Here is a 136,955-nt window from a genome sequence, read left to right as displayed (position 1 = left end):
AGTTCTGAGGTGAAATAAATACTTCTATTTTCCCTATACACTCCATATCTTTTCTCTCAGCTTTATTTTTATGGTCCACCAACAGATATTCTACTGACTGCAAGTAACTTTACAATTGCATGTCAACTTGTTATCCTAAACCTACCAGTCTACTAATACTGGTATGTGTTAAAGGGACCATCAAAATAAAGTGAAACAAAAATTAATATTACAAATATTGATTAGGTTTGAGATTAATTCATCTCAATGGTCAGTCGGGCAATGGGAATCCACACCATTTGTAATGGAACTAATGTGGATATTAGTCATGCGTTTTCCAAATAGTTGCCCCACACATGCTGTCTGACTACAAGCCTGGTTTCAAGATGTTCCGTGGGGACATGGAAATAATGGATGCCTATCAAAGCACTCTGACTAACCAAATCCATCTTATTCTCATCATAATGTCAGCATGATGGTTGTTTTAGGATATTATCATTCTTATTGAATCCACACTATTCATGAGTCACAATTTACTCTGTGTCATTTCCATCCATACTGTATCCATCCAACTGACTGCCCTGAAAACCAAACTTTCTGTTGTTGTGTGGCATGTTTCATTCTCTTTTTGCTGAAATATATATATATATACATTTACATGTATTACTGCCATATACGACTTCCACGTCTTAACTGCATTCAGTCTGTCCCTTAGAAAGCTTTATGATGTTTTGGCTTTGCGAAGTTGCCCATGTTCATCTTCCTGTTAATATTTGTTTTCTGGCTTGAGCATGTAATCAGACAAGGACATCACAGTGTGGACATTATAGTGGACATTCACATTGGATTCAGGTCTGCTTAATTTGTGGTCAGTGTTTTGCTCTCTAACTATTCTGAGTGGTCAGAAATCGTTTTTGTGGTTATTTCATGTTAGTTAACGTACTCAGTTTTGCTGACGCGCGCACAAAACCACACACATATTTCTCTTGTTGCTCATAAGGAACGTGACAAACCAGAGACAGACCCCTATGAACGGGCGGCCGCTGACACAGGAAGAAGGGTTGAGGCCAAACAGTTGAAGCCAGATTTCCTCTCAGCCTTTATAAAACCTTGTGTCATTTTATCTGATTTTCATTCATTTTCTTTTATAGTTCAATACATTTTTTTTTTTATGATTTACTCACCTCATGTCCTCCTAATAATCTCCACACATATAGTGCCCACAGCTGCATTAACTTACTTGAGAACTTTAGTGGTAGATCATTTATTTAATCAGTGAGTTGATACATAAATGAACGAGAATGAATTGAATCTTATTTGTGAATCAGATCAAATGATTCATTAAAAATAACCGGCTCAAAATAATAATCTAAAATAATGTTCAACTCCAAATTCGATGTCAGATTCTGAAAGTTATGTTTCTATGATGCCTAAACTTTGCCATCCGATTCAAATTTTCACTTGCATTGATATATTCCAAACAGGTATCCAGTCGCCATGTTCAGAAGAGCAGAAAGCCACTGCTATAATAATGTCACCAAAGCTATTGTGAATAAAACTTTCATTTTTGCCTTGATGACATATCTAAAAATAAAAATAATATGTCAGAAGATCTTTTTAGCAACTAATTTCAAAAGCAAAGTAAAGCATCTAGTTGCTTTAGCATGCATAATACTAGGATATTGGCCGTTAATTGGTACTTTTAAAGCACATATTAATGCATTTATTCTTCAAGACCATATTTTACATCCTTTAATTCTACCCAATACCTAATCTTAACAACCTTATGTACTATTAATAAGCAATAATTAGGAGCTTATTTAGGCAAAATTCGTAAGTAACAGTAGCCTAAGTTAATAGTGAGAATTGGACCAAGTCAACCAATACATTTTTGTTTTAATATTGTGGGGTTGTTTGTGAGTTAGCCAGAATTCACTCAGCATAAAACTTCAAATGTATTTTGGTGACATTACAATTGCAATTCATTTACAGTGTAAGAGTGTTGAACATACATATACTGATAACAAACTGAGGTCATACTTTTAGTGATTTTAAAACATTACAATGCCATTCCAAGTAAAGTGTGCCAATGGCATCATTATTGTGTGCTTCAAATACAATAACGTAATATTTATAAAAATAAAAGCTTGGCACAGCTTAAAGGGGTCATATGATGTGATTTCTTGTTTTCCTTTTTCTTCAGTGTGTTATGTAGCTGTTTGTACAAGATCTGCAGATTTACAAAGCTCAAAGTCTCAAACCCAAAGAGATATTCGTTGTAAAAGTTAAAGCTCAGCCAGGCCTTCCTAAAATGCTTCGTTCAAACACGGCCCCACAAATCTACGTCAGTATGTGGGGGCAGAGTTTCATAACACCGCCCAAATGTATCCGCAAAGAAAGAATGCGTAACTTTTATTCTCGCTGTAGTATTGTTGCCGCCATGTCGTGGAGACGCTGTGTTTTTCGTTGCGAAAGCCAAACTACTTGGTTTGGCCTTCCAAAAGAGGACTTCATTAGAAAAAAGTGGTTAAGATGTTTCCAGAGCCTGTGAGAGTACAAGGCCGGCTGGCGCTTCTGACTCATATCTTGTATGTTTTCATATTTTAAAGGAACACGCCTAAAAATGCCTACCTATCTAAATGTAGGGGAGACGGTGAATAACCCCTATATAAAAAAAAACGGTGGAGTGTTCCTTTAAAGGAGTCATAACCTGCAATTTTCACTTTTCCACAAGAATCAATGTATGTTATGATTGAATAATGATTATACACTGGCCGGGAAGCCGATATTTAAAAGTGAAGCGTTTGTTTACCTCAGGGTTTGTAAAATAGCCCACGTGCACGCGCACTAAAAAACGAGATTTTGATTTCTGCCCCGTCTTGACGTCAAGACGGGGCCGGATATACCATATATGGACACCGCAGCAGGAAGCCCCCCCTTCCTCTCTCCCCCTCATATTCAGTCGCGAAAGATGCAGAAAAAAAGTGCACACGTGAGTTGCTCTGTGGTTGACTGCCAGAAACAACATGCAAATGTGTTTTCTATACCAAAAACGGACCAAACTATCAAACTACCAGTGGATAAAATTAATTTTTATTGACGCTGTCCCAACAACACTTTCAACTGGCTTATTGTTCAGTGTCTGCGCTAAACATTTTACGCCGGAATCATTCACAAATTTGGGGCAATATCAGGCGAAGTTGGCCTCGAAGCTCCGTTTGGAAAACGCGTCCAACCACCAGGTACTTGCCTGAAATTGAAACGGAGGCTGTGTTTTTATCATAGACTGTAAAAAATAGGTTTTTATTGCTCTACTGTGTGTAACAAACAGCAGCTACTGCTAATGCGGCTATTGTATGTAACGTTAGCTTCGAGGTAAACACGGGGAATGGACTCTACGAATGCTAGCCATATCTTTCCACTTTGTTTTATAGTGTAGTTTATAATATAGTTTAAAATCTGATACATTGTTATTATGAAGTTTGACCTCAGTGATAAACAGACAAGAAAATTAAATGATACAGCTATATTTTCATCGAATTGTATATAACTATGACAACATATCATTGTATTGATGTTTTTATAGAATAGATAAGGATAGATAAATAAAACAAACAGTCAAGTAATAAGAAACATAAAGAAAAACATCACGTTACATGTCTGTAGAAGAAAAATATTAAATGTCTAAAAAACCAGAACGTGAAACAAGGCAAAAACACCACATGATAGCAAACGTTGATCTCATTCAGAGACATCTTGATGTAGACGTCCTCCATCGACTCTACATCTTCCCTTTCCAGCTCAGTTTCAGAGTCTGGCTCGTGCATATACGGTTGAATCCGTAGGTCGCGGCCAGGTCGGGTTCATTCACAACTTGCGCCATGATGTGATTTTGGAATGATATGCTAAAGCGTTACCTGCGGTGTCAACCCCCCTCCTTCCTGCAACCAATCAACGCGCCCCTCATTTGCATTATTAAAATGACCGTCCACGACAGGCAAAATATCGCATCAGATCTCGCGAGACAATAATGCCTTCAGAAATAAGGGTCTGAGGAGCTCTGTGTTTATTTTTTTTCCACTTTTCTTTTTTAGAAGGGCCTGAAAGACTATAATACAGCAGTAGGTATCCAAGGTAATACTAGGTTATGACTCCTTTAAGAATTTGCCACTGACTATTCAAACGCGAGTTTTGAGCAGTATAGTGTAGCTCTTGAATGTCGTTTCTACGATCACAAATGCAAACATGGTTTTATGTTAACATAGTGTTCTCACCCCCGTAGCGCGGCGCGATGCGTAAAAAGACAGTTAAAGTCATTATAATCAGTAATTATGTCCCCAATTAAATAAAACCTTACCATCAGATTGTTCTGGTCCAGTCTCGCTGGCAAAGTTGATCAATCAGCTTGGTCATCTGATTCGGGCTCGAATTGAAAGCTGTAGTAACGACATTATCACCTGTCATTATTGCTTTGGGAGCTGATGTTCCAAATGTTCCAAAACATTTCCATCACGCGCTTAAGGTATTCGGGCCAATCCCAATGCACTGAATTGCTGACCAATCAGAGCACACTGCGCTTTACAGAACAATGAGCTTTGTAAAATTCGACAGGTTTCAGAATGTATGCGTGTAAAAAAATGTTTTTTTTTTTTTTTAAACCTCGTAAACGCATTGCATTAAACCAAATAAACAAAATGTTATTTTTAGAACCGTCATATGACCACTTTAAGAATTTGCCTTTTACTGACATTTTACAGACACCCCCCAGTGTACCAGTAACTCACTTATCTGGAGAAACATCAGTGAGACAATGGGAACAGACATTGAATGTAGGAACAACTACAGACTGGATCTGAGCCTGGGTCGCTACCACACAAGCACCCCTAGGTTTACCAGTTGCGCCACCACGCAGATATCTATAATGCAAAACTGGGGTTACTTTATGTTCTTTCTATACTGTTACATGTACTGCTATAAGCAAACAGGTTTTACCATCAATAACAGCACAAATTATATGTATTTAAAAACGTCTCGGTTACGTATGTAACCCTCATTCCCTGAGTATAGGGAACGGATACGTACGTCGGGTTCCCCTGAGAAATTGGGATCACGCTAGGGAGCCTATTACCTTCGAGAACTAAACAAAAAGCCAATGAACATTGGCATGCAACATTTGCATTCCGCGGACCCGCCCGTCAGCGCGGGTATAAAAGCCGGAAGTAAACATTGCATCATCGCTTTTCGCTGAGGAGCCGAAGTAACGGACCCCTGCGAAGGTGCAGCCACATGGCAAAGGGACGTACGTCTCCGTTCCCTGTACTCAGGGAACGAGGGTTACATACGTAACCGAGACGTTCCCTTTCGTCCAGGGAACTCCGACGTACGTCGGGTTCCCCTGACGAATTGGGATCCCTAATAAAACGCCATGGTGCTGGCCCCTTCCAGTGCCCAGCTAAGCCGCCCTACAGCAGTTTTTTCAATAAATTTCGGGGGCTGCTAGGAATCCACTGCTGTTCTGCAAGACCCACACAGAGGACATTGGATAACACTGGGAAGCGTGCCTCAACCCCCGGGGGGGGGGGGGAGGCACACTACGGAAAACCAGGATGCCTGATCTGGCCTGGAATACTCATATGAATTCACATAGTGAACATATGGAGTCCCTGAGATGGTCCCAACCATTGGAATTGGGAGCGCATACAACAAGGACGACGGCGCGAGTCCGTCGGGGAAGACACGGCTGGACTGCACGTGGCAAAAACCGGTACACAAGACCACTGAACACCCAGTCTGCTACGACTCTAGCTAGAGGAGCAAACCTGGCGCCGGGCGGTCCGCTACGCCGGGCGCCGGGGGGGTGATGGAGGAGCTCAACGAGGTTACCACTTAGGGGCCAGCGGAGCGGAAGAGACGCACTTATCTGATTACAGAGTGGCGCAGCAAGCCGACACAACCTATTCCCTCGACCCACTGGACGAAGCCAGAACCCGGGAGGAAACCGGTTCCACACGGAGGTTATAGAACCTAGCAAACGTGTTAGGTGTCGCCCAGCCCCCAGCTCTACAAATGTCTGTCAGCGAGGCGCCTTGAGCCAACGCCCAGGAAGCGGCAACCCCTCTAGTTGAGTGAGCGCGCAACCTGGGGGGACAAGGCTCACCCTGAGCCTCATAGGCTCGGGTGATGGCATCCACTATCCAGTGGGCTAACCTCTGCTTGGAGACGGCCTTCCCCTTCTGCCGGCCTCCGTAACAGACAAGGAGCTGGTCTGAGGTCCTGAAGCTTTGCGTTCTGTCAACGTAACACCGCAAGGAGCGGACGGGACAGAGAAAAGCTAGGGCTGGGTCTGCCTCCTCCTGGGGCAGCGCTTGCAGGTTCACTACCTGATCTCTAAACGGAGTGGTAGGAACCTTGGGCACATATCCGGGGCGGGGTCTCAGTGTTACATGGGACAGGCCCGGCCCGAACTCTAGGCACGATTCGTCGACCGAAAATGCTTGCAGATCCTCGACCCTTTTAAAAGAAGCCAATGCTAACAGGAGCGCTGTCTTAATAGACAGGATATCAAGCTCTACTGTCAGCAAAGGCTCAAAGGGAGGACTCTGGAGAGCTCTCAGTACCAGAGTCAAGTCCCAAGGGGGTACAGAGTGTACAGGGCGAGGAGGGTTCAACCTCCTAGCACCCTTCAGGAATCTGATGACCAGGTCGTGCTTTCCCACCGACTTATCGTCAACTGCATCGTGATGCGCCGCAATGGCAGCGACATACACTTTGAGGGTTGAAGGGGACAGCCTACGCTCCAACCCATCTTGCAGGAAAGAAAGCACAACGCCGATCGGGCAAGTTCGGGGGTCCTCCTGACGGGAGGAGCACCAAGCGACGAACAGGTTCCACTTCAACGCATAGAGGCGCCTCGTAGAGGGGGCTCTAGCGGAAGCGATAGTGTCTACCACTGCCTGTGGCAGACCACTCAGAACCTCCGCGTCCCGTCCAGGGACCAGACATGGAGTTTCCAGAGGTCTGGACGCGGGTGCCGTAGAGTGCCCCGTCTCTGAGAAAGTAGATCCTTCCTCAGAGGAATCGGCCAAGGAGGGGCTGACGAGAGGAGCATAAGTTCTGGGAACCAAGTCCTGGTGGGCCAGTACGGCGCCACTAGCAAGACCTGCTGCTCTTCCTCCCTGACCTTGCACAGAGTCTGCGCAAGAAGGCTCACTGGGGGGAACGCATATTTGCGTAGGCCCCGGGGCCAGCTGAGAGCCAGGGCGTCCGTGCCGAGGGTCCCCTCGGACAGGGAGTAAAACCACTGGCAATGGGTCGTGTCCGGAGAGGCGAACAGGTCGACCTGCGCCGCTCCGAAGACACTCCAAATCAGCTGGACCGCCTGGGGATGGAGTCGCCATTCTCCGGGCAGGGGGGTGAACCGTGAAAGCTCGTCGGCCACACGGTTGAGAGCCCCCGGCACGTAAGCGGCATGAAGCGACCTCAGATGCTTCTGACTCCATAGTAGGAGGTGGGAGGCGAGTCGCGACATACGACGGGAGCGTAGACCACCTTGACGGTTGATGTACGCAACGGTCGCAGTGTTGTCCGTACGGACCAGTACGTGCTTGTGTCTGAGAACCCCTACGAGGCGACACAAAGCTAGACGTACTGCTTGCAACTCCAGGCAGTTGATGTGCCAATGCAGCTGGGGCCCCGTCCACAGACCCGAGACTGCATGCCCTTTGTACGTGGCCCCCCACCCCGTGGCAGAGGCATCTGTGAAAACCACAGCATGCCTGGAAACCTGGATCAGGGGCACTCCAGCCCGAAGGAACGCAGGGTCCGACCACGGGGAGAAGGTTTGGCGGCAGTGCGGGGTCACTTGGACCCGGAACGTGCCACTCTGCCACGCCCACCTGGGGACTCGATCGTGAAGCCAGCGCTGTAGCGGTCTCATATGTAATAGGCCGAGCGGTGTAATCGCCGCTGCGGCCGCCATATGCCCCAGGAGCCTCTGAAATTGTTTCAGTGGAACCGCTGTCCTGCCTCGAAAAGACCTGAGGCAGGTGAGCACTGACTGGACGCGCTCCTCTGTGAGGCGCGCAGTCTGGGCGACCGAGTCCAGCTCCATACCGAGATAAGAGATCCTCTGCGTGGGGCAGAGTTTGCTCTTGTCCCAGTTGACCTGAAGACCCAACTGACTGAGATGCCGGAGCACCATGTCCCTGTGTTCGCACAGAACATCCCGAGAGTGAGCTATAATGAGCCAGTCGTCGAGGTAATTGAGGATGCGAACGCCTTGCTCTCTCATGGGAGCAATGGCCGCCTCCGCGACTTTCGTGAAGACACGGGGGGACAGGGCCAGCCCGAAGGGTAGGACTCTGTACTGATACGCTCGACCCTCGAACGCAAACCGCAGGAACGGTCTGTGTCGAGGAAGTATAGAGACGTGAAAGTAAGCGTCCTTCAGGTCGATTGCTGCAAACCAATCCCCAGGACGGATGCATTCGAAAATGCGCTTCTGCGTGAGCATCTTGAAGGGGAGTTTGTGCAGGGCCCGATTCAAGGAACGCAGGTCCAGGATCGGTCGTAACCCACCGCCTTTCTTGGGTACAATGAAGTAGGGGCTGTAAAACCCGGACCTCATCTCGGCAGGAGGGACCGGCTCGATCGCGTCCTTCGCCAGCAGGACATCGATCTCTTTCCGCAGGACAGGGGCATCCTCTGACCGCACACGGGTGAAGAAAATGCCCCTGTACCTGGGAGGCCGGCGAGCAAACTGAATTGCGTAGCCGAGCCGAATGGTGCGGAGGATCCACCGGGACGGAGCTGGAAGCGCTAGCCAGGCCTCCAGGAACCGAGCGAGTAGACCCACCCGAACCACCGGCGTACCCGCGGAGGGGCAGCAGGGCGGGGGACAGGGACCCGGCTCCAGCGACGACATGGCGACCGCGAGCGGGGTCTGGGCGCAGGTACTGACACCTACCTGTCCACACCGGGGGGCAGACGGCAGAGAGGGTTCTTCGTGTACCCTCTGCTGCGGGCCGCCCCGTGGCGAGGGGAGGGGGAGAGACGAGGAACGAGGCCCTGACTCCTCGTAACCCCGTCTCTGCGCCTCCGTGGCCAGCCGCAGGCCGGGGCGACGCGGAGGGTTCCGCGAGGCCGCTACCCGCAGGCTGGGGAGAGGGGAGCGGGGGCCGTGTCGCACTGAAACGACACGCGCCGCCGCTGCGACCCTCTCGCACGGGGGAGACTGCGTGCCCGACAGTCTCGGCCGTGGATGACCTGGAAAAGGATGTTTCGGAAACTGCTCTTTTATTGAGAAAGTGGGTACCACTGACTGTGTCAGTGGCGGAACAAAAACAAAACAAGGATTCTCCACCCGGCCCTCCCCCGGGGGAAGGAGGCGAATAGGGACCGCCTCCCGCAGAGCAGCAACATCCTGATCCAGGTCGCCCGCATCAGAAACGACGCCCACCTCTCTTCTTCCTGGAAGGTGCAGGTGGCGTCGGAGCGGGCTGGGCCGCCCTCTTACGGCCCGACCTCCGTCCCCCAGGCTGAGGCTGCTGGCCTGGAGGGGGAGCGGCCGCAGGAGGACGACCTCGGCGACGAGCGGCCGGAGGCTGTGCAGCAACAGGAGTTGGGCCAGCAGCGGCCTTCCTCCTGTGCAGGACATGCCGCATAGCTTCCGACTGCTTCTGGGCGGCGGAAAACTCTTGGGCCAAGTTATCCACCGCCTCGCCGAAGAGGCCCCCTTGGGACACGGGGAAGTCGAGAAGTTTGTTCCTCTCGGCTTCCCGCATATCCGCAAGGGTGAGCCATAGGTGGCGCTCCTGGACCACAAGTGTGGACATCGCCCGACCCAGCGAACGTGCGGTAACCTTCGTCGCCCGTAGAGCGAAGTTAGTCGTTGCACGCAGCTCCTGCAGCAAGGCTGGGTCGGGACCACCCCCCTGCAGGTCATGGAGTGCTTTGGCCTGGTGGACCTGAAGCAGAGCCATGGCATGCAGGGCGGAGGCGGCGTCTCCACACGCCTTATAGGCCTCCCCGGTTAGACCCGAGGAGAACCTACAGGCGCGGGAGGGGAGTGAAGGGGCACCCCGCCAGGTGGAAGCGGTCTTCGGACACAGTTGCATCGCGATAGACCGCTCCACTGGGGGGATTCCCTCGTACCCGTGCGCCGCCCCGCCGTCAAGGGTGGTGAAGAGGGAGGGGCGAGGAGGCCCCCGCCGGTACGCCAGAGGCGCCGACCAGGACTTCCTCAACTCCTCATGCACTTCAGGGAAGAAGGGCACTGGAGCGGTGCGCGGGGCATCCGCACGCACCGCAGCAGGCCAATCATCAAGCCGCGAATGCGAGGGCCCGGGCGGAGGGTTCCACTCGAGTCCCACATTCGCGGCCGCCCTTTCGAGCATGGCAACCACTTCGGGATCAGCATCAGCCGCAGCCACCGCACCCGAAGGGGGTGGAGCCGCTGACTCCTCACCCGAAGATGATTGCGCCTCTTCCGATGCCGCGATAGACATCTGATCCTCCGGGGGCGCTCCAAAGGAAACAACCGGAACCGTGCGGGACGGCCCCGGAAGTTCCCCCGGAAGCGCCGCTGGCAGCGAGCTGCTAGAGGAGTGGGAAGCTCGCGAGGATGTTTCACCACACGAGACATTCCGCACTGTAACCCTCATACGCTCACCAACGGGAATGACCGAAGTAGCCGCCTGTCGAACTGAACCGACAGACGAACTAGATCGAGCATTCTCCGAAGGGACTCCCCCATATTTCAGGGATCTTAGTCTCGAGCGGAGCGTCGCGATGGCCATGCTCCCACAGAGAGAGCATGACTCATCCAACAACGCTGCCTCAGCATGCCTTAAGCCCAAACATGCGAGACAGTGTTGATGGCCATCATCCGGAGGGAGAAGTCTACCACATCCAGAAACGCACGGGTGAGTCGACATCCTGAAAAGGACGCGAAACACCCGCCAGCTCTTTTAGACAGAAAAAGAGAAAGAGAAAACAAGAGAGAGAGAGAGAGAGAGAAAACGCCGAAGCGCCGAGGGACCACCGCAGCAGACAACCGGGGGAAAAACTGCAACCCTTTGCTGCCGAGGGCGAGGATCGCTGCACCGCGCCGTCACACCAGCGATTTCTGCTCTCCAGGTAAGCTTTGTTTTGTCTCCAGAAGGCTTGGCTTGAAGATTCAGGAATACTGAGGCTCCGAAGCGAAAGGCGATGATGCAATGTTTACTTCCGGCTTTTATACCCGCGCTGACGGGCGGGTCCGCGGAATGCAAATGTTGCATGCCAATGTTCATTGGCTTTTTGTTTAGTTCTCGAAGGTAATAGGCTCCCTAGCGTGATCCCAATTCGTCAGGGGAACCCGACGTACGTCGGAGTTCCCTGGACGAAAGGGAACAGAATGTTTTGCTTTCCTTTTACTTGACATGATCTGTCATTCAGTGTTATTTCATTGACGAATAATTTTCATCGTTAACTTATTTTCATCAACAACATTTTTTCACAGATGAAAACGAAACGATAACTAAATAAAAAACAGTTTTAAATTACGACAACTATGATGAAAATGTATTGACATTTTCGTTAACGATTAAAAACTGGGGAGAGATGTTAGGGAGGGACGATTTGGGAAGAGATCCAGTCAGAACTGATATCCTGCATTTGTGGTAGATGCGCACATTTGAATTGTAACTTGCTGATCTACCCGCGGGACATGAGTTGGCATGCGATTGATGCATGTCTTATAAATCGTTAAAAAATTTAAATGTCTGGGAGAAATAGAAGAGAAGACTTATAGATCTGAATAAGAGTAACAACGCGAAAGAGAGGTCTATTCGGGACTGTTTTCTGTGCGCACACACCCGAAGTGTGCAGACATTCATATAGACAGCTTTACAGCACGCGAGTAGCCTACAGAATTTAGCTATTTCGCGTCTGAATGGACAAGTACACACAACATTATGTCTAAATGTCCGTTTTGGAGAGTATACAAGTAAACACAGCCGGTTATGTCTTTACAGAATACAGTTGTGAGAATATTGGATGTACATCAGTGCAATTGGATCTGCACACTCGGTCTTAAAGATACAATATGTAGGATTTTTGTAATAAAATATCCAAAAATCACTTGCACAGTGTGATATATTTCCTGCTGTTGTGTACTTACAATATCCCAAAAGTTCACAAAGATTTTTAATTTCAGAGAAATTCCAATTTTAAATAATGGTCAGTCCCGGCAAAAAACGTCGCCTGTCAATGACGCAATATCCGCGTTATCCCTGGTTTCCGCTCGTAGTACTCGGTAGTACCATAGACAGTGTAGTAGGCCTACTGCCATAACCATGGCGACAGACGTGGACAACTGCGTAGTGCAACGTCAAGCTGCACGCTGTTGTTGTTTCGTTCAAACATTATGGACCATGGCAAACAGACTTTTGGGAAAAAAGGAGAACTAAAACGAGGATCATTATCAGCGTGGCATTTTCGAGACGCCGAGAGCTCCACGTCCGTGACAAACTTCGACTTGACAGAGATGCCGCTCTTGCATGTACTTTATTAGACAGGTGAGCAAATGTACATAAAACTAATCAATGTAATATAGCTCAACATGATGAAATGTTAGAATATGATCTGTCAAATAAACCTGTGTGAGTAGTATTTCTGCACTTGCGGGAAGGCTAGTAACTAGTTCGGTAGAATGAAATCTCCGTATTCCTTTATATCCCCGTGACTCGCATGGCGCTGATAACTTATCAGTCTCTTATTAGTAGGGGTGTGACGAGACCCTTATCTCACGAGACAAGACGAGACACGAGATTGGGTTCACAAGAACGAGACGAGACGAGATTTTTGCACAATATTTGATAGAAATCCTCAATGACAAAATTCATGACTGGAAAAATAGTCTGCAGGTGGATTTTGAAATGTTTTAACTAAATCATCTTGTAATGAATGTCATTTCAGTTCTACTTTATGAGTATGAATTATCAAATACATTGAAATACAACAATATGAAGCACTGTAAAGATTTTACCACAAACTCAACTGAATGGCTTCTCTCAAGAATGATTTCACACGAGTCTCTTCAGACCTTACTGTACATTATGAGCTCCCAGAACTTCTGATTGAGGCTGTGTGTGACCTCTTATTAGTGCAAACGATAATTAAGTGCAAGTGCAACCATAATCAAAGTAGGCCAACTCTCTCTGTATTCAAAGTGCAAACAGAGACCAGAGCCACAACTACAACGTCCAGAGATTGGTTTGATATTGGGAGACGGGCTATTGTATGCAGTCTATTGGGAGACGGGTTATTGTATGCAGTCTAATTTGTGCGCATCGTGTTTACTTTCACTTTCACTCCATAGTGGCGGTGCTGAACGCGCGTTCTACAAGATAAGGGGCCATTCACACAGAGTGCGTTTTTGCTTTGTAAAATGCGATACTACGTAGAATGGGGGAACTGATTTTAACTTGAGCGCAGCGTTTTTAGAATGCTGTGTCATGCGCGAGACGCTGCAAAAGATGCAAGACGGGAGCGCAAGGTTACACATCCGTCTAGCGCGTTTACATAGAAAAACAATGGAAAAGTACCGCACTGGAATGGAAAAACAGGTTCTGTGTGAACCGCCCTAAGACATCTCAGATCGACTCTCTGTTGTGCAACAAATCCTCCGCCATTGTAACGCGATCAGTGAACTGATTCCTGCTGCACTGTCATAGTCTGTGTGCGACTGCAACTCGTGCTGGATGAGCAGAGTAGACGTTTACAATAGCAAAACGACAGTGGAGGCGGCCGGTGCCGCGGTGTACACCGTAATGTGAATGTAGCGGTGGCATATTCTATTCTAATTATGGCGATATCGCGAGACAGCTTTTCAGTCGACGAGACATCTCGTCACATTTTTGTCTCGTCACACCCCTACTTATTAGCAATAGCGCCCTGCTTCATATCTCAAAAACATGAATGTATTCACTCATCCATAAACATTATTAGATCCATCGGCTTGACGACAAGTTCCATAATTCAGCAATAAATGTTGCGTCATCAACCTTCGCCTTTGTTATTGTAAGAGGTTAGCGACCCCTAGTGGCAACATTTTTTACATATTGTATCTTTAAAGTGACAGTGCATATTCTGCATAACAAACCTAATGTTGTCTGTGCACTTAAAGGGTTAGTTCACCCAAAAATGAAAATTTGAGGATGCAAATCTAGGTACTCAAGATTAACATGAGATTGGCGGAAGTGTGTGTTATGTGCCCTTTAATATAAATACCCTGCAATTGTAGGCTACTGTTGGTACTAAGTTCATATTGGAACGTGAACCAAGCTAAATTGGAACAACTAATGTTGTATTTAAGGGTTCACTAATTACTCAACCTCATGTTGTTCCAACCCTGTAAGACTTCCGTTCATCTTTGGAACACAAATTAGCCAAAAGAGCTAATTTGTGTTCCAAAGAGATCATCCACCTCGAAAAGAGTCTTTAGTTTTATCAGATTTATAAAAAAACGGATACAGCTGTAACGATTCTTTACGAAAACAGTCGAACTCCTGGAAGGCGTGCCGTGGGCGGAGCTAAAGAGTAACAAGCACAGAGTGGTTTTAGAATAAACTGGACACTTTTATTAGCCTGGCTCCGCCCTCCTACGTACTTCCGCTCAATTTTCATTTCCCTTCAGAACTACGTCTGGGATTGTGGTGTATTCTTGGGTTTTCTCCGACCAAATTTTTACCGGTCCAATAAGCGAACAGAGGGAGTGGATGAGAACGATGACGTTGAGGTTGTGCGCTAGTTTGAGTCATCATACGTCACGACCAAACGTTAGCGATTGGTTATGGCAGATCCAGAGTGACTCTGTGCAGATCCAATAGTTTTAAACTTCAACAGAGTATCCGCCTTCAAGGAAGTTAACGCTTGTCAATGGAGTGAGGCCAGACTCTCTGTACAAATGAAATGTATGAGAGTCTGGTAGAACCAGTCTACACTTTTATGGTGGTCAGCTGAACAACTGTATTTAAAGTTTAAAGTCGGCATGAAATCAAAATTGACCCTATTTACTTTGTTAGCGGATATTACTAGTCTTGTGGTGAACAATTAATCCGTGCAAGTTAATACACGGAAAAAAATTGTTTGCCGAAGTTATCTTTAATCAAAGTTTGAAAAGTTACTTCCGGGTCTGGAATGGATCTTTTTCTGATGACATAGGCTTGACTGCTTGGGTTGGTTAATCGCTTAGCCACTCCCCTCAAACCGTTACTCTGCTATGGGCGAGAGATGGAGAGGAGGAGCGCTAAAGTAAAACCCTGCCCTCTGTTTAATATTCCCTTTCACTCGGAAATGCGTCACAACACTTGAGAAAAGTCGTTTGCAACTTCCGGTTCACGCGGACTTTAAACACACACACTACACAATACACAATCACATTATGACTGGTCTGGATAACTTTTGATTCACTAGCTAGCTATATGTTCGTGTTGTTTAAATGATATGCACTTGCCAACAAAACACTTACCGCCTGCGGTTCCGGGCTCTTTTATCGCTGGGACTGCTCTATCTTTCAGTTTCAAACGATCTGCATATCCAGTGTCGAGCTGGGCCTTGATAATAAAACGTTCGTCACCGAAATGCCAGCCAGGAACAATACTTGCACAACTCCGTTAATGCCCCCCAAAAAACTAACTGCGCTGTTTCCTGGGAAAACATTTTCCTCACAACAAAAAAACACACTTCTTTGTTGACATTGTTGATTTCGTGGTCTAAAAACAAAATGTCAAAACTTACTCGAGCAATGAACGAAGCACGTTTCTCTGTTTATTCTCTTGGTCGGCGTTACGTCACAAATCATGTGACTTGCATAGCAACAAGCCGCCGCCATGTTCGAAGAGTAAAACAAACCAAAGGCTAAGCCCGAGGTAAATCAAAAAGGTATCTATTCACAGAAGTTTTGCTGTGGATTATGTCAGTTATGGATACTAACGGAGTACTTTGTATTAATGATGAATGATATCTGTGTATGCAAATGTATGTTTGTGGTGAGAAGTGAATGTAATAAAGCGCTTTGTGACTAACTTAACGTAGCTAACGTTACATGTCTGTGAAAGGCACTGGGGTCGGGAACCTTTTTGACCAAAGAGACATTTTTTCATTTTTGGATAATGCATTTTTCCAAAAGAGCCACAGTAAAAAAAAAAAAAAAAACGGTCCATAGACAACTAAAAACAAAAAAAATATTCAGCAAACAATAAATAAGTTGCAATATGGAATTAATTGTGCAGGGCTTTCACTGTGAGGTTGAGTTACCAAGTGATGAGCATAAATCCTCTTTTGTGTGTGTGTGTGTGTGTGTGTGAGAGAGAGTGAATGCACACAGTATTTACATCTGCTGTGTTTACGTGAATACTCGACTTGGCATTTTGAAATATTTCTGTGTTTATTTGGCCGTTTAGGCGTGCAACCGAAAACAAAGGCTACTGTGCTTGCTTGTCCGTGTTGCGGTCGGAGCGCGCGCGCAGCGTCCTGTCAGTAGAGTTCGGTTCTCTTTCGCGACTTATCGCGCTTTTAATATTTATTTTCACTATAAAGCACATCCTGTTCTTTTCTTTCTCATTAATTCATGTTTTGTTATTAATAACTTTAAACAGAATCGTCAACTGAAATCTGCGCGGATTATTACGACACATTTATAGGACATAAAGGGTCTCTGAGGCAAAAGTGAAAGTAACGTTACCAGCGGTCAGCGGGTGAAATGTCTCTTTGCGCAGTAGTACCCGTTTCAATACAATTATTTATATACAGATCTTCTTCTTCTATAACAGAATGTCTTATCAGTATACAGACAACAACAGAACACTTTTTCGGCATGATTTGCCAAAGGTTTTGCGCTCGTTTGTCTTCCGCTTCGTGTTGCTTAATGGCGGGCGCTTGTTTGTTTTACCCTTCGCCGCGTTGCTATGCGCGCGCAGTGCATTATGGGAGTAAAAGTCCCGGATGTCCGACCTCGAGAATGGGCACGTCCTCGACCTCTTGCTATCTCCAGAGCCCGTCTACGGAGAGCCTGTTCACTCCCTATTAAGTCCTATTGTACCGAATTTTGGTTGTAGTTCCACCAGAGTTCCACTGGGGGCGATCACCCCCGAGTGCAAAATGAATGGGAGTCTATGGGGCTAGACGGCTAAATTTGTCCCTTTCAGCCGATTGCCGTTGAGAAACCTCAGATTTGATTGTAGGTTTGGCAAGTTCAACATGGGTTATAGGTCGAAAATTGAATGAACGAGTACTTTTGTCCTTTCGATTTCTTACAGGTTGAGTTGTTGTTGCCCATAACACGCTAGCATTCTGCTAATGAACGCTGATTGGTCAGTGAAGGACTGGTTATGACCAGAGATACCGCTTGATGGCATCATGGCATCCGAAGCGGGAACAGAATGTCTTCTAGCAGAAACTCTTCTAGCCCGTGTGTTTACCTGTGTCAGCTGTGCTGTCGATGCCTCGAGAGAAAATAAAGTGCAGAGCGCGAAAGCACCACAGTGACTGAAGGATTGCCGTAAAGCAGTATCTCTGGTTGTAAGATGTGTATGACGTCATTGACATTTTGAAAGACTTTTTAAAGCAAATAAGTGACTCTAAAAAATCTAACACCCAGCAATGTGCAATTTCTTTGCATCTCCTTTCGAATACAACATTCAAATTACTAGACAAAAAATTATATCTTGAGAAAAGTGGATTTTGAGGGGTATAGCTCCATAGACCTCCATTCATTCTGCACTCGTCCTGTGAGCGCCCTCATGTGGAATCAGAGTGGAACTGCAACCAGTCAGAAGCCGGAAGTGTAGCGAGAGTGAACCTTCTCCCCTTATTAGACATTCTCTGCTATCTCTGATTGATGTGTGTGTCTGTGTGTGTGTGCGCGCGCGCTCTTTCTGGAAGTGCCCATGAATTCCGCACGTTATGACGTCATACATTGCCATAGCCTACTTTTTTTTTTTTTAGTTTAGTTTATTTGGCACACAAATACTGCGTCAAGCTCGTTTTTTGAAACTTTGGTCATGTTTAGCATGAAAAGCCTCTCTTTAAAATAGCAAAATAATGCATGAAATTGCCTTAGACATCTATATGTATTTGTAGTAGATACTTAGCATAAAATAAATGTATTTCAAATTCATTTTAATGTATTTTTCACTAGGAAAAACTATCAAGTGGCTTAGAAAGACTCTTATTGTGTTTTGTTGGATCTTCACAGACATGGACAAAATATTCCTTTGACAACAGCCTTTTTCGGTTTTATTTCACTAGGCGAAACTAGAGGCAGAGAGATGTGAGCATTAGCCCCTGTAATGATAATGAAAGACCGCAGCTGCACCGAGTTACAAATAGCTTTTATATAAGGCAGCACAGCCACAGATAGTCATAAATAACAAGTAGGCCTAGTTCACAGAATATCAACTTGCGCGTTGTAACACTGATCATGTCTATCAATGCAAAGTGTACTATCATGCTAACAGTATGACATTATGATCCCAGTGACACACACACACGCACTGGAACACTTAGCCATTCTCACAAAAACATCACGAAGAGCAGCCAGGCCAAGGAGGCAGTGCTGTCTCCATGACAACTGCCTAGAATGTGTAGATCAGCATGCTTGTCCACATCTCTGCTGCTCTCTGTCTCTCTCTCTCTTGTTTCCTCTTGGACCATCTCTGTACCTCGATCTGTCAATCTCTTCATCTCCCACTGGATGAAGATGTTTCTTCTGGATCACTGTGCAACACAGCAGACATCAGAGAGATGTAGTGTGAGTATCAAAGGAGAACACTGAAAATCGTTTGAACAGTTATGCAGTTCATAAGAAACGTTGTTCATGTGGAGTAAAACAGATTTAGGTGTGTGTATATATATGAACTGAATTAACATTTTTAAACATACATTTAAATATGAATATAAATATATAGGCCTATGTGATAATAGACCATTTACAGTATAAGTGTACTGTACACATCAATCATTCAGAAGTTTGGAGTCAAAACTGAAATATTGTTACCATTAAAAAAAAAAAAACTGTTTTCTATTTGAATTGAATGTTAAAATGTAATTTATTGCTGTGATCAAAGCTGAATTTTCAGTATCATTACTCCAGTCTTTAGTATCACATGATCCTTCAGAAATCATTCTAATATGCTGAACAGCTGTTTAAGAAACATTTCTTCTTATTATAAATGTTGAAAACAACTGCGATGCTTAATATCCCTGTGAAAACTGTGATACATTTTCTTTCATGATTCTTTGATGAATAGAAAGTTTAAAACAACAGCATTTATTTGAAATAGAAAGCTTTTGTAACAATGTCAAAGTCTTTACTGTTACTTTTGATCAATTTAATGCATCCTTGCTGAATAAAAAATATGAATACAAATAGCCTATAACTGACTGCAAACTTTTGAACGGTAGACTTCCTGAAGATTTGCTTATTGGTATCTGTATGAGTATTTCCAAATGTACCAATAAGCAAATCTTCAGGAAGTCCTCAGTAAAGGGAAATAAACTGCATATCTGGCCCACCCCAATCAACTTTATTACTGTTATCAGACTTTCTCTGGTGATTTCATTCATATGCACCTGTGCCCTTTTAGGCTGAGAATGAGAATCAAGCAGTGAACAATTTATAACTGCTTGCACCTGTGCCTTGAGACATCTCAATTGCCAACTGGCCACTGTGACCCTGGAGGGCAAAGAGGTAAGGGTCGTGACCTCTGGGGTGGATGTACTGTAGATCATAGTACTGATATAGAATGAATGAATGAATCCCTATAGTTGTCACAAATACAGCAATGAGCCAAAGTTTCTATATTATGTCACAAAGCCTGTTAAGACCTTGCAGAGCCCAGATAGATAGATAGATAGATAGATAGATAGATAGATAGATAGATAGATAGATAGATAGATAGATAGATAGATAGATAGATAGATAGATAGATAGATAGATAGATAGATAGATAGATAGATAGATAGATAGATAGATAGATAGATAGATAGATAGATAGATAGATAGATAGATAGATAGATGGCATGGTTTTATTTCAGTTAGCCTAATAGCTGGTTTGATTTGCATTGAGAGATGATCTTATGGAAAGTACTCCATGCCAATCTCTAGGTATGGTGAAGGCTATGTGATGATGTGGGGCTATTTTAATTCCAAAGGCCAAGGGAACTTTATCAGGATGCAGATCCATATAGTAACTGGCCTTTAAAAATAAAAATCTGCCTGCCTCTATGGGAATTTAACATAGGGGTGTCCAAACTTATGCACCCTGTATTTTAAGGAAGAACATTTATTTATTTACGATACATTATTCATTTACAAAGAAAATTGGTGTCCTTATAGGTTGGATTTTTTCCTATTTTTTTAAATTAAGGCATTAAGTTCAATTTCCAAAATATGATTTTTTTATTCCTCTTTTTAGTCAACTTTAGCATGGGTGTCTAAACTTATGCATAGCACTGTATCTATCTATCTGTCTATCTATCTGTCTGAATACTCTAATGTCTGCAAGAACATGTTTTTTTGGTTTAGGTTTGCTAACTACCTATTTAAAAGTTTTGTTCCCTCAGGTCTAGTAAGTTTGTGGGATGGAGTGAAGAGGTGGCAGATTTTGCTGAAGCTCCTCCCCCTTTCCCACGATCGTTTAGCAGCCCTCTGTCCCGAGGAGAGAATCCCTTAAAGAGGCACAGCTGAACTCTAACCCTATTACCCTCTGCTTCCTGCAAGGGCTTTAGTTTACAAACACAGGGGGATGGAGGGGGTGTAGAAGACACTTCCACAATACAGACTTGTTTCCGTTTCTAGTCTTTCTCACACATTACACAGCAAAAAGACCACCTCAAAAGTAATAAAGAGGAGGCTAAACAAATGGTACTTTATCTTCTCAGAGAATTTTTTTTTTATAACATGCAACACATGCCGCTTTGTCCAGTATACACAGCATTAAGGGAACTTCTGCGTGAAGGTTACATTGAGTATACTTCCAAGAAAAAACACAGAAACGGCATTCTTATATGAGAATAGCTGACCGGTCACTCCTGGAAAAACAAAATGTTGAGCTTTAGCAAGAGAAGATTATAGTATATGCCTGAATCTTTTACAATGATTCCAAGCTGAGTTTTTAACAGCACTTCATGTGCACTTCTTAGTAGCCTACTAAAGTAAGTACACTCTTCACACAGCACAACAGGAGTGTATTTGATATAAAATGCATTAAATGACCACATATTTTAATTGTCTTTAACTATTTTCTTACTAAAACTCAACCATCAATCAACAAGCCTTTTTCATAATTTTTTTCCCAAATGTTTCCATATGAATCACATCATACAAATTCATTTGAAATCGCCACCTCATACATTACTTATTGTTTTTCTCATGAGATCAGATTGGCAATTCAGACAGAATCCTATATTTATGCAGTGACTCTATATTAAAGAACACCCAAGATCTAAAAACGAAATAATTCGACCTAAATTAATTCCCTCATATAAAGCAGTTTTGCTTTATCAATTCTGTTACCATCTATTTAGAAGAGGCCAGCTTTGTAATATCATGTTATTTAATCGTTTTTGTTTTTTGTTTTTTTTAATTAACATGCTGACAGGGATTGAACAGACATGCCAAGACATTGTTCCCCAAGTGTATCACCATAGATGAAATACAGTGTGATGTAAATAAGAACTCGTGTCCATGAAAAGACTAAGTTGGGCATTTCCATACCTCTGCCAAATACTGACAGATGGATGTTGTTGCCTCTACAAAACTATATGTGAAGATTTTTATCAGTATTGAGAAAATACAACCAATTGTAAATTAAAATAAAATAAAAAGTTTAATTTAGAATAGGCTCCCTGTGGGGAAACGTGCCTGTGGTGAGATTTCAGTAAAATGATTGTGCTTGTTGCAGGAAACATGGCACTTTCAAAGTGAGATGTCCAGTAAGCACCAAAACGCAGAAACAAATGAACGCGAATCTGGCAACATTTCATTACATTGGTTAAGAAAACAGCAGTGAACGGTTAATGCCCTATTGCGTTAAAAAAAACATTAGCGCAATGCTGTACCATGTTAGCAACCAAGCAAGTTTACAACATGATAAAATCCACATGGAGCTAATTATGTGTGGTGGCAAATGTCAAACTGTATAAGGTTAAAAATCCTGCACTGTGCTGTGGTAAAATGTTTTGAAGTCATAACATAGTATTTTGGAAGTAACCATGTGAAATAGTCATTATTCACTTTGTTTTATCTTCCCTTGTAATCATTTTCTCAATATATATTTTCTTGCTCTTTGATTTTAATAGGAACATTCAAGTAAGTCAGTGTCCTATATGGTATTCCAGAGGTTACAGTAGAGTATGTCTTATATGGGCTTCTTTTAACAGAACTGAACAGCTCTAATGCTGCTGGATTCCAGTATTGTGAACAATCATGGATACAATGTCTTCACAGTAAAGTCAACAAAGTAAAAACAACTAAATCCAAAGATCTCAGCGCAAAATAACATTTTTTAAAACTTGATCAACCACTACTACAAACCCTGAGAAAACAAGGGCAGTATGCATGACAGATCACACAATAAATTATTGTGTTTGTGTTACGGTAAACCTTCTTTAACATCCTCACACCTATAACACTCTTTACAAGAATACGTTCAGTGTCAGAATTTATCCATTTAGTCCAGCTCTCTGTTACTGATCAGATAGAAGTGTCTTCCATAACACATTGAGCCCACATTTCTCAGGGTGACTCATTTAGTAATACACTAATGTGAAGATGAGTGTCAGAAAAAAAACTTTATGCTAATATGTAAGCTTAAATGTAACATGCCAACACGTTCAGATTACCTCTGATGAAGAGGTGAGTTTCAGATGGTGTTATTTTTGTAGTGTCGGTGGGATGTGTAGAGGGACGAGAAACAGGAGGTTATGCAAACACAGACGCTAGTCATCCTCCACACACCTGTTGATTCCTTTGTGATTCACACACTCAGCTGGCAGGTCCTGTCCCAGCTCACACACTTTCCATCCTCACAGACCCTTACACAGAATTCCAGTCCCCAATTCATTTGAACCCATTTAGCTGTAAATGACCAAAGTTTGGCTAATTAGAGTCCCAAAATCTTTTTTTCCTGTAACATCTATTGCACTTACTGTACTATAGAAAGTTAACAGATACCCATTCTTATTTGAGGCCTACTTTGTCACTTAAAATATACAAAGTTTGAATGCCCATAAATGGAGAAAGACGCATTTGGCTGCAAGATGGTGTAGTTACAGTATCTACCAGCAGGGGTTAAAGGGGTCATAACCAAATCATGACACTGAAGAACACAGAATATAAATAAATATGACTGCCAGAATTAATGAAGTGAGGATCAGAACATTTATAAGCTCCTTCAGACATGAGAACTCACTAATTTCAGACATCCCTCCTTCCACCATTTGGTACTGAAATAATGTTCCCAATTGTGCAGTAACCAGCAAGGCTTTGGTGACGTACTCTAAATGGCCCTAATCCTCATTTGCAGATTGGCAAATGCAGCACTTCCACCTAGTGGACAACTACAAATAATTTGTGACACTCTGCAAGACTACATGGAGGAATACTACCAACTCAATGCTTTGTTACACATTAAATATATAGGCATCAAAGAAACACATACAACAGGAGTAATGCTTAAACACCTTTATTGTGCCCAGTCAAAAATTCAAACTTCACCCTTTTAAGCAAACTTGGCAGACAACGAGGTAGAATGACAGAGGAGCTTGGGAAATAGCTCTGCATGGAATGCATATGGTGAGAAGGACATTCTTAGTTCTGAATGTAATGTTATTAATTCAGACGTTCAGCAGGAGATGATTAAAGTGACATTTGCATTTAGTCTGCTAAGGCTCTTGGTACATTCAAGGGAAGTCTATGCTTTTAAATACAAGCAGCCATATGGGCTCACACCCACAACACCTGCTGATGTACAATACAAGTGATTAAAAACCTACCCCTTTACAAAGTGCAAATTAAAAAGTGCAATAAAACTACGTGCAGTCGATGGCCATTCTCATTTATGGATTAATATATTAAGTTGGTTTGAAATCTGATCGAGAGCAGTAAAAGCAATGCCTAGTGGAGGCACGCACTGAAATTGATCTGGATTGGCAATTAGATCTGCAGGGTTATGCGCAAACCTTTTGTTCTACCAAACAGAACACTGATAAGGCAAAAATACTCCAAACATGGAGGGGAAAAAAAAAAAAAAACAAAAGCGCAAAATTAAAAAGCCGCCGGGTAGATTGCTATTCAACCTTTTCCATGCCATACCTTAAAACTGTTTCATGTAAAAATTTATGAAAACTAAAACTGTGAAAAATGTCATGATGAAAAACTTGCTTTTGTAGTTGCATCTCAAAAACGTAAAAAATTGGCAAAAAAAGTGCCAGAAAAAAGCAGCTAGTGTGGAAGGGGGAAAACCAATTAAAGGCACTGTATGGCTTCCGTCTGTTAAACAATGAGACTTTCGAATGATTTTTACCAACACAAAATAGCAACCTATATAAAGGGGGAGAAAAAAAAAAAAACCCTTCAACCATGGCCTGAATCAACTTGGTCAAAAACTCTGGGTCTTCCCATCCATGGGCCCCAGCTAACCCATCTCACTGTGTACAGTGCCAAAGTGAACAAGCCAAACTAAAAAAGAAAGTGCAACAGTGAACTTTCTACAGTGTTTCCCCATGCCCCAACTCCTGGAAGGGCCTTTTGAATTGGGGCCGACTCTGGAGCAGTGCCCCGGGGGGAGCAGGCGCAATGGACATCCAGGCTGAGGCATCGTGCTGCCATGCGCGCTTCAGTTGATGTCCCGCTTCTTCTGGTTTCGCATCAGAGGGCGGTGGTTACTGAGGATGTCCATGGAGTGCTGCCTATGCCAGCAGGAGCGACAGTAGTATTTGAAGCAGGTCTGGAAGATTAGGGAAATAGACCATTATTATACACATACATGCAATTTAGGTTGCTAAAATGGGAGAAAAAAATAAATAAAAATAAACCACCTTGTCCCTGCAAAAGAATGGCCCAGGCTCACGACTGCATAATTGACAGATAGCATCCTCCAGGTATGGGTCAATCTGAACCTAAAAGGAAAACCATACCCATGAAGAAAATAGAAGCATTGAGGAAATCGTAATATTTAGTAGCATACCAATTATCTAAAAATTAAACATACATGCACTGTAAGGCAGATATTGACAAAGGTGACTATATTGAAGTGCCAATTGATCTGAAATTAATAATTTCTGTCTGGCAAAGTCACAGCAGCAAAAGCACATTTCTGAATGAGCAGCTTCCATGAGCAGCGCTAGTTATAAGTGGTCAGTTAAGCAACAGACTAAGAGGTTACGGGTCAGTCCATTTGAAAGGAGGGTGTGATACGAACTACGTGAACCATCATAGTGTAAGACACTTGATTTGTCCTCATCTGCCAATCATTTAAATCCACAGAAGACCAAAAACTATAAAAGGATATGGATATATATTACGTCTGGACTCGAATACTCTTTTTCACACCCCTGGCATTCCGCTCGAAAGAGTTCTCATTCGCTCTTGAAAAGGTTTACACTAAAATCTGGTGAAATAAACTTTTTTTTTTTTTTTTACAATCATCTTATATAGCTTAGCCGTTTTTATTAGGATGGACAGTTGAAGGAACCCAACCTCGTTTAATAATAACTATATTTGCTTCTTAGTCTACTAAAGTGTTCCATGCAATACGAGTATTCTCCATCTAGTGCAACTGCTTGAGCTTGTATTTTGGGTTAAGCTGCGTTGCTTTGACATTGTGGAAAATCAAATAGAAACAAAACGTATTAGCCCAATAATAACGCGTAAAAAGGCTGTGCCTGTAAAATTGACAACCCCGCGATGCACTTTGTATGTGAATGCAGTTTAACATGAATATTGACACGAGTGAAGCACAAAGCTTTGTTTACAAAATAAATAGGTAAGCAATTAAATGTTACATTACAGTCATGGCAACATTTGGCTTCATGATGAATGAGAGATTTGTGCGCGAGTCCATAAATGTAAGCTTTGTATTCTGCAAACTGGCCTCCCAATTATCAGCAAATTTACCAATATTCCATTAGTTATTCCACTGGACATGGAATCTTTGGTTTCTTTACCAAAATCTTCACTCACGTCTCACCCATTTTTACATGGGATTATAAACGTTTCTTCCTTTGGCTCGCTTTTAATTAGGCCTATTATATACGCATTCTTCACTGTGGTAAAGTAGAAAAACACTTCGGACCAGCCCTAATAATATAATATATACACTTCAACATTTGAAGTGGATAAAAAAAAAAAAAGTTAATCAAAGTTGTCCTAAGACATCCATCCAACCAATGAGACCAGTTACCCCAGTATAAGTAGCATATACAGTGCTGCATGCAAAACCGCATCAAGATAGTACTCCACTACGAACACAATAAAATAACGCTTTAAAAGTGTTACTCTACCTTCTTTGTAAATTTGGGTGTCTTGATCTCCACAAATGCAGCACTCACAGCTTTCAGATAACTGCGTTGGTTGTTAAAGGTTACACGTCCAGATCCTGGAAAAACATCAACATGTCAAACCACAGCATCATACTAATATTAGTTAATTGGAGGGAGAAAAAAAAAAAAAAAAGTTCTCACCAATGGGGTACTTGTGCTTGTCAGTGTCAATGCCTGCATACACTACTCCACCAAACAGATCATTCATGATGCTGGCCAGGGCCTCAGCATTGAGCATGCCATGCAGAGCTCCTACAAACACAGTGTTCCTAGGGTCCAGCCTCTGAGAGGGGCAACTCACATAGTTACTGTCCGAAATCACCCAAGGGATCACCTGTGCCTGAAGGGCCAAGAAATGACAGGTCAGCATTTCTCAAACATCAAACCACAAAATGTTTTACCATATACATGCAGGTTTTTGGCCATTAAAGTAAAACCCATTCTGGTAGCAGGTCAACAAGCATTGTTCACCCACACAGTAACCTTTTCGGTACAATAGGTCAGTTTAAAACGCCCAACATACACTACCAAGGCCATCTGCACATGTTAGAAAGTGCGATAAGCTTACATCTTTGCAGCGCATTCTTCTGCTGGACATTTTGAAGTAATACTCGCTGTAGCCCTCAGGATGGAGCAAGTCCTCAGTGCAGTCCTGAAGCAGGCCACGCACAGACTTGTCCGATTCAAACACCAAGTACACATAACCTGAAAAAGGGACAAGAGTCACATGCAAGTCTCACTAGGCCAAAAGGTTACTCATTTCAATTGCCTTACTGCCACCTTCATAATTGTAGGTTGTACATCAAACTACAACTAACCTGCGTATGAATTTTCTAAAGAGTAAAAACATCCTTAACTCCCAGAACAGTTACCACCACGTGTATGAAAGGTTGTTATAGTCACCAAGTAGTTGAGTGCCACACCACCTGCCACAGTGCTGTAATAAAATAAGTTTCCTACCCTTTTAGCATTACCTTTGGGCATATTACCTTTCGGAGGGCAGCGAGGGTGCTTGCCATCCTTACCTGGCCACTCAACACTCAGAGGGCCATAGCACTTAAAAGTGTTTATCAAACCAGCTGGGGACAAAGAGAAAATCCATTAGTGCGTATAAAATAATAATAGGAATGCCATATTTACAGTACCACTCTTAAAATATCTCAAATTTCTGTGATAAATTTCCCCTACAGAAATCATTCCAATATGCCAATTGTGTGCTCAAAACATGTTGAAAACAGTTGTGCTGCTTAAATTGAGTGGAAATAATTGTCCTCCTACCTTCAGTGATGTCCCAGGGAACTCCTCCCAAAAAGACCTTGCAGGAATAAATGGGATTTTGGTAATGTCTGGGGGGCAGCTGTCCACTCCATGTGAAGGTAGCTTCATTGATTGCTGTGGAGCACAATATCACAAGTTGAGCACAACAAGAGGCAATACACCACTGCACCAGGTTTGAACATATTGTGTTTAAGGTATTGAGGGTGGTTCAGAGGTTTTCAATGGGAGGGTGAAGGGGTAAGGGATGTCCTATAAGATCATGCACTACAGTAGTATGCAACAGGCCATACAAGCCGCCTGTCTGTGAAGCCAGGCCTCTCTTTCAATGCTGAAAGGGCTCTCAGGGGTCTTCATCAGGTCCCAGTTGGGCCAGATGGAGGCACCAGGCCAGCGGTGGGACAGGCCACCGCCTGGGCTGGCACTGGGTGGTGGGGTGAGGGGTGAGCTGCTGAGGTCCAGACGAGAGCCGAGCGCTAACTTGAGAGGATCCCTTTGCATACTGGACATAAGGAAGGGCATAGACGGAGAGATCCTCAATGAAGACTACGAAAGGGAGGAGAGAGAATTTAAGTGTGCAAAAGTGTTAATACCATAAAGAGTTACACCTTTAAAACTAGACATTTACCCTACACTTTAGATCACAAGGAGAGTCAAATGTATCGGTATGGTGCCTTTGACAATGCACATTTTTAAAGCCACTTTAGAGAAAGTTATGCTGTCAAGTTATGACAAAGTAAACAATGCTTTAAATTAAAATAATCTCGTATAGAAACAAGACAAATTTTAGACAATTACAATATTGTGAACCCTAACCTTAAGGTGTTTGAAAATTACACATTATGGGAGAGACAGATGCTAATGGTACCAAGGAACTGAAAACTAATTTGTGGTGGTAGGAGAAAAGGAAGAAAAAAAACAAACACCTACCAGCAGGTCTGAGAGATGATCAGAACCAGAGCTGAAGCCACTAGTCTCAGAGTCCACAGGGCTAATGGAGTGAGAGTCCAGGAAAGATTGAGAGCTTAAGCGTGCCATGCCGGGAAATTTCTCTAGGAAGTCTGTGGCACCAATAGATGGCTCGGAGTAGCTTGGAAGCTTGTTTGAGCGCTGGCTGGGAGTCCCCAAAATCCCTTGTACTGAGCAAAATCAGAATTAGTGACAAAGCAAAAAAAAATATTAAAAAATGGCCCCAAAGAAATCATAAAAATAGATTCTCTTTGTATTTCTTCCCAAAACACGCCAGAACAAACGAGCACAATAAGCCAAAACAAAAACTGAAAAAGAACGGCTCTCATTTCAGCACTCTATTGAGAATTACCAATGCATGAGGCAGGCCGAGAATATGTGGCAATAGTCAACAAAAGGCTCTGACTCACTCAACGGGCCTAGCTAGAACAGTTCAAACCCGCTCTAGTCAGGCCAGTGATACCAATAAAGTCCATAGTCTCACTTAAATTCACGCATGTAGTTCTGTTTAACTCAGACTAGATTGAGTGGATTCATTTAAATGAAAAATACAAACTTGTCTCCACCAAAAGTTGATGCTGCTTGAATAAGTCAATGTTGTAAACAATGTGACTACAACAAGTACAAACCAATTTTTAAACTACTCCAGAAAGTTTAACAATACCATTATATACTGAAAAACGAGCAAACGAGCAAAAGTAGGACTCACTTTAAATGATTGCATAAATGATTAAATGGGGTTACTTCAAATGTTTATATAATATTGTGGGAATGTCATCATCAGGTTGTGGCAATGTTATCCTAAGATTGCTTTAAAGTTATTCATTTCACTCACGTGAGGCTGTGTTGGTCTGTACTGAGTGATCAGTGTCATGGCTGCTCCACGGTCTCTCCCAGTCAGACAGGCTGAGGGACTGTAGGCCCAGACCCCAGTTATTGACGTCGGGCAGACCCCTGGATGAGTCCTGGCCACTGCTGGGAAAAAGCATCCTGCTCCGGACCGCAGACAGGTCCGAGTCGGGACGATCTGTTAACAGAGTCCAGAAATAAAACACAGTTTGACGACTCTGCATCAGCAGTGGGAATAAAAGGCATGCACATTCGAGAAAGCATTGGCTCCCTAGACTCTGGCAAATCAGATCGCCTCCCTCCGCCTGGCTAAACTGCACAGGAGCAGCGGTCTCTGCAGAGATGACCCACCCTGCATGTGACCCAGGCGCTGCTGCCCTCACAGCCCCTTGCTAATGACATCAGTCCCTGGCCTCCTCTGATGCCACACTACCGTGCATTCCTGACAAATTCTCCTGCAAAGAGGCAGCTCCCCCTCCCACCTCTGGCTCCCATTCGAGGTGGCAGGGAGAGAGAGCGTGAGTTCGCTGCTAGCTGCAGGCTAAGAGATAAACTCCAGTGAATCGCAGGACTGTTGCTAAGTAGCTGAAGAATGAGCAATCTAGGCTGCTCATGCAGAACTGGACAGCCTCCAACTGCTTGCTTCAGCCCTGATTCAGCATCCTCTGTCTCGCCTGCATGACATTACATGACCGTTGCTGTAATGATTCCCTGAGCACATGAAGCTCGAATACAGGGCCAAAGCAAAGTGCAAACAGCACTGCAGCAGATGCATTTGAATGTGGGGAGCGCACAAAAAAAAAATACTGTGACGAAAAGGTTACAAATCTGTGTTGTTATTGTGTATGCACATATTAAAGAATGGTGAATGCGCTACTCTTCTACTTCTCACAAAAACAACAACGGCAAACATTACAATTTACCATTAAAAGGGTCTCGCTTGCATTTGGCAGTAGGAGTCGTGCACACCCCGCTCAGATCCAGTGAGTTGCCTAGCATGGTGTTCATTCTGCAGAATGTGTCTGCATTGCTGCATGTGGACAGGGCTGGAATGTCAGAATCCAGGCAGTTAAGAAGTCTGGGATTTTCTCTCTGTCAGAACAGAACAGAAACAAGTCACTAATGGTAATACATCAGGTGCATTACAATTTGCATACTAGAAGACATTTTGTAGCACACATTTGAGTGGTGTGTTTCCCGGATGGATGATGCACTTAAAAAAAAAAAGAAAAAAAAAAAAAGGAATGTTGGACACTTCAAATTTGGTCACTCACTCAACTTGCGTAGCCAAAAGTAAGGGCTAAGAGAATCCAACGTTGACTGACAAAATATTTTAAACCTTACACTAAATAGTTGAGCACATCAAACATAGATAAGTGCTGCAAGTGCATAGCAAATAGTACATCATAATTGGACACAACTTTAGGTCTGATTTCTTCCCTGCCTCTTTTCCTCACCATTTCATAATCAGTTAGGAAAACATTAAAGGGTCATAAGATTTGAAGTTGGACTAGAATTAATTTCCAATTTTCACTAGTGTAATGGAACATAAAATACATGCAAGTTAATTTGTAGTGCAATGGGTGTCATAGCTATCTATGCTGTGGAATTAACTAAAAGCAGCCAATGATTGATTAGATTGGACAGCCCTCATCAATGACAACTATATTAATGAACCTCTCACTGTAAACATGACAGACTGAGGCTATCATAAATAGCTAGGATTTTGGCATGCTCAACAAGACCGTAAAGGAGCACGAATTACTTTCACAAAACCCAAACTTCATAAAAGTGATAAACGCGGGCCAAACAAGCACCAACAAAACATTTAACAAACTAACACAATACCACAGAGTTATTAAACACTTAATGCAAGATTCAAAACCGAAATGGCAGACTTTCTCTTGCTGAACTACTCACCAGAGAAAACGCCATGCTAACAACCAAAGTTTTCGAAAACAACACCCAGTTTAAGTCTCCTAAAGTCTACTTAAACCTTTCGAATGAAATTTAGGCCTAATATACCACACCTGTGTTCGCATCAAACACCCCGGGATCCAGTTCTTCTCTGGCGTTAACCAATCACAGATTGCAGGTTGATTTTTATTAATGAGGGGGCGGGCACTTGGCACGGCGTCATTTTTCACAGGTTAATTTACTGTTTCAAAACGTTTGTATCCTTTAAATTTCCAGGTTTAGCTATAAAATGTGATTTATTACATTGAGTTTTATTTTTTATAACTAAGTAAATAATACACTTGGACGTGAGAACAAGTATGCAAATACAAAGAGAACGTCATGACTTGCAGGGCCTTCTGAGAGACAGATTATAATATATTTAGATCTAAAAATTAATTTGAGGACTTTTTTGCAATTATTGTTCAAATTGCACAGTGCGTGTGTGTGTGGCATTAATTTTTAGTATATGAAATATGTGTATACAAATACAAAAGAGAACGTCTGACTTGTAGGGCCTTCTGAGAGATAGATTATATTTAGATCTAAAAAATTATTTGAGGGCTTTTTTGCAATTATTGTTCTAAATTGCACAGTACGTGTGTGACATTACGTTTTAGTATATGAAATATGTAACGTGTGAAATGCTTTTATTGGCAGAAATCAGGACCATGGAGAGCACAATTTATAAATTAGGTCTTCATTGATAACAAATTATAGATTTTGGAATCAAGACTTATAATACAATAAATACAAAAGTATTTAACAGGCACATTGCTTGAGTGTTCAATAGCAGCTTGCTGGGCGTACAGTATTTTAAAAACAATTACAAAGACTACGGAGTAATTTTTCCTCCAGAGGGCAGCACTGATCTTACATTATCTGTTTGTTTTCTGCTTAGATCAACCTTAAAATAAATGTTTCATAGGACCCTGCTTTCACAGACAAGGCTTAGATTAAACCTGGAATAGGCCCCAATTGGGACATTTAAATGGCTTTTATAAATGTGCCTTATGAAAGAATTACTGGTGTGAATCTCAAAACGAATCAATAGCACTGGCATTTTAAGATATATCAGTGCAAATTACTTTAAGACTGCTCAAATGTGCCTTTAAGTCTGGGACTAGTACAAACTGTCTGTGAAACCGGCCAATATTATTTTAAACCTGCTTGACTATTTCTTCCATGAAATAGAGTAAAATTGTAGTCTCAAACACCATTCATTTTTACTGAATGCAAAAGACAACAAATGTGAGAAGCTCTCAGTCCTTGACATTCTGCCATGCCTTAGAATCCACCTTTGGGCTCCATGGAAGGTCATGCAGATTAAAAAAACACTTGAATAAATTAAATTTTTAGGAAAACTCATTAAGTGTCCCCGCTAATTCTGGATGTATGTTATTGATGCAAGTACAATATGTATCCGTTACTAAAACTGAACAAACCCATAGAGCAGTTCAGCATCAAAAGTACACAAGCCATTTTAATGCATTCCCATTTTAATACCATCATACAGTAGTATTTTTACAAACTTTTTTTTTTTTTTTACAAATACACTTCTAATGTCTGAATAAACCATTACTATACCCACATTAAAATCATGCACCATTGCAGCATATCTTTATATTCAGAGTATTAACTTGAAACAGCATTTTCATGTTAGCAGCCAAATTTGCTGTTCATATAATGTTAGTTTGTGCCACACTGACACAGTCAAACCAAAGAAAATTACAACTTAATCTCTGAAACTGCTAGAAATGGACATTGATACAAAAACAAACGTCAAAACATACAAAGAAAGAGTTACCAATAACTTATACAGATTACTTATTTCAATTGCACAAACTCTTTTCCCCAGATATACAATAGATTGAGTTAGTCTCATATTTTGAAAAGCTATCATTCCCTCTGTGATGCGTTACAGTGGAAACTAGCAGGGGAAACCATCTATCGGACTGGACATCACCCATCAAAATGAGTTGGCCAAGGTTTTGAAAATAACATAAGCAACTTCAATGACCAAGCTATCAAACAAACAAGGTTACACCGGTCATGACAGCAAAAGACATACTAGAATGACGCACAGAGCTACACTTCATGCCAAAACTAACATGCTTTGTGTCTGCAATGTCAGTTGATTGTCTCATTTTACTTGGACCCAGAGCAAATCTCAATTAATGAACATGAAAGAGCATCATCTTAAATTCTTCAATACAAAATAAAGGGGGAAAAAAAGTTCAAGAAGCTAATCCATTAAGAACTACTAAGGTCTATTGTACCATCTAATATGCCTCTTTTATTGTGCTGTTGGCAATATGACTTCAATATAAGCTCAATGAGCAATGCGAGCTCAAATTTCATATTTTCATGGCCTAATTCCACAGTTAACATCCAAAAACCACAAGTTCAACTGAACTGGACTGATTTTAAACAGAAGCTGGAAGGCGCCATTTGCAGAGAAAAACCTAAAAAGAAAGACAAAAAACAGCAATTAACAAGATCATCATTATTATTATATATAAAAAAATGAAATACAAATAAAAAACACATCCACAACATTATTATATCATCACTTTTCATGGGGGAGGTAATGGCCTTACTATATTTTTAGCAGAATTGCCTCGATTTCCATCCAGGCTGGGATGAGTCTGATGTAGAGGGATACCAGCGCATCTAAAAAAAAAAAGAAAGAAAAAAGGATTGTACCAATAATTAGAGATTAACACCAAAGAGTCTTGTGACTCATGACCAATTACAGTTTCATCCAACAGTTGTGACTACTATATTCACCTGATAAATCTATCCTTGGACTAATCTAAAGGCCTCACTAAAAACATCTTTTTAGGAAAGCATGTGACCGAATCTTCTCAAATCATTAGCATGAGACCCAGGCAGTCACAGTTGACACATTGTAACACCTTTTGTGACAGGACCATAAGCCTTATACAATTTGCTTTTCTTGCCATTTAGATTAGTCTTTACTAATCTGGAATAGGTACAAATGTTAGAATTGAGCAAAGTCAAATCACACACTATTAATTGTGCTAACATTCAGTGAATTTTAAGCTCCATACAACATTATCAGATGAACGGTAGTAAATTGAGCAAAGCATACAACACCAGTATTTGTAAAAATTTTAATTATATACATATAATAAATAAAATAAGGCTAAACCCCTAATGTGGCACTTCAACTTGGTCTAAAAATAATAATTAGGCCTATATATTTAGGAGGGTGCCAAATGGGTGGACCCATAAGCAATGTTTAAAGACTTCCATGGTTCAAATTCTTCAAATAATGGTTCCCCTAATAAATCCATGTGCACTGAAAGTACACTCAAACCGTCATCCACATTTCTAATATGTTCATGTGCATTGAGATCACCAAACAAAAGTACATATAGCCTACTGTAGTGTAAAACTAATATCATGTTTAATATTTTTAAATGTGACTAATGGAAAAGCTAATGTCAAAGCAACTTCTTCTGTTGCTTTGTTTCTATTTTGAAAAAAATATATCTTCACTTCTGACAGGATGACAAGCAGGATTTAATTGGCTACAAGCAATGTTGAATAAGTTCCTCAAAACTTTTACATTATACATCACATTTTAATGTAAAATTCACTATTGTTTTATATATAATTGTTCTAGTCTTCACAGTATTTAATGCAATTTCATCCGAAGCAATTGAGTAATCCCTTACTTTACCTTTTCAAGTGAAAAGTCATTTAATTAGAGTAAGAGAAAAAGGCAAGAATAAAAGATGGCCTCACCTGAGCATGAAGTGCGGCTGCTGCGGCAGCGGCGGCTGCTGGGTAGGTGAAAGCCGTGTGGGGCATGCCGGGGCTGAGCTCCTGGGTATAGAGAGGGTAAGGAGACCAGCCCTCTGGAGACGCTGGGATCAACGTTGCCCCTGTCAAGTCATCTGAGGAGGTATAGCAAACCATCACTTCAGACTCAGGGCCAGCTCAGCATGTCAGACTAAAATCACTACAGATAGTGTTTGACAAATTGTTGGAGTTCCAACAGACTTTAAAATGTGCAAACAGCAGAGGCAGGAACTGAGTATTGGTACCTGTGTGATCTCTGGTAATTTCTGTGACTTGGAACAGAAGAGAGGTTGAATGAGACGTGAAGTGCTAATGCTTAACGCGTGTAAGAGAAATTGGAGAACCTTTTGCTAATGACACATGCATGTGGAGGTGGATTAGTTTCTTCTTGTGTTTTCCTAAGATCTACTCTAGATGCGTAGCTACAGAGTGTGTGCCTGTTTGTCTCTGCAGTGTGTGAACTACCACGTGGGCCGTAAACTTACATGGGTCCCGTGCTATGAAGTGCGCTCCTAGAGCTGGGTGGATATTTGTGGGATTCGGAGTGCCCATCAGCTTACTCTTTGCCATCTTCGTGTTGGCCTTAGCAAACTCTAACCGGAGGGTCTGCGGGTTTTCAGGGTCAAATCGAACCCCCTGGAGACACAAGGGGGGGAGGGGATAGAGTAATGGGGATGGGTTGTGCCTGCCAGACCCTGGTAAAAATGTGCAGTGTGTCTTAAGCTGGTGCCCACATGCAGGTGAACGATTCTACAAGTGACTGAACAGCAAAGCTAGTGGTTACCTAAACAGGTGGACTACACACAAGAGGAAAACATGATGCCCAGTAATACTTGGAGTTCTTGAAATAAACATTTGCACTTTTTTGTTATGTGCTGGAACAAAAACGTATAAAATTAATATGGGACACCAATAATAATAATAACACGCCAGTTCATTTAATGTTTTACGAGATAAAGAGAGAAGGGGAGGTAAGCTATAGGCCATTTGTGCTAGAAACTGCAAGTACAAAAGGTACGTTCTTGATGTAGGCTATACAATACATCCACACCAAATCAAATATGAACCTAAGTGGGCTTCATCCAACAGATTTTCAATAATTCAAGCCATTGCTTACAGATGGCTGGTTTCTTACGTTTAATGCATTTTTTGCCGCTTCAGCGCCGGAACGGCTATCAAAGGTTACAAACCCAACAGGCTGGAAAAGAGAAAGAACAATTAATGGGCAAAAGAAAGTCACTTATCAAAACACAAACAAAATATATTAAATTATATAATGTAAAAATATATATATTTAAAAAATGTGGACATGTTATCCTTATTATAAATATAGTTTTCATAATAAGTCCTAATCCTAAATTTTGGTTGACAAAAAAAAAAAAAGAAGAGCCATGACTGCAGCACAAGTGCAAACATACATGTTTTTAATATACTGCAAACCTGCTCAGCTGTAATATCCAACAGTGTCTCACCTGCTTTGATGTTAACTTGATAAGTGAACCCTCATAACCCTGAAAAGGAAAAAGAAATCCAATTAGCAGCAATGTAGTCACATGCTTGAAAAGGAAGAAATTCCTGCTGCACTCCCCTTGAGAGGCCAACACTGTCAGATAGAGACATTTACAGAGGATGCACTTTACTGCACTGCTAACCTGAGCGACTGGAGCTGAACATCTCCAAGCGTTAGAATCGGGATACGGTTTAGCAGCAATTTATAAACTTGATAATTCCATTCTAGATAATTTATCGTTTCAGTGAGAATCTTAAATTCTTACTTTGACATGGGTATGAGCATAAAATATATTATTTAATTAAGAGCCAAGACCTAAGGGAGGTAAAAGAGTTTTGGCTAAACACAGTCAATGAGATTTTTATTTAAAATATCAGTTTTTACCTTAAATGGTCGAAACAGCAGATAGAGCTCACGAGGTTTGATATCTGTTGGCAGACCACTGACAAATAGAGTTCGTACCTGTAAAACAAGAAATAAATCAAATGCCTAATTTAAGCGTGAAAAGATAAATAAAAAAACTTATGGTTTGTAATCAGCTGAACACAAATACAAGACAGGAATTGTGTTGTGGCATAATGGAAAAACTATGAAACAATTCACTAAAAGCCTGGCAGTTTGACATTCAAACCACAGCAATTTACAGTACAAGATAAATGAGTTTTGTATGACCATATTCACATAAATGTCTATAAAAAATAAACGAGTGTGCATCCACTGGCTTTGACTCGGTAGGAGGTTCAAAGCCACAATGGAGACAGTGGAACCACAATGGACAACATCGCACAGCGTGACAGCACTTCCTTCCTTTGACCCACAGCAACAACCCCGACAGCGCAACAGTATTCCTCTGCCAGAGACCACAGCTCAATAACCCATATACCTTCAAATTATGTGCTTCACCTGGCACCTTTACATTTTAATGATCATGCATGTCATTAAAAGTAATAATGTATAATATATCATAAATGTGAAAAAAGTATATATACACTATGTAATTCAATTAATTATTTGTATAGTGCTTTTCACAATAGGCCTACATATTGTTTCAAAGCAGCTTTACAGAAAGTGCATGTCTACATTACAATTTAGAGTATCTGTTATCAGAGGTGACTGTCAATTTATGCATTTTAAAATGTACATAAAATGTATCTAAGAGTTAGAGTTATCTAATAATGTTGCTAATAAAGTGTGTGTGTGTCTGTGTGTATATATATATATATATATATATATATATATATATTTATATTTATATTTACACACTTTTTGCCATTGAGATGACTTGGCTGCTGGAACCACAATAAAAAAAATGTTTTACAATTATTTTATATTAACCAATGTACAGTATGCAGGGGATCCACAAACCAAAGGAGTATTTTTGAAGTTATCCGTTATATGATTCTGCCACTCAGATGGCATTCATGAATGGCTAAAACAGCCAAGATAAGCGTTGTCCATTTAAATTTGCATAAAAAGAAAATAAACAGTAACAAACTGACATACTTCAGTTAGCTATGCGTTTGCAAATTGTGTTCAATTTTAAAAGTAGGCCTAATTTATGAAGAAACCGCGAAATTACTTCGTATTCTAGGCTACTGCATTAACCACTATAAAATATTATAACCAACCATTCAGTGACGCTGAAGCCGATTCCAAACAATTCAGTGATTTGTGCCCGTGTACAGGCAAAATAAATCACTAGATTTATCCTTGATGGACATTTTTTTTATGAAGCGCGTGTTAATGTCGTTTCCTTCACCCATGTGAGAATTTGAATTAATTTACAGGAATATTGTATTTTAATTTTGAACAGAACTTCAAACCACCGTAATTTAATTATCTTGAGTGATTGTTTCCTTACTTTAGCCTCACAGCAAAAAATTCGCAGAGAGACGCTGAGGCTCCCGAAAACACCTCAAAAGTTTGAAACAAATTTACCTCGACATAAAACAAGATTTACTTTTCACAACACTTCAATCACGCCGAACTCTCACCTCCTCTTCAATAGAGACGTTGTTGTTTGGCTCGGAGTCAGACTTGACACTCATCTTGTGCGTAAACTTGAGACACCCAGAAGGACAGGCAGAAGTTTCGGTTTTTTTTCCTCGTCCTAAAGTGCGACTGCTGGATCCTGATGGCGATGCGTGCGGGATTCAGCAGAACTTGTGTGGGAACACCGAGGTCGTGTCAAAAGTGCCAGGTGAACTGAAGACGCGAAGGTGACTCGGTGAAAAGAAGTGAAGTGCGTGGTGGTGGGGGGGAAGAGAAAAAAAGAAATGCCGGTGCCACCTCACATTTACCTCTTTTTAAACGTTAAATTTCAAAGAAAGCAGAGCTCGTGGGTAAAACCTGTTCCATAGTTGACCTGCTCGCCAATTAGGTCATCAAGTGAGATGGGCAGGCTCGAGAGCGGCGTTGCAGCTGGTGGATAAGCCAACCCCTCCATTAGTGAATCATCGCCTTCATGGGAAAGTACGGACCAATTGGAGCCGTTCCTTGTATTATTGGAGACATCTCATATCAACTGCATCAGGCGGAGGGAGGAGAGTAAATAAATAAAATAGAGAAATTGCATATTAATTCGTTCACCCAAGAGATATTAAAAACTTTGTAAAACTAACTTTCTAGTTTCTTTATGGGGGGCATTTGGGTCAGGGTGTAACCTATACATCCTCTATTTGTTTGTTGAAAAACTGAGCTATTCTAAAAATAACCCTGACATTTGAGTGCACTTAATTATGGAAACATCTGTTTAAAAGAAAAGCTGCTTGACTTTTCCCTTTAAACGCTGTGAGACACAGTGAACCGTTTATTAGAAATGGGCCTGTACTGTAACGCTCATAAATTTTGTTAGACTGTTTGCACCTTAAACTGGTCTTGTGTCCCGTTTCCTGACATTGTGTAGTCACACAAGCAAAGTACGGGAGCTTGGTGAAGCCGGCGGGGTGCGGTGAGAGTTGAAAACATGTCTTTCCCCCCCCCTTCTGATTGACCTAGTGTTGTTTTGTACAATCTGTCTAAATATAGACAAATTCTTTCTTGCCAGGCCTCTCTAATTCCATTGTACATAAGGGAACTATGAACTATTTATAAATCCTACAGATGTTTATACACAGACTTGCAGTTTGTTTGAGGCCCTGTCTTATAGTAACTGCTTAATTCGCTTAAAAGCTCAAAACTGGATGTGTTCAAAGCTTTAATGTACTAATAAATAGTTTGGAGTTCTTATGAGAAACATTTACCAACAACATCAAATGAAAGGTTGACCACCCTGATGTCAGCTTTTCCATAAACACTCATTCTAATAGTAACCTATGCCTCTTGTCTTGTTCTCAGGGGTTTAAAAATAAGTCAAACAGAGCACAGAGGTACACAGAGCCAAAGATGATTATACAGTAGACAGACTGATAGACATATCAGTGCCAGGCTCTTAAAGAATGACAAGTGTACAGATTGGCTGAGTGCAGACATGCCACAGTCAGAAGGGTGCTGGCCTTCATCGAACACATTGCACTGCAAAGTGACATTCAAAGTAATAGTTTTTTATTCAACAAAGTACTTTATTGGTGATAATACAGACAGATATCCCGACGAATTCCCGGCAAATTGTTAATCGACATCCCGTTTCGTGTCATCTGCTTGTTAGTGGTGAAGTCCCCAACACAAAGCCTGTACAGTGGGGCCAGAATGCTGTGATGAGGCCTTCATGTTTTATTGGAGAAGAGCAGGTCCATTGTCCCAAAAGCCACCTCAATCCACACTCCTCCTCCTCACGCCTCACTGGCCCCGTCCCATCGCATCAGCGTCACAGAGCTCCACAGCACTTAGCTTGTGTTCCCTGTGTCCTCTGTGCCTCACTGCGTATCCACCATTTACTCCAGCTCTCCTTCTTTCAGCTCAGAAGAGACTTCCAAGTCTTATTGAGGGAGAAAGAAAAACTTCTTTTGGAAATGCTTTTTCACTTTAGTTGTGCATCACAGATGAGTTTATTGAGAGTTTTTTTTTAGCTTTTGATTCATGTTGTGTGTGATTGCAGACTGAGTGATGCATCAACAATAGGCCACAAGTATTTTTTTTTTCCTTTTTTTTTTCCTTCAATTTAGTCAGCAGGACTGCATTAATTGTAAGAGGGTTTCTCCATGATCTGCATTCAGTAATACTCTAGTCTTCACTCCCACACTGACGTTGGTCACCGTGTCTCCTCATTGAACATCAGCTTGTTGATGCTCAACTGGGATTCAAACTGTTCTCCGTCTTAGGACACCTTCCTACTCATTCATTTTAAGGCTTATGACACACAAACACAAAGTCACCACAGTTCATCGCCTCATGGTCAGGGACATTTTTGCCACTATAAAAACAAAACCAATGGCATAGAATCTCTGGAATAATTGTTGATGCAGAACTGAATAAAACAAACACAAACAGAATTATGGTAAGTGCTGCTTGCATCAATACAGTCCTTTCCTGTTTACTTCTTGATGGCCTCTTTTGCTTCTTAAAGCAACGAGACCTTGTGACCGAAGGATATTAGTATGCCCTTTAGCTTTCTCTTGCATCTGTATTCTCTTGAACTGCCAAAACAGAGCTGACAAAAACTCTTGTGTTAATCTGTCATTTCCTCTATCTGTCTTTTCTTATAAAAATAGCAAACAACTCTATGAAAATACCCACAAATGATAACTAATGTTTGCTACATGTCATCCGAATACATTTAAAATGGTAAGTTTTTGCTTTTGTTCATATGTTGGCTAAAGTTTTACTATATATTCTGGATTCGAGGGCTATTTATTTTATGTCCTCCCTCATATTTTCATGGATCCCATGTTTCCTGTTTAAATTTGGAAAATGCACATGAAAGGTTATGCTGTTAAAACAAAGGGCAACACATTCCCAGAGAGACAAATTCAGATCTGATACCCTAGAGTTTTGACGCTGTCTTACATAAACATTCCATGCATTTAGGAAATACAAGGTCTATGCAAGGTCTATGTTGTCCGACATGGCTGTTTGTTAAAAAAAGGACCGTCTCTTGAGTATAATGTAAAAACCAAGACTTGAAATAGTAAATACACTGGAAACTGGATGGGAACATCCAAATTTGGCCCTGTTCCTTGTGCCTAGACTGGCTGCCAAACTGGACAAATTACAACAAACTCCCAATGAGTACTCGGTCTCAAATAATTGGGCTTAGCTCATACTGAGAGAAACAAATGTGAACTACTGTGTGTTCAGACAAATCAAGACAGAATGAACACTAATAAAATGAATAATTACATTTATTATTAATTAAATATATTAGGGAAAATGTAAGTCTACAAGACAAAACCCACAAGAACAAAACTCTGACCAGATAATATTTTTTATAATATTTTAATATATGAAATATATAGTTAGTTCATATGTATGACCTCATTGGGTGGTATTTCCTTATGGTGAATTTAACGCGGATGAAAACGAGGCTGTAATGGATAGACTTACAAAATCTTTACAAATGGTAAATGTATTTTCAAAATGGAGCTTTTGTCTAAACTGATTTTTTATTTATTTTTTTAAGACGTTTCATCAGCTGAACAATTGCCATGTTGTTAAACTACAGTACAATCCATTGAACACTATTTACTCATATCCTTCACAGCCTTGTTTTCATTGTGCTACAAGGTCTATACCATGAGTACACAAACTAAAGTTGTTGTTTCAATAAAGTATTGAAACTTCATTTAGGGGATGTTTTTTTTTTTTTTTTTTGATTTACCATCGAGCAAAAACAGTTTTGAGACTCACTTTTCTGGTGGCGCAAGCAGAACTTCATAAACCTCTCACACAGCACAGACTGCAACTACAGAAACACAGAAAAACCAGTCAAGAGGAACTGATCTCATCAAATATTAAACAGAAGTCAGGGGAGTGATTCAGTGATGCATGGGACTGTTAAGGGCTGGATAAGGGGCGTTCATGATGGAGCTTAAGTGGGCCAGCACCTACAGTATGCATATGTTAAGATTTACCTTCTCAACAGCAGCAAAGGTAAAGCTTTTTAAAATGAAAATAGTCACATATGATTTGGCCATTATCATTTGGTATTCAAAACTAAAAATGTTGTGAGAAAGACTAACTTTCATGGTTTAATATTGTATATGCCACTGAGTTTAAAATGTTCTCTTGACTCACATCAATCAATCTCATTTTAAGCAATATATTTAAGTACACACATAGGGCGATCACTTGGAATCAATAGAAAAGGCAATACAGTCCAGACTTAAATACAGAAAGGGACTGGGGCACTACGCACCTGTCCATCACATCTACTAAAGTCTGTCTCAGCCTCTAAGAAAGATGAATATTTCATAATGACCCTCCCTCTTGTATGAGCCTGTCAGCTCCTGTTCTTTCCACAACTGCACAACACTCTCTCTGGACTTAAGAGGACGGTACGGTTTGCATTATTCAGACGCTCCATGCTGTGCACTTTCTGTCCCTTTAAAAAATAACTGGGCCATATGGAATGATAAATAAAGCAGCCTAAATGAAACCATACAAGTACAAGATCAGAAATGTGCATATAGCTCCGTTGCCTACAGTATACAGCTCTCAAACTACGTATGTGCTTGTACAAAACTCTGTGTTGACTCACCCGCAGAGAGGAAAACTGCAAGTGGTAAAAGTTTTTCAAAAACAACCTCACTCACCCTTTGTTGTTTACATAATATGGGACACAGTTATGCCCGGAGAAGTGGACACAGTGTGTGTGGAGTGGTAGGATTAAGAATGAGGAACAAAGGCCTATTGACATCGAATGGTTGACAGGCCGCCAGGAGGACAGCTGCTTGCTCAGGTCAAGCAGTATTAATCAATGTGTTAATAATAATAACAACAACAATAATAGTTTATTAAGGGCCAAGTATCAAAGAAGTGTCAGCACCTATTGTATCTGTTAGTCGTCTTCTTCTTCTTCTTTGAACCATAAGGACTAGAAACAAAATTAGTTTTTAATCTGATTCCTTGGCTCAAGACGATCCGCCATTTAGAATTTCCCCCAAAAAAACTACTTTTTTGAACTCTTAGACAATGCTCCGATTTTCACGAAAATTAAACCAGATCATCTTCAGGCCATGCCGACATAAAAACATAACTGGTAAGCAAATTCAACAAAGAGCACGTAAAAATCAACGTGAGGCTATATCTCCATAATGCTTTAGCATATTCAGACCAAACCTGGTATGTGTTATGACATGACCTGAGGAAACCTGCACAGTTCCACCTAGTGGTCAGGAGATATGAAAAATGGCTATTTTTGACTTCTGAATTGTTTGGCCAAAAATGTTCCCATATCAGCTATTTAATTTTAGGCATCGGCCATTTTGAATATTGTTGTAAACTGCTATATTTTACGAACGCATTGGCGTATCGTTACTCAAAAATGTTTGGGGCTGTGCTAGAAATTTTTATTTTACCTATTCTAAGGAAACTGGTCATAAAGAGTTAGTGCACCCAAATAGTGTCATTAATTACTCACCCTCATGTCGTTCCAAACCCGTAAAACTGTCTTTCATCTTTGGAACACAAATGAAGATATTTTTTTATGAAATCTGAGAGCTTTCTGTCCCTCTAGACAGCTACACAACTATGACTTTGATGGTTCAAAAAGTTCCTAAAGAGATCATAAAACTAATCCAAATGAATTGTTTGAAATTTTCTGAAGAGACTCAATCACTTTATATGAAGAACAGATTGAATTTAGATTTTTATTCAATTATAAACATTGATCAGTTCATTGATCATTGATTCGATCAGAAGCTCAACCGCACCTCATTGGTTCTTGTGTTCAAACATGATGCGTAACACGAGAATGAACCTCATTGGCTCTCGCACGTCAAGTGAACATGCTTTCACAACTGCTGTGAGTTTGATGAATGTTTACATGTAAATAAAAGCCATTTAATCTGTTCATCATATAAAGCTATGGTTTCTCTTCAGAAAAGTTGGACTAAACTGCTCAATTTATATGGATTAGTTTCATGATCTCTTTATTAACTTTCTGAAGTGTCAAAGTGGTAGTTGTGTAGCTGTCAACGCATGGACAGAAAGCTCTCAGATTTCCTCAAAAAGATTTTCATTTGTGTCCCGAAGATGAATTAAAGTCGATTCAGCCATCTTGAAGGACATCTCAATTCTCTAATTGTACCACAAGGGGGGTGATGAACGAGGAGTGTGGAAGCTTCCAGAGGAGTTATGAGCGAGGATGCATATGCAGAAGTTTTTCTTGTTGAGAAACCTGATGCATGTATAAATTATCCTCCCCTTCTGTCACAACATTTTTAATTTATGCTTTAACTCTGCAGTTTAAATAAACCATATATCACACATATCAACAGGGCATCTTGCTTTATCTTTATTAGTTATTTATTTCTCAAATAACCAAACTTTAACAACCTAAGGGCATATCTTTTGAGCACAGCTGATGACACTTTGAAGTCACACGAGTGATCAAGAATATGCCAATATACAAATAACTTTTTTTATCGACTTTCCTTCGATTCCTCCGTCCTCATTTTCTTCCCTTGCAGCCTTCCTTCGCATCCTAAAGGGGGTGAAGCTGAGACGCGAGGAAAGGAAGCGAGGAAAGGAAACGAGGATGCACAAGTAAGAAATGAGAAGCACCCATAGATACCAATTTTGCCACTTCCTGTCTGCCAATTAGATTTTTGTTAAAAACCTACTTTTAACTCCTAGACCTAGACCATTTCTTCTATTTTCACAAAAATGTAATCAGATCAATTTAATTCACTTTTTTTTTTAATTGAAGTCAATTCTACCAACCATTTTTGATTTACGCACAAACAAATTTGAAGACTAAACTTGGTGTGCGTTATGACAACCATGACCTGAGGATACCGGTACAGTTTCAGCACAGTACCACCTAGTGGTCAGGAGAAATGGAAAATGTACATTTTTGCTGATAACTTCTTATTTACACCAAAAGTTTTTTTTTAAAGATCAAGGTCCAGATCAAATTAAAAAAGTAATAAGCAATTATGTCACAATACAAATGATTGTATTTATGGGCTTTAAACCATTTTACTTAAAACTGTCACTTCACTCATTTTTGCAGTTGGTCTGATGCTCGGTGCTTGATGTTTAGCTCCTCATTCTGCCTCTGTGATGCTCTTATTATATCTTAATAATTGTAATAATTGTTTCTTTATTTTTACTTGGAGTTTTGCCTTATCTCATCAAGCAATCTGTAATAAATAAATGTGCTTCAAAGTTTTTAAAAAATCAGCGTATGTAAGTGAATGTTATTAGATGATTAGTTTCTGGCAGACTCGAAGCCAGTGAACTCATGAGATAAAACCAAACCATTGCTTTGGTCAAGCAATGTAAATGGAAACAAAACAGCTATTCTGTATTATTATTAATTTTAATCCTATTAAAACATAAAAAATAAAAAAAATGTTTATTTTATTAAGAACATATTGTAGGATATTTTACCTTTATTTGAATTTCATTTGATTTAATTTTTTACGTTAGTGGTTTGTTGAAAACTACATTCGCAATGACTGCAGTTCAGTTTGGCTCTTTTGAAAATATGTTTTCAGATTACGATCTCTCCAATGCCACATTTGTGTTTACATAACATGTTTATGCAGTAAAATGGAAAGGGCAGTGCTTCTGACATGGGCGCGCTAAATTCGGACTCATCAAAAGTGTTGTTTAACTTGTCCTTTTCAAACAAATCTAATGTATAGATATATACCCTCAATGTCCTAGTCTCCTCTTCCTCAGCTGGCAGTATTTCCCAGTGTTTAGAGGATGGTGGGGGTAGGCGATGTCATCCGTCGGCTGATGTATACCACCTGCCTTGGCCTCAGTCTGACCCTCCACCGCCCCCACAGCAGAGGCATTCCACAACCTTCCAGAGTCATGTTTGTACTGAAGAAGATTAGACAACCCTCCCCTTAGACTGAGCCGTGCAAATGACCAGCCTCCGCTCCATGCCTCTTTATCTAATGAGGCAAAGTGAGGGAGGCCAGTCTGCGCTGCCAAGATCCTTTTTCTAACAGCCACACTAGCAGCAGGATCATGTTATTGTATTGAGTCATTTTGTGAGGTCATATCATTTTGAAATATTAGACAGGGTTGTGTTCTTATTCTGATATATGTGACATAATCACCAAATTAATGTGGTTATTTGATTTAGCGTGTCTTTTTTGAGAGAAACTAATCCTACTCAACAAATATCCAGCGAAGAAGACAAACACCTCTCATTGACCCCCACGCATCTCCAAACAACAAAAAACCTCAGCCAGGATATTTGCTGTTCACTAGTTGAGGACTTCCATTTGGAAAATGTATGTATTAGCTAGAATTTCATTTAGGAATATTATGAAAGCAAACATGACTTAATACAATGACAACAGTAGTATTACATTTAGTTTACGACTAGAACCGATTCTCCTCTAATACTATGCAGTTGGGTTGAGGTAAAACACATCACAAAACTGTGCAAGAAAATGTTTATGTATCAAGAATTAATACCGGATGAATTGGATTAACATGTTCAGAGGAATTAACCTTTTGGTGCAACATCCTGCTGCTTTCATTTTCATTATTCCTTAATACTTGCTGAATATGAATCAACACCATCAGACAAGAATACAGCATCAAAGTCTTTTCCACATGGCCTTCAGTGTGAAAACTGTGATTTTTTGTTTGTTTTTATAAATAAGGTATATATTTTAATCTCTTATTCAGGTTACATATTTTATATTAAGTATTGAGAAGAGGTGATTTTAGTAGTGATCAATAAAATAATATAAAAATAAATAATAGGCACATTTTTTCTGTTATTACATGAAATTCTAATTAGCTGTGTGAAGCAACTTGAAAGGCAAACACAAAGCCCACATAGATCTAATTATGAGAATACATACATAAAGGCAGCAATATAAAAATGATTACTTTCATATTACTTTCATATTGACATATACAATAGTTTTGTATACAAAATGTCTTTTAAAGTTTAGCCTATAAAATTCAATCCAAGTCACTTTTATTTGTACAGCGCTTTTCACATTACATTCAAAACAGCTGTACACAAAATGCACATGCCTACATTAAATTTAGAGTGATCTATTATCAGAGGTGTCATGTCCATATTTCAGAAAGGTATAGCCTACAGTTTCAAGATTATACAAATCAAGGCAAGGCAAGGTAAGTTTATTTATATAGCACATTTCATACAAAATGGCAATTCAAAGTGCTTTACATAGAATAAATTAAAATAATCAAAAGAAATAAGAATAATTATACAGTTAAGAATAAAAAAATAAAAGAAAATACAGTACAAACTTTCGGATGAACAGTGGCACAGTGCTCATTCATTAAATGCACAGCTATGTGTTTTGAGTCTGGATTTGAATGTGACTGTAGGAGCACATCTGATCTCTGTGTGATCCTAATGATCTGAGTGATCTGTTGGGTTTATATTCAGTGAGCATATGCAATCTATTGAGGTCCTAAAGATTATATTCAGTGCGTATATCTGCAATGTATTGAGGTCCTAAATATTTTTATACCAGTAATAATACTTTAAAATCAATCCTAAATGTAACTGGGAGCCAGTGTAAAGACCTGAGGACTGGTGTGATATGTTCATATTTTCTGGTTCTGCTCAGAATCCTGGCAGCAGCGTTCTGTATGAAATCTTTGTGAGAGTTAGCTTCTCGAGGGGAACCCAACAGAAAAACAGAAAACCAAATGGAAAATAATGTGCAAGATATTTTATAGTTTTTGCTGTGTTTGTAGTCATTTAGAGGAAATGATTGAGATAGCCTATATCAGGATTATTGCTCCATCAAGTGGCGATGTTATGACAAAACAAGCTTTTGAAACTGACTGGCTTTCCGTTTTTTTCCATGTCCTCCCCCATGAATGCAACATTTTGATCAAACTGCATTTTATAAATTGGACTTATTAATAACTTTTTATTTTTATTTTATTGTTTTTAGTTGAATTGATTATTTTGTAAACGTTTAACATGTGGTGTAAAATGTAACATTGAAGGTAAACACACAATGTCTGTCTACAAAACAATTAATATTTTCTTCATTTTTTTATTTAGTAATTGTAGATGTTTGGTGGTTGGGATAAGAATGGGGTGGGATCACAGTTCTCTTCCCATCATAAAATGAACTTGAGCATTGGGTCTAAATCAGCTGTAGCCTAACCTCCTGAAATGATGATGAAGCACTCGATCCAGAGAGCGCGCGGGAGGATTAAGGACGCATCATCACATCTGTTAAACCCGTGACTCGAACAAGTGCGCTCGCTCGACACAACTTACACAAAAGAGACGCAATGATCAACACCCAAGCAAGGTAAGTAGCCTATTAGCCGTGTGTTGTTTTTGCTTAGGTCAGTCAGTGTACAAGAGCATCAGCTCAGAGATGTTTAGAGCATCCTGGCTACATTACCGAACGTTCATAAAAACCTTCAGTGCGGTGCCAGCCAACTTCACGTATGCTAGTCTCAATTGTCTCTTAAAAAGGCAAACCATTTTGTTTTATTATTTATATTGCACTGTCTGCGACATATTGGCAAATAAAACTAAAGGAAATAATGAACTAAACACTTATGAAGAAAAAGCTATTAGATTGCAACTTTGTGTAAATATGAATTAGCCCAATATAAGCTACTCATGATTCATATCTCATTTACAGTCTCTTGAGTTTCCTCGCTATTGCTGAGGAACTATTTCTGACCGTGTGTTATTTAGAGTCGTGACGGTGTTAGTACATCATGTTCTTACATCATCATCAGTAGTTCACGCTACGGACCGCACACATTTGTCCTGTCATTATCTTTATGGTGTCTGATCTGATCTCTAAGTTTATTGCAGGGCTGTGTATGCTAATTTAAAAACCGTGGTTAAAGATTGTGAGTGCGATCCAACCAACACTGCATGTTCCTTCGGTGTCAAGAGAACTGCGCGCGCGACCTCCAGCGGGACATTACGCAATGCTCGAGCTCACAGCGGGGCCATTTAATTATAATAATAATAATAATAATGATTGAATAAAAACAGTTAGTAAAGTCATTAAGACCAAATGCTATGTAAGGAAACATCTAAAATGCACATGCTTGTGTGAGGTTTAGGGTTGGGATAGAAAATTAGTCAAGATTTTTTTTTTTAGCGAAGGATAGCCTATAGCACAAACAAATAGATCTGTAAATGTGTAATTAAATCTACAATAATCATGCAGTGTTGAACACGTGCATGAAGACTATATGCATATAGCTACTGTATATCCCATATGCAGTGGCATAGGTTTGATTTTGATATTGGTGGGGACGGGGACATCATTTGATAGTTTTGATCGAAATTATTGCTAGGGATATATATCAATGTCACTGGATATTGGTAGGGACACGTCCCTAGCGTCCCTACTAAATTCTACGCCCCTGCCCATATGCAGCCAAATGGGAGTGGCCATAATTGTGTGTCTTGTTCGTTCAACATGAATTATTTGGACAATAAACTCAAAGTTCAAATTTCTCTCTTGCGTCTGTACAGAGCGGTGCTTCTGGATTCAGCTTGTGTGCTCCGCTGGGTCAGGCGGCAGGCTCCAGGGCCTCAGTGGTGCTCCTGATGTCCCTCACCCACAGATGAACACAGCTGGACAAGACATGAGCCGGGATCTGACTCAAGATGTGCTCCTTTACAAGGTGAGGATGTCACCACTTTACAATGGTGATGCTTATTTACAAAAGCCACATATAAGTAAATATTATCTTAACTGAGACAGTCTATTTTTAGCACTAATAAATGTAATGCTTACAAGCTTACACGGACAAACTGTCACTCACATGAGGTCACAGCAACAGCAAGCCGCAATGATCCAAAATCATTTCTTTTTCTCATTTGAGAAGCCGTTTCACTCCAATATACGTCAAAATAGACTATAAATGGCAACTTTCATGCTTCAATTCAAACTCTAAACAGCTACTTCTGTTTGTGTTTTTGAGAGGAATGTGTGTGATGATAATGGGCTGATGGGAAAGCACAGATGAATGTAAAATAATGTGATAATTTTTTCTTTCTTTTTTCTTTCTTTCATTATTTCATGCAGGATGGGAAGTTAACTGTGAAAAAGGCGACCTCACTAGACAGCGAATCATCCATTCTGCTATTTCAGTATCGGCTAAGTGAGCAGTTGTCCTGGAGCATGCAGACTGTGCTCTCTGGCCATAGCCTCTTTGTTGGTTTACCAAATGGAGAACTTCTCAAAGGCACCAAAGAAGGGTACGTGATTAGTATGGGCTGCACTGTTTTTCTTGTTGAACATTTCGGTACATTTAGCCTACTGAAACAATACACTGCTGTTATGCAATATGTGCCTGTATACTGCAGTGTTATTTTCATATTATTTATAAACATTTACAGGTGGGACATGTCGCCACCACTTTTTTGCCAGGGTCGATAGTTTCCCGCACCACTTTTTGAAACATTTCGTGGCACGGATATAACTAATACAACATAAACATCTCCAATTGACTATGACATTTTTATTTTCAATTGTTTGTGTAAAAATAAGAAGCGATCTGGCGCTGGAATGTGTTGTTTTTTAAAAATAAATTGTGCTGAGTGCTTTAATCTTTTGCTTAACGCTGTTGCGGAGAAATCACAAAACAAAATGTGTCTCTTGATATACAATCACTGATGAACATCTTTGGTTTTAAAAATTCTAGCATCAGATCATTAGGACACATGAACATCACATGCAGGCTATGTATTTATTCATTGACTAAAGACTCTTCGGACAAAATATGTCGATCATTTATCACAATTGAAATAGATTTCTGGACATTGTAATATTTTTTTGGTGCATCTGTTATTGTACATTTCTGATATAGCCTTATATTAGCAACACCCTTTTAAAGTGTTTTTTTTTTTTTAGGTTTAATAATTTTAGTTGCCAAGGCAACATTTCTATTTTTAGTTTAGGTTAAGTTTTTCACCCCATATTTATATTTTATATATTTCATCTTTATTTCAATTACATTTTTTGTAATAGTTTTAGTTAATGATAATAGCCCTGGCACAGTAAACTGGCAGAACAGTGTGTCAGTGTCCTGGGCTGGACCAACCTAAAATATATATTTATGCATATGCAGCATATGAAACAACATTTAGGGGATAGTTCATGTCAGATTTTATTGCTAATGTGAGTTTGGCAAGCTTTTTTAGTACTTCCCCATTCAAGTAGATAGGAGTTGGTCTTGCATGTCCGAAATAGCCCAGCTAGGCGTTACAAATATGGCCACAGAGTGAACGGATTTTTCTTAAAAGGGACTTTTGAAAGTATATGTTTTCTTGTTTCTCTTCTCTCCTGAAGGCTCACTGCTGTTTTGGAGTTTGCAGAGGAGAAATTGAAGATCAATCATGTATTTGTGTGGTTCACGAAGAACAGGCCCGATAAATGTAAGTTCTGGATGAGTGGATTTGATTTGCTGGAAATGGTAAGACTTTTGGGTTGGGTCTTAGAGTTATAGAAAGAACCACAATACATTACACCATTATTACTTGTCAGCTGCCTTTTAAGACATTATCATGAGAAATTGTATACCCCATAAACTCTGATGCTTGACCATTTCTTCTTGTCTCTTCCACAGTGCTCCTTACCAGAACATTCTGCTACCTTGGCTTTGAGCTCGTAAAACCAGATCATCTTATAGCATCTATTGCAGGAGATTTGCGTCTTATGGTCTACGATATTCAACAAACTCACTCATCTGAAGAATAACTAAACATACACAGATATTCTATAGACTGTTGCTAAATGGACTAAATATAAAACCAACAATATCAGGGTTATTGTGAAAAACTAACATTACAGAGGGGCATTGAGGGTACAGAAAATCAGTAACTGATAAAAATCAAAGTATAATAATTCAAAGTCTAAGCTAATTTGTTTGCCTCAAGAAACACACCATTTCATACTGAACATTTAAATATGTGTTCAAGGTATCAAAACAGCGATAACTGGGTTGTTGTATGTGAAAATGACTCAAAATAACTAAAATAACATGTGATATTCAGTAATCCTTATGTACTCTGTGGCCACTTTATATGTAAAATGAATTATAGCAACACCTGCACCTGCATGCTGTAATGTGAACTTGTTTTGCACTTTATAAATCAGTCATCACTACTTTATAAATAGTCTCTCAGTAAAACCACAAATAAAAAAAAGTTAAAATAATTGAACATACTGAAATTTGAATTACTCCTCACCAAGAGATATCAATTGTTAGTGTCAGTTTGTTTTTTACAGATGTTGCACATTTACAACACAAGACAGTGAACATACCAACTCCATCAGGCATACTTTAAAAAAATAAAATGAGCAAGAAATAAAATGGAATAGAGTTTAACAAAGATCTAAAAGAGGCAAATATCATAAAAATAGCAAATATGTTGGTGCATTAGTCATTATACATCCCCCCCCCCACACACACACACACTTGTCCAACCCACATTTGAAAACAGTTAAACAAATATTATAATAGTTTTATTTTATACATTTTTATTTGCTTTTATTTTTATATTTTCAGTTTTAATTTTAAGTAATTTTGTTATGTGCTTTTTCATTTTTTTTATTGTTTTTTTTTTGTATTTTTATATATATATAAAATTTAGTAATATATTACTATTTAGGTGTAGTTCATTTTTTTTTTTTTTTTTTTTTTTTCAGTGAGTAATTGTAGTGCTTCAATTTATTGAAGTTAGTTGCCAAGGCATTTCTATTTTTCGTTTAGGTTGAGTTTTTCACCTAATATTTATATATTTCAGCTTTATTTAAATTACTTTTTTTTTTTTAAATAGTTGTAGTTAATGATAATAGCCCTGGTACAGTATACTGGCGTGTTAGTCAGTGTCCTGGCCTGGGCTGGACCAACCTAAAATATATTTATGCATATGAAGCAACATTTAAGGGAAAGTTCATGTCAGATTTTATTGCTGATTTGAAATATGTTTTTGCACTTGTTTATCACAGAGTATTTTGAAGTATTTAAAACTTTGAAAAAATCTCACAAAATCATGAAGAAATAAAGGAAGGTTTTTCATTTCCCCAACAAAAGTACCATGTTCACAAGGTAAGAAAACTGGGGATTCAAAATATTCTGATAAAACAATACCTTCTAAAACCAAGGGATGAATATTAATGTTCACTGAAAGACAAAAAACAAATAATAAAAAAAAAACATTTAGAGGTAAAATCACTGTAGAAAATTGGCATCTCTCAAGTCTTGTCCACAGATGGTATTCTATATCCGCATGAGCAAAATATAGTTGTAAAATAAAGAACAAGAAATCAAATAAAATATAGGCTAGGCCTATCGGTGTTATTACCTGGAGGCCATTTCACCAACTATTAATTAAATTGACTGCCGGGCTTAGCTTTTATTAAGTGGCTCAAATCTGACATTGATCAAGGTCATTTGTAGAAACACAATGGTGTTACAAACACGAAGGTAGACGTGAGTTGCAACTTGCAACACACGCACACGCACACGCACGCGCACGCACACACACACACACACACACACACACACACACACACACACACACACACACACACACACACACACACACACACACACACACACACACACACACACACACACACACACACACACACAAACAGTTAGCCGGTGTGCTTTATATTCATACAAATTGAAATAATAATAATACTAATAATAGGCCTACTAAAAAAAAATAATAACGTGTGAATCATGACACTTGCGGGTTTTCTCATAAACATAAAATGCATAATTATTTATTATGTATATGATTTTTCCAACACCCCGGTCGATGCACTTTAACCTTTAATGGGAAGTCAGACCACAGCTCTACGATTGGTCAGATCAGTGGTGTGACGCAGGCAGCGTCATGCCGTCATCACCATCATTCACTGACTGTACCCAGAGACTGTACCGAATCCGATCTATCTACCATATTCACTGTCCAGTGTCCAGTGAGCGTCTGTCTGTCTGCTACTGTCCTGTGCTGAACATACACCAATGTTAATCTAAATATGCTATATGACTGAATCATCTCTGCTGCACGGTAAGACGTTCACTGGTGTTGCTGACGTTTAACCGAGCTGAGCTCATAGATAATAAAGCTGAACCCGGCAGTATATTGAGCCACATAAGATTTGTGCTAACTAGCCACTACATGTGCTATTAAAGCGTTATTAAAACGGATGAACTATCTGAATCGTCGACCCTGACATTGATTCTCTGAACATAACATCAGCGAGCAGTATTAAATTACAAATATTGTGTTACAGTCTATGGTTAACACCAGCACAGGTATGAGTTACAGAAAACCAGCAGCAGTTAGCTCAGGAATGTAGACTGAAAGCTAATGAACACTAGCAGTGTGGCTTTGTAAAGAATGTACTTACTGGATGTTTTTAAGAACTGTTAGAGCAAACTATTACAGCTTCTATCAGAAACAATCACCTTAAAGGGGCAGTTCTAATGAACGTTCAGTCATAATTTCCTTACTCTCATGTTCCACTTTCATAAAAATATATATTGAGAAATGTCTCAGTTTTTTTTATCAGTAATCTTTCCTCTCGGAATAAACGTTACAGCTTTGTTATAGAGACTGTGATTTACAAGTTCCTTGCATTTGTTTTAGCATATCCTCATTTCATTTTTGATGTTCTTAGTTTAAAGGGATAGTTCACCAAAATAAATAAATAAATGAAAATGTTGTCATCATTTACTCACCCTCAAGTTGTTCCAAACCTGTACGAGTTTCTTTCTTCTGTTGAACACAAAAGAGGATATTTTAAAGAATGCTGGTAACCAAACAGTTGACGGCACCCATTGACTTCCATAGTAGGTAAAAAAAAACAAAAATACTATGGAAGTCAATGGCTACTACCGTCTGGTTACCATCATACTTTAAAATATATTGTTTTGTCTTCAACAGAAGAAATAAACTAGTTTGGAACAATATGAGGGTGAGTAAATGATGACAATTTTTTTTTGGGGGGGTGAACTATCCCTTTAATTATTACAATTTAAAAGGATTCTTCACTCAAAAATGAAAATTCGGTCACCATTTACTCACCCTCATCTTATGGAAACTTGTCTGCAATGAGGAAATGAGGCTGTCAGTCATTAGCATGCTGCCTAACATCTACTTTTTTGTTCCACGTAATAAAGAAAGTTTATCCCTTGAAGATGTTTATTCATCCTCTGTTATTTCCCAGGTGACCTGGGACTGATGTTGGGCGCTGCAGGCAGGAAACATGCAGCAGAAGCGCAACATTCAGATCATAGAATGGGAGGACTTGGACAAACGCAAGTTCTACTCCTTTGGAGTATTCATGACCATGGCCATCCGTGCCACAGTCTACCCGGCCACGCTGATCCGCACGAGGCTGCAGGTTCAGAAGGGGAAATCTCTCTACACTGGGACCTACGATGCCTTCTGTAAGATTCTAAGAGCTGAAGGTCTGAGAGGACTTTACAGGGGCTTCATGGTGACCACGTTCACACTCATATCAGGACAGGCGTACATAACCACTTACGAACTGGTAAGGAAATATGTTTCCAACTATTCTAAGGACAATACGCTAAAGTCATTAGTGGCGGGAGGCTCAGCGTCACTGGTGGCCCAGAGCATTACTGTTCCCATAGATGTCGTATCACAGCACCTCATGATGCAGGGCCAAGGGGAGCATCTGACCCGCTTTAAAATTAAACCCGAAACAGGATTTGAAGCAAAGCACTCTGTATTTTTCGGCCAGACGAGATGCATTATTGGGCAGATATTTGCTGCAGATGGCATTCGTGGGTTCTACCGAGGATATGTGGCATCGCTCCTCACATACATCCCCAACAGTGCTGTTTGGTGGCCGTTTTACCACTTCTATGCAGGTACGACATGTAACCGTTGTAATGACCTTAAGCGTTGTATTTTTGGCTCAATATACACTACCATTCAAAATTTTAGGGTCAGTGAGATTTTTTACTGAGAAATTAATACTTTTATACAGCAATATTATTAATATTAATATTTCCCTAGCAGCCAATCAGCATTAGAATGATTTCTGAAGGATCATGGTGCTGTAAATTCAGCTTTGCGATCAAAAGAATACATTACATGTATTAAAATTGAAAATGTTTTTTTGTAAATTGTAATTATATTTTAAAATGTTACTGTCTTTACTGTATTTTTGATCAATTAAATGCAGCCTTGGAGACCAGAGAATAAGAAACTTATTTCAAAAACATAAAAAAACGTACCTGACCCTAACCTTTGTTTGTTTACCATCCAAATTCATTAGCTCAATGTATGTTTTTGAGTGCCAATGCCACTATGAATGCTCACGTTTTGATTGTTAGAATACAATACTGTTCAAAGTTACATAGACACAAACTGTCTTGGTTAGCATTAGCAATCCATCTGACTCATTAGAGAGCCATATAATGTCAGTTGCAGTAGTTGAGATTTAATTTGCTCTTATTGTCTCCACAGAACAGTTGTCTAAGATGGCTCCCAGTAACTGCCCTCATCTAGTGCTGCAGGCGATGGCTGGACCTCTGGCGGCCGCCACTGCCTCTACTGTCACCAACCCCATGGACGTCGTCAGGGCCCGGGTTCAGGTCATTTCCTTTGCACACAGATATGCATAGCTGGCACGTGTAACCGAGTGTGTTTACAAAAAACGGATAACCAACACAATACAACTGACTTGGCATTGTTATTTTTTTTTTTTTTTTGTGTGTGTGCTTAACAATTCTCATTCAGCATTTTTTGCCACATTTTTCCTGAATGTAATACCTGACCATCTGACTGTTTGCTTGTGCAGGTGGAGGGCAGGACATCAGTCATTGAGACCTTTAACCAGCTGATCAGAGAGGAAGGATTCTGGGGGATGACCAAAGGCCTCTCTGCTCGCATCATATCTTCAACGCCCACAGCAATAGTCATGGTGGTTGGTTATGAAACTCTAAAAAAGCTCAGCTTACGACCAGAGCTGGTTGACTCCCGACACTGGTGAAAAAGAAACTTTACAGTGTCTGTCATCTGCCCTAATACTCTTCCACTCCACCTTATTGTTCATTTTTGCCTTTTAAATATCCTGCCTTGTGATGTTTCAGTGTGATACTACTCGTTACTTTTGGGTGATTATGGTGATTATTATATTTTTTTTTAGCTAATAGTAACAATGCAGCTTTTGAGCTCTTTGTTACTGTCAGTAAGAAGAAATGCTGCTCAGGTTTTTAATCGGTGTAAGAGGCACAAAAGTTTTTCTTGAATGAGTTTAAAAAAAAAGTATGTGATCAAACAAATGTAATGTTTTAAAGTATTTTAAATGTCTTTACACGTTGTTTTTCAGAAGGATATAAACAATATTTCTTCTCAGATATTTCATTTAGAGAACTCACTCCATTCGACTGTCCCCAAAATGGCATTTTATCCATAGTAGGTACAGTTTTTATGTAACTAGATCTTCTCATGTGTACCATGTTTTACCTCTGAATATGCTTTTGATTGTTTTTGTGGGGTGTTGGGATGTTTTAAGTTGCCAAAGCTGAGTGAATATTCAAATCTCTTGATAACCTTAGCTGAAGATAATGAAAACCCAAAACTGATTATAAATATATCAAGTTATATATATATATATATATATATATATATATATATATATATATATATATATATATATATATATATACTTTCCTTGTGCCCTTGAATATTATTTTAAAGGTTTGAGAGTATTGTTCTCCCAAATATGAAAATGTACTTACTGTCACGTTATTCTTTCTTCATTGGGACTCGTGAGGCAATTGTTTGAGTTGCTCTCTTTTATGCAGTGAAAGTGAATGGGAATTAGGGGCTGTCAAGCTCTAAATGGACAAATTAGCATCATAATATTGCATCAAAATATCCATATACTTGTGCATACAATAGATTGGTTTTAGGAATTGACTGAAATTAAAGTCATTATTCACTGCAAATCTTGCTTGTAAGCCATTTCTGCTACAATTTTATTGTTAATCGGGGGAATGATAATAATGTTTGGGTGAACTATCACTTTAATAGAACACATGATGCAATTGGAGTCAATTGTGGTGGGGCTATTAAGAGGTTTTCTTTTAAACCATGACTCTATGCTGTCTGCGAAGCAGCTGTGGGACCTCCAAATAATTATTTGCCTTTAAATGTTGCATTGGCAGCGTAACTATATACTGCAGGACAGCTTTTAACAATCATGGACTCTGCCGTGTGTTTCTACTTGTCACCACTAGAGAGCAGTCACTTATAAAGAGTTAGCAGATACTCTGCTCTAGTTTTATAGACATGCTTGATAAAGTCATCCCAATCATACATACTTATTATATATTTAGCAACTGCTGCTCTTCTGAGGCGGTTTTACTTGCAGTTTAATTTTAACATCATTTCAGCTACCACGGGGCAGACAGCAAATCAATATTAGCTTTGAATAATTTAAACTGATATAGGCTATGGGAATCTGTGTTTATTTTTGTGAGCATCAACAAATTAATAGTTGATTGTATTGATAAAAATATCAATACAGTAACAACCTGAGCAAGAATTCAGAACTTACTCCCCAAAAATCTGGGATAAAGTCAGAAGAATATTTTTTGATCTGTAAAAAGTATATTAAGTAGGCTACATATATAGCAAATATACTTCTCAATCAGATGGCCTCATGATTACTTAAATTATTTAAAATGATATATATTTTTTTTAAATAAACAGACATTTTTTTCTTTGTATTCACCTCAACTCACATCTCATCTCGAATAGCATGAGAAAGCCTAATTTTAATAGTATGATTTCTAGACCTGGAAAATTAACATACTTTTCCCCCCCACTAAAGTATACAGTGCTATGCATAAGTTTAGACACCCATGCTAAAGTTGCCTAAAAAGAGAAAAATAAATACCTAGAGATTGGCATGGTTTTATTTCCGTTAGCCTAATAGCTGGTTTGATTTGCATTGAGAGATGATCTTATAAAGTACCCCATGCCAATCTTGGTGAAGGGTATGTGATGATGTGGAGCTGTTTTAATTTTAAGGAAGAAAATTATTCAGTCACAAAGAAAATTGGTGTCTTTAAAGGTTGGTTTTTTCCTCATTTTTTAAAATTAAGGCATCAAGATCAATTTCCAAAAGATTATTTTTTATTCCTTTTTTTTAGGCAACTTTAGCATGGCTGTCTAAACTTATGCATAGCAATGTATATTTGTTTTCATTGTTTACCAAAACAGTTCATGCTTCAAATATATTTATTTTTCATTAAATAATTTCCCACTAAATTCAATCGGTTAGGGAGACAATGTCGGCAATGTTTTATTTGCAGAGATCACACAACAACATAAATATAGCTGTAAATGCACAAGCAGTGGCATGCAGCGCACTGATCGGTTGTTATCTCTTCAACACTGCAGCAGAAGACCAAACCAACTGACAAAAAGATTTGACCGTTTGGAAGGAGTATATTCATTAGTTCAATTTCAGGGCAAGTGCGCTGCCCCCTACAGTGTGTTTGTCTTTGGGCAGTAGAGTTTCTTTCTGCTCTGATCTAATGATTAGTGCCAGGGCAGTGCTTCTCTAAAGCCCGAGGTATGTTTCCCTGCAGCTGCATTCATATGATGGTTCGTTGTGCTTCAAATCAAACTTTAGGGGTGGGGAAGGAATGATATTACACATTTCAAATCCCAAGTTTGCAAGATCTCGTTATCCTTTTTCTGTCAGTTGGAAAGTTTTGAAATTTTGATGACTCTGCTTCAGTGTGAAACAACTTTCTAAATAAAAGAGCAACCTTCAGTTTAGGCTCAACCTCAAAAGGTTTATTTGCTCAGTTGGGATGACTGTGAAAAATACCAGACTAGACTATACCATACTGAGGAAAACCATAAAACAATCCAAATAAATATAAACTGGGACAGTTTTATGCAAGGAGAATATAAAACACAGCATGTGGCATTTCTTAACTTACATAATTCACGCTTCCCAAGATTTGAACGCACATAATTAAATCATAATAGAACAATGGCCTATTATCAGCGTGCTAGCTGCAATATTTTGTGATTGGGGTGCAACACACAGCTGTGATTAACTGTGCTGTGATAGGGCCTCCACCCTCAGGCCAGGAAAGTGCTGCCAATGATCAATGTCTCAGCCAGAACACAATGGCACAGGCTTCATCACTGCGGCCAAAACCACTATCTTGCGCCCGCAACGACTATGGACTGCTGAAAAGAGCATTACTGTCCTTTCACATAAAACATAATTTATGAAAAGACATTATCATTTTTTTTTTACTTGCTAGTATTTGTTGTTCTTTAAAAAAAAACAAAAGGAAATCCCGCACACGTATCAATACTTGCAAAAAGTATAAAAAAATATTTATTAGCCGGTGTGTGATGGTAATTGTTAATTAGTTTGTATATATATATATTATAGTTATATAGGTTATATTTACATTTATTAAAAAACGTATTTATAAATTACTCTATTATGCTATTTTAAAGGTTTCTATTTTTGGTTTAGAGGTCTCCTACAAGTTTACCTGCATCTAAAGTAAAAAAAAATAATCTCATTATATACAGTACATTTCAGTACACTTTTCTTACAATGTCTGAAATGGTTCGATAAAGGATTTGGTCACGCTAAACCCCTCCTTCTTACTGCTCTTATTGGTCAGATGTCCAAGTCTGTTGTGATTGGTTGACCGCTAATAGAGTGTGTCAGAAACTAAATGGCCATTTCCTAATCTGAATTTCCCTTCCAGACGCTCCTCATCTCTGTATACACAGTGAAACGAACTGTAATGAGGGCGTCAATTTTACCATATCAATTCAAGCCTGATTCTTCAACCCGTTGGAAGTGCAAAGTGGATTTGCTTTCTCAGCACAGAAAATAGCTTCTCGTCACTAACCAAACATTTTTAGGCCTCAGCTACAACTGCAGTGTTTCAGGATGGGTCAAAGTAGACGTTGCTCGCGGGCAGCCAATGAAGACCAAAGGCTGGCATTATGCAAATATGTTACAAACCTAAATTCTTGGAGGAAGTTTCAGTCAGTTTAGAATCGGTTCTTTCTTTTGGGAGACAATGGGCCTCATTTATAAAATGTTGCGTAGAAATACTTCTACTTTATCTTACGATAATATCTCAAATGTGCGTACTTGTGAATCAGAGAATGAACATATGCACAAATGATGTGAAATCTATAGATCACAAATGATCTTGAAGTTGTGCGCAGCTGAATTTCAGATATCCGCCTAATAAACGCCGCCAAATTAATGTCATTAGCATATAGAATAACATCAGTCCACGTCCAAATCCTTTACTTGAGAATGGCAAGCGGCAAGAATTGCTTAGATTTCCAAGAATTGCTTAGACGCTTGCTACCATTAAAGTCGGATACGGGTAAGATCCCTAATCAGGTTTGGAGGTATGGTTAGTTTTAAGGGTGGGTTACAGACCGGTGTGAGAGAAAGCTTAACCTGCAGGACACAGACTCTTTGCCAACATGGAAGAGTGCGTACAGCCTGACGTGGCACACTAAGCGTCTTTACAAATCTTAACATTGGTGTGTATTTTAACAAATGCACACTCTAAATTTGAAGTATGCACATGTTATAAATAAGGCCCAATAACTCCATTTATTGTGCACTTTGATCTTTGAAACTTTGCAGACCCTTTACATTCAGTATTTTACATACTACATGAAAGGTATATCCCAAAAAGCAAAATAGGGGCATACTATGTTCACTCATGTTTACTAGTGGTTAACTAAATGAAACTTTATTGTAAATTGTTACCAAATCAATCTTAATGAAAGAATACTGCTGAGAGAAGCATTCAATGATAAGCATAGGAGATGGGAAGCTTGCGAGCTGAGGTCTAAAGACTCAATCACTGATTAGTCAACATAGATAAATGATCAAGCAAAGATCAGATGGACTGGAGTTTGATGTACTGCTCTTCATAGTCAGACGCCCAGGGCATTGACGCATACCGTCCCACTGGGAGTGACTTCCATTAGGTACGTTTCGGAGTGAAAAATGACTGAGCATAATAGATGCCCTAATGAGTCTGGGGGTCTCTATATCTATGACATCAGTGGACAGGGTGTTGTCACACTAGGCCATGTCTCTTTTGCTCAGCTGGACGTTGATGGATGTTCTCCATTAGTGAATGTCGATTGGTGATTTGTGATTTGATCTGGTATGACCTCAAACCAGGTCCATCTGAGCCCTGATGGGAAGCTTTTATAATCTAGGTGTTCATACAAAGACAAAAGGAAAGATGAATATGGTGGTAACACTTTACAATAAAGTTTAATTTGATAACATTAGTTAACATAAACAATGAACAATACTTCTGCAGCATTTGTTAATCTTTGTTAATGTTAATCTCAGCATTTACCAAAACATTTTAAAGATCAAATGTTGTATCGGTCACACTTTATATTCGTTTTTTTAACTATGTTAGGTACAATGTACTTATTGTGTTCATGTTGAATTGCAAAACACTTGCTGCCATTGAGGTCGGATACGGGTAAGATCCCTAAAGTTGGTTAGTTTTAAGGGTGGGTTACAGACCGGTGTGAGGGAAGGCTTAACAATGCAATTACAGTAGTTGAGTACAATGTATAATTAAGTTCAATGTAAAACATGTACACAATAAGATCATTGCATCAAATGATTAATTAAAATTTTAGTAGTACACATGATTAATGAATGCTAATAATAGATTGCTTTTTGTTACTTCATGTTAGTTATTACATGAACTCATGAGAGCTTATTGTAAAATGTTACCCATAAGTGAAATAAAATTACTTTAAAGCAACAGTCCACTGTTAATGCAATAACATGACACAATACAATACAGTATGTTAATGCAACCTTTAAACGTTCTGCAGGTTTTTGAGGAACAATGGCCCTCCACATCATGGTCTTGGCATAGCGCGGTCTATTTCATGGACCACACATTGGCACATTCACCAGGGCCTTATAAAAACAAAGGAGAGAAAAGATACATTCACACACAGCAACATCTAAAGGCCCATACCAAATCAATTGATTGATGGGACAAACAGTGGCTGATGAGGGTGTGCGAGCGAGTGGATGGGTCCGTCTCTTCTCCTGGATACTTCCTGGAGAAATGACAGAGTGCTCTCTGCCCTCTCTCTACATTAATTATCAACCGCTGTCTCAAAGGCACTTTGTCAAATGAGATAAATGAAACAACATCGGGACAGGAACAAATCAGACTGCCGAGCAGGGGAGGGAGGAGTTCAGCCTGGGGCCCCTCTTTCTCTCCTGGGGCTCCTGTCCTTCTCCTCTTGGGAGGCAGGATCCGGGATGAATGGGTCTTCATGGGAAATGTGTCGAGGACATGTTCAGGGCTGTTTTTGAAATTGTGCTGTAGGTCGTTTAGAAAAAATTTGACAATCTAATGGATATTCTTGAGTACACACTCGCGATTTCAACAATCGCATATATTTGTAAAAAAAATTGTTAATATTCAGAACTTCGGAATGGTTTTTAAAAAATGCACTGGCAGAAAATGAAACCTATTGCTTACATTTATATTCATCCAAAAGTTGCTGAACTGGCAGAATGATAAAAAGACTTTATAAGAGTGAACTGACTACTTAAAGTCTTTAGGAGCTTTATATGAGAATAAATGCGACAGCTCGGATAGTATTAAAGCAATGAATTCAAGGATGTGAGATGAATGAGAAGCGCTAGAGAATGGCTCCTGTAAGCCATTACATCCATCTGGGCGGGAGGGAGGGACCACTGACGTACGTCACAGATGCTTGCTGTCAGCAGTGGTCCAGAAGGCGTAACACAGAGACAGAAAGAAAGAGACAGTAGAAGAGACAGTGTGAGAAAGAGAAGTAGAAAACGGGGGGAGACTGACAGGTTCTTAGATCTGAAAAAACATTATACAAAGGGTTGGAGATCTATTTAGATCTATTAGGTTTTTAAACACTGATAAAAAGGAACAGGTCAAGATGCCTAATTTTGCTGGAACCTGGAAGATGAAGAGCAGTGAAAATTTTGAAGAACTCCTGAAAGCTCTCGGTAAGTGACCCACTCACTTTATCCTTCACTATGTGTGTATAGGGGATCACTAGACCATTTTATCCTGTTGTTTAGGCCGCGTCCAGGATCCTCTCTTCTGCTGCTGTTTCGTCTTCAATAGCATATTCATGGATTAACTAGTGTGAAGAGTAAATCACTATTATTTTCGGGCTGTTGGACTGCTTCTTCAGTCTCTTTTGTTTCTTTGGCAGCATGAGTTGCCTGGATTTGTATTCAAATACTCTAAGCTAGAGAGACAGTGCAAGAGATTTAGCAAGGTTACGAAAATGCACCCCTAAGTGGATTTTTTTTTCTTCAAAATTAAATTAAATTTAATAGTTTAAAATCAATAAATATTTTATGAGGCCCCCTGCAAATATGGTTTAGTCAAAGTTTGTTCAGAACTTTACACTACAGTTTTTTTGAAAGACGTTTATAATGTTCACATAGGCTGCATTTATTTGATTAACAATACAGTTAAAACTAATATTGTACAAAAAATATTACAATTTTAAATAACTGTTATCGTTTTTTAATATGTTTTGAAATGTAATGTATTCCTGTGATGGCAAAGCTGTTTTTTCAGCATCATTACTCCAGTTTTCAGTTCCACGTGATTCTTCAGAAATCATTTTGCTCAATAAACATTTTGTGTTATTATCAATGTTGAAAACAGTGGTGCTGCTTAATATTTTTGTGGAAACCATACACTGTGAACAGTGTACACATGATAAGAAAGTTCAAAAGGACATCATTTATTTAAAATCTTTTGTAACATTATAAATGCCTTAACTGTTACTTTGAATCAATTTAATGCTGAATAAAAGTATTAATAAAAAAAAATCGTATTGAGCCTAAACGTTTTGAACAGTGTAGTGTGCATATTAGATTTTCAAGAAATGTCATTTTTCCAATAAAAAAAATGGTGAGTGGAACTGATGCCCGTTCTCCTGAAAAGCCTCTAAATTGTTTCCAAACATAAAGAGAGACATTTTGGGATGGAGGGGAATGAGAATTGAAATATTTATGAAACTGATCAAACAGTTACTCACCCTAATAGTTTACTCTACAATCCTGTGCCATAAAATGTGAAATTCGTCCTAGAATTTCAACATTGTCCAAGTAGGCACTACACAAGACCAAGAGCCGTGGCATTCCTTCCAGTCAACACCCTGTCATTACAACTCTTCATTTCCAACATCTGCTGATAACAATCTACTCTGTGGTCACTTGAAAACTATTTATGCAGAAAATGGCATACCACCGCCGTATGAATGTTTGCTTTGCCCCAGTTATGACTAGGAAAAAATGAACATCAGACACATTAAAAAACATGCAAGCAGATCAGATATTCCCTTTGCCCCAGTATCTATTGCAGCAGATACAAACAAATGATGTAAGTATACCGTCTTGAGGGAATTATGTGAAAGTGGATAATTACAGCACAGTCGAGAGTGATGATGAGTGCTCATGGAGTTATTCGATTATTTATTGCATATAATAATCATTTTAATTGGAGACTTTCAATTTGAGACGTTTATCCACTCAGTCTCAATGACATAAAGCTGAAAACATTTACATAAGCACAGTGACACATTTGGCATGACTAATGTGGCATGATTACATGTTTTGTGTAATGTAGGGGTGAACGCTATGCTGAGGAAGGTGGCCTGTGCAGCGGCTTCCAAACCACACGTGGAGATCCATCAGAACGGAGAACAGTTCTACATCAAAACCTCCACTACCGTGAGGACCACAGAAATCAACTTCCAGGTCGGACAAGAGTTCAACGAAGAGACCGTGGATGGGCGGAAGTGCAAGGTAATACGGCTAAGGGGTTTTCTTTTGTCGTGATCAATATTTATATTGTCATTTGAAACAGAGCATAGAGAGATGACAAATCATATATACAAACAGCTGCCTATAGAGTACCCTGAAAATAATAACAAACACTACTGTTTAAAAGTTTGGGGTCTTTTAGCAAATGTGACAGCATAGACATTTATAATATCACAAAATATTTCAAATTGAAATTTCTATTCATTAAAGAGTCCTGAAAAAATGTATCAAGGTTTCCACAAAAATAGTAAGCAGCACAACTGTTTTCAACAAAGATATAACAAGAAACGGTAACACTTTACAATAAGGTCAATTAGTAAAATAAACTAAGAATGAACAATACGTTGCATTGTTAGTATAATAAAATATAATAAAATAGTTTATATTAATTTCAACATTTATTAATACGTTATTAAAATCAAAGGTTGTATTTGTTAACATTAGTTAATGCACTGTTAACTAACATGAACCAAACAATGAACAACTGAATTTGTATTAACAAAGATTAATAAATACCGTAACAAATGTATTGCTCATTGTTAATTCATGTTAGTTAACACATTAACTAATGTTAACTAATGAACCTTATTGTAAAGTGTTACCCAAACACTTTCTTGAGCAGCAAATCAGCATATTAGAATGATTTCTGAAGGATCATGTGACACTGAAGACTGGTGTAATGATGCTGACAATTCAGCTTTGACATCAATATTATCAAATTATATATCAAATAAAAGCAGCCTTGCTGAACACAAGAGATTTCTTTAAAACAAAAGAACAAAACAAAATTCTTTCACCTCTTATTTAGGTCACAGATAGTTTGGTAAATTAGATTATATGACACACAAGCGTATCAAAGCAATGCTCCAGGCTTATCTAGACTAGTTTCAGTCACCCTTATGTCTCCCACCTTTAATCTCCTGGATTTCAATGGATCTGAGGGGATTCTGACTCAAACGGTTGCCCCATCACACCCAGCACTGCATAAGATAATGTGTGCATACTAAAGAACTGATGAGCACTGATATGACAGGATGTGTTTCGTGAGGGCACTGAGTTTTCCTCCTGAGCCTGTCGACCCATCACAGGCTGTTGAAAGGGCAATCGAGCTGTCATGTGCTGGAAAGCCTTTTTAACAAGTTAACCTTTATGACTGCTGCCGTTTAACAGGCAAGTAAACGTAACCACACAGATCTGGCACAAAATAAACATCTGTTTTTGACATAAATCGACACCCAGACGTTTTCTATTTAGATATTTGGCAGAGGCTATCTGGGATAATACAATAAACATGAAATGAAACCTGTATATTTAGTCATCCAAGATTTGAGTTAAGCAGAGAGGGTAGGCCTAATACAGAGACATGTATGTAGAGGTTATATAGCCGTGGTGGACGTCTCTCCTCTGCCTATTACTTATGATTCACTCCCTCAAATCAATGGCCTAAGAGCCTTTAACATTCACTGGAGGTCATAATTCAAATGCAAATGGACAGAAGAATTCCTCTGAGAATAATTTGAATGTTCTTCCCTGGAAAGAACTATTTCTTTTCACAGAGTACTGTAGATGTAGATACAGACGTGCGTCTTCAAAAGACTACCATTAGACTGTAATTGTCCACAGAGCCTGCCCACATGGGAGACAGAGAACAAGATGACCTGCAGGCAAACCCTTGTGGACGGCAACGGCCCTAAAACGTACTGGACACGAGAGCTGAGAGGGAACGAACTCATCCTGGTGAGGAACTTTTCCATACTAAAAATCACTCATTCTGTGTCCGGCACCCTCTATTCTGAGCTGAAGGTCACGTTTCAATCTGCTTTGCGATTACTAACACCCGTGATAAACTGCTCATATTCGTTTATTTGCTTGGAATTGAAAAAAAAATAATGCAACACTGGGTAAACATCTGGCCTTCTGTCTTTTATAGGCCAGATGGACAACAGTAAACTGGCCTTATAACTGAGGAGGTTTTATTACTGGCTTTGCTGCTCCTGAGGGACATCAAATGCCTTTCCTCTTTCACTCAAGTATCTGTTAAACTTTAAAGCGGATTTCAGACTTGTGATGGTGAAATACTGTGAAATGATTTTTACCATTCTTCACATGGGTCACTGAAAATATATGCCATGGAAATGAGCATTCAATAAAGGTATCTTGTGCAGGACACAACCTACAATAGCAGCTAACCTTGTATTTATATATTTAAGTTCTGAGTAATTATAATTAACATGTACTTATAGGTTTAGGTTTTGGTTGAGGGTTAATTGCATGTAATTATGCATAATTTACTGTTATTACTACGGTAAGTACATGTAACATATGTAACAAGGACACTGTAAAATAAAGTGTTACCCAGCTAACCTTGTGTGACACTAATTTCTGGATCACATGCATCTTCTGCAATTTTACTGATGAAAAAAAAAGTCATGACATGACATAAAGTTTATGCTATTTATAAGTAGATTGATATGTGTAGGCCATACTTAAAAGTTTATAAGGGCTCCATATAACACAAGTTATGACTGAGGCCAAATTTGGAATTTGCTCACTATGCTTTATTCAGTAACCTCTACACTTTAGTATGCCAATACTTTTTTAGAAGCACAAACATTATATTTTTGCTGTGATAACTTTTAGTGATAATCACAGGCTTAAGCCTAGTCCCAGACTAAAATGCATGTTGCTTTTACCTGAAAGAAACATACCTTAAAATATGTCAGTGCCATTGTTTGGTCTCAAGATGCACACCAGTAATGTTTTTTCTAAGGCACGGTTCAAAAAAGCGACTTCGGTGTCCTAATTGAACTAAGGCCTAATCCTGGCTTAATCTAAGCCTTGTCTGTGAAACCAGGCCCAAATGTCTTTACTCCCTTCAAATTGTGACTTTAGTATGTCCCACCCACATGAATATACAATTTTGATATAAATTATTGAATTGATGTTTAGTTCACTACATTACAAAAATCATAAAATCCTTTCTCGCAGAAATGCTGTATTCTTGTAAACTGTCATCTAAATTGTCACCTAAATAAATAACATTATTTGGACACTTTCTACTGTATGACAGAAAATAAGAAAACAATCTAATTTATTTTTCTTAGTTCTTACATAATTGTAAGCAGGCTACTGACTGTATCCAGCAAGATCAAACATTCAACCTTGTATGTATATCTTTTGGGTTTGCTGCCAAAAAGCTCCTTTTTAGTTTCACCTGACTACAGAATCAGGTCCCTTTTGAAGTTCCAGTCGTGTCTGACAACTGAATATGCTGGAGTTTATTCCTACCCCTGGTGTGCTAAAAAATTTAAATATTAATAACTGCAGAGACATTTTACTCACACAAAATTCTAGGGGTGACAATAATTGTGGCCAACGTGTTTTGGAGAAAAACGTTTATTTTATAATCTGATTTCCCCCCCACTTTCAATACTTTTACTTCAATGAAAGGTTAGATTTTTGCTATATATATATATATATATATATATCAGTGGCGGGCCGTGCATTTCACACCTAGGCCTTCAGTGATGTCCAACCTGAATTAATAACGAAAAACAGTGAAATTCCTGTTTTTATTTTGCACCGGCAGTTATAGGGTTAATGCGGGGAGTTCGGGAAAGGCTGGGTAGAGAGAAACGAGCGAGTGCGTTCGGCTTTAAAGTGTAGGCTACAGTGGTTCTTGCGTTCTGATTATAAATTCAGAAAAGGAAACTCCCTTGTCTTGTCCTTCAATGGTTACAATAGTATTAATGTTTGAAAAAAGAAGTTGCTTCGATCATAAATTTACAAGAAAAATTAGGAAGAAAATATTATGCACGGAAAAAAACGGGGGCAAAAAATGCATTATACTCACCAAAACTACTGCCTATTTTTTTAATACAAAATCCATTCTAATTTCTTTCCTCAAAAAGACTTAAATTACTTGGATGTACAGGTTGTCTGTGCGTTTCAGTCCCAACAACCTTTTCTATTGCCATCGAGGCTATAAAGTGCTGAAAGTCGAGTCTGTCCCGTCGTATTTCTGGCATAAGTTTTAATTGGCTTTAGTGCTGCGAGTGTCTGCTCGACAGAAGCAGTAAACCGGGAAAACACCGCAAAACATGACGATGTGTAACGTTACAGCCGACACAAGCTCTCACACAGATTTTTGAACGATATCAATGAGATCAGCGCGACTTTTGGCTTCAAAATCAGCCCTGGCATAACTTTACATTGCAGTCAGTTCTGTTTTTACCCGGACAGATCGATAGAGGTCCGTGACTCTGCGTAAGCTGAATAAAGCTGAATAAGGGATTTTTCCGGTAGGTTTGAACCTGCTGGTGGTCGAGGAAGGAAAGAAACATTAATTTGTGGGTTGAAAAACTATTAAATCTACAGGAATATATTTTAGTTTACACAGTTCGCTACAGATGCGGTTAGCTAGCTCTGACTACCAGTAATAATAGTACACGCTCTGACCATCCAATCAAAGGGCGTGGAAATGCTTACGTTATTGTATGCCTGCTAGATGGCCCCGGTGCATTCAACTCGAAATCTGATTGGCTTATTAAATCTGACTGATTATCTGATTGGTTAAAGCAACAGTTTCATTGCCATTCATTCTAAGCTACAGGCGCCCGCACTATCGATTCTGAAGGCCTCGAGGCAGATATATTTGACCTGGCAACACATGATGGCTGAAATATGATTGGATAAAAGCGCTAAAATAAACATACACTCCTGGAAGCAGCGCAACCAGGAGAAAAGCTATGACATTACGAGAATGGACTATTGGGAATCATGTAATACTCATTCATAAAATATATATATTAAAGTTCAAGTCAGTGATTCTGATAATGTTTAGGCCAGCAGAGAAGGCCTTGCTGGCCCTGACGGCCCACCACTGATATATATATATATATATATATATATAATTTGGTTCCAAATGACCAATAGCTGGTACTGAGTAACAGCTAAATTTGCAGCCCTTTTACTTATTTTTGCATAGTTATATGATATATATGACTTTTTTCTATTTTATTTATGTATGCATTTATTCTTTTGTCTTGGATTATATTCTATGCTGAAATGTATTTCACATTTGTTGAAAAGGTGATTTAAGAGGCCATTTCAGGCCCTATGTACTCTTATTCATGGAAAGTTATTGCTAAAAAAATGACCTCAACAGGGAAACACGCTGGACCATTAACACAGCGCAACTTGCATCCAGTCTTATTTTTGGTCTACATTAATGCGCTAATGGACCTTGACACAGCTGGTGGCATTACACGATGCAAGACAAGACATGTTGAAGTCACATCTGTGTCTTATTAGGCAGAGCAGTGAAATGGTGATGCGGCTGGCTAACATCACAATCCCTTCAGACTTTCGAATGCAAGATAGTGATGCATATCTTTCCATTCATGACCAGCTGTTTTGTCACGAGCTGAACGATCACGCCAAAGTATTTGACCAACTGCAGCTTATTTTAAAAATGCCTCGTTGCATACGCAATGGCACTTGCGCTTTTGTTTATTGAAATGAATGTGTTATTCTTATAAACCATTTGTCTTATGCATTGCAGCTCTCTTCATTATAAATGGCTCACTTAAACTTTACTTCATCTTTATCTGTTTTTTTCTAACCCTAATGATTAATGCGTGTGTGTTTTGTGTCAAAATGGCCACGCATTACCATAAAGCTGGCATCGTGGAGCAAAGTTACTGGCAGTGACCCAGAAAATACTTTGCAAATGTGTCTAATTGATCATGTTACATGTAGGAATGCTGGCGGTGTGTAGGGGCCTGACACTCCTCTCTCTAATGTCTCCCACGGCACCGCCACACACACCAGATGGCCTGTCCTAATACCATTTTTTAACAGAGTGTGTGAGGTGGTCCTGCTCTCTTCCTGCTCTGGAGCGCAGATGGTGTATAGTGTTGTCAGCTGCTCTAGTTCTGTTTCGGTGTGATTTTCAAACTCCAGTAAATGGCAGCATAGAGATGTCAGAGGCACTTCCTCTCAATCCGATCAATACATCGAAGATTTCAGTGATGCACAATTCCAACAAGCTACATACAACGTAAAACACCTTCTGTTCCTTCATTTTAATGAGTGCAAATGAATCATGGTAAACGAAATGAACTGTGAATAACACTGACAGAATGACTGAGTTCATGGCATTCTCTCTCTGTTTGTCTTCATTGCTCAGACCTTTGGGGCCGACGATGTGGTGTGCACGCGGATTTATGTACGGGAATGAGCACCCAGATGAACTGGATGGAGGGATATTCCGGCACTTGCAGCTTTGAAGGAATAACATTTTGTTCATGATTAACTTGCACTGTGGTTTGTTAGTTGATACTTTCTTCTGTTCTAAGTTGGATACCATTGTTGTGCATTAATCAGTAGATTAATTTTTATAATGTTTCTTATTAATTATAGCCTATATGTACAGTGTTAGTCAGGCCTGGTGTGAGCTCTAACATGGTGGGCTACAGGACCCTTGGGGAGGGCCGATTTGGGGAATTGAGTTATCCTGGTGTTAGTTATTATATTATATCTGCCAAGCATTCTTAGCACAGTTACGATGGTTCATTGCAGCCACGTCTCAATAACTTAATTTACTTTCCTTTCTTTTTCAGTCACTGACCGTGCATGAAATAATAAAGACATGTACTTGTGAATGATATGATTGTATTTTTCAAATTAATTTACCGGTAACCAATTCTACTGAAAAATAATTGATAGCGTCATTAGCTGGAAATGTAGTTTCTGAAGTCTTTTATGCTCACCATGGCTGCATTTCATGGAACTGTTTTATTGTATATTTTAAAATGTAATTTATTCCTCTGATCAGCGCCAATTATTTGAGTCTTCAGAATCTCACACACAGAGAGACACACACACACATTTTATGGGGACATTCCAGACATAATGGTTTATAATACTGTACAAACTGTCCCCTTACATTAAACCTACCCATCACAGAAAACATTCTGCATTTTTACATATTCAAGACTTAATTTCTTATGATTTATAAGCCGTTTTTCTTATGGGGACCATAATAAAAAAAGGTCACCATTTAGTCAAAATTGACTGGTATTACTATTTTTGTGGAGGACATGTGGTTCCTATAACGTAGGGAATAACAGATACACACACACACACGAAATTAAGGTTTTCCTAAATATGAAAACTCATTAATATAAGATATTTGCAAACGTCAAATACGTGGCTAACGCGTTGTAAAAGAACCAAAAGGGTCAAAAGAAAGTGTTTGCATTCTACTCTCCGTCTGCCATTAAAACTTAGTTTCATTTTATCCTCTGAGAGTTATGGACTTGAGCCTTTTATGACCCATTTCTCCAGAGACTGCTTAACTTTAATGCAGGGTCAAATCTTAATGGAATAATGAGGCATATCAAACCAGCACCCCATTTTTTTTGTGTTAAATTTCACTGTCGACTTTTATTACTCTATTTGGTGTTAAAATCGTTGGTCAAGACACTATAAAAGATTTTTGATTCTTCTTAAAAAAAAAAAAGTATTCTAACTCATAGTATTAAAAGACTTAGACTATTAATAAAGTCTTAATTGCATTTCCTAATAAAAACTAAATTAGCATGAGAAGTCCAACACTGCAAATGAATAACGGCATGCTTCAGTGTTCTAATGAGAGTTGGAGTAATGTTTTAAGTTAACTCTAAAGTCACATTTCTGTGTAGAACATTATTACACTGTGCCCCAGGAGACGGTCCCAACGCTCCCTCTGCTGCCAGTGTGGAAAAACAACACCGTGCGTTTCAGTGCACATTAATTATGCATCCTCATATTCAGAGCACATGAACGTAATTCAGTAAGAAAACAAGCATGCATTATTGATCGTTACGGTTCCAGGCAGCAAGACACACGGCAGGGTAATCTACTACAATTCTGTTTTATTTCAATCTTTAAAACAATAATGAATAATATAAAAGGGCTGTACATGAGAACATAGAAACATGCCATCATTGCCTTCTTTAAATATGTTTTACATATTTGTCAGCATAAACCAAAGCCTCAAAGCACACACAAATGTGCCCCGAGTTACATTTCCAGACTTCTCGTTTATAAGAGGGCAAAATGGGACCAAACAGGATCGTTTCTAAGTTCTACTCAGAACACAGGCAGTGATATCACAAATTTGAATACAAGTTCAGATAAGGGCCAAATATAGCGTCATGAAAAATGATCCTGTACAACATCTGCAGCAACAGCTGTCGAAACGAACATTTCCATGACCACATAAAGAGAGGAGACAGAGTGACCAGACAAAACACTATAAACAAGTACTCCCTTTGGTAAGAATAGTCATAAAGTGTTTTCTTAAACATCCCAGCATTAGCCTCCTCCACTACGCTGATAAGGAAGCCTAAAAGCTGAACTACGTAACAGTGAAGGTTGTCTGAATATAAACAGTCAGGCATATATATGTACACATTGTATTTACATTACAAGAGCTTTTGTGACTGTACTTATTCTGGTGTTCCTGATTGACACGTTGTGGCTGGTATCTTGGATGTCTATTAATTAACAGTAATACCTTCATTAATGGTGCTGTAATTAACCAGTGAAAAGAGACCTTTATTACATTTCATGTATATTGCGAACAATAGACTAGGGAAATTCACATCATCAGTCCTGGTTTAGCTGCGTAGCCCCAAGCACAGAGGCTTTTTAAAAAACTGAGTCAAGATTGTATGTCATTGTCAGACATTTTCTCTCATTTTTTTGAACATGAATGTGGTTTAAGTGAACCACAAAAGATTGCTAATAAACTACTATTCACCTTGAGGAGATGAAAAAATGAAAAATAAAAAACGATATACAAATGGGCATGGATTTGACCTGTATTTGTAAACCATCCTTTTCACAAAAAGCCTCTCAAAAAGACAAGTGATTCTTATTGTCGTGAGAATCAAACGAATGTCTGACTAGAGCTGCAGCATTTGCAAGAAGTGTTTTCTTGCCCTCATGATTAAAGGACAATAACCAACTGGGTATAAAGTCCAAGGGGGGGAAAAAAAAAGACTCCAATTTAAAAATTTAAAAAGGTAAAAATAAAAAAAGAAAGTGAGGAATCTTCAAAGAACTCATTGGCGGTCCGATTTTAATTTCAGTGCTACTTCAGTCATCATAAAAACAACATAAAAAGGAGGTAAAAGCCCACCCTTGTCTTGAAAACTTGAGCTTTACAATGTAGTGCCATAGGTGACTTTATATTTGTTGATGTTCTGGAAGTGGACGATCTTGGGTTCACAGACCGTTCTGCAGGGCAGTAGCCCCTCCCGGCCCTCTCCCATCAGCCACTTGCGCGTGGCGGCTGCCATGTCGCTGGTCACGTGATCTTTCCGCCACCTGTCCAGCCACACCTGAAAGCGCTGATGCAGACGAGTGCTTACTCGCTGGTGAGACTGAAAACCATCGAGATAAACGGAAATCAAATCATTGTAAAACATCTCAAAACAAATACCTTTATCACATTGATTCTTAATTGTGATTACAGGTGAAACTCGAAAAATTTGAATATCGTGCAAAAGTTAATTTCAATTCAACTGAAAATAATATATTATATAGACTCATTACATGCAAAGTGAGATATTTCAAGCCTTTATTTGTTATCATTTTGATGATTATGGCTTACAGCTTATGAAAACCCCAAACTCTAAATTAGAATATTGTGAAAAAATATTGTGTTTTCATAAGCTGTAAGCCATAATCATCAAAATTATAACAAATAAAGGCTTGAAATATCTCACTTTGCATGTAATGAGTCTATATAATATATTAGTTTCATTAGTTTTTAAGTTGAATTACTGAAATAAATGAACTTTTGCACGATATAATTTTTTTTTGAGTTTCACCTGTACATTATTGTAATAATTACTCTAAATAAAGAATTAGAATCCTTAACATTCTGGAACCACAACATTTATTGAGATAGTCCACACCACACAAAAATTATAATTCTGTCACAATTTACTCGCCCCTCATGTTGTTCCAAATCGGTTTAGATTAGAAAAGATATTTTGAGGACTGTTGGTAACCAAACAGTTTCAGTTCCCATTGACTTTCATTGTTATTTTTAAGTCAATGGGAACCAAAACTGTATGGTTACCATAATTCTTCAAAATATCTGCTTTTATGCTTTTTTATGCTCCACAGAAGTCAGTCATACCAGTTTGGAACGATATGAGGTGGAGTAAATAATGAAAGAATTGTCATTTTTGGGTGGACTATCCTTTAAAATACCAACACTAACAGATTCTGTTCATATAAATAATATAGGAAATTTCTCATTTAATAAGGGGACCTTTGAATATGGTGTTGGACATTGGGGGGGGGCCCTCAAATCCCAAAAGTTTGAGAAGCACTGCTCTATCATGGAAATACCTGATGCGCTCTCAGCTGTGCAGTGCGTCGGTACATGTAGTCCTCCGACTTGAAGACGTACACCATCTTGTAGGAGTTGAGCTTAAACATGCACTCCATCTTTGAGTCCTCGCCGCCCTCAGAGGATTTCTTGGCCGTTTCTTTGACCTCTCTCATCTGCACCTCTTGACCTCTCTGGCACTTCCGGATTCGCCTTAGATTCCTTAAAAAAAAAGAAAAAGGGAACATTGTTTCATTTTCAAGAAACTTTCTAAAATTTAGTACAAATCCTATCAAACATGTTAAAGCTGAGTATCTGACAGCTTAAGGAGAGAAAGATCCTAATCTAAAAGAGAAATTATGCACCAATGCAACTGTCTACAGTGCACCTTGGTCTTAATAGATATGATAAAATATCAACAGATACGATTATTTCCATTGAAAACTCATATCCATGGCAAATTCATATTGATCAAGTGCCAAATCAAGGTTTTGGGTGGATTGAAAAAAAATCAAAAACAAACAAAACAAAACAAAAAAACGGACAGTTAATTTCCTTGCTTCAATTAAAGACTAAAATTAGAAGTGTACTTACCAAAGGTTACAGATGTGAATGGGCATAGAAACCATGACTCTTATTTTGAATTCAGGACTTCACTTAAAGAAACTAGCCAATCGTCACAAAAAAAGAAACCAGGTAGGGAATTAGGTTAAATAGCCAGGATATGGGTTGACATTGTGCATTATGCATTGCATGACCATGCACTAGAAATGTTTGTTGCATTACTTTTCTTAGCAAAAAACAGTGGTGCAATGTAAGCTACACAACCTCACACTGCACATAAACAGAAAAGAAATGAATCAATCAATCAAAGAAATATTAAAAAAAAATATTTGATTGTCTGTTTCTGGATGGAGACATCAAGAGCATCTCTCCAGCACTGCACATAAAACATGCATAACAAAAAAAGAACAAGCAAATCAATCATCCTTCCCATGCTAGAGCTCAAACGTCTGTTGGAAAGAAATACACGCACATTTGAGGATAAAATCCAGACCAGATTTTTATTGACAAGCCCCTCTCTGAAATACAGCCGTGTTTGTGTCAGACCATGGTGAGTTTAATTTCGAGTCACAGCACTACTTTGTAAACTGACAACCCCAATCGAACTCGAGAGAGAATCATCTCTGAGATCTCAGCATACAAGGTCTACTCACTCAAATCTTTTGACTATAAAAACATTTATACACAAGAATGAAATCAAGTTACATACAGAAATATATCTGTGAATAGAATTACACAAACAGACCACAGCACACTTTATATGAGAAAGCAAAGACGTTTTCTGAAACCCAAGAGTGGGCCATTTTAAAAAGATTATGAAAATCTATTCAAAGGAAAAAAGTACAGATCTGAACCGAGCGCTCAGGCTCATCTTATCGAAATGCACAGTCTTCAGTCTCTCCCAAAGAAAATGATGACTCGACCGAACCCTGTTAAGAGCAGGCATTTAAAAACATCTTCCATTTTCTCAGATGAAAAACATATTAAAATAAAATGATTTTTTTTTCCACCTCATTAAACGTGTTATAAAGGCTCAACCGCTATTATGCCCTAAAATAAAAAAGGGTGCACACAATTTTAGATGACACCTCTGCACACATTCCCCACAAACACACCATACTTACAATTCATAAATAAGCATAAAATAACCAATATGACTGTATTGTGGCCACATCTGAGCAGAGATAAACAACCTAACAATGAGTTTTCATTAAATAAATTCTCAGTAAAGTGCGAATGCAAGCAGGCAGAGAGCTCATGTGTGTTTGGGTAGAAAAAAAACAAAAACAAAAAACAAAACAAATGCCAGGCGATTACAAACAGGCAGCACTTGTACAGTGTAACTCCCAGACATTTTCCCAAGACTACCGTAAGCATTCCTGGGATGTTCCTGTCTTGAGTTGATGCTTGATGGGAAGGGGGCAAGTGTAAAGGACTCATGGCTCTAAAGATGGGTGTACTTGGCTGAGCCTCACCTGGGTAGAAACACAGGCTTCTGGGACAGGTGCTCTCGCAGTTCTGGAGAGGCCGAGCTGGTGTTCAGATATCGCTCCACGTAGTCGGGCCAGCGCTGAAACACACACAGACATTCAAGGTTACTCTTACAGGATAAAGAGTCACTGTTAATAGCTGAATACAGAAATAATCGGCAGGATATCCCCTCTGCGTGACAATTCTGACTGTGGTTTCATTATTTATTTCTATGAATGAACCTTGTGTATTATGCAAACACTTCATGTATTTCACATCTGAATTTTTTTACTCTTTGTTGGAGCACAAACCCAAAACTGACATACCCAATGTAAAAAGAGCTGAATTAAAATCAAATCAAAGTACTAGTGACATTATGTAAAATAAAATAAAAACATTGGTAGACCTTTATTTGACAGTCCTGTTCCCCATGTACTTACTATAATTATTGCAATAACTGGGTAATAACTAGGTACTAACCCTAAAACCTAACCCATGTAGTTACCTTATTTTACCAGTACTATCTTAGGCAAGTACACTAAGTGCAATAGTGTAAAATAAAATAGTGTAACCAAAACATTAAATAAGTACCGGTACACATTACATACATTTAACACTTTAATAACTTAAACATTTGAATAAGTGGTTACAATATAAATAACAGAAACAACATTTTTTATTAACAAAGTCCACCAATTTAAATTATCTTACAATATAATTTTACAATAAATCTTTGTTTAACATTATGTACAAGTGAATTAAACAGTATACAGTGCTTCTTTGTCTCTTTCTCTCACACACACACAAACACACACACACACAGTTTGTGTGCGTTTACTTGGCCATCTAAATGGGGACATTCCATAGACGTAATTGTTTTTATACTGTACAAACTGTCCCTTACACTAACCCTACCCCTAACAGAAAACTTTCTGCATTTTTACATAAAAAAACAAACAAAAAAAACTTAATTTTATACCAGATTTACAAATGAGGACGTCCCTAAAGGGAGGCTTTTGGAGCTTTTGTCAAGTTTTGGTCACTTCTGGGTACAAATGTGTCCCCAAAATATAGTTCCGTAGACACACACACACACGCTCAGGCTGCACCTCCAGACTGACGGGCTTCAGAATATAGAAAAGTCCTGGAGGAACTGTGGGACCTGATGCAGAAGTAGATGTACTTTGACAACCTATTTCTGCAAGGGCCACAATGAGTGTCCCCTAGAATACTGTGTGGGTCATTCATGTTGGCAATCTGCTGAAGGCCAAAACAGTTTACCACCACTGCCTGATTTCATGTAAAACTTCACAGCATCCAATTCATTAGGGTCCACTGTCTGTCACCATCCCTACCATCTCTGTAGGCTCTATGGAAGGATCAGTAGTTCCCACATATCCCTCCATTCATCAAACAGCACCTTGTTGTTTCTGATCCAGTGGATACTGCCGCAGAGAGTGTTCCTTTGCAACATGTTCAGCTGCTCGGGACAAACTTATCCTGCATCCCGAACATTGCCACAAGCCCGAATGAATTTATGAAGGAACTCCCTGAAGAGTGAGAGGCTGGTGTAAGAGTTGCCAACAAAAAGCTTGTAGTCAGTGACCAACAATTTTTCATCCACAAGGGCTGTAACGAAGTAATAACTCAAATGGTCTGTGCTGAAAAAGACATCTCCTCTCAAATCCCAGGCACAAATAAGAATCTGCCAGGACACATTTTTTTGGTCACCTTTGTGGGTTAATTTTTTTTCAGATGCTGGATGAGGTACAGCTCTGGAACATTCATTCATCAACCGCAATAACCTGTAAAACATGAAGAGGTCTTGCAAGGATCCGTCCATTCCTCATAGTGTCCAATTTCATATGATATGGAGACTAAAGACGGACAGAAATGTTGTCTAGGCCATGATTTGTGCCAGAAATAGTGATGAGCAGAACTGGCTCATTTAAATGACAGCAAAATCTTGCCATGGCATGTCCTTTCTTTCTGGTATTAGAGCCGTTTAGACAGTGTCAGAAAACTCTGCCCCAATTGTTCGTGCAGTTCAGAAACCAATATTTGCTTCATATCCATAGTCTCTCTTCTGAGGTGCAACAGGAAAGAGCAAGAAGGAAAAGGCACCATTTTTTAAACTTGTTTCCCCTCAACACCTCATGCAGCAGCAGGCGGCGGCGGCACAGATGTACCAGATGTTGTTGGAAACAGCGATGCAGCAGAAATGGCGAAATCTGTTCCTCTGAAAGATGGATCTCAGTCTTCAGGAGACGAGTCATCTGAAGGCCTATTGCACAGCACAGAATGTAAAGGAATAGTGCAAGTACCAAGTTTTACTGATAAACTACATTGGTAGCAAGTTCTCATGACAGGTCTGTGCATTGCAACACTCATTTTGACGTCACATTATGTGGTCCATGCCCCCATGATTTTAAAGCAGTTTTCAGATCTTATGCTTTAAAAACATTTTGTTTGTCAAAACTATTGGTGTCACACCTCGAATAGTCTTAGCCTAAAGAACCTTTCAGAACTTGACGTGTTCTTGCATTTCATTGTGCTATTTTTTTATTTATTCTTTTAATTGTTGGTTTATAAAAGCATGCATCAGGGACAACTTTTGCTGTGAAACAACTTTTCGCCGCTGTGAGCTTTAGCCAAGTCTTAGGCATGTACCTCAGTATCCACAGGTCCATCCGAGTTATCTTCCTCTGTGTCCAACAGCTCCACAGCCAGCTGCACAGTCCCCTTAGACTTCTGGAACAGTAACTGTAATACATATATATATAAAAATATAAAGCATGTGTAGCTGACTATAATAATTATATATGCAGCCTATATGATCTCACATAAATTAAGAGACAATATGAAATCTTTGCACTTTTACAAACTCATTTCTACAAACTATTGAAAGAGTCAAAGCCAGTTATAAGATGCAGTTTGTCTTATACATTCATATAAGTTTTAACCTAAAATGATGAGGAAAAAAATACATTATGAGCTCTATAGATGCATATCTATATACACAGGGCTCCAGAATAACATTTGAGAAAAGTAGCACCAGTGCCACTTAGTTCTACAGATGGTAGGAATTGATGGATAAAATTCCTATTGTTTTGCATTAATAAGTGCAGTTACTAATAACTTTTGTTTATTGGAAATTTGACAGTTAAGCACAGAGCATGAATTGAGATGCAGATAAAATGGACTTTTATGAAGCCAACAAGTGCTCCTCTGACAGCATCTTCTGGTTAAAGTGGTAATTTCATGTTTTTTTAAACGTGTTTGCCACAAAGTTTTAGATTATTAATTTTTTTATCCATGATGAATGTTGGCAATTTGTGGATTAAAAAGGCTTTTATAACTCGTTCGTTCATGGCACAATGTTTCTCCTGGTTTCCACGTCAGTGCTGTTTGATCTGATATGGTTTATAACAAAATTCTGTGCCAAATTTAAATATTCCTCACTAGATCTCGCTGTGATGTTATTAATGCATTAGCAGATTCAAACGTTTTCCCACTGGATCTTCCAGCTGTGTAGTAACGTGTGATCAAAGATCAGCCCGGAAGTACCTGTGCTGAGCTTGTGCTCAAATGTTCTATGCAACAGAAATGGCCGCTCTTATCAGTTAGGCAACGTGGTGGTGGCACCAGTGCGATCTCTAACGGAACTGTTGCACCGGCAGGAAAAAAGGTCGCAAAATATGACCATTTGGTCACAGTCTGGAGCCCTGATACACAAATGAAAGTGTGGTCAAACAAAAGTAGTTAAATAAAGCAGAGGTGAAAAGAGGCAGCAGATAACAGTGACTTTGAGAGATGTGGTCATTAAAACAAAAAGCAGTGATTTTAGCCGATTAAGCAGCTTTGACCGATATCTTGATGGATGGTCAATTGGCTCGCTTGAAAAACCAACAGAAAGGTCTTATCAGCATTTCATATACAACCATCCTTTACGGAGACTTCAACTTTGTCACTGTCAATACAATTCTGGTACAAAACAAAAACACTTTCTTTTTACAAACACACCATAATATCTTCCCCTATACTACTGATACCACCCTTCTTGTAAATTGCTTTTCTTAAAAGTGACAGCATAAAATTACAAAAGCCCAAAGTACACTTTAATTTTGACTCCAACAATTAATGTATGCGTAAAACCCAATGTGTAGCCTTTCAAAGTATCCTATTTGATCGCGTGTGCAAACACAGGCACACAACAGATTCACACTGGAGAGCCTCATCCTTGTCCAGTGCCTGCGCTATTTCTCTCCAGAAGTCATGAGTAATAAACATGCCTTTGTACTCTCATATGTGTATTGTTGTTTATTGTTGCCACCTTGTGGACAAACTAATTATTAAAAAAATATTTTTTTGAAAAATATTCAAGGTGCATACAGTATGCAAGCTGCACATACAGAGTATGCTTAGTAAGTAGTATATGTGACCCTGGATCACAAAACCAGCCATAAGTCGCACGGGTATATTTGTGGCAATAGCCAACAATACATTGTATGGGTCAAAATTATCGATTTTTCTTTTATGCCAAAAATCATAAGGATATTCAATAAAGATCATGTTCCATGAAGATATTTTGTACATTTCCTACCGTAAATATATAAAACATTTATTTTTGGGAGTGAATGCAGCACAATTGCAAACATAAATGGACAACTTTAAAGGCGATTTTCTCAATGTTTTTGATGTGTCCTATCCTAACAAACCATACATCAATGGAAAGCTTATTTATTCAGTTTTAAGATGATGTATACATCTCAGTTTCAAAAAAATTTACTCATGTGCCTGGTTTTGTGGTCCAAGGTCACATTTATTATATATAATATATATATTGTATTCTGAACACATTTAGTAGGAAAAAAATGCATGTGTACACAATGTGCTTACACATAGATAAGGATATTTGCGTTACACGCACTGCACGCGTATCCTAATTTATGGGTAAAAACCAGAGTATACTTTGGGCTTTAATGATAATCTTCTGTGGTAGTTTTATCCATACCACTCCAATTTCATAAGCAATAAAGAAGTACACAGTAAAGCAGAGAGATAGTCAAACCTTAAAACAGTTCTCGTCTGACATCAGCTGCTCGGCTTTGCGCTGGTAGGATGTCTCAGCACTGCCTCTGGATGTTTGGGTGGACAGGGACCCACCAGTGGCTTTGTTGGCACACTCGCCAAGGTAAAGATCAGTCACCTGTACACAGATCTCATCGCTTACTATATGCTGCAGCTGTGGGAAAGTGAAAAAGAAAGAGAAAGTAGTAAGTGAGATGAAAATGCTCACTGATACACTTCAAGTGAAATTGAAGAACGAACTGGTGTGAAACCAAGTTCCTTTTTGGAGTGCGGTTCTAGAACCATCACTGCTCTGAGGCTCTGCTTTCTTTGACGTGGACATCTCCTCTGGTTCATTTCTTCTGCTCAGTCCGTCGAGGTCGTTGCAGAGCTTGTGCAAACATCCACATCGCTATGATCAGATTTCTTAACTGCCGTTTTAACACTGCTGTCATTTTTGTGGTGAGTTTATTTTGTTATTGAGAGGAAAGCACATATTTACATATTCATCTAAACGCCGCTCCCAGTGGTGTGGGTGGCGTCGGGATGATCACTAACAGTATATCGCTGCAAAGGTTATTTCTTTTTACCCCTCAGCAATGAAAATAGGAGTATGCTGAGAGTATAATGGGGCCTAAAAAGGACGACTTATAAAGCTAAAGCCAAAATAACAATGATAATACAAGTCATACAATCAAAATCACTACCTGTCTCACTATACTCTGGACGAGTTTGTCCATGGTGAAGGCAATGTAGGCATGGATGGTAAACATTTCCCTCAGCTGGTCCTCGTATTGAGATGTCTCCATGTTGCCATCCAGAAGGTTTCGCACCATCTCTAAGAAGGCAGAGTAGTAGTCTTCAACATCGATGTCCACTGCAAAACAAACGAGACAATTTTATTTGATCAAAGTCAAGCAACTGCATTACCAACAAACAAATTACAGCCAATCTGTGAGTCGCTCAAGTAGTTTCCATGGTGATAGGGCCCTGAGGGTTGCAGGCAAAATCTGAGAGAAATATCATTAGCTCCAACATGTGTTAAGACCCTTGAGAGCGACTGGTGATAAAACTGGAGGTGTCACACTCGAGTTCTCAACCTTGCACGAAACCAGTGTGAAAACTGAGTGAAAAGGGGAATAAATTCATTTAGCAAAACGAACAGTTGTGTTCTGCTCTGTGACCTGAAACTTACTGGGTTCTTTCAAACGCAGCTGGATGGCCGGGCTGTCGTTCTTCTCTCTTTTCAATCCCAGTACGTTCCTTTCCCACTCCCTCTCTCTGGAGTCTTCCTCGATCTGTTTTTCCGCCTGCCCGTAGATCCGTAGCAGTCGGGAGCACAGGATCTGGTGCAGCCGAAGGAAGATGTACCAGTTATTGTTGACATAGAAGAGGTTGTAGGCATCGTCACAGTTACTCAGCTTCTGCTGGGTAGCTGCTGTATGGCTGAAGAGGAGCTTAGACTTTGCTGATGTCGTCCCATTGTGCTTTTTAGTCCCGTCTTCATCTGGTTCGGTCTCCTCTTCTTCCTCCTCCTCCACATCAGAAAGCTCACCACGTCGGGCGAACAGCATGTCGGGGATGAAATGATAGATGATCTGTTTGATTTTATACTTGTCGTCTTTGTGGATTCCGGACTGCCGCTTGACATGGTGGATGATGAGAGCAGCTGCGTCTTCCAGGATCTGGCTGTCCTCGTACATGAGGGTCATGTGAGGGTATGAGGGAGGGGCGGCATTGTCTTCAGAAGCCTGCTCCTGTCGCTAAATGGATGAAAAGGCCATTTTTAAGCAACCCGAAACCACTACAGATGTCTTTCATTTTTGCGTATGTACATTTAGAACGTTTCTTACCTCGTCATAAAGAGACTCGATTTCATTGAGCAGCGTCTTGGAGCGAAACACCTTTGTGTCATTCTGTTTGAAGTTAATACCTTGGTGATCTAAAGACTTCAGGTAATACTTCTCATTCTGTTCTCTCCAGATCTTATTGAAGCCCCGCTGAGCCTCTCGCCACTCCTCTTCTTTAATTTTCATCCTGAGAATACAAACACATAATGAATTCTGTGAGGAAAACCTGAAAATATAAAGACAGCTCTCCCTGTCTGAAAAAAAAAGTGCATGGTGATGCTATAGGATAGTAATAGCATGGTAAATTACTAAGGTACTACTAAGGCTAAAGTTTTTTTTTGTGTGCAATTTGACAAAAAATTCCAATTGCGATACATGAACGTTTACCATCTGATATTTCTGCTGCTTGGATATCAAAAAAAAAAGAAAGAAAGAAAGAAAAGAACAAAAGCCATAATAATCACATTGAAATAACAGCTCTCATATTCAATAGTGTGTTAAACAAGTGTTGCGGCCAATAACAGGAACAATAAAAGTTACTCTTTAAGGGTATATTGTTTTATTCAAAATAATTTTGAATTGTAGTTGATCAAAATGTGGAAGACATTGTTCTTTGCATTCACATCCTACCTGAATTTTAAATCAATCACAAAAAACATTTGATGGGTCTTAGTCTACTTTGTACTCACACTGTTATTTTTGTAGCAAGTAAGCTAACTTTATATGTATTATATTACTGTAATATAAATCATTTATTATTAATATTATCACAGTACCGGTGCTTAATATTACAATTTTGTTGTACACTAGCAATACATTTCAGTCATCAATTCTTCACTTTCACAAAGCAAAACTAGGCAGACGCTAGTCTTTAGTTTGAAACAGAAGTAATAACTAGTAGCTAAGAAATGTTTTAAATGAAGTCAACATGGAGCACTCTGAGGTTTAATAATCAAGATATTGATCTTAATTTGAAAAACTGTGGAGCCCTATATGGTATTGAATAATTACCACATGCACGTACTATGCTGTAACCATTACACTCCAAAGAAAACTATGGTACTGCCAAGGTAAATGTTCAAATAAAATGTTTTTTAAAAACAATTCTTTCCATTTTCATGCAACAATATATGACATTTCTATCGTTTTCATGAATTTGCTGGGAAGGAGTCAGACAATAACATTTATGCTGACCTTTTGAGTACAATAGGTACAGAGACAGCAGGGTTGGTCTTGAGCCCATCTATGATGTCTGGAGCTTTGTCCCCATATATCCTCTGAATAGCTTTACGGTGGATGACCTCAGAGGAGCCTCCAATGGTGTTGTCCAGTCGGAACTTGGCTTGTTCCTCAGCAGACATGCGCGAGAGCCTCTTTTGAACAGACTCCAGAACACGGATAGTGGCGAGGTTTGTCTCCAGAACCACATCAAGCTGCATGACACATGACAGGTTTGATTAAACACCAAACTGAATATCCAATTACACTGATTTCAATGACAGTGAAGCTTTGTTTTTTTGCTTACCTCAAAGCGCTCATCTTCACATCTATATATATGCTCTTCATACTGGGTCTTTTTGGAGCTGACAAAGGTTGAGTCCTCAGACCAGGATGGAAATGACACCCACGTATCATTCAACACCTGAGAAGTATTTAACATTAGCATAGCACTTTCACAATATCACACTTTTAATACACAATTAACGTGTTCTGAATAATTTGCGATAATATTATTATATCTATAGAAAAAATTCTAATTTGGCCAATAAATCACACTCAAAATACGAGTGTAGGGAGGCAGAGTTTCTAACCATAACTGTACAAAATCATACAAAAATGATATTGATTAATACATTTTTTTTTTTAAAACAGCACTTCCTTTGATCAGCACTTCCTGCAGAGTCAGACTACAAAAAACACCCACAATGGCAAGCTAACTTATTTAATATTTAAAAATCAAGATTATCATCAATACTGGTATATTGACACACCCCTACATAACTACCTGCTATTTTCCTCCAAATAGATATTTAAGTGCAGAGTAAGCCTTGAATTCAGAAACAAAACCCCTTTGTGGTGTGGTGTTTGTACATACAAGTTGAAATTGTATTTACAAACATGTGTTTACAACCACACCACAATCGAATGGCGTGCTCACCTCTTTGCACAGTGGAGTCCTGCCTGTACATCTAGGCTGCTGGAAGCTCTTGGGAAGGGCTCTATAACTGGAGCCCAATCTCTTGCAGGACGCATAATCAATTTCCATTGCAATGCCTTCAGTGGCTCGCTCTTTGGGAAAGCTCTCGATATGGGTACACTCTCTGTAGCCGAGGAAGTTCTTGAACCATGTAAAAAGCTCCGGGAATTTCCTGATAACCAAAAAAAGCAAAAATGTTGTATTATTGATTACAATTTTAACATGCAATAATGTGTAACGAATAATCGTATTGGTTTTTAAGTTATAATTATATACCGTAATCAAATTAAACAATGGCTACATAAAAATCAGTCTGCAAGTGTCTCGCAGATGAAATTAATATGATTTCCACTCACCCCAAAAATGGCAAGACCAACTGTACAAGTTCAGCCCGTGAGATCACTTCTTGATTGAAGATGACCAAACAGCGCAAGAAATTGTCATAAGCCTCCGAACTCCTAAGTGCTTTCCGCACCTAAAAAGAGAGCGGAGCATTTAAGCCACATAACTCACTATAATCCTTGTAATATTTACTCTACCAACATAATGCCGTTATATGTATTCCATTGTAATCAGTGCAAGACTATATTAAAAGCAATCACCTTTTCAAAAAAGAGAGATTCAGCACCAATTCCAAGTTTGCTGGCTTCAGCCATCGATTCTTTTGGCATAAACTTTTGCTTTTTCTGTTTAGGAGTTAAAAAAAACAGAACATGAATATTGGTTGATAACATGTATAAAGGAACAGTGTAAAAGAATAGCCTTTAAGTACAGTAATGTAAAGTTTTACTCAGTCACCTTAACAGGGGGTGTAGTGGGCGGCCCCGCATGTCTGCGGATCTGACAGCCATTCTGGTTAAAACTCTGCTTATGGTTAGGCTGGGGTCTCTTTACCGTCCCACCACGATCAATACGCACAGATTCAGCCTTCTCGGCCGTAGTCTTACACAATAACTGAGGAGAAGAGAAAAGGTTTATGAATAATAAAGCTAAATGAGCTCCATGATTTTTAGTTTTTACAATACCTACCGCTGAACTGTTAGCATCTGGCAGGAACTGGCCGAATTCTGAAAGGAGGTCCTCCTGGTTCTTGAAGAGCTGGGCCACCTGAGCATACACCTGCTGCTCCGTGAGAGTGGGTGTGTAGTTTCCCCCTGCCTCCTTAGCATTACGCTGCTCCTTCTATACAACACACAGAACAGAACGTTTACAGTAAGCATGCAGCATGAAGGGCTGTAAATATACATTACTGTTAAGTTTGGGGTCGGTAAGACTTTATTGTTTTTGTAAGAAGTCTCTAAGGCTAATTTCTTTTATGCTGTATTTTTGATCATTTATTTGCTTAAAAAAAGACAGTAAAAACAGTAATTATTGTAAAATATTATTACAATTAAAATGAGATGTTCTATTTTAATACATTTTAAAATGCAATTAATTCCCGTGATGGCAACTTTTGGATGATTAACTTTCAGCAGCCATTACTCAAGTCTTTAGTAGCTATGATTCCATCCACCTGTTTTATACACAATTTGGGATATCACAAAAAAATACTGGATGGAAATGCCCAGATGCACATAAAAAAAAGAAAAAAGTATACGATAAGAAAAACTACTACGGACCTAATAATTTCCTCGATGCGCATCAAAAAATGTAATGTGACTGCATAACTGGAGCAACCAGTAGACCGATCTTGTTGCACAGCATTTGAAATGCTGAAGTCTGTCGTCAAAGTGGTTTGGAACAATTCTCTCCCAGAACTGTTATACACGATTGCGTTCCCAAACAGCATACATCCAGCCTCCGAAACTAAGATAACATGACCTCGTTTCTTGCTCTGAGACTGGCGCACGTAATTTTTTTTATAGGCTATACGAAAATTATTATAAAAAGTGGCTTCTACTATTGCAGCAACGTCCATTTTTCTTAGTGATATTTAGCACCAGTTTTCAGGAAGTGATGATTTTGTTCTCTTTCATGTTTGACTCACTGGATGGGAACGCTGCTTTGTTAGCAAATGTTTTTTTTTTTTATTAAAACAAATTTGAATTAAGTTTAATTAAGTTTTATTTAATTAAGTTAAATTCGCAACCTTGGATGGAAACATAGCTAGTGTCAAGTTCCTTCAGAAATCATTCTAATACGTTGATTTGCTGCTAAAAAAAAAGGTCTTATTATTACCAATGTTAGGGTTAGTCATGCTGCTTAATATTTGTGTAGAAACTGAGATACAGTTTCTTCAGGGTTCTTTGATGAAAAGAAAAGAGAACAGCATATATTTGAAATGGAAATCTTTTCTAACATTATAAATGTATTTACTGTCATTTTTGATCAATTTAATGCATCCTTGCTAAACTGAAATATTAATTTCACCCCCCCCCCCCAAAAAAGGACAACAATCTTACTGAGCGCAAACTTTTGAACAGTAGTGTACTTACTGTACACTAAGCTGAAGCCGTAAGCTGAACAAAAAGGATGGTTGTACTACACAGCTGTACAGAGCATTTTGAACTGGATATTGTCCTCAGTGCCTCAGCTCTCACCTGGTATGTGTGCAAAATTTCCAAGAAGGATTTGTAGACCTCTGGCTGGCCCTGAAATCGGTTCTTGATTTTGTTCACGTAGCTGATAGCATGGTTGAACTCTACAGGCTGGTTATTCTGTAGAGGGGTTGAACCGGCAGTGCTGCTACTGATGGGAGTGTGGGACTGGGCCGAGGGCGAGCGCGGGGAGGCGTACGAGGGAATGGACGGATTAGGCTGGCTCGTTGGGGTAAGTGCAGGAGACTGCATTGGCTGCGGAAAATAAAATGAACTTAGACAACTTTGCAAATATACAACCCTAATGTGTACAGAAGGTAAAATAACTGAGTTTTACCTTGCTGATCTTGGCAGGGGTTGGCTGGCTAGGGATGACCACGGCAGCAGTGCTGGTGGGAGCTGCTGGTTGGGTCTGGTGCTGTGCTGGCTGTGTTATGGGGAGGTTCTGGACTGAGATACCATGCGGGGTGATGTGGTGGATTTGGCCAGGAGTGGTCACATTAACCAGATCATTGGTCTGAACCTCAATCTTGTAGCCAGGAGGCAGGAAGGTGTTGAAGCCCATGATTAAGTCTGGATGACCTTTGAAGAGCTGGGAAACTCTGCTGATCACACCTGGTGTATCAATGCTGACAAACACAAGGACAGTAGATTTATGGGATTTGATTTGCAGTGTCCCAAGAATCAATCCAAGTGTGCAAAAACACATGATTATAACAATACATAACAGTGTTATGGATATTACTTTTTTCTAAACTTGTAAGTATTAAACTTTAATAACGCTACATTAAATAATTTGTAATCATGTTATTTAATAATAAATAAATAAAATTAACTGATAATTATCTATTATGCATGTATAATGTAGGTCCCAGTTTAAATTTTAAAATCTTCCGTTTACCTACATTAAATGAATCCTGGCCTGGCCATTCAAAATCTAACCGACAGCGACGATTGCACATATGTAGAGTGATTTGTGATTGGGTACAGGTGATGTATCCATGATGTATCCAGGATGTCTCCTCAATCATTTAGTCAGGTTAAACACTGCCCCTTGCCAGCTTTAGAGTGCAACGCCCACATTTCAAAAATCAAATCAATGATGCATACATTTTTTTTATAAAACGCATAAATAAAAATGTCCCAGATTCATTGTGATTATTTAACCATCTATAGCCTTCTTAAAGGTGTGGTTCACATTTACTGTCATTTTAATAGAACTGTCTTTTTTAATAGAATTGGTTCTCGTACACTGATGAGTGTGAAGAGCAGCTCTAATTCAGCATTCATATACTCAGATCAAAAGCCTGACACCTAAGCTTAAAATATTACACTTCTGCTGCCTTGCACAGCACTAGTATTTCCTATTTGGAAATGCAAATATATTAGGGGTGCAACAGATCACAAAACTCACGGTTTAAATCATATTACAATGTTGGACCGGCTCATTCTGCAGATCAACAAAAAAAAAAAAAAGGAAGGAAGGAAAAAAAAGGGGGAACTACCGGTATATACAACTTTGCTTTACATTTATTACTTAAAGAACACTTCAAGTACTTCGATAGCACAGCAAAAACTACTAGCCAAATTAATCAATTTCAAATATTATTAAAGACAAGTGGACAATCAGTAATAAAATAAGAACAATTAAATTTCATCCTTGTTAAAGCTGTCTTTTTTTATTAACATTAATGACACAGACAGCAGGAGGTTTATTAGGCTGCTGTCACTTTAAGACCTAATGCACAGATCCAAAATAATAACATCCAATTTCTTTCAGTTTACATTAACTTCACTTAAGAAATAACTGACTGGGTTTACAGTCTGAAAATCTGAAATGCGGCTCTCTGTGTGAGCGCTTTTGAGTGTTCGTGCACAGAAACCTCGTCATGTGATTTTAAACCATTCAAGCGCAACAAGACAGAAACACGTGCAAATAATAAACATTCACTGTATGATGGTTAAAGTTACTCCGCGGGCCACATGCGTTCTGAACCGTGGGGTCTGGTCCGTACGGATCATGGATCAACTACGATCTGTTACACCCCTAAAATCTATGAACAGAACATATGGAGACATGAAAACAATTAATAAGTCATTCGAATGTGAATTTTAGAGGAAAATGTGCAAGCTTCAGAAGAAAATAACATACAATACAGAAAATAACATACAATACAATAACATACAAACTAATCAAAACACTCTCTTCAATGCTTGGCTTACTGGTGCAAAGAACTGACAAAGAAAGAGGAGTCAGACAGAGCACAAGCAACAAGGCAGTACAAAGACAGGTTAAGGGTTTCTCTCAGCAACCCAGACCGAAGATAAAGTCCCCAGGGCACTCTGCACAACTAGATCAACCCATTCGCGGTGTGAAGCTAGCCTGAACTAGAAGGGACAGAAACACAACAAGCCCCAAGAAGAGAAAAAAAATTAACAAAAACAAAACTCACGCTGACCTTTGAGACTTGAACTCCTTCATGATATCCAGGAAGTCATTGTAGACCTGCGGCTGATTGCCAAACTGAAGTTTAACTTGATCGAGATAGGAAAGAGCATCTTCAACCTGAAATCACATAAATCTTAGCTCTCCATCTAAACTAATGCAGATCATTTCCATACTCTACTAGACAGATCTCTTACCTTAAGCCTTTGAAACTGCTGTTGGCCCAGTGTTGGGGCAGGGGCTGGGGTAGCATGAGAGTGCCCCTGTCCCACAGGCTGGACAGCCGGCCCATGATGATGAGGCCCACTGTGCACAGCTGAACTGCTGGTGTGACCATGTCCCCCAGAACTCTGGGCCATTGACAACTGTTAGAGCAGAAGGAGAAATGGTTAATTATCATGACTGCTTACGTGAAGTAAATGTCATTTCCTTTTGAAACTATGCAATGAATTATCATTTGTATATTTGTATATAGCCCAGAAAGGGCTTTAAATAAATGAAATGCACACAGTGCTTAATCTGTCTTAATTTGTCATCTTCTGCACCTTTTGATCAATGAATTTTCACGGATTTTCCAGTCAATCACGATTAATGGATTCATTATTTGTAATTAATTTATAGAAGTTGCACTCACAAAAAACAATTTCTAGCCAATTAAATATTTAAATAGTAGAGTGTAACTTTAAATATATATAAAAAACAAGTTAAAAAAAATCTAAATTTACATTTGAAAAAACATGCAAAAATGTATTATATATTATATATATACATTATATATATATATACACAAACACAGTACCAGTAAAAAGTTTGGAAACATTACTATTTTTAATGTTTTTGAAAGAAGTCACCAAACCTGCAATTATTTGATCGAAAATACAGAAATATTGTGAAATATTATTACAATTTAAAAATAATGGTTTTCTATTTGAATATTTTTTCAAATATAATTGATTTCTGTGATGCAAAGCTGAATTTTTCACATGAGCATTCAGAAACCATTTTAATATGCGGATTTATTATCAATGTTGGAAACAATTGTTCTGCTTAATATTTTTCTTATAACCTGTGAAACATTTTTCAGGAATCTTTGATGAATAAAAAGTAAAAAAAGAATACTATTTATTTAAATAAGAAATATTTTGTAACATCATTCACTACCGTTCCATAAAAAAATAATAATAAAAAAATCATACTTTTATTCAGCAAGGATGTGCTTAATTGAAAACTGATAGTAAAGATGTATATAGCTAGAAAATATTTCTATTTTGAATAAATGCAGTTCTTTTTTAAACTTTTTATTCATCAATGAATCCTGAAAAATTTATCACAGACACAGTCTCCAAAATTATATTAGCAGCACAACTGTTTCCAACATTGATAATAACAGAGTATCAATTCAGCATATTAGAATGATTTCTGAAGGATCATGTGACACTAGAGACTAAAATAATTATGCTGAAAATTCAGCTTTGCATCACAGAAATAAATTACACTTTAAAGTATATTCAAATAGAAAACCATTATTTTAAATTGTAATAATATTTCACAATATTATTGTTTTTTTCTGTATTTTTTTTATCAAATAAATATGTTTCCAGATTATATTTAGATTTCATATTTATAGATTATATTTAATACATAAAAAATTATATTAAATTATATATTTGACCCAGAAGTATAAATTGGGCTTTACACCTGGCCACTTCATGCGTTTTCTCAGATCGGATAGCTATCTGATTTATCAAAATGATTCCATTTACACCTGGTCACATAGGCCTAAATGTGTTTTTGAAAAACGGATATAAATCTTCAATTCCCGTGCTATATGCAGATTTAATGGATTTAATGTCACCGAAAGCAACAGATAGGAGCTGCATTTTATTGATCATCAGCTAACATTTCAAAATCAAAGACTGCAATAAGAGAGAGCGGCAGCCCTTGTAAGATCATTTTGTTTCTTTACTTTTAATGAAGATTATTATTATTGTGTGTTAAAGCGTCTGCGACTTACTTTTACTTTGATTTGCGATAGTTTGCACGTTGGCTTGACGCTTGATGAATAGATCATCTGCGGTGATGCGTGTTGCAGCGCACCGTCATATCTGAATATAACATACTTATATTCAGTATGAATATAGTAACACGCTTTCAAAATAAAACGCTTTTTTAAAATAAAAAACAAACGGTCTAATCATAGACTGTAAAAAATGCGCTACACATGGCACTTTAAAAACCAGACAGTTTATTTGTAGGATATTTCACGTCATGTTTCGAATGCATATTCGAATATCGAATAAAAAGTGACAGCCCTAATATGTATGTATATATATATATTATATATATATATATATATATATATATATATATATATATATATATATATATATATATAACATATATACATAAATATATATGGACATCCGCACCGAAATGATGTAAGTATGTTGTTCACTTTTTAGTACCTGATAGGTCTGTGAGACAGAGTACTGCATGCTGGACGACGGCTGCATGTTATCTGGTGCAGTCTCGAAGAGGGAGGACTGGGAGGCAGAGTTGAGGACGCGGTGCTGAAAGCTGTCCACACCCCCGGAGAGCCGCCGCTGAGAGCCGATCACTGTGTCCTGATCCTCCAAGCGCCGCTTCATTGTGTACTCATGCTCCTCACTGCGGCGGAATCTACAACAAAACCGCAAATATTCATAAGAAAGTTGCACATGCAATAGTCAAACATTTGGCACAATTCATGTAGGCTATATTTTGATCTTAACCTGATAGTTCAACTTCACCCAAAAGTGAACTAGTTTGGAACAACATGAGAGTGGGTAAATTACTAAATGTTTGTTTAAACTATTCCTTTAAAAACACATAATCTAAAGAAACCAGAGGCCTGTTGCATGAAGCCGGTTTCAGTAGCCATGTAAGTTTGAGATTAGTTTGAGCAAACTCTTGTTGTTTTGGGCTCATGGATTTGTCTTTAGCAGTGTTCATCGCCATAGTAACTTACACTTCATGGCTAACCTACTCCGGAGCAGGTTTTAGTCTGAATTAGAGATCCCAAACCAAAACTGAACCAATCAGCTGCGAGCAAAGTGACACATGATGCAATAAAGCCACTCCCCCTGAACCCCCAAATTAAAGCATAGCAAGAGAATTTGAGACAAAATTTACAGTCTTTTGCTGCTACTTATTTCATATATTTAAATTATATGAATTATAATTATTTTTAATTCATATAATGTATTCATATAGGGTAATTATCATTAATTCATATTCAACTTTACATTTAAATTAATATAAATATATACATACAAGCTTTAATATAAAAAGCTTTTAAAATGACGAAGCTTACGTATTTTCCTTTAAGCTCTTTGTGAACCAATATTTAAATAATTATTTAAATTCAGTTGATTCACTTGTATTGATATAGACATTTTCTCTTAACTGCCTTTTCAACCTTTCACTGCAGCAGCAGCGTTTATTCCTGCCTTAAAAAAATTACATTCATGATTTCTTTCATAATCTCTTAATCTTCAGGAGAGAAGTGAATTGTGCCGGCTCTCTCGCGATTAGTGAATCAAAGTGAGTGAATCACAATCTCAAAGTTGACAAAGTTTATATCGAGTGTTGTGAGCCCGGTGAACTGGATCTAAACAACTACTATGCATGGATTTGTATAGTTTTGTCTCTAAATCTACTCTGAAAGTCTAAAGAGTTTGTTCAGCTAGCTTCATGCAACAGGCCACAGAAATCAGTTTTCTAGACAAATACATGTAGCATTATAAAACTAAAATGCATTATTTAATAGATAAGTTGGACTAGATAGTGCAGGTAAATGAGCCAAAGTGTTCAGCAAACATCCCAGGTGACACTTTATGAAGTTGATTGAGAAAAGCCCAAAGTGTCACCATGAAGACTATAGCGTAGTTTTAATTTGTTCAATATTTTTGGCCAAGACATAATTTCCAGACTTCCATGTGTGCCATTTCAGTTTCGATAACTTTACTAATATTCTAAAATGTGACATCATGAGTACACAAATAATGGCTATACACATTATTTTAGATGAACAAGTCACAAGAGTGGCTTATTCATGCCTCGTTACTAAAGGCGTGTCGAAACATTTTTTTTATTTCTGGTCAACGGATTAGTTTATGACAGGTTTGGCTGAATTATTGTATTATGAATAATAACCCGAAAGTGTTTAAATCCTACATTGTCTTGAAAAACTCAACGTGTCAGCAGCCTTCTGACAGGAGATCCACTTTATGACACCTGTCAAATGTACTCGACAGCCAAATAATGACCCTAGGCTAGATGTTTGATCGAGATATAAACTGTCCATCATTTGTCGTTGCTTAGCGCAGATCGGCTAACAGATAGCACGGCATTTTGAGTCTGACCTTTCGCCATTACCACATTAGACTTTAAACAATGTTACAGTTTTCTATAAACCTGTGTAGGCGGATAGTGGTGTGTAAACAGTTACACTATGAGGAAAACATGCTGGGGCACGTGTGTTGTCTCACTTTTATTTGAATGGCTAAACTCCGTTTCATCCACCCGTAGTTTCTTTTCGTCCGAGTGTGTCAGGCCTGACTATATGACCCACGCACTCTACAACACACTAAAATACACAGTACAACTTGATCGAACACACGTATTGTTTATTTAAATTAGTACATGTGCATGTTTACTAATGTTCTGGTTATTAAAAACGCGTTTAACTAAGCCGATAAAGCTTCTTGAACCTCAATGAGGCGCTGAGCGGTAACCGCCTCTGTCCGATGCAGAGTTCAGTCCAACACAAACTGATCACACCAAAATAAAAACACGATCCGATGACTAACGTTACCGCGTCGACCGAACCCAGCAAAAAACGTATAATAAATCATTAAACACCGAGAAAATGTGATAAGGCAGCCTGCACTCCATGTTGTGAACTGTTTCTAACTACAAATCAGGAAGTCCTACTGAAAGATTTCTACCGGTAAACACACAACTGTTCAATGATCAATGCAGCACCGTTATCCGGTAACGTTAACTTAATCCAGAAGACGTCAATAAGCCAGTGCTGATCGCTAACAGGTCAAAGGCAGAGAATGATAGCTAGACCCTCATGATGAGCAACTGATCATCCCAGCAGAGCTTAAAAACCTTATGTAGCCATTCAAGCTAAGTGCGGCTAGCTAGTGCCTCGACAAATACTCTTATATAATCACTGCTGTGACATGCTTCACTTCAAACGAACATGTCGCTATCTTTGAATTTCGCATCACCCGGGTGATTCAGTGGCCATTTGGTGAGGAAAGCGGTTTAAGCGTCATTGACTAGAGTTAGCTACTTTTAGCCTGAATGAAGCACTGCGACGACGACAGCTAGCGAGCGTCCGCTAGCACGCAAGAGCCAACTCACCCCGCAACAGACACTCCGGATGACTTCTTTCTGCTCCGCCGAGAAATCAAAACCTATAAAGCTTGGTAACAGCGCTCTCAAACGTTGATTCGTGTAAGGTTCGGATTTGAAAGGTAAATTAAAATACACGTAAGCACCATTCAGTCAAGGCGCCAGACCTCAAATTGCATGCTAGGTTGCTAATTGGCTAACATAGGAAAACAACCTCAGCAGGAGGATCCTCTGGTGGGGGCGTGGTCTCTAAGGAGGCGGAGTCAACGAACTCCAACCGAGAATAACGATTGGTGGGGCGTTGGTGAAATTCGAATATATCAGATTTCTGCTGGATTTACCCGCCTCCTCTCTGACAAAAGCAACAGTGGTGGGGATTTTGATTCATCTCAGTGAGTCGACTCATTTGAATCTGTTCACTAAACGTTCCTACATTTCTGTTTGCTGTTGCAGCCAGGTGTGGACGGATCCTTGCATTCTTCCATACTATGAACTTTGCAAGAAATACGTTCAAAAGAACGTACTGCATCAGTGGCCAAGAAGTCAGATAGCCCATACATCTGTTAAATTAATTTTCATCTAGAAAGCTTCTGTTGTCTACAAACATCTGATAAACTTTTTTATTTTATTTTATTTGAATGAATCATTGACATTTACTTAAACACACGTTTTTTTGGTAATTTTGTCAACTATTAAATAAATAAAAACCCACTCATTTAAGAGTTGCAATAATGACTTTTCAACATTTTCACACATTCCCATCCCATCTGTTTCTTTCTTTCCATATGAACGAGAATTTCTTACATGAACGAACACCTCATCCCCTCAGTGCCATTTCGAGTCTTGTTCAGTGAAGTGAGCGTATTTATTCACTAGGTCTGACTAGAGCCATAGAGAGAGATACTTCTGGTCAGTCAGAGGTCACTCTTCTGCCGGAACTAGATTAGCGTACGGCCGTTACCGGAAGCCAGTGATTATAGTTTATAAAGTTAGATTATATTTTTCGAACAAAAATGCATCGCTTCACTTCAGAAGGCCTTTATTATCCGTAGGCCTTAAGGATTGCTTTTATGATGGATGCGCTTGTTCGGGCTTCAAAATCGTACTATTCTATAGTGAAGTTACTATTCACTCCCATTATAAAGCTTGGATATATATAACTCCAATGTGTTTGGCTGAAAGAAGAAAGTCATATACACCTATGATGGCTTGAGGGTGAGTAAATAATGGGATTATTCAAATTTTTGTGTGAACTAACCCTTTAATCTTGTCATATTTGTAATATTAGTTTCTTGGACTATCGTGTTATGTAGGGACCTGTTCATGAAAACGGTGTTTGTTTTTTTGGATGGAAGGGGTAATTTTGCTATTGAATAAGTAGAGGAACTAATCCAAATAACAATTAGACATTCAACCTAAATTATCATAGTAACACAAATTGCTTACACATATTGATGACATCTGACCCTCTAGTGGCAGGCACAGCAGATTCCGCCATATTTGTTGCCTGTGTTGCATAGCGTGTACCTGAATGTGGGAGCGGAGGCATCAAGATAGGGGTGTGATCCTTTTGGTTAGGGGCGTGTTTGCTTTGGTGATTTCAAATATCAACAGTGTTTGTCAGAAATCGCTTACTGCACCTTTAAATCAAGCTAGTGTTATGGGGTCCATGGTACTGTACTATTTCAGTATAAAACAAATGTAATGATTTGATAGAAATTAATTTTTCACAGTATAAATTGTGTCTTTATACAAGAAACGTCACTGATGTAACCTCGAAGGAGGGAACGGAGACGTTACGTCGGCCTGGAGGAAGCAACGTCCCGAGTGGACGAGGCACGGCCTGGGAGGATTTAACCACCTGGCGCCTCTCAGGAACCTCATGACCAGGTCATGCTTTCCCAGTGACCAGTCATCAAAACAGCATTGTGATGTACTGCGATGGCAGCAACATACACCTTCAAGGTGGAGGGGGAAAGCCTCCGCGTCAAGCCCTCATGAAGGAAGGAAAGCACAGAGCCGATTCGGGGGGTCTTCCACTCAGCAAACAGGCTCCACTTCAAAGGAGAAGCGCGCCTAGAGGGGGCTCTAGCTGAAGTGATAGTCTCAACTACTACTGGAGGTAGTTCACTTAAGTCCTTCGCGTCCCGTCCAGAGACCACACGTGGAGGTTCCAGAGGTCTGGAGTGGACACAGGTCCTTCTTGTAGTAGAGTCGTGGGTCTGGTTAGCATTCTGGGAGATCTGAGGGTTACATTGGGAGCTTCTTCATTGGGCCCGCCCCCACGAACCTCCCACTCCTTTAGCATGCCATGTGCCGTCAAGTTGCCGAATGTTGGCACGGGTCCCTCACGTGATGTTGCGGTCCAGATTAAAATGTAAAAAAAAAAAAAAAATAGAAAATATAAAGTTGTGCGATTTACACCATTGTAAATTAAAAAAATCTCAATGGCTGTTTAAAACATTTAAATACAGTTCAGAAACAGAAAGTAGCTGCTTCGTTGACAGGGTAATGGCTGCATGTCTGCGGTTCCATCAGCGCAAACTGCTGTCAGAGAGAGAATGTGCATTTTCGTTTAGTGCATTTCCTTCACTCGTTTTGCCTATAGGGTTCCACCCTGCGCTGCTTGTTTACATCAGAGTGTGTATGCCTCATTGACACAGAATAAAGTGTTGAATTAGGGAAATTTTAACCCTTAAACGCATACCTCTGGTCTTTAGTGACCCTGTACGTCATTCACTACCCTCCTCCTCATTCATTTTTTAAAGTCATACATCAACTTTTTCAGTATTCCTCAATCAATTCACTATAAACGATATAACAATAATTTTTTTAATAAAATTACAAAAGAATGCGTTTTCCCATTCATTTTTTGTAAAAATTGTATAGGGTCACTAACAACTAACAGTGTAAGTTTATTTTTTCTGCACAACAATCATTGATTCTTTGATGATTGAATAAGTGCAATTCACCTTTATTGTCCGACTGATGCACAATGATGAAGTGGCGTCAGTTACCGCAGGCAGAAAACAAAGAAAAATAGAAGTATCATCAGCAAAACTTGAAATGGCTCAGCGATTTACTGCAGAGCAAGTACTGAACGCAATCAAATATTAGTGTCACTGTCACTTGATGGTGGATCTGGTGAAGAAGCTGTCAGTGAACAAAATATTGATTGAGATTGCAAATATGAGCCAGATGATGAATGTACTGGGAAATGAGCTCTGATGAGGACAGTGATGATGGTATAAAACATCTGCTCAAACTGAACCCTTCCAAGATCCAAAAGGTAACAAAATATGCTTTATTTTATTTTATATAATTGATACTGCAAGTTTTATATTATTGCAGGTAGAGATCCATCCGTGTTAGATAAAGATCTGGGTCACTATAGACCCGAATATTTAATAATAATTGGTGAAACATTCATGCATTTATAAAATCTGTATAGCCTAATTCATAATATCGAAAACAATATTGTGCATGTTCATTATCGTGATACAGTGTGTTCAAAGCAGTGCGCTAATAAAAGTGCAAATATGTTTTAATAGCTTTTATTTCCATATTCCAAATGGACTGCACTGTAAAAAAATATTTTCATGATTTATCACAACTTTTTTTCTTTTCAAATTTTTGTCAAAAACTTTTTAAACGACAATTAATGTGGTTAAGATAACATAATATTTCTAATTTCGGTTGATTAAACCAATCTCCTTCATTCTATTAACTAAAAATTTTAATTGCGATGAACTCAAAATTTTAAGGCAACCAGGTAACTTCACCAAGGTGAACTATGCAGCTTTTTTACCTTAACTGAACAGCTTCGGAGTCATTGGAATGGTTATATTACTTTTTTCGGGTTGAATGGTGGTCGTCTCGCACCCCCCTATCGCATGTGAGTGGAAAAAACACACTTGCAACTTTGAGCCGGCGGGCCGCCGGACATGGCGTCAGGAAGTATCGCGTGATATCAGGTCTCGCGATGTAAAGAATTGCTTTATGGCAAAAAGAAAACTGCTAAAACTATGTCATTATTGCGCTCCCTCATGCTGTTCGAACCCAAATGAAAAAGACGTTGTAAAGAATGTCCCGTCTGCTTTGATGTCGTTGATCTACTAGTCTGAGAGTCGACAACAAGTTTTTCGACAGTGTTGTCAAATATCTGTTCAGGAGCTGTAGGGGGAGCTATAGAGAAACTTGCGAGCAAAAAGCGAGAATACAGCGAAGAAATTCCCGAACCTACATAGCCCTGCTTTAAGTTAAACCAACAATATGTTTTTTACAGTGTGGAAACATTACATTACACATACAATTCCAAATCATTTGTTTTTCAAGTCTGCGTTATTCTTATACATGAAGCAAAGGAAATGTACGGAAGCCCTGAACCGCAACGTAAAAAAAAAAAATCAGTGAGAATTTTTTTTCTAGCATTTCGAGAATAAAGTCAAAATTACGAGAATACAGTCTTCCGTAGAAGTTCTTCTTTATTTATTTATTTATTTTTAAAGAGCACTCGTGAAGTTGAATTTAATAGTAGCTTTTTACTTTTATCTGGGCTTCTAACAAAAGGTAATTCTACAGGTGCTAATTTAACAACATAGCATTAGCATTTGTTTTAGGACGCCTTGACGAGCACGAAGACTCTGCCGGAGTAGGTACCACAATCCTGGTCCAAATGTGGCACGTACTCGAAGCCTACGTGTCTTTGTGCTCGTCTAGGCAACACCATCTGGGTCGAGAACACTTAAACAGTAACCATCCTGTCTCCCTCTTCACCGTAAATCCTTTCTGGAAACATTTTAAGTGCATCATTCTGTATCCAATCATTTGGCCTGATCCCGCCATTTCCTCAGAAATAAAGCTGGATCCTCTGAAAAGTGTTTTCGCTAGTAAAGTCTTCCGGCGCAGTGTATTTTACGTCCTAAAACAAATGGTAATGGCATGTTGTTAGATTAGCACAGAATTTCCTTTTGTTGAAAGCCCAGATAAAAGTAAAAAGCTACTATTTTGTTTAGATCCATGTCCGAGGCAGTTTCACGAGCGCATTTATACACACACACACACACACACACACACACACACACACACACACACACACACACACACACACACACACACACACACACACACACACACACACACACACACACACACACACACACACACACACACACACACACACACACACATCTCGAAATATTTAAACTTTATTCTCAAATTATTTGCACTTTATTCTCGAAAAACATTTTTTTTACAGATTTATTTTTTCAGCCCAGGATGAACAAGCTTCATTCCACAGTTCCTGTGAATTTTTAGGTTTGGCTTCAGAAATTGCATTTTTAATGTCACCCCACAAGTTTTCAATGGGGTTGAGGTCTAGGGATTGAGCAGGCCACTCCATTACCTCAATTCTTTGACTGGAACCAAGATGTTGCTCACTTGTGTATTTGGGATTGTTGTCTTGTTGAAAGACCCATTTCAAGGACATTTCCTCTTCAGCATAGTGTAACATAATCTCTTCAAGTATTTTGATGTATCCAAACTGATCCATGATCCCTGGTATGCAATGAAAAACATCCTCATACCATAATTTTTGAGCCTCCATGCTTCACTGTCTTCACAGTGTACTGTGAAATATTGCTTCTCTTCTTCCTTAATAAAGGACAATTAATGACACCTGTTTTTTACCGAAAGAGAGAATTATCTAATTAAACTCCACACTGTAATTATCGTGAACATGCCTCTTTCAGTAAATGAGCCAATTATACACTGAACAAGCATTGTGCATGTCATGACAGTTGGGTCTGTTGTTTTTCTGATGCACACTACTACATCTACAAGTAAATTATTTGCAATGCAGAAATATCACTACTGCTAATAAGTGGTTCATCAGGTTGCTGATGTTGTAATGATATTTTTTAACACAACTGTATATCCTATTACTGTATACTGGCTCAGTCTAGATATCTAGATATTATGACCCTCTATACTATAGCATAAGCTGGTAGATTGCTCAACTACACCAGCATTTTTCAACATTGATGGCCATTCAAAATTAGCAATGTTTTCTGCAACTACAATATAATATTTATAAAAAAAAATCAGTGGACTTCAAACAAACACTCTCTCTCTTCCTTGTCTCTGCTCTCAGAGGCAGAAGTCTCCAAACTCATCCTTTCCAATCACCCTACTACCTGTCCACTTGATACTATCCCCACTAATCTCCTTCAAGCCATTTCTTCTTCAGTTGCACTCACTCACATCATCAACACTTCTCTTCACCCTGGTACCTTTCCCACAACATTTAAGCAGGCTCGGATAACTCCTCGGCTTAAGAAACCCACTCTAAATCCAGCACTTTTAGCACTTCCATTCATTGTTAAGACACTTGAGCGAGTCTCTACCTTTCACACAGAACAACCTCCTGGACAACAACCAGTCTGACTTCAAAAGTGGCCACTCAGCCGAGACTGCCCTGCTCTCAGTTATTGAAGCTCTGAGACTGGAAAGAGCAGCTTCCAAATCATCAGTGTTCATCTTGCTGGATCTGTTTGCTGCTTTTGACATGGTTATCCACCAGATCCTCCTGTCAACCCTCATGATAATGGGTATCTCAGGAACCGTACTCCAGTGGTTCAAGTCTTACCTTTCAGGTAGGTCCTTCAGGGTGTCATGGAGGGGTGAAGTGTCTAAGTCGCAAAATATAGCTACTGGGGTGCCTCAGGGCTCAGTGCTTGGACCACTTTCTTTTCTATCCACATGACATCAATAGCATCTGTCATTCAGAAACATCTTCAACTCAACCTTGCGAAGACAGAACCTGCTTGTTATCTTGACCAACCCAAGACTTCTCCATTCAGCTATATAGGTTTGTCATCTATAACTCCTTCATGGACAGCCAGGAACCTTGGAGTTGTTATTGATGATCAGTTAACACTTTATAGACAACGTTGCTAGAATGGCCCGGTCCTGCATATTTGCCTGATACATTTATTTCACAATAAACAAATTAAAAGTGTACACAACCTTTCACAATTTTGACATCAGTAAGATTTTTTAAGGAAATTAATACTTTTATTCAGCAAAGATGCATTAAATTGATCAAAAGTGACAGTAATGCCTGCTACAGACTGTGGAATTTTGTCAATCCTATAAGATTATTACAAATCACACTGTATGGATCGAATAAACTTGGGTACGACATGTATGTAGACGATGATGACACCTATTGAATCGGAGAAATCACACGATCACAAAAATCGCCATGATTTGGTCATCTTTCGTCTGTGACAGCCCAAAATCGTACAATATACCGGGCATAAAGTATTTTGTTACAGATTTTTTTTTTTCATATTGTTGTGGCAAAAATTCATCAAACAAACATCACTGCGTAAGGGAGACTCAGAGTCAAATTATAAAAATTAGAAGTATTTATTCTTGCAAGAAGGAGCAGTCTAATACACAGCTGTTACCCTGTGCAGAAGAGTGACACACCCCCAGACAGACTGAACCTGCTTTTATCTCCTGGCTCTTCCAAGGTCTTCTTGCCAGAGCCATCCTCCCAGTAGTCTTCCATTCAGTAATTTTCCATAGACAAGGAAGCCATAACACTAGTTTCGATTCGTCACTAGAGCCAACTCCTAAGCCCTCCTTCACCAAATGGCCTTCTGACATCTAGGTCAGAGGTCCTCGTTCGTCTGTTCTCTGGAGTGTCTCTCCCTTCTGCCTTCCCAGGTACATAAACATAATCTTCTCACACTAACAAGTGAGAGTCACACATCTATATTTTACTAAAGATCAGTGAATATCATAAAATAGCCACTACACTCCTCACTTTTTATCATTATTAATCAAACATAATAATAATAATAACAATAATAATAAAATGCAAGTTCAAGTCATTACATAACAATCAGTCTCCTTGAACCTGTGAAGAAAAAGAGTTTAGGATGAAGAAAGCATAAGGCTGTTTTTGTTGGGGTAAGACCCATACTTATTTAGCAAGCAAGTAAACATGTTTACTAATGCCGGGCTCACTACCGCAGTCACACTAGTAAGGAAAAAGATTATAGCACAGTAGGAAAACAAACAGATAATAAATTCAAATCATAAAATTGTAATAATAAAAAAAATCCCTCAGTTTCAAAACATATCCATCGTTCTCAGAAAGAAAAGAAAACATCCACACATTTAACTGTAATCTCTACTTGAATCATCTGCATAATTTTGTTCATCCCCATCATCATTCAGATAGACTGTCATTTTCACCAATGGAACAGACATTCCAGTTTTCTCATATTCACCCATGAATAACAAAATTATCAGAATAACACATACACATTCAACATTTTCCCCATATCCATTCCCCTAACCACATTTTGTTCTTTTACCTTTAATTCAATCAATCAGGCAGTGGTTCTACTTAATCAGCTTCAACAATAATCCCCATAATTTACATTAATTAATAGATCTTCTCTTCCTGAAAACCTTTGCCTTAAATATTTTCTAATTAATCAGTAACCAATCAAATCATTTGTCATATACCAATATCAATACTAAGCTCTATTTCAATTTACTCAAATAAAGTCCTCAAAATCATCACAAAACCACATTCTTAAACCATTAGATTGGCCAACATCCTCTCGTTCGCCCCATGGACTAATGGGATGGTTGCGGCCTGTTGGTGTACACTCTTAAAAATAAAGGTGCCATGAAGAACCAAAAAGGAGGTTTCACAGCGATGCCATAGAAGAACCTTTATTGGTTCCTCAAAGAACTTTTCACTGAAAGGTTCCATGAAGAACCTATTTTTAAAATATATGCTGTAATCGTTTTGATGGTGATTGATGGTGAAGAACCCTTTTATAATTGAAATAACCTTTTAGCGCTACAAAGAACCTTTTGTGCAATGGAAAGGGTCCTTGGATGTTAAAGGTTCTTCATGGAACCATATACCCCAACAAAGAACCGTTTAAGAACCTTTATTTTTAAGAGTGTAGGTGAGCGGCTTGGACCCAGGTGTCACACTGATCTCCTGAGATCACCACCGCACCCCCACCGGAATGAACCATTTCCTGCTTGCTGTCACCTGTGAATGGAGACTTTAAGTATTTTGTTAGTGACTGCTTGTCTTTCCCTCGTCCCTTTTGGTGTGACCTGTGGAATTTTCACCATCTGTTTACAAACTGAAACATATTATCATTAGACATTTCTTGCTTAATAAAGTCGAAGTCCTTTTCCCCTGAAAACTGAAAAACACATATCCACTTTGCTTACGTTAACAAGTTAGTATTCATACATTTGGAAAACAGAATCAGTTCAGCTTGATGCAATCCATCCTGACATTCTGCAAACAGAAAATTTTAAGTTATACTCCGTACAAGGTGTAGCACCTTTCCACAATAATAACAATCAGGCCAGGACAGTTAGCAAAATTCATCCATAGCCATTATTCAACACATTTTGCTGCATGCTCTCTGTAAAGAAAAACAAATTTCGAGGTTATCATCAGATAGTAAAGTACGTATTTTCTTTTGTCTACTATTCTGCCACGGCCTTCGATGCCCTTGGAAACGTCCTGTTGAAACAATCCAGACAGCCATTTTGTTAGGCAGAAGAATGGCTTCTTTCAGGGCTTTTACCCAATTACCCCTAGTGTTCTTCCCAACATTTATTCTAATAAAACATAAAGCATCCCCCTTTTGATGGTCGACACAACTCGATCATCAATTTAACATAACATTTAACATAGTGTTTTCAGACAAATTTCCTCCAGACATCTTTCTCTGTCTCTGAAACAAAAATATTACATTCTTCACTTAAAGCCACAATTTCATTTTCTTATCGAAGTATTTGAAGGGCAACGGCCCTCAGTCTCACTGCGTATCCTGCTTTTCAGGCCTGTTGTTTTGTCTCGCAACCATTTTTAAAAGTCATCAGTAGTTTCATCTCGTCAGGTCGTGCTGTACAGACTTGGTCAATGTCAGTCAAAAAACATTCTCGTCCTGTTTACAATAATCATAAATGGCTCTCTGCATAATTTGATATTGACTTAGCCAATGTCTCACTTTGTTGTTGCCGTCAAATCTATAACATCTTCTTTTATTTCAACCCACGATCTACAACTCCACAATTCCAATTTATATAAATACCTAAACTTATCCAAAAGTAATTCAAATCCACATCATAAATGACAAAAGTAATTACTACCAGACGGAGCGTGATGACCAATCAACTCAAATAAAGTCCCATGTTCTCTATCATCTTCTCATCAGATTCACTCAGCATTTGCCTTCTTTAAAATTTGTCACTTGCCTTAACTCATCTGTAATGATAAAACACTCTCCAGAGGTTAAAGACACAATATACTCACTGTTCAGGCGGAATAGCTGCCCTACACTTAACACCTACAAGACATAAAGTGCTGTCCCCATCACACACACTTATGCTAGACACACATACAGCATGTTAACTGCTCATTTACAATGTTCGCTCTTTTTTTTATATTAACTCTAAAAGTATAATATTTAAGGTTTAAATAAGATTTAAACTTCACATTTTTCTGTAGCTTTTATTAAATTTTACATGGCCTCTTCAAATGTTCTATCTGTTCATTATTCATTTTGTCTTTAGAAAAGTCAACTGGGTTGTTTTGGTTCATTATCATTATTTTGTTTAAGCTTGCCTTACCATGCCTGATAACAGAAAGACAAACAGCGTCCCAATCCCTTCCTCCACTCAGCAGTCTCTCTCTCACTACACACAAATAATCTTTTTTTTTTTTAACAGCCTCCTAAGACTGAAATTGAATTAATCATAGTCTAGAACCCTTAATAGTTCACAAATGTTAATATACAAATGTTTAACTCAAATTAGAACCATTACAATAATCTAAAATACATTATGCTATCATTTTCTAAGGTTATCTTTAGTTTGAATACTGGTATAAATTCTCAATTCACCTAACCTTTGTTATCCAAACTCTTACAAAAACTGTCTTAATCTTTAGCCACCCACCATGTCTCATGATTTTCAGGAGTTAAAACCATCTTATAGACATATTAGTTCAAAATCAACACTTCTATAATTTTCCTTGCCCATAAGGCAACAACATCATGTTCCTGATATAAATTAATAAGTTATGTTTCTGTCTCCCCAACAAATAAAGACAATCAACTCATGGTCTCAGCTGGCTCTTGAAAGCACATTTCACATTAGCTCTTTATCTATAATTTCCATCAGACTTGTCACAATTGAAAACAAGCCATACAGTGAATTGCGGGGTTTTCTCTGGTGAGTGGTATAGAGGAACTTACATTTTCTCGGTCAAACAATGCTCTGCTGACCCCACAATGCTCTGCTGACCCCAGTGGCCTCTGGTAATCAGCGCTCAACTCTCATACCTTTCTCACATATAACACCTCCATCCGGAGATGCAGTGTCCGGGACCCCCTGCGTTAGAATGTCTCCTGGCCAGGAAAATCATCCCGTCTTTGAGTAGCCACGTACCCACTGGTGACCCGCTCGCATCACACAATCAGTTTCTTCAACAGAACTCAGCTGTTTTTCTGGAGCTTAGGAAAGACACATTCAGGAGCCACCTCAGCTCCATCTGGACTGCCTAATATTGTTAAGGGAGACAGGTTAATAACAACAGTATTTAATCACTCAAATCTGTTAGACCTGTCTGAATCAACAAAATCACAGTGAACAAAATTCACATCCATCTATTCAGTGTACATCTATAGCATGGTCATAGGTCCTGTGTCATGGTGAAGGCTAAGATCAGACAAATACGTTACTGGTCCTAAAATAACAAAGTACAAAAATGTCACTTCTGTCATTCAGGTCTACATTATTATTTTAAAGACTTCTTTAAAGTCATTCAGTTTTACAAATCTAAAATATTTAAGTACAAATTGCCCTCTGAATGGCAATGATTTCCTTTAACATGATTTCTTTTAACATCTGTGTCTATAATTTTCAACTGAAACTGTGCTTTACTAAATAGCTTATTGTCATGACAGGCTAAGATAACAGCCTTCTGACATTGAATGAGACAGAGACTCTGAGGCCTTCAGGACTTGGTACACTTTTTTGTCATACTAAACATTCTCTACTTTATCTTTTAATTCTGGCAGCTTAAGGCATCTTTGCCAGAAATTACATAAGTTTTCAATATAAAATAATTTTATAGTTGTCTTTTACTCATACAGGGAATTTAGACATTACAAATTCCACTCATATTGAGACTGTCATACAGTTTCAGCCAAGTCCCAATCTTATCTTTTGAAACCAAAACATCAGCTTCTTCCTTCATGGTCAATTTCCAAGCTGTTTGTTTAATCAGATCCCTTTCTACATTTTTACATTTAGCAACAAATAGTTATTCTATTTCTCAATAACGTTTCATTAAAACATCTACATTTTAGTTGTCAGGTTTTCAATTACAACTTTATCTGACAATATTTTCCATATTTTCTCTTCTAGGGGTTTACCAATCTACAATTAGGATCTTCCAAAACCTTTTTTTTTAAGCGTTTCATTATAAGACAATCATATTTTTAGTTACCTTTACTTTTACAAATATTTTGCTTATCTGCAATTTACATCTACTGGTACTTTAGTTCTTTCCTTTTAAAAGGATTTCCTTACAACTTAAATCTTTCAACTTTCTTTTCTCTTTCAATCTACTTACGACTTCCATCTATCAACTTTCTTTTCTCTTTCATTCTACTTACGACTTCCATCTATCAACTTTCTTTTTTCTTTCATTTACTTAGCACTGCATTCACATTATCAGTTCTTTCTCAGACGAAAACTTTAATATCGTCTTCAAATCCTGTTCTACTTTCAAACCCACATTAATACACGTCACTTTCACATTCCATCAACTTTCTTTTCTACCTTTCTGAGTGGACATTTTCAGTTACTGCTAAATGCAGCTGACCACAATTAAAACATTCTCTGTCCCCTTGCCTACTGCACACTTGATCTCTCTGTGAGCTTTCAAAACAGCTCCAACTTACTGCACACCCTTGAAGTGTCCCAATCAGGAATGTAAACACAGCTGATAAGCAGTTCTCTCTATTCTTTGACAGTCCACCAGTGGCGGATCACACTAGCCAAATCATAATCTTCATCATTATTATTGGCAGAACATTCATTTTCATAAACTGCACGGAAATGCATAAATTGTTTTCTAAGCAGGCTTCACAAAGTTTCTGTTTAACTTTAACACTTGTCCAGGGAAAATTATCCCCGACCCATAATTTCCTTTATAAAAACAGACAATGTCTTTTTTCTCAATGACTTAATATCAACAAAATATCCGACATTTTACATTATTGAATTCCAAAATCTGTCTTTACATCTCTCTAATTCGGTAATATCATCAACAACACTGATTACAATAGCAAGTACACATTTATCATCCGGAAGCCGGGCTGAATAAGCACGCGCTGTTGCTGTACTCCCAGCTGGAGTCTTTAGGTTCAAAAGATAATGGTTGTCAAACCAAAAATAAACATAATTTCACTCATTATTTTACCACTAAAATATAGAATTGTTCCCCATTTTGCTTAATGAAACATTCATTATCTTTATATCATGTTAATCCCTGTTAATCATACTCAATACCTTATTACTATTATTATTAATCTGAACCTCACTTTTCATACCATTTCTTAATCTGGCTTAACAGCCGTTCATATATAGTTCCATAAATTTTATCAGAAATGTTATTTTCATAACATACATTTTCTACAGTTGTTTTCTTCTCAAAAATGGTTAGTCTGCCGATTCCACAACTATTATCATTACTGTCTATGTACCACTTATCTCTACTGTTTTTACAGAAACCAAAATATCATATTACTCAAATCTCAATCCTTCACAAAGACAGCCTTATTGCTGCTTGCTACTTCAACTTTTGTTACAAACAAAATCTTCTGACATCTAATGTCTTAAAAAATAAAAACCTTTTATCAGTTATATTCAATCTTACTATATGGAAATACATTCTACATCGACTCTTTTATCTTTTATTTTTTATCTGCTTCAAGCCAACAACTCATTGTCTTTTCACACTTTTACACACGTTGAACGCAGACACAACAACCTTTGTTTCTCACTGCCCTGTTCAACTGATTCCCGCACCATCTTTAATCTTGTGGTTCTCAATATCATACATTTCTGCCCTTAATTTTATCTCATTTGACAAAACACCGGTGTACCAAATTTCGCAAGCTTGCTTTTAAAACATCCCCATACTTTGGCTGTTTCACTGTCTTCTGTGGATTTTCCTTTGCGCGCGTTCTCTTTATTTGTCAGACGTCTCTGAAACAAACCCGATCTTTTCTTTTAACCCAAGTCGGTTGGGTTGCACTATCAGTGCCCTAATTATGGTTCACCCAAAAATCTGTTACGATTGTCTTGGTTCCCCCAATTAGTCTCAGCACCCAAAAATAGTTCGCTCCGTGGTGGAACAATTAATTTTCAGGTACCTATCTGTGTGAAATGTCTTGGTCTGTCACAGTTCTCAATTAATTCCAGATTATTTATCTGCTTGAAATATCTTGATCTGTCCGTAGATCTCAATTAATTCCAGATTATTTATCTGCTTGAAATATCTTGATCTGTCCGTAGATCTCAATTAATTCCAGATTATTTATCTGCTTGAAATATCTTGTTCTGTCACAGACCTCAATTAATTTCAGATTATTTTCCCTCGTATCTGTTTGAAATATCTTGATCTGTACGTAGATCAATTAATTTCAGATTACGTACCACAGAAAACAGTTCTCAGCCAATATGGTTCAATTTCACTCTTCCCCCAATTAAACTTAATTTAATTATTTAATTACCTTTACTCAGAGATGTTGTTCCGAGCCACCTTGAGTTCTTTTGATTTCCAGTGGTTGATCCTCCCGGGGCTCTGACATCGGCCGGCCTCTCTCTCTCAAGTTTACGAGGTAGAGCTGGAACTTACTCAGTCCAGGTGGCCAAACACCGTCCGATCTCAGGTCCAGGAGGCATCGTCCAAGGAATCCCACTATTCTGACACCAAATTGTTGTGGCAAAAATTCATCAAACAAACATCACTGCGTAAGGGAGACTCAGAGTCAAATTATAAAAATTAGAAGTATTTATTCTTGCAAGAAGGAGCAGTCTAATACACAGCTGTTACCCTGTGCAGAAGAGTGACACACCCCCAGACAGACTGAACCTGCTTTTATCTCCTGGCTCTTCCAAGGTCTTCTTGCCAGAGCCATCCTCCCAGTAGTCTTCCATTCAGTAATTTTCCATAGACAAGGAAGCCATAACACTAGTTTCGATTCGTCACTAGAGCCAACTCCTAAGCCCTCCTTCACCAAATGGCCTTCTGACATCTAGGTCAGAGGTCCTCGTTCGTCTGTTCTCTGGAGTGTCTCTCCCTTCTGCCTTCCCAGGTACATAAACATAATCTTCTCACACTAACAAGTGAGAGTCACACATCTATATTTTACTAAAGATCAGTGAATATCATAAAATAGCCACTACAATATGTATGTTGTTCTTTTAACTTTGCTCATCATGGTATCGGACCGACACCACATTTTTCAGTATCGGCCACCCCTAAAGGAGGCACAAAATCACTTTTGCGCACCTTTACCTGGACTTTTCCCTGCTGGTGGAATGAACTGTCTAACTCAAACCAAGCAGCTGAGCCTTTAGCCATTTTCAAGAATCGGCTAAAGACACTTCTTTTTCATTATCACTTGATCTGTTTCTAACACTTACCATTCTATTTATATTCTATCTATATATTTATTTATTTTATTTATAAAAAACTTGCAATGTGTAAACTGTATACTATATGTACACTATGTGCAGTGTGCTTGATTAACTGGGACTTGTCACCAGAAACTTGCATATTGTTGGATAAAATAATCTGCTAAATGATTAAATGTAAATGTATATTTTGCATGGTATTTAGTAGATGTTGTATTAGTTCTCATCTCTCAGAATAGTCACTAGTGAAAGTTTTGGGACTGTGCAGATTCGCGTGGTCCCATCAGCTAGTCAGTGGTGTCATGATGTCATTTTCCAGATAAATTTGTCACATGGCATTTATGGCCAATGTGATTGGCTCAAAAGAACCTGGCAGCAGAACTATGGGTCCATGAGCCACTTTGAGTAAAGAAGGCATTACTAAGGTGTCCTGCAACATTGAGATTAATGTGAATGCTAACAGATAGCTTTCTCAAGGTATTATAGACATTTTTTAGTTTGAATTTGATATCACGTCTTTGCCAGTTACGTGATAAGGATGACATGGCATATGTAATAACATCTACTGTTTCACTATTGTTTCTATTTTAATTAAGTAGGCATGCATACTGCACAAAATTCATCAAGTTGTAGACTATAATTATTTTCTGAACATATGTCTGTTTTGTGGCCTCAGACAAATATGCTCACTGTTAAAACACACATATATAATTTATTATTATTCAATGGAATATTTGCAATTGTAAAATAAATATATATATTTTAACAGAGCATTAGTAAATCTAAAGTTGTGATGAACAGTGTTGTATGGAGGGACCCATAACAGCAGAGGGAGACAGAGTAATTTCTGAGTTGTTAATCTATCTCTCTTTGAGCACATAGTAAATAAAATGAACTCCCTTGCATGTTGTTAAATCATGAATAACGATTTACACAAAGGGACATTTTCAGCTAGTGCAGTGGGTCCAAATTTATACTCATTCAGCTCTGTTTATTTACTGTCAAGTTTTTCTCAATTGCTCACTCTAATTATGTTAGCCAAACAAACCATGATTTTATTTTCTAATGGAAATACTAATTTCTTAGAACTATAAACACTATTCCTGATTATGGCAGATTGCAAATCTTTATACAATACTGTTATAATTACAAATTCAGCATATTAGACAGTGTTATTGCATGTATTCTAGCGTGCATTAATCATCATGCTATCACAATTCTCACTTTGGAAACGACAGAAAGCTCTATGTTTCATGCACCAGCACCTCAGGATCTAGTGTCACATGTAAGTTTTACTTGACCATGTCCTTCTCTATAATGGACGGTATATGACAGAAATCTGAATGAGCAAGCAATCTCTCTGCAGGTAATAGAGGTGGCTTGGAAGAATATCACTTTGGAGTTTTAATGCTGCAAAATGTGAGAAAAAAATGTGAGGGGTCATGATATGCTATTTTACAAGATAAACCTCAGAGTGTGTGGACCGTGTTCAGTGTATCTCTGGATTGGATGGCTTTGTGAGCCTTATTGAAGGTGAAAGGTAAGGATTAAATATAATTAACAGCACAGCATAAACTGCAAAGTAGACTAGATGGATCAACAACAATTCTTTAAATTCAATTTCTGTGCACTTACGTAAATACTTTTGCTGCCGGAGAGCACTAAATAATTCTTGGCAGTAGCCTATGTCAACATGCATTTAAAAATAATATCTCCAGTTGCACCCAGATGCTCATATATATTATGCAAGACATATTGTCTAGTGGTTTATGTGAATGCACTTTTGTATTTTTTATTTACTTAGTGGTAGGCTGTCAAATGATTTGAAGCCATGCACCAAAGCTGTGTAGGCACCTGCTCTGCCCATATTTCCTTTTTATTGTTCTTCTGTCTTGGAGTTTAGGGCCCCTTGATCCAAATGGTAAAAAGTTGGAAGGTGCCAAACTGTATGTGACAGTGTAGGGGAGCCCGGGTGGTTGTAATATGTTTTTGTTTCAGCATCTGTAACTCAATTTTCAAGCTAGAGTCCTCAAACTTGTGTACAAAGTGCCTACATTTGTTTACTACAAATGCATCAATTCAAACATCTGCAAGAATATCACAGCCCCTTATGAGTTGGTGTCAAATACATGCAAGGGGCCCTATCATACACCCGGCATATTGCAGCGCCAAGCGCGACGCAAATGTTTTTTTTTTTTTGCTAGTTTCAGCCTGACGCAGTTATCATTTTCACGTCCTGCTCCACATTGTTTAAATAGCAAATGCATTTGCGCCCATCTGTTCGCCCATGGGTGTGCTGGTCTGAAAACGATGTGTGTTCAGGCGCATTGTTGGCACATTGCTATTTTGAGGCAACTGAAATAGACTGCGCAATATTTTTTTTGGTTATTTAATTAAAGAGCGTGTTAGTAATGTGCGCCTATAGGCAGGTCCTCAACGCGCGTATCTGCTTATTACACACAGGGACGCCCAGTAGCACACAAACATGACAAATATAAAAAATAAAAGGACAACAATGTAAAAGATTAATATTGTGTACATAAAGATAGTGGAATCCGGCTTGTCCCGTTGATGGTCTGTTTGCGTACTTTAACCTGTAAACTCGCGCACAAGCAGATCCGTTTCCTCTCTGGAGAAGCGTTCAGTCTTTCCAGGCTTTTAAAGGGAATGGGAAATTACAATCGGATTTTTTTTTTCCACGTTACGCCCAAAACACACCCATTACTCAGAATATGGACAACCCTTTTAGACCATGCGCGGGGCGCACCGGCCATTTTTCCTGTTGTTAAACTAGCAAAATTGGATTCGGACACACCCTAAGAGCACCCGACGCTTTAGACCATGTGCTTAGATAATTAAAATAGGGTCCATGATTTCCCTTTGTTACAATCTACCCGACTACCGGGGTAGGTAGTAACACATGCTGGGGTCAGTTACAATTTGTAACAATTAGACAAAAGAAGCAAAAACAAAGAACACATTATGCAATATATGTGCTAAGACTAGTTTATTGAAGCAATTCAAAAGAACAATAAAAACAATGTCTCTCTTTCTGTGATCATGACTCAAATCCACTGTAAATGTCTGTAAATTACTAGAACAAACTTGCATAACAGTATTTATGCTTGATAAACGCTTGACTCCACTGTGTAAAGACAATGTAGGTCTAAAAAACACTGTCTTGTGAGTTTGTCAATGTGTGAATATTCCCAGTCAGAGTCACAATGGTGACAAATGAATGTTGTTAACCTTATGGTGGGCCCAGAGACTGCATAGGGCACAATTTACCCACACTTCCTTTGGCTTTGAGCTGCCAAATGGCTCCAGACAACATAACAGTTTTTGTTACTCTGAAGTCTCACCACTGGCTTTCAACATCTTCACAACTGATCAAACTGACCTGTCCTTTTTTGAAACCTTGTCAGTTTTTTCCACCTCTGTCTACCTTTCTTTTCCAATGTCTAGGCATTTTGTAAGTTATTAAAAAGAAAATGTTGTTAGTTGTATGTTAGTGGATGGTTGTAACATTTTGTAAAGAAATGTAAGCCTACAACTCACCGCAGCCCTGTCAGTCAGTGTTAGCAAGACATATTAGCATAATGGTTTGAATTTATCAGGTTAAAATAAATCACATTTTGCTAGAGAAACTATGATTTAATCTAATGTCAGTTATATGATTTTATCTGCAAAAGTGTATGTAGCCTACTAAACAAAATATGCATTTGGTAAAAAAAGAACAAAAAAAAAAAATCATTTTTTTCTTTATAAAATCTGCATGTGCCTATTTCCAGCCATGGCAACCATTCGTATGGGATCTGGAAAGAACTGGGTAAATAATGAAATGATCATAGGACTGTTACAACTCTCCCCATGTTACCTATCTCCCTATGTTCTTTATTTTTGCAATGATTTGGTGAATTGGTTTTCCGTCTTTTGTCAAAGAGAAAAAAGGTGGGACATGACTTGATTTTTATCGTCGAGAATTGATTGGACCATTGTTGTTTCTGTGATCTCATATGCTTGAAAGGCTGTTTGACAGGAGAGATTATTGTCCAGCCCCAGGGTTGCCAGGTCTGCGTAACAAAACTAGCCCAACTGCCAATCAAAGTAGCCCAATGACCATATCTCAAAACTGAAAATATGCCATTCCTATACCTAAAATACATATTTTACAGTCACTGTTATGCAAATTGAAATCACTATATTGTAGTGATCATAAACACAGCTCAGAGGCTCCCTACCAGAGCCCATCCTCTCACAGTTTTTATTAAATATTTCAATACCACTCTTTAATTTAAATAATATTAATGCAAATGTCAAGCCTTCAAGGCATCACTGGGATCAAAAAACACTTGGGAGAAGTATGTACATCATTATTACTGGTTGTTCTGTAAATATGTTTACATTTTTTCTTTTTCTTTTTATTGTGGAATTGGTTTTACAGTGATGCACTGTGTCTAGCAGAGCCTTTCAAGTTTTCTTAGAACAATAATATAAAATATGCTTAGGGCAAAATCAAACCGAACTCAATGAAGTGTTCTTCTCCCATCTGATGGTTTCCCTAATGGCCATGATATCATTACTCCATCTGCAAGTCTTCTAAATTTGCCTCTGTGATCATTTCCCACTATATACAGTATATACTAAATTATTATATTACACTAAATAAATTTTAAAGCACAATGGTTAAATTCTTAACGTCTAAAAACGCGTTTCACTAGTAGCAGCTTCTTGAGGGCGCAAATGTCACTTCTAGAGCAGAATGTTTCTCTCTCAGTCATCAACTGTTTGTCTCTGGTGCTCTGGAACAGCACCAACAGTCACGAGCCAACGACAGTTCGTTCACCAGACTGGCCACTATAACTGGCTTCACTCACTTGCCCTAGAAACTTCCCCACTGCCATATTGCACTCACTGCTGAAACCACTCAGCTCACCACTAATTCAAAATGACTGTATTTTGGGGACCTTTTTTGGGAGGAAACATTTGTGTTTTGCAACCCTCTTCAAGTGTAATATAAGTCTCAGGTGTCCTCAGGACCTTTTCTGTGAAGTTTCAGCTCAAAATACCCCACAGATAATTTATTATATCATGTTGTAAATGCCCATTTTTGAGTGGAAGGGGGTAAATACGTGTATCTTTAAATGCAAATGAGCTGCTGCTCAGAATCAGAATCAGAAATAGCTTTATTGCCAGGTATTTGGACATACGAGGAATTTGTTTTGGGGACAGAAGCTTCCACAGTAGGCAAACAGAATGACAGTGACTGGACAGATAATAAAAATAGAATAACTAAATAGGAAATAACAATATACAAAAAAATATTTAAAAGAATACACAATATACCGGTACAAAAATAGACAATAGACGGTATGTACAGGTATGTACGAATGCAAGGAAATGTAAATAAGAAATATGGTGTGTTAAATAGATAAATGTATAAATCGTGTTGTGTATTGCATGTTTATTGCCAAGTGGGGCATATTCATGAGATGGATTACCTAATAGAAACTGTTCTTATGTCTGGCTGTTCTGGTGCTCAGTGCTCTCTATGCTCTATGGCAGGGATAAGCAATTCCGGTCCTGGAGGGCCACTGTCCTGCAGTTTAGCTCCGACCCTAATTAAACACACCTGAACAAGGCAATCAATGTTTTCAGGATTACTAGATGGATACAGGCAGGTGAGTTGTTATCAGGGCTGAAGCTAAACTCTGCAGGACAGTGGCCCTCCAGGACCGAAGTTGCCTATCCCTGCTCTATGGTTTCACTATGATTTATTGTGCATGCAGATTTTTTTTAGTTGTTAAGTGAAATCAAGGAGTGTATAAGACTGGTGCTGTAGATGCGAAACTTTTAGGAATCTTACCCAATATGTAGGCTACTCAATATTGGTCAGTCGTATCGGACATAAAGGATCCGCGAATGAAACACCATTCACTTATGTGAATGAAAGGCAATAATGAACAATATGTGTTAACACAAATAACTTTTTTTATTTGAATGTTTCAATATGCGTTGACAAAAATGACTTTCTTTGAATGTTTCATTGCATGACACTTTGTTTGAAAATAAATGCGTAGTGTAAATATTATGCATAAGTAAATTTAGCAGTATGTCCCCTTTAAAGTCACTGGTCAATTTTGATTAAATAGCTTATTTTTTAAATGGAATTTTGCTGTGTATATTTGATTTATGTGCACATTTATTATTCATATGCTCTCAATCTTTAATAAAAAAACAACAACACAAACTTCCCCTCCTCCTGACATTAACATCTCTTTGCTAAAAACGTATGCACAGGCACGAGGATGGGCACGGTTGCCAAATCCATGGTTTTCCCATAGAATTGGACTACTTTGAAAATATTGCCGTGGGTTGATTTTTTTCCCCCCTGCAGGTTAAATCTGAAATTTAGAAGAAAAAACATTTTAAACCAGTACACCAACAGCCTTTTCTGCTGATTTAGCAACGCCACAATCCTATTAAAATCTATTTTGCACTTTTCACATGGACACCCCCCATAATAACACTGGTGGTAGAGAGAAAACCACATGATGAATCAATGTTCATCACAACTGGCTTTTCCACAAGCTGACGAAAATACTAATATATATATATAAGGTGCACACATTGTCATGCATACAAACACAAAAATACCATCACGGTAACACACAGCACTAAAATAATGCAATAAACATTCATTAAACAACATAAGATGTAACATAAACCCCTGATTTACATAACTGATAAGAAAAAAACTTAGTAGAAACATAATTAGCCAATTAAAAACCCTCAAGTGTGAAGGGTCACACAGGGATTTCTGGAAATATCAATTTATAGTTTTTCACTGCAAATTATACAATTATTTGTTATTTTTACTTCCAAAAAGAGTAAAACAGTATTTTACTTTAAAATTACACAAAATGTAAGGTTAGATCTATTACAGTTTTTGCCTATATACAGGAATTTACCTTTAAAAGAAGGGTTTAGCGGCTAGCAATATAAAGTTAGCTTTGAAAGCATGAGATCCCACCCTCCCTTCAGAGCGTCTCCAAAGCCACGCCTTCTTCAAAACACGTGAACACACACAGTTTGCAAAGCGTCACGAGATGAGAGCGTTAAACTAACCCATGTCTCACAAATCGCCTACTCAGCCTTTTTTACAGTTACAATAATTTTTAGTATAGGAAACTGTGCAAGCAGTCTATTGATCTATGAATATGAATATGTCTCTTTGGAATATGTCTCCCAAAAATAAAAAAATTGTTTACTTTTGTTGCAAACTTGCATGTCTTTTTTTCCATGGTACATACAAACTTTCTAACAAATGTGTCAAGACAATAAATGTCACTGACAAGAAATTATTTTTTGGCGAGCTATTCCTTTGAGAGAAGCAAATTGTATTCAGTAATATTTCGGAGCAGTGGCACAGAGGGTATGCATTGCTCATAATAATAATAAAATGTTACACGTCAGTGTGTTGACTTTTTACTATTCAAAAGACTAAAACTCTCTAAAAGACTCAAATTACTCATACACATTACTTCAGCTGTGCATGTTTTTAAGGGATCACAAGAGGATTTACCTAATGAGATGGTGATCCTGAGAGGCCAGTTGACTGAGGGTCTTTTAGGCACAGATTTATTTGGGCCACGTCCCAATCCACTAGTCTAGAAGTTTGTAATGAAGTATTTCTGTGGTCTATAGAGGGCCCTTGACCTTGTATTCTGAGGTAATTAGTGAGCCACAATACTCCTGGAAACAAAAATCCTGCTAGTTTAGATTATGTATTGATTTTTGTTTTCTTTTTTCTCTGATGTCCACTTAAAATGGTGATATTTTTGCTTTGTTTGCATGAAACAGATTCACCCTGCCTCTGACCCTCTAAATTGTGCATTTTTTTGTGCTGCCCTCTGAACTTTACATAGGAAATAAGTACACTGCTAAATGGATCGCCCTCATTGATTAGATCCAACAGAAAGGGACACATAGCTAACAAAATAGGTAAAGATGCTGCACCTTCCGTGGTTCAGGGAAACAAGCTGTCTTGATTACTTCAAGCCAAGCAGTGTGAAGGATGGATGCTGGCTCATCTCAAGATATCTGATTACCTGAGATAGACTACTTGAATGAGCTGGCAAAGGCCCTGTTGTGGACTTGAAAGTGTTATGGCATCATGTTTTATTGGACGCTTGTCAGGCAGGCCAGCACAATCAATTCAACATTTGTCCAGGAACGATATTGGCATGATTTCCATATCATGGTGGTTATAGATAAGAGCAACTAATGTTTTGAATATTCCTTCAAGGGTTATCTGACTTATCTCTGATTTGTATTACATACAAAAATGGCAAGTGCTAGCAATTATCTCCCATTTCCAAACACTGACTGGCTGCAAAGCTGCTTGGTGTCAGAGTATGCAGGTTTCTTTGTCAGCCGGGAAGTATAAATGCTTCCAAAACAATTAGAAACAATTTTTCTTAAAATGCATCTATATTTTAGTGCCTTCAGTGCAGTTTAGTGTCTTTTTGTGTAAACATAATGCTGTGATTTTGAAATTGTGCGTGATTGTCCATACAATTATGCATTTGTGTGTTTTTCTCTATATTGTCAGTGTATTTGGCTCATCCTCTTTGCTCTCTTTTAAAATTTCAATAAAAGATGAGCATAACCCAATGACATCTATGGCAATGAATCCCCCATGTCAATTACTTTATTGCCCTTCATGACGACTCTTTGTGATAGATTTTAAATTGGGCATGATTCTCCATAAAAATGAAACTTTGAAATTCCTCTCTTGTGTGACTGTATCAGAATAGGTGAAATCTAACAGCTACACATTTTATTAAACAGTTTAGGCAGAGGTTGCAGGTGTCACATGTGAAACTAAGCCAATTTGAAGGCTGCAGGCATAAAGTGAATACATAACTGAAAGATTTCATGGAAATAAAGACGACGGAGTGGATTTACTGAATGATGCATAAATAATGTATGGCCACACAACAGATGCTTTGCAACAGTCCAGTAACTCTAGTTCTCTGTAATTTTTGCCAGTATTGTGACCTCTTTCTTTTATGTATTGACTAAATATTGTAGAACATGAAAAGGAAGCAGCTTTGAAGTATTTCTAAAGCCTTTACTCGGATCGCTTTTGCAATGCTGCAATATGTAGGCAATATTCTACATATGGTAATGTGATTACAGCAGCTCATGCGTTTCTCTGTCTCACTGCGACTTTACCCTCAGTGTGACATCTGCCCGTGGGGGCATCAGAAATTGCATGATGATCAGAAATGACAGATTAATGCAAATTCAAGTAGTTGTCCTGCTAAATATCCATTTAGCGTAGCGTAGGTCAAATGAGCCCTCAGCTGTGGTGATGACCCATGCATATGGTTGTCACATCTTGATCCCCATTTCAGACTCTGCCGGCATGTCTTTTGAAGCGTCATTAACAATCTCTCAAGATCTGTAAATTACACAAAGAAATATCAGATGTTACCGTACATAATCCTTTAAAAGAGAGATAGCCACTTGTATAAAAAAAAAAAAAAAAAAGGTTATCGTCAAAGTCTGCAATTAACCAGGAGATCCATCGTGAGATCAGAACCAAGTTTTCGTTAATATCCCCAAGCAAAGTTATCCTGAAAACTGTCTCTCGCTCCCATGATTGCGAAACATTCAGAGGTGGGAGATTTCAGGGGAGATTTCAATTCATTCTATCCTTTCAATGTCACATCCTGTGTCTCATTCTCCTTTCAAGCTGAGAGTTCCTGTTGTGATTTTCTACGGCTTGTCCTCACTCCGTGTCCACTTGGCAAATCAGACTGTCTCAGCTCCCCTGTGCTGTGTCTATTCTTCAAGCTGGAGACCTCTGACAACAGATACAAGACCTGTTCGACGGCTCTGCAAGGTACGAGGACAGTCCATCCGAGCTGCAATGCCTCTGGGCAAGCGTCATCCACAACACATATTTAGCAACTTACAGTCCGAGACCTTTTTCTGTTGTGTGCACTTGGGTCCAAGCATGATACCACCATTATTATCTCGGGTAATCAGATTTCTGCCAGCATCACAGGGATTTGACAAATGGCCCTGTGCATCAGGCCCGACTTCCCATTTCCCCCTCTTCAGGTTCTTCCTGTAAATGTGCCCATTCTAAGTGTGATGTATAATGGTGCCCAGCGCTGTCAGACAGCTCTGAATGAGATTGTGTTTTCCTTTATTGTTCCTCTGCCTTTGCTGAGGCAGTCAGTTCTGAGGATGGACATATCCATTGAGATGCCTCAATAAGATGAATCCTATGGCGAACAATCATGTTGTGCATTGCTGATATGTCAAAGACAGTGACAACACAGCGATCGGAGAAAATTCCAACCTAACAGTAATGATTTCTCGGTTTGCTGTTGCATTCAAGGTTCTCAAAAATACTTACTGTCTTACAGGGCCGTCGGTAGACCCTATTTACTGACAAAGTACAGCTGTTCCCCAGTAAAATATTACTCATAAATGCTTGTCTCTTTATGAAGATTATTTACAGAACTGAGAATATTTTTTCCTTTATATATCAGCAATCATGTTGATTGTTTTCGAGCAGTGCAAAGTGTAAAGAGTGACAAACACATTCAAATGCAGGGATAAATCCTCTAAATCATTTCTCTGAAATTGCATTAATTGACAAGAAAAAAAAAATCTAAATAGTTCTGTGCATTAAACTATTCAGCCTTGGTAGAGATTTAGTAGCTTTAATACGTCTCTATTAAGATAATTTTAACACTCCTTGTTCTATTTGTAATGTGTTTTCACATCATTACAAGTGACTCTTCACTTGACTTTTTAAAGCAATGTTCGCCTGTTTTACTAATTAAAAAGTATATATAAAGCTATGCTAATGTTTAAATTATTATCACTTAGTTATAATTGTTATTAGGATAAGTATTTAAAACGTTTATTTTATAGGCTATTTATTTTGTGGAATTTAACAGGATTTTGTACCGATTTATTTTGGTATTGTGAAAACGCTACTTTTTATTGAATTGGTCAAGCAGGTCTGCAAAAAGGTTTGCTTTTCGAGTGGATTCATTAAGACGGTTTACTCATGCACTGAATCATTTGCAGAGGTTTCTCACACCGAAATAGTAACAGGATATTTTAGAACAGAAAGAGCACTGGATGAAGTGGATAATTCACTTGCAGGAAACAAAACTTGCTAATGTCGTCAATGACGAAGCAACTCTTCAACATGCAGCTTGTGAACGACTCTCTATGCAGACAATTACTATTTATATCCATATATCCATTAGAGTATCAAAATATGGGCAATTTTTTTTTTTTTTGATGGAGGGCCTGTGCCCCAGTAATGATGAAAAGCAAGTAATGCCACTGCTGTCTGAGGTAGCTCTATCTATATTATGTTGCATGAAACTAACTCAATCGTTATTAGCTGTTTTTTGTTTTGTTTTTGTTTTTTTGTGGATTTGCTCAGTTTCCTTTTGTTGGGAGACTATTTTGCAGCTTGGATTCTACAATGTGGAGCTTGATGACTCCTGAAAATAAACCATCAATTTGCATTCAATGAAACAAGGTGACAGATTAAAACACTAATGAGTCATTTATTACAGCCAAAATACTCAAATGACAAGAAACGCTTTCCAGATGGCTATATTTGAATTGCATGGGCTTATCTTCATCCTCCCATGGTCTCATGGAGTGAAACACCTCATTTGTTTTGACTCACTCAGTGCTGTCTTCCAGCTTGCCATGCTATTTGGCATCATGCTGTTTACTTCTGGAGGAGGGCATGGGTGAGTGGCTGCTGCTGCTTGACACATATTAGTCCTTTCCTCCTGAGGTTTGCATTGAGCTTTGATGGCTTGCTGTGTTGTCTCACAGTGAAGAGAACATTTGGGTCTTTGTATATTTGTGGTCTGTGGGTCACACTAAGTTGCACGTTGCCAGTTAATCATGACTACTTTGTCAGTAAAAGGCTATATACCTTGTCATGAGTACTTTCCACTGAGGTTAATTCTGTTTAAAGGGATACTGAGTAAAGGGAAGAAATTTAATTTAGTAGCTGAATTTGATTCAATACTTGAAGTGTCATGGAGGTCATTAGTTGTAAATTGTATGACTGTGAGGCTAAATGAGGTGAGGTGAATTGTATTTAAATGTAACCCTTAATCCTAAACCAATAGCAAAGCAACAATGCAGATGTTTATGCTATACAGATTATGTAAGGAATAATGTACAGCCATGTAACAAGCTGGATAATGTTCAGTTAGCAGGTCATTATTGCAAAATAAACCCTAACAGGCATTCAGGACCCCAGCGTGGGTCACAGGGGTCTTGTATCACCATGAAGGGGTTTATTTTGCAAGAATGACCTGCTAACTGAACATTAGCTTGTTACATGGCTACTCACCAAATAAATGTATAAATGTAAATGAAATATTAATCTTAGAAATTGATATTATTGTCTTCATTGTCTTAGACCACTAAAATGTACAAAACAATTGGCCTAGCAAAAAGGCAAACACTGCGACAACATTGCAGTAATATAAAAACTGAAGTCTTCCAAAGTAATTTTCACTACAGTCGCTAACTAAGATACAAGATGGCAGGAGTATTGTTTCTATGAAATGAGATCTGTTTTGTTCAGCGTCATTTTTAGTGGCGTGAACATGAAATGTAAATGCCCCTACAATAACAGACCAGCGTGCAAAACTCTTTGACATCTTTTAAACAGTATATGCCATGAACTTCACATACTTTTCAAAATCCAACATTAAGTTGTTCCTGATAAGCGGTCATTGTCACAGTTGTAACACAGCGGCTTTCTTCTTTCATGATGGGGTTTGGCATCACAATGACTTTGTTTCCAAGCAGACCGTTAAAGAAAGCAACACACGTCTCCCAGAAACCCTGTAGAATTCAACCAATCAGATGACAACTTTGAAACTCTTGGGGCCCTATTTTAACGATCTGAAACGCAAGTGTCAAAGCGCAAAGCGCAAGTAACTTTGTAGGCGGTTCCCGGCGCTGTTGCTATTTTCCCGGCGGGATAAACGACTCTTGCGCCTGGTGCAAATCTAAAAGCGGTTGGTCTGAAGTAGCTTCATTATTCATAGGTGTGGTTTGGGCGTAACGTGAAATAAACCAATCAGAGCGTCCTCTCACATTCCCTTTAAGAGCCGGCGCGCTTGTTCCACGGCGGATTGCTATTATAACGGCGGATTTGCCGGCGCACGCCAGGAGCAGTTCACAGCCGAGGAGACCGACGTTCTCGTCACGGCCGTAAAACACAGAGAAGTGACATCGGGGATGATGGGAGAAACCCACCCAAATTAGCTTCGGTTAAACAGGCGTATAATTTGGGTAAATGTGTAGCCTAATCTAGATTATTATTTTTTTAAAATCTAGATAGATCTTTTTCACATCTTCACGGGCACAACAATGATTTCCCTCGTGTGTTAATATTTTTCCTTGTAATAATGTATGATTTTCAAAAATGAGAATAGGAAATATCTGACTGATAAATTCTGCAAATGACAAAGAAGCACATTTTCTGGAGAGCTGTGTAATAAATAATTACAACAGCCAAACAGTACTATATTAGTATATAAACTAACATCCATAATATACCCCAAAGAAGGACAGGTAATAGGCTATACATTATTATTTATCTTTATGCAAATCTAATCCCCCACAGCTTTAATAGTGCCCTAAACACACAACATCTGCGGCAGCCAAACTCTAGTTTTCATATGCCCCTTGGGTCTCGCACAAAGTTACAAACCATCTCGGTCTTAAGCATACCAATTGGCCAACTTTAAAACTGCTTCTATTGTGCTGTGCCATGGGCATATCTCTCTCGTTATATCAACACATCTTCACGTTATTCTATTAGTGTGTTTAAAATCTGTTCAGGAGAAAATGACTAAGTCTTGCCTAAGGTGACCCACACATGTGCTTTTATATCAGTCTAGTCTCGCTTTCCCCTGGTGTTTTTCTCAAACCCACATAATGTATGTGGAGTTAAAATGATAATTCATCATCGTTTATCACATGTGCCTTAACATTTAGCTGTCACCCCATAGACTGTTGAGACCTGGGAGACAGATCTACTGAGGGCAGTTGGATCTGGGCCAGAGCAATACGTATAATAATATCTAGCAATACGTCTTTCCATTGAAATGTAAATTTTGGCTTTTGCATCAACATTTCCAAATTCTGTCCTACATTCGTTGGTACAAAACAGATTTTTAAAAACTAACCAGAAGCCCCACTTACCTGTATCATCCATAAATTACCAGTGATGTAAGAAGCTGGAATGTTGGAGGCATCCTTTGTTTGGTGATACTGATATTGCAGTCTGCGTGTAATGAGGTCATTCATCGTCCTTTGATGCAGCAGAGCTGGGCAGCCTGAGAACAAAAGGTGGCTGGCGGCAAACCTGACTCATAATGACAGAACAGACAGAGTCGTCTCGGCTAATGGCAGCCTGTCATGATTCTGATGATTTCTGCAGCTCTATTTCACTGTTTTTTGTCCCTGAGCAGTTTGTCTGCATGATGAAGTGCTGAATGCATTTCTGATGGATCGCATGTTGTTGTTTTCCTTCTTTTTTTTTTACCAACAGAATGTGAATGACTGAGTGTGACATATGCTCTTTTCTCTTCTATAATTTTGTAGACACCACTGTTATTTTGTTCTGATTTCTGAAATGAAATTCTAATATGAAACGGAGCACACCCGCCAGGCAAGCCGGAAGATTTCTTGCTGTTTGAGACAACATTTAATGTTTTACTTATTTACTCATTTAGAAGTTTTACTCAAACCTTACCTTTTTTTAATACTCTAATATAAATATTACAGAGCCCCAGTTTGGTAGTAGATAAAGTCATTTGATTCAATGATTAATGCCTTTGTTGATTACATGAAATTGATTATAGATCCCATTCAGAATCTTTTCTGGCTGCTGAATAGTAAATCATCCGCCTGGCCTGAAGACCATGCTCACAGCTCCCCACAAACTGTCAGGCATATGCTTCACTGGCCAAGGACTCAATTGGGTATAACAACTGTTGTCGTGTTTGTCCAGTGGGATATGACGCCTTCAGAGAACAGCCCTGCACTGCATACAACTTCATTATGGGCATAAATAAAGCCTGAAGAACAGTACTTGTGACTCTCGGACAGTTGGACAAAAGAACAGAATTTGCTGCAGGTGGTGTTTAATAATTCATGGACTTGTGAAACTCCCTACAAGTTGGGAGAGATTTTGCTGCGTGGTAAAAATCCATCTGTTTTCCTGAATGCTTACCACACTGGGGTGTTAAAAGACTAAACACGTGGATCCGGGGTAAAATGTGAGTCTGTGATCTTGCTAAATGTCTGATTGTGTGGGATCTTGGTGACACTAAAATAAGTTAGGTTAACAATGCATTAGGTAGCATGAACGGTACTTTGACAGCATGTTAATGTTAATTTCAGGATTATAAAAATGTATATTATTAATCTATTATTAACATACAAGATCAATGAATAGTAGTATATTTATACATTAACCTAAAAAAAGTTGTTTGAATTTAGTTCATGATACTTAATGTTGTAAAATGTTTTTAAGAAATTGAAACTTACTGTACAATTTGTATTTATTTTTTAGGGTTTTCAAAGCCATTTTTTATCAGAACCATAACAATCCCACGTGGCATGTTCCACTTGTAAAAGACACAAGGGAATTACACTTTATTTACATGCCAATGTAGCTGGCACATACAGCATGTGTTTGTGCTTTATTCGCTTCAGCTATGATAGAATTGTGTTATGTGTCTAGCACTGATGATGACACACATTTTTGTAAGATATAGAGGTAATGGATGCTTGTTAATGTATCATGGCCTAAAACAGGTTTACATTATACTGTGAATTCATGTTTCTGAACTGTGAAAAGCTAAATATAGCATGCATAATGTTTTCATATGCTTGTCATCACCTGATGCCCCTGTAGACTGGGTAGATTTGTTTTATGATGACGGCGGGTATTACATACACCGCAAGCGTTATGTATTTCAAAATTAGATTGCCCCAAACCGTGACACAGCTGCATGGAAAATAGGAATTCTTTGGAGAACACATAAAGCAGAACAAATACGTCCAAAGTAAACCCACAAGCATCATGAAGACTCTTTCTTAGAGACATCAAGAACGAGAGAAATTGATTTCCTTTTCTTCAGCCAAGACTCATTAAAATAAATGGCAGGATCAAAAAGCCAAGTTTGATTAAAGCCACACTTTGATGTAGTCATTTGCCACCTGTGGTTGTGTGTCCCTACCCGAGAGGTTCAGGAGACAATTGGGAGAGCGGCAAGGAAGATGGCATTTCCCTTTGAAGCACATCTGTACCGACCACATCCCCAAAGTATGCCTATTTTCTTCCATCACTGTCACTGTCAGGTGTGAATACTTCAGGACATTTTCAGCTGCAGGACTTTTTTGTTCTTATTACCCATTTGCAGGGTTTACAGCATTCTAGGGATTCTCAGGAGAACGAGCTTATTCCTTAAATGTCAAAATGTCCTATGTCAAAATCGCCTCTACTGCACTACTGACATCCATAATGTCATTCATCTGATTTCTGTTCCCTGCATTATTTAAAGAGAGGGTATCAAAGAAAAAAAGAGAGATTCTCAACGGCTGGCCTCAGAGCCACTCTGAAGTTAGACACGAGTTTTTAGGAGATCACTGTTGAGGAAGAGGAACATTACATTCAGCTCTTAAATTAAAATCTCATTAAACTTTCAAGAACAATCTGCATCACAGCAAATTTGAGATCATGGCTGAATAGTAAGTTTTTGATTCTATGGGGTCAAAAGATTTTTTGTGCCTTCCAGTCTGCGAGTTTTACATCGTCTTGTCTTGTTGTTTAAAATGTAAGTTTTTTCACACACTCGTGGAGGTGATGTACTCGGCTCTGTCGCTTGCTATGCGGTTTCATCCGGCCTACCTGAATCTACCGGCCTGCCTACCTGACGGTGCAGCGTGGTTGCTGCGGACAGAATATCTGCGCCTTTGACGGGAGGATTTAGAGGCGTGGTGGCCGTCATCATCGAGTGTTTTCGTTTGCCATTTGGTGTCCCGGCGTTTACACTCGTTTAGGCTCTTTGGCATTCGAGATGCAATTCGACGTGGGTTGCTTGGTGTATCCACTCCATGAGGGACGACTCTGGTTACTCTGGACTCTGATTTCACTCGGCGGCCATCTTTGAAACGCCTCTCGGGGATGCAAGTGCAGCTCCTATCTCTTTGAATTGAGAAACATCAAATTCTCCAAAACTGTTTGCCAAGCTTATGATTAAAGGGGTGGTAAAGTATGATTTCACTTTTCTAACTTTAGTTAGTGTGAAATGTTGCTGTTTGAGCATAAACAACATCTGCAAAGTTACAACGCTCAAAGTTCAAAGCAAAGGAAGATATTTGCTTTTAAAGAAAAGGACTACAACAAATGGCTGGTAGGGACTACACGACATTCCTCCTGAATTAGTGACATCACCAACCCTAAAATGTACATAAACCCCGCCCCCGGGAACACGCAGTCCATGTTGAGAAGAGGAAAAGTTGTTGTATAAGAGTACATCTGTGAGTCAGCTCAAACTTTAGCATCCATCTTTTCACATGCAATAGAAAGTCACTCTGTGTGCATCTCACAACAGTTCCTATACGAGCAAGTAACCATTCAGAGACGTCCTGTTGTATTCTACATGTTGTCACTTCTTCTTGAGTCTCTCCATCTTTGTCTGACTCCATTTTAACATCAAAGGCAGAACAGTATCTGTCATTTTATTGTGTCTGCGTGAGGTAATCGGAGCTGCTAACACACAAGCTCTTGAAACCCCGGCCTCTGCAGCAGCTCATTTGCATTTAAAGGGCCAGGCACAAAGCGGTACGTTTTTGCAAACCCTCAAAAAGTGACAACTTTAACATGCTTTATAAAAATATCTGTGGGGTATTTTGTGCTAAAACTTCACACACACACTCTGGGGACATCAGAGATTTATTTTACATCTTGTGAAAATGGCATTTTACCACCCCTTTAAATTTCATATTTCAAGTCACCAATGAAATCTGAAAACAACCGTCTTATGAATTTTGTTTCTAAACACTCGAATCATGACAGAAAACGTAATTTTTCAGGGTGGATCAAGCTTAATGCGCATGCGCAGTGGAAGCGAGTGTCTGACTGTTTCTATAGGAACCAGAGCTTCTAACGGCAGCTGCAATGGCGCGATGACTTTATCAATCGACGATTGGCTCTTATTTAGAAGACGGGACTTTTTCCTCCACTGTGTGAGGGATGCGTCTTGTGTTATTCTATTGTCTTTGCTGTATAATATACAGCATATGTATATTTTTCACATGCATTTGACTCAGATTCAATGATCGTCTGTGGTGTTTGATGTACTGTATTTTTTCTTGTATTTGTCATGTTTTTGATATATTTGTTTATTGATTGTAAAACGCTTTGAGCCTGATATAAATTAAACTTATTAATATTATTATTATTAAAAGTGCATATTTAAGCTTTAAGGCAATTTGTATGCTTGGCATCTTTGAGTGCAACCTTCCTGTAGTTTAGCTCAAACCTGCTCCAACACACTTGTCTGTATGTTTTGATAATAAGTTCCACTTTCAAACGCACATTTGCAAACTTTTCTAAATACTTTCCCTTGGGTAAACCCCTGCTGCCATTTGCGTTCCACTACATCCAATGGATGAAGGTATAGACCCCTGACCCCTCGATTTTGACCGAGAGTCTACTCATACAGGCCGCTCCATATACCACACAATACAAAACGATAGGGATGTCTTAGCAGATCATGCTTAATTTACTCCCCACCCCACACAACTCGTGTATAATATATATACATTATTTTAAGATATAACAGCATCATTCTTTGTTCTACCTTAAGCTGATTGTTTGTCATAGTTTATTGTATTTATGTTTTATTCGGAGGGAAGTTTGCAAACCCTAGTGATCCTGAAGACCTTAACTAGCTGGTTCAGATGTGTTTTAATAGGGTTGGAGCTAAACTCTGCAAGTTTTACTTCTTGGTTGGGTCATCATCACTTACTGTCTAAAGTAAAATCTAGGTACTGGAGCAAAGCCATTTGATAACCAACTGTAATCATGGTTTAAAGGCTATAATAGAAAATATTCTATTTTCTATTTTCTATTTTCCATAGAAAATACGTCAACAAGAGGAATGATTCATGCGTTCTTGAGACTTTCAGCATGTCTTGCCAGGTCAAAGCAGGTAATTTCTGTGAACTAAATGGGTCAAAAAGCACAAAGTGGAGATTAAAAGTTAGTTATATATAAGTCTACTACTTCTTACCATTGCACTTAAGTACTAATGTTTTTTTTTCTAGTATGATTATACAATTTTCCTTCTTTTTTGCTCTTTTATTGTTTGTCTGCTTCAAAAAAGCAGCTTGATCAGAGAATCCATGCAGCGAATATTATTTCAAAAAGCCACTTTGGAATTGGCAATGCTGTAACACACAGCCCTGTAATATGTAGTGATAATTCTACCACAAGAACCTTGACTGGTGCCATATACCACTCATCTAATAAGTCACACCATTGCCAGCTCTGCGTTGGTGTTCCATGGGAAGATTAGAGCATTAACAAAACGTCTAGGACAGATCCACAACGGATCACACACACGCACACTCTCACTCCCCCACATCGTGCCTTGATCAGGTTGTACTGTGCGGAGATAAATCCCTCACACACGCAGGGTCGGTTCTGCTGCTCTTCGTCTTCCTCCTCTGCCCTTTCACTCAGAGGAATATTGAGGCACCTCTTCAGTCTGTTTGTGCTGCTTAACAACCCCTGTGCCTCGTGCTCCACATCACCCTTCTCCTCCACCCCCATCAAATCTGCATTTGATTATCCCCCCCACCACCACCAGTAATCTCGCACGTCTCCCTACCTGCCGCGCCACCGCCTCTTGCTTATTGTTTAGTATAATGGTGTGGGGACTTACAAGGATTTACACCTGATTATATCCCGCAGGGCGAATCCCCCATAGACTGACCTTGCAGTTCACTATTGCGATTGGCTAAGCAGACTCAGCCCATTCAGCCAAATTCCTCATCTCTCTCTCTCTCTCGTTCTGTGTCTCCGGCTCTCTCTCTCACTCTCTCTCCATTGGCTGTTGTTTATCCACCCTGCCTGTTTACCTCCATGAGTCATCCATTTGTCACATTGCAGCTCCCGGTTGCTTTTGACGAACGCTGCCTTTTGCATAAAAGCCCGGCATTAATCGCCATGTTCTGACAGGATGACGGCGAGGTAGAGACAGGTTTCACAAAGGTATACTCAAATTTCTGTGTCAATCCCCCACCCCCCATTCCGGCATCCCTCCGTCCCTGCTCCTGTTTCCTGCTGCAGTCGGTCTGATGAACAGGAGAATTGAATTTCATTAGTTACATTGTCCCTGTTTTGAGCTTTGTGCTGCTTTCTTTTTTCCTCCCCCCTCCTTCTCACTCCTTATCCGTCTCTGCCTGCCACTCTTAGGTTTTCTCACCCCCCTCCCTCCGTCTCCTCCATCTCTCCATCTCAATGCGCCACAGCTCCTCCCTCCACCTTGCACAGCTTCGACTCCTCCCTCTCCATCTTTCTTCCCTCACTCGCGCTCCCGCTCTCGCTCTGCTGGGTATGGCATGTATGTGAGCGGGTGCACTCCTGTTTACATGCATGCCTGCATCTGGGACAGACTCATGTATTTTGTGGACTGTAGCTGCTCGTGCTCCACACTCTGAGAATTTTCTGGACCCTTTGCTTGCTTTGCGGAATTGTTTGCCGTTTTTGTTTTTCTTCTCACTCATGAAATTCTTCAAAGGCCTCCTGTGTGCCACCCTGTCACTCTGGAGCGATTCGGATCCAAGCTGCACTCCGGCAGAATGGAATTGCCAAATTTAGACTCCACCGCATGACGTTTCTGGTAAGAGCAGTTTGCATTCAGTGCCAGATTAGCGTTTCGAGAACTCTGAGATCCTGTAAAGGGCTGAAAGGGGGATATGAGAATTTTGGGAATTGGAAATTTTAGGTGGGAAATGTGTCCGAGATGGATAGTGCACAGGCTCAGGAGAGAAAGATGCTGAATAATGCTTCTTAACCGGACATGGGACCAAATACTGTGGACTGTCAATGCACAGGGAGGGGGTCATTTGCTACAAATGAATATCTGTCCGTGTAAGCATTCATGCATATTTTCACCTGCACTATGTTTCTAAAAAAATCTCAAACCTACCCTCCACCCCTCATTTTTTTATGAGTATTTCTCCATGGCCAGGTTATAATACATGTTGTCTATGGTGCAGGCTTGTATGTATGCTAGACTTCTGAGTGTATTTTTGGTGCTGTTGTCATGGTTTATACCTCAAGGCTCTTTATTTTGCAGGATGCATAATGAAAGAAAATAATGTATTGCTTTCGATGCGTTTGAGTCTTTAATTCACAGACCTCATTATAGAGCCTTTTTTCTGCCTTTTTTCCCCTCTCTCTCACTTTCTCTCTCTCACACACACTTACTCACTCATTTCTCTCTTTCTTGCTCTCTTTTTCCTATCTCCCTGTTTTACTGCTTGGAAGCAACTTCCTCCGCAGCTAATGTGGCGTTTAAAGGAATAACAACATTACACTTCATTTTTTTTAACTTGGCAAGCTGTCAAAAATACATTAAGAGGAGCCTTACTGGATACATAAAAGATTCATGTTATTTCAGTGTTCTCATTGGTTTCATTTACAGCTGTCAGATCCCTCTATCCATAGTTTCTTATGTAAATGTGCATTGTCAGTGCACATCTATGAAAAAACACATACATTTTTATATAATTAGCCATCATATATAGAGGCCAAAAATGTTCAGACAAGGTGTGAGCCCATTCTAAGATTCAAATCCAAGACACCATGTGCTCTGCAAAAAACTCCTTCTGCTGTTTCCCCCCTCCCTGAACACAGGGTTATCAATCAAAACACAATGCATCTGCAATATGCATATAGGCTAGTGTTGGATAGGAAGACTGGAACATGAAACAACTGCATGGCAACAGTATCCTGGCCACATTCTGAAGATGCTGTAGCTGCCAGCGGAGAAATCCAGGCCAAAACATAATGCCATGGCTAAAAATTCAGTACTGAATAGTGATACAAATAAGACAGCCTATACATTGAGATATGTTTCAGTATTCTAGTGATTGTGTTAAAAGGCAATCTCCCCATCGA

General features: G+C 38.9%; 7 protein-coding genes across 13 annotated transcripts in view; 4 read left to right on the top strand and 3 right to left on the bottom strand.

The window, feature by feature from the left end:
- Positions 1-23,692: 23,692 nt before the first annotated feature.
- On the bottom strand, positions 23,693-31,752 carry cpeb1b (cytoplasmic polyadenylation element binding protein 1b). 3 transcript variants are annotated; one of them, XM_079587144.1, is made up of 12 exons: positions 31,689-31,752; positions 30,582-30,750; positions 29,645-29,836; positions 28,771-28,979; positions 28,134-28,386; positions 27,844-27,957; positions 27,540-27,644; positions 27,134-27,270; positions 26,707-26,905; positions 26,527-26,621; positions 25,063-25,143; positions 23,693-24,971 (listed from the first exon to the last, which is right to left on the bottom strand). In XM_079587144.1, exons 1-12 carry the CDS (start codon positions 31,698-31,700, stop codon positions 24,861-24,863), a joined length of 1,677 nt encoding a protein of 558 aa, XP_079443270.1. In that variant the 5' UTR covers positions 31,701-31,752; the 3' UTR covers positions 23,693-24,860. The 3 variants fall into 3 exon arrangements, with proteins under 3 accessions (XP_079443270.1, XP_079443269.1, XP_079443271.1); XM_079587143.1 differs by having other exon boundaries at positions 31,579-31,699; XM_079587145.1 differs by having other exon boundaries at positions 23,694-24,971; positions 27,555-27,644; positions 31,579-31,699.
- Positions 31,753-32,779: 1,027 nt separating this feature from the next.
- On the bottom strand, positions 32,780-39,483 carry rbpms2b (RNA binding protein, mRNA processing factor 2b). The gene is made up of 8 exons (XM_079590303.1): positions 38,950-39,483; positions 37,340-37,417; positions 36,918-36,956; positions 36,581-36,643; positions 35,931-36,081; positions 35,389-35,540; positions 34,215-34,287; positions 32,780-34,079 (listed from the first exon to the last, which is right to left on the bottom strand). The coding sequence occupies exons 1-7, from the start codon at positions 39,001-39,003 to the stop codon at positions 34,222-34,224; spliced, it is 603 nt and encodes a 200-aa protein (XP_079446429.1). The 5' UTR covers positions 39,004-39,483; the 3' UTR covers positions 32,780-34,079; positions 34,215-34,221.
- A 9,702-nt stretch (positions 39,484-49,185) lies between these two features.
- On the top strand, positions 49,186-53,220 carry oaz2b (ornithine decarboxylase antizyme 2b). The gene is given in 6 exon segments (XM_079593316.1): positions 49,186-49,335; positions 50,532-50,604; positions 50,606-50,683; positions 51,088-51,260; positions 52,354-52,439; positions 52,631-53,220. Coding segments are annotated over 6 exon segments (561 nt in total). The 5' UTR covers positions 49,186-49,315; the 3' UTR covers positions 52,762-53,220.
- Positions 53,221-54,873: 1,653 nt separating this feature from the next.
- Positions 54,874-59,052, top strand: slc25a44b (solute carrier family 25 member 44b). 3 transcript variants are annotated; one of them, XM_079596326.1, is made up of 4 exons: positions 54,874-55,088; positions 56,251-56,920; positions 57,522-57,649; positions 57,856-59,043. In XM_079596326.1, the coding sequence occupies exons 2-4, from the start codon at positions 56,290-56,292 to the stop codon at positions 58,045-58,047; spliced, it is 951 nt and encodes a 316-aa protein (XP_079452452.1). In that variant the 5' UTR covers positions 54,874-55,088; positions 56,251-56,289; the 3' UTR covers positions 58,048-59,043. The 3 variants fall into 3 exon arrangements, 2 of the variants coding, with proteins under 2 accessions (XP_079452452.1, XP_079452453.1); XM_079596327.1 differs by having other exon boundaries at positions 54,884-55,088; positions 56,281-56,920; positions 57,856-59,052; XR_013795806.1 differs by having other exon boundaries at positions 54,955-55,088; positions 57,527-57,649; positions 57,856-57,882.
- Positions 59,053-64,884: 5,832 nt separating this feature from the next.
- Positions 64,885-75,367, top strand: crabp1b (cellular retinoic acid binding protein 1b). Its single transcript, XM_079596350.1, has 4 exons — positions 64,885-65,121; positions 66,764-66,942; positions 68,584-68,697; positions 73,151-75,367. The coding sequence occupies exons 1-4, from the start codon at positions 65,052-65,054 to the stop codon at positions 73,199-73,201; spliced, it is 414 nt and encodes a 137-aa protein (XP_079452476.1). The 5' UTR covers positions 64,885-65,051; the 3' UTR covers positions 73,202-75,367.
- A 137-nt stretch (positions 75,368-75,504) lies between these two features.
- On the bottom strand, positions 75,505-99,169 carry sin3ab (SIN3 transcription regulator family member Ab). 2 transcript variants are annotated; one of them, XM_079596263.1, is made up of 21 exons: positions 98,903-99,169; positions 95,953-96,166; positions 93,685-93,852; positions 93,501-93,607; positions 91,379-91,670; positions 91,045-91,296; positions 89,534-89,686; positions 89,303-89,458; positions 89,107-89,190; positions 88,861-88,979; positions 88,466-88,676; positions 87,833-87,949; positions 87,502-87,740; positions 86,311-86,494; positions 85,653-86,220; positions 85,165-85,334; positions 84,459-84,632; positions 82,058-82,150; positions 79,393-79,487; positions 77,374-77,575; positions 75,505-76,394 (listed from the first exon to the last, which is right to left on the bottom strand). In XM_079596263.1, exons 2-21 carry the CDS (start codon positions 96,133-96,135, stop codon positions 76,173-76,175), a joined length of 3,789 nt encoding a protein of 1,262 aa, XP_079452389.1. In that variant the 5' UTR covers positions 96,136-96,166; positions 98,903-99,169; the 3' UTR covers positions 75,505-76,172. The 2 variants fall into 2 exon arrangements, with proteins under 2 accessions (XP_079452389.1, XP_079452388.1); XM_079596262.1 differs by having other exon boundaries at positions 93,495-93,607; positions 98,903-99,112.
- A 35,772-nt stretch (positions 99,170-134,941) lies between these two features.
- The window catches only part of lingo1b (leucine rich repeat and Ig domain containing 1b), a 14,081-nt gene continuing 12,067 nt past the window's right edge, over positions 134,942-136,955 (top strand). Inside the window, exons 1-2 of one of the 2 annotated variants that reach the window (XM_079596313.1) lie at positions 134,942-135,041; positions 135,571-135,672. In XM_079596313.1, the coding sequence (XP_079452439.1) occupies positions 135,661-135,672 (12 nt within the window). In that variant the 5' untranslated portion in view covers positions 134,942-135,041; positions 135,571-135,660. The remainder of the gene's footprint in view (positions 135,042-135,570; positions 135,673-136,955) is intronic. The other variant, XM_079596314.1, reaches the window with a different exon arrangement.

The sequence above is a fragment of the Phoxinus phoxinus genome (genome assembly GCF_949152265.1).
Source record: "Phoxinus phoxinus genome assembly, chromosome: 2".
NCBI lineage: Eukaryota > Metazoa > Chordata > Actinopteri > Cypriniformes > Leuciscidae > Phoxinus > Phoxinus phoxinus.
Note: the sequence above shows the minus strand (reverse complement) of the source record. Positions and strands in the feature narration are given on the sequence as shown.

Bases quoted from the DNA above. Each gene is read 5' to 3' on its own strand.
- cpeb1b (XM_079587143.1), bottom strand. The intron at 28,387-28,770 runs GTAGGTGTTTGT...TCCCTTTCGTAG, and splicing joins ATCATCTCTCAGACCTGCTG to TCTTCATTGAGGATCTCTCC. The intron at 24,972-25,062 runs GTGGTTTATTTT...CTAATCTTCCAG, and splicing joins CATTCTTTTGCAGGGACAAG to ACCTGCTTCAAATACTACTG.
- rbpms2b (XM_079590303.1), bottom strand. From the start codon at position 39,003: ATGAGTGTCAAGTCTGACTCCGAGCCAAACAACAACGTCTCTATTGAA. The intron at 37,418-38,949 runs GTGAGAGTTCGG...CTTGTTTTACAG, and splicing joins ACGTCTCTATTGAAGAGGAG to GTACGAACTCTATTTGTCAG. The intron at 35,541-35,930 runs GTAAGTTTACGG...ATACCTCCTCAG, and splicing joins CTTCATAGCACGGGACCCAT to ATGACTTGACAGGGGCAACG.
- slc25a44b (XM_079596327.1), top strand. From the start codon at position 56,290: ATGCAGCAGAAGCGCAACATTCAGATCATAGAATGGGAGGACTTGGAC. The intron at 56,921-57,521 runs GTACGACATGTA...TTGTCTCCACAG, and splicing joins GTTTTACCACTTCTATGCAG to AACAGTTGTCTAAGATGGCT. The intron at 57,650-57,855 runs GTCATTTCCTTT...TTGCTTGTGCAG, and splicing joins TCGTCAGGGCCCGGGTTCAG to GTGGAGGGCAGGACATCAGT.
- crabp1b (XM_079596350.1), top strand. From the start codon at position 65,052: ATGCCTAATTTTGCTGGAACCTGGAAGATGAAGAGCAGTGAAAATTTT. The intron at 65,122-66,763 runs GTAAGTGACCCA...TGTGTAATGTAG, and splicing joins AGAACTCCTGAAAGCTCTCG to GGGTGAACGCTATGCTGAGG. The intron at 68,698-73,150 runs GTGAGGAACTTT...TTCATTGCTCAG, and splicing joins GAGGGAACGAACTCATCCTG to ACCTTTGGGGCCGACGATGT.
- sin3ab (XM_079596262.1), bottom strand. From the start codon at position 96,135: ATGAAGCGGCGCTTGGAGGATCAGGACACAGTGATCGGCTCTCAGCGG. The intron at 89,687-91,044 runs GTGAGAGCTGAG...TGTGTTGTATAG, and splicing joins AAATTTTGCACACATACCAG to AAGGAGCAGCGTAATGCTAA. The intron at 85,335-85,652 runs GTAAGTTTCAGG...TTTGTTTTGCAG, and splicing joins GCTGCGTTTGAAAGAACCCA to TGGACATCGATGTTGAAGAC.